At 43.8% G+C, this 135,318-nt stretch overlaps 1 protein-coding gene and 1 pseudogene across 1 annotated transcript; both read left to right on the forward strand.

The window, feature by feature from the left end:
• The first annotated feature begins 4,300 nt into the window (after nt 1-4,300).
• LOC144772159 (pepsin A-like) lies at nt 4,301-82,187 on the forward strand. The gene is made up of 9 exons (XM_078656305.1): nt 4,301-4,395; nt 6,787-6,940; nt 11,770-11,887; nt 23,594-23,712; nt 29,742-29,938; nt 65,730-65,846; nt 73,845-73,989; nt 79,077-79,175; nt 81,933-82,187. The coding sequence occupies exons 1-9, from the start codon at nt 4,343-4,345 to the stop codon at nt 82,068-82,070; spliced, it is 1,140 nt and encodes a 379-aa protein (XP_078512431.1). The 5' UTR covers nt 4,301-4,342; the 3' UTR covers nt 82,071-82,187.
• Nucleotides 82,188-115,525: 33,338 nt separating this feature from the next.
• On the forward strand, nt 115,526-116,941 carry LOC144772160 (uncharacterized; annotated as a pseudogene).
• The last annotated feature ends 18,377 nt before the right edge of the window (nt 116,942-135,318 follow it).

Below are 135,318 nucleotides of genomic sequence, written 5' to 3' on the forward strand. Positions count from 1 at the left end.
GCAGGGTAGGAATGAGTATGGGGAAATATGCCGTACAATCGGAAACCGATGCACCATTTGTGAATTTTGTTAAATATGAAGTAAACTAATATGGTGGTGTTTCCTTTAGCATTAATTTTTCCAAATTATTTTTGGACATGAATGACTGACTCGAGCAGAAGATATCTCACTGAGTAAAGTTTCTCCTCGCACCACTTTCAAACAACAAGTATGCCCTCATATGCCTCTTTCATGGGAGGTGCCGCCCAATGATATTTTATACCAAGTTTTCATATATTTTGTACAAAGCTTTGCAAACTTCGCAGAAACTTTCACAGAATCCTACAATGTACAATGCTCAAGTTCGAGCTTCTAAAGCTATAAGTGCAGTAAAATGCAAAAGACTACACACTCATTAGTATTTTAAAATAACCCACTTCTTAAAGCACACTAGGCACCAATATCCGCATTGTACATCAAATACTGAATACTTTTCACCTGTTAAATTTTGGAATATTTGACCTGCCAACATTTAATGAAAGGTGAGATATTTTACTCACCCAGTGATTACTGGGAATGTTAAATAACACTCAACTTGTAATTACTACCCCTGTGCAAAGAAACAAGCTATATCATAACCGAGTGACCTCTTGGTGTAAGGTACATCAATCAAGTAACTAACATGTGAAAAAAGAATATATGGAGGGACTGATATCTATTTGCCAGGCCTCATGTTCTCAAAAAATATGTGTCGATCTGAGGCCAGAGGGTGTTCTTAGTTATATTATTTTCCAAGACTCATCACTACAGAAGAGCCTCACACAGCAGAAGGGTCACCTACACACAAGCATTGGCAAAGAGAGATATTCAATAATCTGCACTATACATTTTGACTGATTCATTTCACTAGCCCATTTCTGCCAGCCAGGGGTCCCCCTCTTTTGGTCAGGTCTTTTAGAAATGCAGCAGTTGGGACTCAACTAGCTCAACCTCAGGATCACCTTGGCAAGCATCGTAAATTGGCACACTTTGTGAGATACGTCTATCACTGATGTGCTGCTCGGACCTGAAGTTATTGATTGTGAGTTGGAGATTTCCAAACCAAACCCCAGATCACAGGGTAACATTAGTTCATGTTCTAAATACTAATGCAGTTATAGCATCTTTGAAGCTATGTGCGAAGGTAACTGTTTCGGTCCTTTCTCAGTTATGACCTTGTAAATTTCACCGGCAACAACTACATCTGTTAACATTTGTATGTGTTCCACAAGCATTTCACTGACAGGACTTTCCATCTTTACTGGTTCCAGTTGATTGTCAAAGTCTATCTGGACTCAAAGCATTACCCTTCCTTGAGTCAGCCTTGGCGCCTCGACTGCTTTACCAGTAGAGAATCAAATGTACGAAGAAGCCTTGGCAAATTATTAAGAAAAGAGTTCACACGTATGTGAGACATGATTGGAAAACAAATACACCAACCAAGGAAATTGCACAGTGACCAACAGCTGCTTCAAAACCTTGAGAATAGTCCTCAAAGTTATGAGACAAGTGGCCTGATGCACAAAGCATTTTTTAGGTCCTCAATGACCCAATATTCTTTTTGTTATATGCAAACATGAAATTGCGAATTTACAGCATCACAATTTAGGCTTGTAATACGGTCCTTGAATGGGCTGTGTGCGGGTGCGCTATCAGTCTTCTTTTCTTTGCTATTTGTATGTTTTTTGGACTGATGTGTAGAAATACATTGTTTAATACTTATTAAAAAATCCTTGGCTTGTGGTGGTGTGCACTTTTGTTAAGGTTTGTCTGTTACTGTGAAGGTAGCTAGGTATCTTATAACAATGATTTCGATATTAAATGCAATTAGTTTACTCCTTTGTTGTTTATTAAGATTCTAACTTTTCTTTGTAGCATGTCATTCATTCTACTGGATCGTTTACACCCTCTCGGGTGATTGGTGCACTATACTAATCAGCATACCATAACTTATTTAGGTTTAATGTGGGTTACTGAGTGCCCAAATCTTAGCTGTTGGTTGCTTTGTTCTATTTCTAGGGCTCCCATGATCTTGAGTGTAAGTTAGGTTCTTCCGAGGTAGGCTGGGAAGGTATACCTCCATTCATCTAATGTGTTGTTGCTTTTGACTTCTTGAGCCATGGTGCTTTCATAGACATTCCACCATGGCATTTGGAATTTGGGTTGACATCTATGTCTGGAGCGGTGCAGGCTGCCAACACAAGATTCTGTAAATTAGTGAAATAGGGGACTTAGTTTGTGTTCAATCAGTAGACTCCGTATAAGAAAGTTGTAGTGAATAGCTACTTTCGTTTAGAGGCACATAGGCTGGTGTGATTAATTTCTTTAATACAAAGGCAAACTGACTGTTGCATATGCTACACTTGATGCATATTGCTGGAGATGTCTCTAAGTGCTTTGATTAAAGGGGTGGTAACCACCTTGAATGGCGGTGTAGGTATAGTTTTAGTATTGTTTGTACCACAGCTTGTTCAAAGTCTATTAATATTTTGTAATATTGTATGTGGGGAGTAGTTGTTTGTTTTAATTTTCATGTAGTTTAGTAGTTTGTAATATGTGCCACTTTGTTTATTAGGTAGCAAGGCGTATATGAGGGGTATATTAGTGATTTAATATCTACCATGCATGATATAGATCTAAGTGAATGGTTTAGGACATATTTTGAATGTTATGCCCAAAATCTATTTTTTGAAATTGGCTTAGGCTTAATAGGATATTTGCTAAACCAAATATAATAATGCATTTGTCATTATCTAGGTTCTCATGTGGATTAAGGGTTCATCATTATGTGTTGTCGTTAAGTGTTCAGGAATTTGGATGTCATCATGTTTTTACAGGACAGCAGGAGTGTCACTTGAGCCTTTTTTTAGTTATTATGCATTTTAAAATTGATATATCTAGTAGCTCTCCTGTGATTGGTACAGATACTCTAGGGATATATTTTGGGCATTTTCTTTTTCATTTTGATTGTGGGCTCTTGGCAACTAGTGTTTGCCTGTTTTAAATCTTGAAACACTTACCTTACTTCAATGTGGGTGACATTTAGGGGTGGTTGTGTTCTCTCGTGTCAATACCATCCTTTTTTGTAGAAGCCCTCCAATAACATGAATTGGAATAGTATTTTGTACATGTCCAATTAACATTTCCGGTGCTTGTGCTATCTTGGCTATATAGGAGCCCAATTGTTTTGGGGGTGGTAGGTGTTAAACTGTTCTGCTCCTTTTACATTGTATATTAATTAAGTTCCTATTGTTCTTGAATAATTTATTTTATGGTTGTTTTAACTGGTTAATGTTCTTTTAGTTGCATTGTTTTGCATAATTTGTTACCATTTATGGTGGATGATAATTAGTGTATATGGTGAAGGCTGATATATATTTCTGTGTTCTTGTGCTATTTTGGATGCATTTTTTTATTAATTTTATTTAATAATGTTTATGCTTTATATTACATTAATTCTTGAAAGCATCTTTGTTTTTTAATTATTTGGTCGTTTGAAATTTATTTTATTGTTTAATTTAAATAATGAAGTTAGAGGATTTATTGATTTATGTAGAATTTAATTGTACGTGTTGTGTTAATTGAATAGCGTTACTATATTATTTTGTAATATTGTCTTTAATGTTTGTGCCATTAGTGTAGACGATATTGTGTGTATCGATATTTAAGATGTTTTAAATATTTATTCATAGGTAAGAATATTTTTGTTTAGGATATTTGTGCTTTCAATATTAGTAGAAATGGATATTTGTAGCTACCATATTTTAGTCATCGATATATGTGTTGTTGGTAATTAAGTATAGGATAGCAAGAATTTTGTAAATAATATATTTTTGGAGAGTTTTTACACATCAATATTGTTTTCATCGATGTTGTCATTGATCCCACATTCCTCACCTACATCATTGTTAGTTTCTAAGTAGTTCCTTATCACATTGTGCAAGGTGCCTTAGTTCTGACAAAGTGATATAATATAAACATGTTCCATTGGAAATGTGCATTTATGTATTGATAGATTAGCCTGGCTTTGAAAGTAGGTTCACGTTCTTTCTAAACTTTATCTGACCTATGCTACTGACAAAAGTGTGCTTGCGTCACTAACATTACTTAAAGTTACAGAGATTAGAAGTGTTGACAATGGTCTCTTATCTGGGCTTTTGAGAAGATTTTTATCTCCTATCCCACTTAAACCTTCTTATCAGGCTGTGAAGGTTGTGTGAGGGGCACCCACAGCAGTATATTAGGGACCCTCTTGACTTTGCTCTTCACAGCTGAAAACCTGAGTCTTAGATTCATTCTGATACTTTGGACAGAAGTGAGAGCCATGAAGTTGCTGCTGCTCCTGGGGCTGGTGGCCCTCTCTGAGTGTGTTGTCAGGTGAGAAGTTACCAAAAAGCTTATTTCAGCAGAGGGTTCTGCAGGAGATAGATTCAGGTATTCAGTCCCAAATTTCAGGCTGAGAATTGTGCCACAGAGACTGACATAGAGGGGGCCCTCATAAGTTGTTCAACTTAGGGCACATTAAAAGAGAGTTTGGCCATGACTGTGTTGTGACATTTCTGTATTGCTGATCAGATTTCCATGAAATGTGTAGGGTGAGAACACTTATGTTGTATACATAAGATACTTTCTCTATAGCAATGCATGGCAGTTCTTTTGCAACTTCTAATCAGAGTGAGGTGCAGGTGCTACTATTTACATTTTAACTGCAGTCATATGATGATTGATCATACTTGGAAGAATATGTGGCAAAGTTAGTCTTTTGTATTGTACACACCAGGGCTCAGGTTTAATAAATCATGCAACGTGGCATAGCAAGTAAAGTTCCTGGGCTGCATTGCATGAACATACGGGAGCAGAGCTGTTCCATATCTGCTCAGATGTGGTGCTGCTCTGCCTTTGCCAGGCCCAGGGGCACTTTTAGCTGCCACGTGCAGATACAGACACCCTTGCACCATAGTGCAAAGGTGCATGTGTTGTGGTAAGCATAGATTTGAATTAGGAGGTCCCTTACAGCACAAATGCAAAGTGGAAAAAACAAAGATAAATGAAAACATTTCTATATTGGCACAAATCTCTGTCTACAATGCTTTGTCCATAGGGATGTATGTCAACACCCATAATTGGTTGCATGGCAAAGCCCATGCACCACCCATTTCATGCCACCTTTACTCAAACTAATTCAAAGAAAAGCATTGTGCAGCTTTGCATTACTTTTGATTATTATCCAAAGCAAATCACAATTTGTGTTGAATTATAAATCCAACAGTACATTTTGTGTCAGGTTTGTGTTTTACAAAATAGCTCAACCTCAAAGCAGTGCAGTGATATAAAGTGTTGTTTGTTTGCAAAACACTCGACACCCAGACCTGACAGCTGATCTACAGTGTATAGTGATACTTCTTGGGTACTTGTCAGGCAGCACTTCATGTCGTAAAAATATATTGAATGCTAAATCTTTACGAATAAAACCTTTGCATTTCTGAAATGTGCCCTAAGTAGTGAGTCTGGGAATAGTGCTTATTAGTACAGCTCTGAATCTGGGGTTACCCATACTATCAAGTGATTTAGACAGCCTTTTCCAAAATGTGTCAAGAGCTGACAAAACTAAATTGATAAAAAGAAATGTTCTACTCTGCTATATTCCCACACTTGTCCTGATAAAAGCAGTACTCACTTGTGTGGCTGGACCTATCACCTACAACTTGAAAAGGATGAAAAAGCAATGTGGAGACATCAAGGTTTTATTTACAAGCTGCTTGTACTCCCTAAAAGTGTTGCACCGGTGGCGCAAGGGACTTGTAAATTAGCCCCAAAAATGTTTGCCTTGCAAATTGACTCATTCGAGTGATGTGTGTAGCTGGGGTACTTGGGCCTGTTTTAGACCAACACCCAGGGACACCTATTTGCTCGTGACATTTCTGAAAACTGGATTCCTAGAGGAGTGCATTGTGAAGTGAACCCTCTACATTACTACCCACAAAACCCTGTAAAAGTCAAACTTTGGATACAATCCTACTTTCATCACATTTCTGAGACAAAATATTTCGAAAATGACCTCTGCACTGCTGATCAGAGCAGAGGTAGGTGTTTTTTGTTGCTCATAACCCCTGCACGGCTGCACTGCTGATCTGAGCTCAGTAAGGTGCTTTGTGTGACCATAACCCCTGTACCCCTGTACCGCTGTTCTGAGCTGTGGAAGGTGCGTTGTGTGGCCCATGACCCCTGCACCCTGCACTGCTGATCAGAACAGAGGAAGGTGCTTTGTGTGGCCATAACCCCTGTACCCCTACACTGCTGATCTGACTAGAGGAGGTTGCTTTGTGTGGCCCATGACCCCTGCACCCCTGCACTGCTAATCCAAGCTCAGGAAGGTGCTTTGTGTGGCCCATGACCCCTGCACCCCTGCACTGCTGATCAGAACAGAGGAAGGTGCTTTGAGTGTCCATAACCCCTGCACCCCTGCACTGCTGATCTGACAGAGGAGGTTGCTTTGTGTGGCCCATACACTGCATCAAACATTCTTTGGGTATTTGTAAAATACATGTTTTTTTCCATCTCGTGGTTCCAAGTGGCACCATCATGAACCTGCGCCTCACTGTTGACACCTATCTGAAGTCCCTTGAAAACCTTGATGGAAAATAACCATGTTATCAAGAGAGATCCTTACACCTATATAGGCCCATCACTTCTTAAAGGGAATCCTTGATTGCGCGTGACGATCCTGGCCTATCTGTCTTCTACTTATTGTGTTTTCCTTTCCCTCAGGATCTCTCTGACAAAAGGGAAATCCCTCCGGGATCATCTGAGGGAAGAGGGCAAGCTGAGGGATTACTTGAAGACATATGAAGAAGTGGCCAGTAAATTCTCACAGACCGAGGACGCTGTGGTCACCTATGAGTCAATGTGGAATTACTTGGATGTGAGTAAAATAGACCATTTCAACCATAAAACCCCTTCCTTATGAGGGCTGTCTGGAACCTGCCATGATTGCATTCATGCATATTTTTCTTGTAGACCCTATGAGCTGTAGTGTCTGCCCATAGACAATGAAAGGCCTAGAGGTGTCTCAGAACTTTGGGGAAGAGATGAGGGTAGAGGTGATTTACTTGTCTGTCCATTGTACCCTTGTGTTTATAGGAGGCGGTAAAGATGTGTGTGTGGTGGTGTGGGTGGGCCTGTGTGGAATGGGGGTGAGTGTGTGGTGTGGTGAGTGTGTGGTGGTGTGTGTGTGTGTGTGTGTGTGTGTGGTGGATTGTCAATGAAGGTGCAGGCTACACTTATAATACATCTGCATGAAAAGTGACATTAACTCCATGTGTGGCTGTTCAGTGATCATTTTGAACACTTTTGGATCATAACACACTGTACTTCCATGAATGTAGGGTACCTGTCTGGTGTTCTTGCAGACAGAAGAGCAAAGAGGCTAAAAAGTGTTTGGCAGACTATATAATGCAAACCAAAGTCTGCTTGGAATCTGGGTGCAGTCAAAGTCAGTAGGGACCCACAGGAATGGGGAGAGCAACAGGCAGCATGCCCACCCTAATGTAGAGATGAAAATATAAAACAGTGTAGAATGCCTTGTAGCCTGAAGCTTGGGTGGTATGAAACAACTTGATCGGATAGTAGTGGGTTGCTGCCACAATGAGCCACTGGCACAGCTCTCTGATGAAGAACAGCGTTTGAGGTCCCTGGATCTGAGAACCTGCTCCAGGGTGTTCCATAAGCTGTGTGCACAGCACTGCTCATGTGTTCCAACAGGTGTGCACACAGCACTTCTCATGTATTCCACCAGGTGTGGTGAAGATGAAGGCACACAGCACTGCTCTTTTGTTAAAACAAGTGTGCTTGCACAGCACTGCTCATTTGTTCCAGCAGGTGTGAGCACACAGTGCTGCTCATGTCTTCCAACTGGTGTGGGTACAGGTGAGGGATGCAGAGCACTGCTCATGTGTTCCACCAGGTGTGTGCGCACCGCACTTTCATGTGTTCTACCAGGTGTATGCACACAGCACTGCTCATGTGCTCCACCAGGTGTGGGCACACAGCACTGCTCATGTGTTCCGGCAGGAGTGGGAGCATGTCAGGGTTTACAGCAACCCTAATGTGTTCCACCAGGTGTGGGTGCAAAGCTCTGCTCATACGTCCACCATGTGTGGGCACATGGCACTGCTCATGTGTTCCACCAGGTGTGGGCACACAGCTCTGTTCACATGTTCAACCAGGTGTGGGTGCAATGCACTGCTCATGTGTTCCACCAGGTGTGGGCAGACAGCAATACTCATGTGTTCTATAAGGTGAGGGAACAAAGCACTGCTAATGTGTACACACCAGTTGTGGGCACAGAGCACTGCTCATGAGTTCCACCAGGAGTTGGTGCAAGACACTGCTCATGTGTTCCACCAGGAGTGGGCACACAGCATGGTCATGAGTTCCACCCAATGTGGGCACACAGCACTGCTCATGAGTTCCACCAGGAGTGCATGCATGGCACTGTTCATGTGGTCCACCAGGTGTGGCACCCAGCACTGCTCATGAGTTCCACCAGGTATGGGCACACAGCACTCCTCATGTGTTCGATCAGGTGTGGGAAAGCAGCACTGCTAATTTGTTCCACCAGGTGTGGGGAATCATCACTGCTCATGTGTTTCACCAAGTGTGGGCACCATGCACTGCTCATGAGTTCCACCAGGTTTGGGAACACAGTATTGATCTTGTGTTCCACCAGGTGTGGGCACACAGCTCTGTTCACATGTTCAACCAGGTGTGGGTGCAAAGCACTGCTCATGTGTTCCACCAGGTGTTGGCAGATAGCAATACTCATGTGTTCTATAAGGTGAGGGAACATAGCACAGGTCTCGGCGGTGGTGGGCACCTGTGTAGACCTCCTGAGACAACTGCGCAAGCTAGCTCCCATCTTAAAGGCAGACACCCTCAGAAGAGCAGTGTCAGCCTTAATTCTGGCCCGATTGGATTATGGCAATGCCATGTATTTCGGCATCCCGAAAAAACTCACCAAGAGACTTCAGATCGTCATGAATGACGCGGCCAGACTTAATTACAATAAACCAAGAAGGACACCAGCCACCCCTCTTCTTCGGGAGCTACACTGGTTGCCAGTAAATCAACGAGCCAAGTTCAAAGGCCTATGCATTACGCAGAAAGCCTTATATGGGCAAGCCCCGAAATACATCAAAAAACGCCTTGTCCCATATGCCCCCAACAGGAACTTACGCTCAGCCGACGCCGCTCTATTGATCTGTCCTAGGATCAAACGATCCACTATCGGTGGTCGGACATTTTCCCACACAATGCCTAAAGCCTGAAACCAACTGCCTGAAAATCTGCGCAAAGAAACCAGACTCCTGCCTTTTAGGAAAAAGCTAAAAACCGTGCTTTTCCAAGAGGCATGGGGTAATATCTAGTCTGTTTTCCTCCTGCCAGTATTCACTCGCCTGTCAAGCGCTTAGAGACCCCGGGGTGATAAGGCGCTCTACAAGTCTAAAATACAAATACAAATACAAATACAAATGTGTACCCACCAGTTATGGGCACAGAGCACTGCTCATGAGTTCCACTAGGTGTGGGTGCACAATACTGCTCATGTGTGCCACCAGGAGTGCCAGAGCGATGCAAGCAGTTTCATAAATAGGCCCCGTGCATTAATTTTATTTGGTGTTTTTGGAAGGAGCGACTGCTCCACCTCAATTTGTATGGACACTTTACATTTATGTCTCTCCTTCATGTGTCTCTTCTCCAATAGTGGCTGCCACTCATAAAGGGTTGTAGGGTGGGAAGGAAGCACGCTGGGGGAGGGCAGGAGGGGATGATAGGTTACTAATCATTTTTAAACTTATCTGACGCCGCAGGCCACGTTTGTCGTCGCTCCTGCAGGCCTTTTCCTGGATCCCAGCAGCCCCTGGGACGGATTCCGAGCCAATCCTTGAGGTGCAGCGCAGCACAGGGTTTGGTCTGAGCGGGCTGAAAATATGTCTTGCTCAGACCAGGGAGTATGTGGGGATTTCTCCAGCCCGGCTGATGAATGCAGCCATGCTGGAGAAACCTAAGTGCGCATGTTTGTTTTTGTTGGCCTGAGACAGCTGCCCACACCCAAATGAGCACTTTGGGAGTGTTGAAGAACTCCTTCTTCACACTCCCATGCCCCGCCCCTCCATGCACAAGCTAGCAAACAAAAAATAAAACCATGCTTGAGCATTGTTTTATCTTTCATTTGCTGGCTCTGCGCCAGACAGTTGGGCTACCCTCCTCCGCCATTGCAGAGGAGCCGCCACTGCTCTTCTCTGCAGTAACCCTCCCTAGCGATCCTTCGAAAATCTGTATTGAGTATAATTCTCTTTGTGATGGGGCTATTACTCAAAGATGTATTAAAACATAATTTAATTCTAAGTAATGACATCACCTCTACCTACAGTTCAGCACGACTGACATTAAAATTAAAAACCCCGGCCACTGTTCCCACCTTTTTTCTTTACAAGAATTTGAAAATAAGCAAAATATAATAGCCTTTGGTTGGATTGAGCACACTCTAAATGACAGACTCAGATCTGTGGATACGTCAGATCGCTCAGGGCACTTGCCTCAATGCTACATCTTGCAATATTAGGGTGGGGTTCAGAGTGAGGACACAGATGTTCCAAAGAGAACAGCGACCTGGGCCATCAGGACGTTAGTAAACCCCCTGGCATTGGTCACCCTCAGGGGGTGCAGGCAGGTACAGAGTGCCTCCGCCAGGAAGAACAGCATCTCTGAGAAGAAGCAGTTTGATGCACTAATACCTGGTTGCGCTGACCTTACACCTGCGCATTGTCCGTCGTGGAATATGAGGCACAGGGACATCCGCCGAAAATGCACTATTTGCCAGAATTATGTGAATAATGATGGGGGATGTTGTGAACCTCAGAATGTTGTGACTTTACTTAAAGATAGAAGGAAACCTCATTGAGCCTATTTACAAGTTTTAGAACACATGCATCATACTAGATACCGATCACAAAGGGTCAGATTCACTGAATCTGCCCCTTTGCGACCGGTGTTTTTGCATTTGGGATGCATAAACCCAAATGCAAATTTGCAATTTAAGTAATCGCAAAATTTGCGATTGCCTAAATTGCAAATGCGTTTAGGGAATCGGAAATTGAGATTCCCTAAATGCAATGCATCATGCAATTTTAAATCGCGATTTCGCAATTAGGGGCCGCTCATTACCATCAGTTTGAAGTTGATGGTAATTTGCGAAAACTTTGAAAAATGCACTGAAGGTCAATTTTCAAGGTTACATGTTACACACACACATGCCTTTGGGAAATGTGTGTGCGCGAAACATGTGATCACATGGCAATTTCAGGGGTGCATCAGGGTGTCCTTTTGGCACCCTTGCACCCTTGAAATTTCATGCGCAATTTGGAAGAACGTATTTGCTGCACATGCAATTCCCATTTATTCCTATTGGTATCTAGGCCCATAGGAATGAATGGGAAGCTATTCCCTAAATGTGATTCGCAATTTGCGAGTTGCAATTAAAGAATGTCTAGGAATCACAATTTTTGTTTGTGATTCATATATGCATAGGAATTGTAATTCCTTAAAAATCGAAAATTAGGAATCGCAATTCCTCACTTTGATGCATGTGGCCCTAAGTGTGTGCATTGCGGGTGTGAGAGTCGAATATAAACACTTGAAAGAGTCGCAATTCTGCAAATTGTAATTTATTTTCCCTTAATTCTCCTTCAGGTGGTCTATTATGGCACAATCACCATTGGGACTCCACCTCAGGCCTTTAGGGTGATGTTTGACACGGGCTCCTCCAATCTCTGGGTACCGTCCACAGACTGCAAGAGTCCTGCCTGCAGTAAGTATGTGTATGAACATTGAATTGACAATTGGGAGCTGCAACATCTCTCATAAAGCCTGCTGTACCGTGAATCCCTCACTTTATGTCACTCTTTATCATTGCGACTCCTTGAAAATGCAGACACAATCACACACACATGCACGCACACACACACAAACACCCACACACACACGCACCCACACACACAAACACCCACACATGCACACCCACACATGCACACACACAAACACGCACACACACACATACAAGTGCACACATACACACACACAGCGGAGCACTCACACATATAAGCACACACACCAAGGCAGACACACACACAGACACACAAGCCTACACATGCACACACCCACACACCCACACATGCACACACATGCGCGCACACACTCACACATGCATGCACACACACACAAGTTCACACACACATGAACACCCATGCATGCACACCCACACATGCACAAACATGCGCGCACACACTCACATATGCATGCACACACACACAAGTTCACACACACATGCACACCCATGCATGCACACACACAAATGAACACCCACACATGCACACACATATAAGCACACACACTCACACAGACACAGACACACATGCACATACCCACACATGCACATTCACACATATAAGCACACACACCCACGCAGACACACACACAGACACACAAGCACACACATGCACACACCCACACATGCACATACATGCGCGCACACACTTACACATGCATGCACACACACACACACACAAGTTCACACACAAATGCACACCCATTCATGCACACACACACACACATGCACACCCACACACACACACACCCCCACAAACCCACACCCACACATGTACATACACACATGCACATACATCTCCTGTAGCGGAATTAGAAACTATTTAAGTTGTGCTGCGTGCTGTCTTCTACCTGGCAGCTGGCCCAACAATGAAACACAAACACACATACATGCATGCGCACACGCATACACAAACAAACACACCCATGCATTCCATATAATGAACTGAAATACAATTTAAGATTTGTTGTGTGCTTTCTTCTACCCAGCACCTGGCTTAGCAATAGGATACTACACACACATCTGTACACAGGCACACATACACACAATCACGCACTCATGCAGACATTCTATGTAACATAATTAAAATCAATTCACACTAGCAGATCAATGGGGTGGATAAATAACATTTAGCCCCAACACGAGGATTGTTGTTCAGGAGTGTCCACTAGAAGGTACTTATGCATCAACAATGTTCACCTAAAGGCCTTGGAGCGAAGAGTGCTCTCGGAGGCCGGTGGGGATAGAGGGATGTCCTTTACCCTGAAGGGTGCATACTGGTCTCTCCTAACATGTTCCTGTTGCATTAGCAATACTAGCTAGCTGGTGTATTACAAGAATGTTCACACAAACAAAATGTGGGTACATAACTCACATTCAAAGAGTTTTCAAAGGCATTGGGGAGAGGGGTTGACCTAATGGCTAGGGCGTTCGACCTCGAATCTGGGGAACCGGGTTCGAGTCTCGGCAATGACGCTGAACATCCTGTGATTCTGGGCAAATCACTTAATCTCCCAGGGCCTATCCAAAATGAATGTGTCCTCATGTAATGCAACTGGTGCTATGCAAAGAGCTCTGATACCCGATTCGGGTCAAGTTTGCGCAGCACAACCTGTACTTAGGACTGTACATTAATAACGTAGTAGTCACTTTAGAAGAACCACCATCCTCAGCATTGCTACTAGAGAATGTATTGATTAGGTACCTGCTCTACGCAGATGGCCTTGCCCGCTCACTTAAAGCTCTAAAAAAGAGATTTCTATTGCACAGTACTGCAGCATAAAGTGCCTGAAAATAAGTAAAACTACCACCAGTCCAAGGCAATGGTCTTCAGAAAAATCATAGGTGAAATAATAACAAAAAACAGTTTTTGGGGTTTTGGCTGTTCATTTTATTGTCTTGCCTTCTTGCATTGCATCACATCTGCCTCTGTGATATCGTTTTTCATTTTTGCCATATGCACCTCGCTTTGTTTCTCTTACTCAGGGAAGACATGCTAGTCTGTCCCGCCAGCAGTATGTGCCGACTGCCTTTGCAATATGTCACGATGTCTACTGTTACTTTTAATGATAAAATCAATAAAACACATTTAAAACTAAAAAACAGTTTTTGGTAAAGGAGGACATCTAATTAATTACACCTCGGGCCAAATTTATCAAGGTTTTGCATTGAACTAGTGCCACGCAGGGGGGCTCAAGGGCAACACAAATCCTAAGTGAGATGTGTCATGCCTGAATTGCTTGATACATCTGGAGTAACACAACATACATCTCTGCGTTACGTTACTCTGCCCCAGGGAGACACTCCATGGGTGGAGCGTGGGTGTTCACACGCCTCCACCCTTGGATTTTGCTGCATTTCCAGATTCACAATCAGTGGTAGACCTGGGAATGCTCCACATTTTATACCTCCCCTCTTAAGGCATCGCAGGGAGAAATATCTTTATTTCTCCTTTTGTCTTCCTCTTTCTACCTGCGCTTCCTTCTGCAGCACATATCGAAAGAGGAACAGGATTGTGCGGATTATTTTTGTGCCGAAAGATGCCCCTGCCCTCAACGCAGGCACCGTTGTACCATGACGCCAGTGTGTCTGCATTGACGATAGGCAGCCAAGAGTGAGCCAGCACTAGGAAAGGACAGGAATGTGCATTATAATGTTAAATATGATGCATTCCTGCAAAGAGAGAGGGGGATCAGCGAGGGAGACAGAGACAAATAGAGGCATGGAAAGAGAGGGCTTGAGAAAGAAAAAGATAAAAAAGACGTAGTGAGAGTAAGAGGTCGAGAACAAAGTGTGATGGCCGCAAACAAGCACCAAAGTTCAAGAGACTTTGTTTGGATGGTAACATTATGACCACGCCTCACCTCAGTCCTTGGTGACTGTGTGCATCCAGCTTAGTGCACAGTTTCTTGACTTAGTGGCCTGATTACCATCTTGGCGGATGGGTCACTGCATCACAACCGTGATGGATGGCCAAGATGATGGGATTCATATTTTGGCGTTTGGAATATCAGTTACCGTTGTGACAGCGTAACCCATCCTTCAGGATTGTAATCAGGCCCTCAGTGGTGCAAACTGTCAACACTCCTGACTGCCTTCCTTCTCCTGCTCTACACAGTTATCAGCATTTGCACCATCCTTGCACCCTGAATCCTATTACAGTACATTAGGGATCACATATGCTTGGGCAGCCCCTTCTATAACGCAGGTCATTTAGTGCAAACTTAGCACCGGTGTGACCTACATGGAGCCGATAGGGGTCTACTCACAGATACAGGAGTCAAGATTCACCTATATAGAATGATCTCAAGGGGGAGTAAATGAGAGAATCTTTCTCCTTTACAATATATTCCATATTACAGATGCAGCTGTAGAGGCAAAGGGGCCAGTGAGAGGCCAACTGGGTACAGGTTCTACCGAGTCAGTTCTGCCATGACTGCAACACTTATAAGTGCAAAATAAGGCCCTGGCCTAACAAAGCATTGCCCTGCAGGCAAGTGCAGTCAATCAATACACCCACCTCCAAGGGGCTCTGACCCCCCTTGAAAGCCAGGCCACTTTACTCCTGCAAACGAAAAGGCAGACCAGAGACTTCAAATAGCCAGCCTACCTTAAACTAAAGCCCCATCCCATGTCTACACTGAGGACAATGCATGTTCTGTGATACAACACTTTGCCCAGATGTTCATCTGATGCACAGACTTAAGTCTTCTCTGCACCACATAGTGGGACAGAGCGCCCTACACATCCTCTGGCCCCAGACCTCTAGGCAATTTGGGCTCTAGCAATATCCTCAGTACTCCTTCCTCATCCAAACATTCTACTGAAGGAAAAACAAAAGGGCTCCAATGCACAAACCAGACTTACGTAAAACTTTCTGGTAGACTCTGGATACAGAGCACTAAATGGAGGGTTGGGGAAGATCAGCCCACTGCACCAAAGTATCAGGGGGCTGTGGCCTCCACCATCATAGACTACACTTTTGTGCATTACTCACACTTCCATCTTTGCAAAAGATACCCTATCATTCAGAGGCCTGGCAATGACCATGATCCTCCCAGGTTAGTAGTGAACATTAAATATGATCAGTGGAAGGCCCGGGCAGTGGCAAACGGTGACCGAATGATTGCTGTCAATGGCAAGAGGCTCATCTGGAACAGCATGCTTAAAAAGAAAGCCTCACATCTGGGCAGAGCCTTAGCATCATATATTAAAAGAGATTTTGCTCAATTGAAGACAGGTGGCGACCGGATGAACACCTGGCAAATCATATTAGAGTGCATATTGTTTGTTGTGATGACAAAGTTACAAAATCCAGGACCAAACACCTTTTCTCATTTAATGGTCAGCAATTAAATGAGTCAAAGAGAATGTATTAAGTTGGTGAGGCATACCCTAAAATATCTGTGTCTAAGGATCGTGACTTCAGATTTCAAATACCAAAGAGGTAATTCAAGATTAGAAACACACTGATAAAACGGGACGGTGAAGATAATGCATGCACAAAATTGTTCCATGCCATTTCATCACGAATGGAACAAGCATTTTGGTCTTTGGTGGGATATGACACAAGCTCGTGTAAGCAGGCAGATGATCTGCTGGTTTCAAGTAAGAAATGGGAAACTCACATAAAGTCCCTGTACAAATCAGTAATCACTTGCTCCTTCGAACCAATAATAGAACTTGGAACATATCTGGATATTACAAAGGGGGAGATATCAAAGCTAATAAAACGTTCTCGCTCGTCCAACGCAGTTGGATCAAATGGTTTACCTATGGATCTGGTAAAGTTAGATATTACTTTTTAGAGCACAATGCTAGAACATCCATTCTCACATGTTACTAAGGCTGGGAAAGTTGCATGTTCTGGGAAAGGGGCGATTGCTCATCTGTTCATCTGATATATAAATGATGTGCAAAACAATATTCAACCAGCTATAGATTAATACAATTCCTAGATTTTGAAGGCAAGATGTTTGATAAGCACCTTCAAATATGGCTTTGGGCAGCAGTAAAAGCATCAATTCCATCAACAAATATAGGATTCTGCGTAGGCTCTTCAGCAGTTGATAATATCACAACACTGGCTCTAATTGGAGAAAAAAAATCCTATATACCGAAAACAACGCTATTCACCTTTTTAGAGGACTATTCCACGGCTTTCGACAAAGTAAACCAGCAATGGATGTGGGACAAGCCTATAAAGTGAGAAATAGATCCTAACTTTCTGCACTTTATGATTGAATTGCATACGGAAACATTGCTACAGGTAAAGCTATCAACTGACAATACCCTGTCTTCTAAATTTTGCACTGAGAACGGCCTTAGACAAGGATGTATCCTTGCCCCTCTATTATTCTCCTTGTACATAGCTAGCTTAATCGAGTCATTAAAGTCAGATCAGGGTATTCCTCCACAAATAGGAGGTATAAAAATAACACATTTGGCGTACTCCGATTATCTGTTGATCCTGTCACAGACGCCAAAAAGACTACAGTATCAACTTAACCAGTTACAGAGCTACTGCTTGGAGAATGGATTAATTGCTAATCTGTCCAAAACTAAAATCATGACCTTTGGACAGCAAACTAAAGCCATGGGGTGGCTTCTAGAAGACACTTAAATTGAAATGGCGTACAATATGACTATCTCAAAGTGACTTTCGACAGCAAGTTATCATATGGTCGAACCATCTGGCCACTAGGGAAACAAAGATTACCAGATGGTTTCTAAGACTCAAAAACATGTTTGACAGAAAAACTATTAGGCCAACACTTAAAGCCTTAAACATGAAATTAGTTCCATATCTACTGTATGCATATCCACCACTGAATCACAAGGTCATTTCCAGTCTTGATAAACTTTTTATGCATCGTGAACGCAATTTATGACATCTACGCACAGCAACTCCCCACGGTGTTATAAGACTAGTTTTGGTGTAAAACCATTAAAATCACTCCACTATAGAAGCACCATAAATTACATCTGCGAATGTACAAAAGCAGCCCTAACTTCAATAAAACATGTAACATATCAAGAACTGGGTAAATCTATATACAAGTATATGGATTTTCACATGTTACGGGTGGGTTTAGAATCTGATGACCTGCTTGAAGTACAGACACAAGGGCAAGTGAATCGATCACTCTGGAAAATCCTCCCCAGTGATACCTTTACTACTAAACAGCCAAAACATACAAGCATGTAGACCTAGTTTCCAATATGTACTCTAATAAGAGGCAGGAATATTTAGGCTTGGTAAGGATTTTGTTCCGGATGAAGGTCCTGTAGGTGTTGTTCTGTCATAGTGTTCTTGTAAGTGGTCAGGTCTTCCGTGGTTTTGTTGTTTCTCCATTGTTTCTCGAAACGTCTGTAGGGGCGTCTGGCTTCTTGGAGGTCGGTGGTGAACCAGGTGGCCTTAGGGGGGCGTTGACTGAATCCCTTTTGCATATCAAATGTATCTGTCCTAAATTGATGTTGTTATGGAAAAAATACTTTTATGCATTTTAGAAATTGTATTTAAGAAACAACACTTTTCAATGGAAATTTTAAGATCAGATGCACTAATTAAGTATGTCCTAAAGATAAACCGCATTCTTGAAATTGTGGTCTCGGAGTTAAGATGCATTGAAATGGGCTGCCTGCATGTAACAGTTTAGAATCTTATCACTTTAGAAGCTTATTTACACTATGTGTAATGTTTTATATCAATTATTGGAATATCCGGCTGATAGTGTTTGGCTATGACCCAGACCTTGTTCTTTCAGACAAGATGATCAAATTACTATGTATTGCAATGGCTGTCCCCAGATCTTTTTAGCTTCAGAGATGGTGAACGGCTCTTATACCATCTAAAAATGAATTGGTCCGGAAAATGAAGCAGGTTAAAAGAGAAATTGGCGGACTTAAGAAGTTTAAGAGGGTCTGGGCACCTTATTTTGATTAAGATCTCAAAATCTAGTTTATCTCTCAGGAGATCTTTTCAGCAAGTTCAACTCCCATGTATTGTAATCAGAATTTTTATTTATTATATGACATTTCATATTCTCTTGTAATATAGTTATATTAACTAACACAGGATGAATTGATATTTTAGCCATTCTAGCTGATGTCTATATACGGCGCCGCGGCCAGGGCGACTGACGCTGGAATCTGGGGACCACGGTTTGATCCCCGGCTCCGGCGGCAGGTCAGCCCAGCACCATGTGACTCTGGGCAATAGCTCGCTTAATCTTCCCGACGGCCCCCCAGCGCCTAGAGACCCTTACGGGTGATTGTGCGCTTTACAAATGTGGACTTTACTTTTAAGGTTTCTAAGGTCTAATCTTTGTTTAGTTTGTGTTAAATATTTGGCAGTAGATGCTGTTCCAAGATATTATGCATTTAATTTTTCGAATTCCAACTTAAATGTTTATATTGTCTATCTTTTATTGATTTTATTATTTAATGTTCTCAGGCTAATCAGTGCTATTTAACAATTCTGTATTATTTGACATATTTAATTAATTTTATGTATGTATGTATGGATATAAAAACTTTTTGTTATATGGATTTCAATAAAATGAAATATATTGTAATATTTGAATAATTCTATAAACTCTACTTACTACTTCACTGTGGTTAGTGCAAAATCAGGAGAATGCTTCCACAGCTATGGTGATCAAGCTCTGTACAAGGTTGTAGGCACAGCCAGGAAAAAGGCATTACCCAGATTGGTTATTTTAAGCACCATTTGGTGCCTTTCTCAAAGCTGTCCGTTACCCCATGTCCCATTCTGGTGCATTCAAGATATCTTGTGGCTTCAATTCCTTCTACATCAAACACACCTTTATTTGTCAGTAGAGGCAGAGAGATGCTTCCTCGTGGGCTTAGAGCCTGTGTTCACAGCTGGAGTTCAAGAGATGGAGGATGCTTTGTATGTATTTATATAATATTTGTAATGCGCGACTATCACTCCAAGGGAGCATCATGGCGGCAAGCAGGATACTATAGAATGCTCAGAAAGACAATGCAGAGCTCAGATAAGTGAAAGGCACAGGGAGTCTGTGGCTCCAAAACTCCATGTTTTAGGGATTTCCTGAAGTTTAGTTCTGAATAAATGAATTGGGGCCCTCCAGGGAGTAGACTTCAGGCTTTGGCACCGAGAACGGCTATCGATTCCTCCCCTTTGTATTGCATCTGGAAGGTGGAGGTTTAGGAAGATTTGCTGATGAGGAGCTAAGGAGGCGTGTCGTCACATAAGCCATAAACCTAGCTGTTAGGTATTTAGGTCCTGATGATCTATAAGCTCTAAAGGTCATTACCAAGATCTTAAATAGCACTCGTTTATGAATGGGCGACCAGTGAAGTAACTTTAGAGCGACTGAGGCAGAGGAGCGCGTGGTAAGGCATGCTGCTGCATGTTCGACTGTCCAAAGTTTTTTTAGTATGGACTTGTTTATGCCTGCTTACAGGCTATTACAGTAGTCCAGTCTGGAAGTAATTAGGGCCACTGTCCCAGTCTTTCTCGCCATACAAGGGAGCAAGTCAAAGAACTTCTTCCTAGGTTCTTGAATACATCCATCGTGTTAGAGGGGAGGAGTATCCTTGGGCCACCATACGCGAGGAAGGAAAATGTTGGACTTTCCTAGTAGCATGATCTCAGTCTTTGGGTATTTCATCTCAGGTGTTTACATTGCATCCAGCGAAATACTTCTGTGAGACATAGTTAGACAATCCTTCTACATTGGTAGAGAGTTTGTCTAACACTAGAATTAATTGAGTATTATCAGCATGAGAGATGTTTTCAATATTAAAAGATGATATAGGTTCTATAAGGGGAGCCATGTATACTTAAACAGCCCTGGGCTCGGGTAGGAATCCTGCAGGATACCAGAATGCAAACGATTCTCTGTTGACTGGTAGTGCCCCAGAGTGACTCCTTGCCTCTGGTTGGTAAGGAATGACTTCAGCCAGGCTAGGGCCAGGTGGGAAATGCTGCAGGTCTTCAGAAGGCGCACCAGCATGTCATGGGAGACGGTATGAAATGCGGATAATAAATCTAATGGAATCAGCACTGTATTTTTCCCTCGTCCACGGCAAATTTGAGGGTCTCCATAGTGTGTAATAGTGCAGATTCTGTAGAATGTTTGGGCCTAAAACCCAATTGGCTCGGAGGCAGAATATTAGCGTCTTCTAAGAAAGAAGTCAGTTGATTATCAACAAATTTCTCGGTCACTTTACTGAGGCAAGGTAGGATAATGGGCCGGAGGTTAGAGAGGGTAGTAGGATGGGTCACTTGGTTTTTCTGATGGGGTTTGACTGACACGATGTTCCAGTCCGAGGGCACTTCCGCAAAGGAGAGTGAGGAATTAATTATTAATGACTGGATTGACGATCTCTATAATAGTGTGTAGTACCTCCAAGGGGCAGGGTCAAAGGGGAATCCTGACTTGCAAGCGAGAATTGCTTGGAGTTACTGTTTCAAGCTAATGTTTTAAAATGATTCAAGAATCGGTCTATCATCAGTTTACAAATCAGTTTGCACATTTTGTATTTTCTTTGAAAAAAATAGCAATTTGATTACAGAGGGTCTGTGATGGGGATAGCATGTTCAAGTATTTTAGGGTGGGTAACTGATTTTACAATTTTCAAAATATTTTTTGAGTCTGAGTCAGCAAGCGTAAGTAGTTAGTATAGTGGACTTTCTTTTCTACTTTAATTTGTTGATGGTAGGCTATGAGAGCCAGTAGAGAACACTTTTCGTGCCGGGAGCCAGAATACAGATTTGGTGTTCTGTCCGATTTTCTGGTACTTACCAGCATACTCTGCGTTGGTCAACTTCAGCGTCTTTTATACTTTTTCCCGGCAGCCGGGACGGAATTACAACCAGCGGAGAGCACATTAAATTCGTGCGGTGCTTTAAGTGGCAAAGTCGGCCCGATTGGAGCCCTGATGAAGTCGTCGGCTAAGTGCCCTGACGAAACACGTGTTGGCTGGGCGTTGAGATAAAAAGAAAACGTGAAGTAAAACATCACTCAAGACTACATGAGTAATTGATTTATTGTTTGCGTTGGTTTTGTATGTAATGAAAAGTGACACTGAGGTCATGCTAAATTAGGCGTGTGCACAGATCCCCCTGCTGTATCAGTTTACAAATCAGTTTGCACATTTTGTATTTTCTTTGAAAAAAAATAGCAATTTGATTACAGAGGGTCTGTGATGGGGGATATCATGTTCAAGTATTTTAGGGTGGGTAAATGATTTTACAATTTTCAAAATAGTTTTTGAGTCTGAGTCAGCAAGCGTAAGTAGTTAGTATAGTGGACTTTCTTTTCTACTTTAATTTGTTGATGGTAGGCTTTGAGAGCCATTCTGCATTGTATTAGCTCCTCTAATTTACAACCTCTTTGCCATCTACACTCTAGCTGCCCACAATGTAGATGTAACTCTGTCAGCATTTGCAGTGGATTTCTCTTTCAAAGGGATGGGAGGGACAAAGGTATGATTATGCGTAGACATCCAGGAGTTAAAGTGCTGGGTGTCTAATGTTGGAGTCCTTGCTAGGATGGGCCTTGGATCAAGTGCATCAGTGCTGAGGTCCGGATCAGCTTGCATTTCATTCCATTTATGCACAGTTTTGGGGATGACCAAATTGGGTCCCAAATGGGTAGTAGTGCCCTGACGTCTAATCCCAGAGGGAATATAATTGTGGTCTGGCCATGATAAGGTAACTGGAGAGTTAACATTAAGGGTATGAATGTTTGAGCAAATCCCATTGAGGGTTTGTCCAGCACAAGGTGGGGAGGGAGGTACCCACTGATCTAGGCCCAGGGTCTCTAAGGTATCTAAGAAATGTATAACTCCGGGTTCGCTATTAGTCTAAACGAAGGGTAAGATCCCCGAGTAGGGTGAAGTTCAAATATCTAAGAGTGAGAGGGCTTAGGTGACTAAGAAGTATAGATTAGGACCTGGTGGGCGACAGATCAAAGATCCAGAGAAGGAGGCTGAACATTCAACTTGTGAGCAGAAGCCAAGAAGTTTGGCACCTTTAAGACATGTAAGTTTGAATCTAGAGCATTCGAGCTTAATGTGATTTATTATAGTGACCCTTCTCCAGTGATTCAAGTCTATCTTGTCTATGTATTAGATATCCAGGGAGGAGGGCATGGAAGATGTCCAGATCGCTTCTTAAGCCATGTTTCCATGACAAAAAGGCAGTCTAGGTTGAGATCTAAGACAAAATCATAGATGTTTTGGACGTGCTTACACGAAGACTTTCAGGTGATCAATATTGATAAAAACAAATGGTGCTTCTTTGTAGATTCCATCATTTCTAATGTTTGTCGGTCTACTCTCTTGTTACCAGCACTTTTTACTAGGGGTAAGGGTTGAGCTTTTCACAATGGCGCACAAGAGCCGAAGAACAAAAACTGATCTCAGCCATCGGTTCAAAGCAGGGACTCAGTCAAGGTGTCACAAAAGACAAATAAGACCACCAATGGGAGGCATGAGCTGGAGTGAGAGCCCCAGCACCTTTCCATTGAAAGAGAGAGCAGCAAATGGTCAACTGTGATATCATTCAAATGTTCTTCGCTGATACGTGATCTTGTCTTCCATGTCGTTAAGCATTAAACACTTCTATATCCGCAGACAATCACTGGCGTTTCGATTCAGCCAGTTCTTCAACATTCAAGTCCAACAATATCCAGAGTGTCCTTCCTTATGGCATGGGGAGCGTGTCCGGAGTCCTGGCCAATGACACTGTCCAGGTAAGTGAACTGGAGAATGTGCATTACCATGGTTGGGTTACACGTGAGACAGAGAACAGAAACCAGGGTATCGCTAGGGCTGATTGTTTTTGTTAAGGAAGGTGTCCCTTCCTACACAAAAACAATCATCCTTGCAACGCAGGCACACTTGAACCATGGTGCAAAGGTGTCTGGGTTGGCGTATGGCATCCAATTGGGCGCCAGCGCAGGGGAGAGCGTTGAGAAATGTCAAATTAATGTACATGTGACGCATCCCTTTGCTTTGGAAGTAACACAGAACAGCACAGCTAAATGGCTTGCAGCACAGTGCTGTGTTACTTCCTTGTAAATATGGCCCCTAGTCCCTGCTTTACAAGGTCAGCAAACTAACTGCTATTGCCTGATAAATCGATACGATCTACTTGATGATAGCGGCTACTTTGAAAAAATGTCCACCAGGAAGATGAAAGCCAGGGTACACTGACTCTTTTCCCTGTCATATTTGGTACAGTGCTTCAGAGTCCAATGTGAAGATAAAGGGAAGTACCGATGGGCATATTATCAAGGACTTGTGTTAAAATTATCACTCTTTTATCTGCAGGAAACTGCCGATAAAACGGCGATAATGGGCTTGATAATACATCCTTGTTAATTCCCATACAAGCCTGTGTTCTGATGTTAACATGGACTTCTATGGGAATTAACAAGGGTGTATAATCAAGCCCGTTATCGCAGTTTTATCTGCAGTTTCCTGCCGATAAAACAGCGATAATCTTAACACCGGTCCTTGATAATATGCCCCCTGGTTTGGTTCTTCAAAGGGCCACCTTCAAAATGAACCTTTAGGCTGATTGGAGAGGTGATTGAAAGCCATCAGGGTAATCTTAGAGTGCACAAGCTGAGGCTTGTACCCAAAGTAGGTGCCGATATATTCTAAGAGAAGAGAACAGAGGCAAAAAAAAACATTCAGCTGTAGGTGTGGTGGCACAAGCCGGATAATGCAGATTGGATGATCTTAACACACTCCCTCTAGCAACTGTTTCTATAGGTTCCACCAGGGCATAGATCCCAGAAATCACACATTAGCACAGAGGAACATACTTGTTCGGCTTAAAATAGGCGGGCAATTTAAAACTTAGCGCATCTAGGGAGATGAGTCACGTTGTAAAGCCCTGCGTCACATTATACCTGCACCTTGTATAATGTATGCAGGGTGGGCGTTCCCATGCTAGAAAGCTTCGTAAAGGTGACGCAGTGAAATCTACAAGATTCCACTGCGTCACTTCTATGATGCCACCTCGTCAAAACCTTACGCCTGCTTGAAACGGGCATAAGGAGAGACGCAGTGTAGTGGTGTAAAGGTTTCTCAGGGTGGCACAGGGAAAGTGATGCATCTCTACAGATGCGTCACTTTCTTGTAAATCTGCCCCTCAATATTGGGGCTTATTTACAAGCCCCTTACGCCACCTGTATGTCACTTTTCTCATGTTAAAAATGAGGCAAAAGTGGCGCAAGAGGCTTGTATTCCAGCCCCATTGTGTTTAATAACAAGCATATATTATATTTCCCGATATTAAAAGTAGAAGCAGGCTTTGGTGCCTGCTTAGGGTTTTTGTGCCCCCAAGTGGCAGAGGTATAGAAATTGAGGCAGAATTTACATGAGTTTAGCAGTCTGCAGCAGATAATCACCGCCCATGATAAAGTGATGGGATCACTCCTCAACCAGGACACACTGGGACGTCATTACTAGAACCCCCACAGGGGGGTTGAGGCTCTCGCTAATCATGATACACTTTAGTTTTATAATTCTTTAATTCTATTGAGACTGAACTCCAATTTAATTGTTGCAATCCTATTTTGTACTCCATAATAACTGCTTCCATTGCATCTTCATTTGATGCTTCAATGTATGTATGTATGTATGTATGTATACTTGTTAAGCGCAACTGCCACCCAAAGGGTATCCTGGCGCTGTGACCATAACAATCCATCATGTGTAATACACTACATTGCTCTTGGAAAGAGGTGGGTTTTAAGATCCTTCTTGAAAGAAGTCAGATCTTGCCTACTCCTCAGCGACAGAGGTAAGGTGTTCAACAATTTGGCAGCCGCAAAGCTGAAGGCACGGCCGCCCATCCTCACTCTGTTAATCTTAGGGACCATCACCAAGAACGCCGAAGAAGACCTCAGGGGTCTAGCGGCTTGGTACCAGGAGAAAAGATTTTGAAGCAGCGTTGGTCCCAGTCCATGCAAAGCCCTGAAGAACAGGCATGAGGCCTTAAAAAGAATCCGCTGCGGGACAGGTAGCCAGTGGAGATCAGAGAGTGCTGCCATTGACGATGCAGAACGTGGGCGAGATAAAGCCAATTTGGCTGCCATATTTTGAATCCTCTGTAACTTTGATACCAGGATATTGGGAGCCCCCAGAAGCAGTGCGTTGCAGTAGTCTAACCCACTGAGGATGGTTCTACGCACCACTTCTGCCCTGGCTCCTAGAGGAAGTAACGGCAAGATTTTTCGTAAAGCTCGAAGCAAGCCCATACAAGTCGCCGTGGTCCTGTTGACAGAGGCATCAAGCTGCAGGCTAGGCTCAAACAAGACCCCTAAATTGCGAGCCGACTCGACCGCGGTCACCGTACCCAAGATAGAGGCTGGCCAAAAGTCGTCCGGCAGCGGGCGAGGAAGCTGATCCAAGGAGCAGTGAAGAACCTCGGTTTTCGACCCGTTGAATTGAAGCGAGTTGAGTCGTAGCCATTCTGCTGTTGCCGACATGCACCGGCGAAAGGTGTCCTTCGAGACTGTCTCTTTGCCCTCAAATGAAAAAATCAGTTGAGTGTCATCGGCATTGTTGATGACTGATATGCCGAATGACTTTATCAAACTTATTAGGGGTCGGGGTTATAGGTTGAAGAGGATCGGACTGATCGCTGACCCCTGAGGTACACCTTGATTCACCTGACGCACGGCTGAACGAAACGGTGGCAACGCCACGGCTTGCTGTCTGTTGCAGAGATAGGATGTTAACCAGCTTAAAGCCAAGCCGGTTACACCTGCTCTACGAAGGCGGCACAGTAAAACCGCGTTGTCCACCGTGTCGAACGCGGCCGACATGTCAAGCAGCACTAAGAATGCTAAAGCAAAGTTCCGCTGCACACTTATAGAGAAATTCAAGAACAGGTGATGTCTCAATGGACATGTAATTCAAAGTTCATAAACGAAGAAGTAGATCATCATAGGAAAGTTCCTTCTTTATTGTTCATGCAAAAGCCAGCCGACACGTGTTTTGTCGCAAGAAATCACAATATTTCCGTGACTCATCAGGGCTGTAGGTGGATGGTATACTACTACAGGTTGCGGTGCCGGTGATAATTCCAACCCGGCTCCGCTCCAGACCGGGTAGTGATGGAGATACGAAAAGGATGTACCAGTATGAATCTTGAATATCTCCAGGAATACGTTGTAAAAAAACAGGCTATGGGTATTAATTCTTCGAATATTAATGATGGCCACTTAGTAGTCGTGTCTAGAACATGTATACGGAATAAACTTGCCTGGAGATTAGTCCCCAAAGTGCGGGGATAATACAGCGTCCACTTCTTCCAGTGCGCGATCTGTTCCGGGTGCGGTCACCCCGCACTAAGAATGCTGCCTTATCCATGTCGACACGCGTTCATAGATCATCCAACACAGCGACCAAGGCGGTCTCAGTGCCATGGGCCGGCCTAAAGCCGAATTGGGCTACATCCAGACAAGAGTTGATTTCAAGGAAGTTGGATAAGGCTCTTGTGACCAGCTTCTATATGATTTTTATCGGGAATGGTAAAAGCGAAATGGGCCTGTAATTGGCGGGACATAGAGGGTTCAAAGAAGCCTTTTTTAGCAAAGGTGTTACTACTGCCATCTTCCAACTGTCTGGGACTGAAGCTGTAGCCAACGACTGACAGCAGATGGTGTAAAGTGGAGGAAACAGCTCTGCCTGGAATGACTTCCAGATCTTATGTGGCATTGGGTCAAGTGGTGAACCCGAGGAAACGCAATTGGCCAGTCCGCAAAATTCCTCCAAAGAGGGGATGGGAAAACAGGACAGCCGAGGTTGCCCTTCCTTGTCGTCGACCAACTCAGAATCTGATTCTTTCTGCTGGTGTCAGAGTAGAGAAGTTACTTCCTTTGCAAATTAATTATCTCCAACATAGATTTCTCGCCTCACGTGTTTGCAGATGGGTGTAATACCTGTGATGCCTTTACTTGTCCTCCCCTCTGTAATCCCTGAAACCAATCCTAACCATTGTCTATCACATGCAGATAACCTCTCCAAAGACACCTGGGTCATTCAGGAGTCACCCACCGCTTTTTCCTTCCTTTGTCCTCATGAATTCTTAGCAAACTTTCTTGAAAAAATGTAAATCCTGAAATAGACAATAGACAATGGAGACCTCACTGAGAATATGTTTACCCTTTAATGTTCTAGAAGGAGACTCCTAATCTCAAAACAACCTGACGCTTGGCATCATCTACATTTCTGCCTTCTTAGGCCTGACCCAAGTTAGCGAAGGGGATGGGATCAAGGATTCCTGTTTTCAATGACTGAATGCCTCATGGCTGGGGGTTTCATCAACCACTCAAACAAGGGGGCCCCTGAGGCAGATATGAGGCAGAGAGAGCAGGGGAACAATCAAAGAGCAATCAAAAGAGACACTCTGCTGAATCTTTATGAAGAGAGATGCATAACGCTGAACAAAGTTCTAAGCGATAAGCGGCATAAAGGTAATGCCCAATGCAAATATGCTTTAATACTTGAGAGGTGGATCAGACGCTTAAAAAAACATCCAAGCAGGATCGCGGCTTGTACACATCTGAGACACCAAGCACTTTCCCTTAATGCCTCATATCGCTTAGAACTTTGTTCCCTATTATGCATCTCTCTTCCTGAAGATTCGGCTGTGCCCATTATCCTCTGGACAGTCACATGCTGGCCTTATTTTGAATGATTCAGAAAAGGGGGTGGTGATGAACAGAGTGTCTGAATTAAGCAGACCACTCTTACCCAGTCCAAAGATCAGGGCTTGATCCATCACCGTTTTTTAGCTCACTGCACCATCCCAGCTCAGAACCTGGCTACATGCAAATTAGTCTGTTCCTGTCCCAGTGCATGATGGGAACAGGGCAAACCAAACTACCAAGCCAATTCTTATACTGGGAAGGAAACAAGCTTCCGGGGACCGGTTTCTGGCATTATTTTGAAGCCCTTCATGCATTATGTATTAATTTGCGTAATCACTCTGTCTGCCCTTCAAAGACTTCGGTAGTCGCTCTGGAAATCTAACCCAGGTGCTTCATAATTCCTTTGCTGGCACTCGAACCTGTCGCCCTGAAGAAGGTGTGACCCAAATTTGGGTCTGACACCGAAACGCGCATTGGCGCTGGAGCCCTTGTTCCTCCCTTGTTGGCATCTCCCCCTTGGAGAAAATCAGACTATGGACTGTATCAGTGCTTTACAGAGACAACCAACTGATCTTGGATTGTCCTTATCACCCTACACTATCTGATTCTTCTATTGTTGTGAATCTTTTCTTGGATTAATTGATTGTGTAAGGCACCATTTATTGCATTGTTATCTGATGGAACGTTTGAGTATGTTTGAGTCAGTGTTTGACTGTTTTTTGAAAGACTGTGTGTGTGTGGCTTAGGATGGAGAGATTGTGGAAATGTATTGTCTTTTATGTTTTTCTCACTATGTTGACCAAAAAATCTAAATAAATATGATATCCCTAACTCACAAGTATTCCTTATTATAATTAGGATGGGTACCCTGTTCAGGACTCTTTTTGTCTATATCAGTGACGTTATAGCACTTCACAAAGAATTTTCAGCAGAGTGTCTCTTTTGATTGCTCTTTGGGGGTTTATCAAGCGGTGTGTTAGAAGGGATGTCCTGTCTTACTCACTAGGTTATATTTCATGATCCTGCTTTTTCTTTTCTTTAATGAAGGTATTCACATATTAAATTACAAAGATAAGTCTGAACATTTTCTGATGTCTTTCTCCTTTGAGATTGGAACTCTTGTGGTCACCAACCAGGCCTTTACTTTGACCTCTGCTGAAGACAACGTCTTTGCCAATTTTCCTTTTGATGGCATCCTGGGACTGTCATATCCCGATATGTTTGGTGATGGAACGTCCACAGTATACGACAACATGTGGAAGCAGGGTTTGATCCCCGATGACCTTTTCTCTATCTACCTGAGCAGGTAGGTGACGTTTCCTAAGGTAATTAGAAAAGGTTGAACAGAGTAAGATGTCAATCAAAAAGAAGGATTCCACTTTAGAAGGTGAGAACAGAGTGAAGTTTTTTGTTTGAAAACCAGAATCCTGTCAAATAATATGACTAACAGGAAGTATATTACTGATTAACACTTTGCAGGCACCACATTTTCTGCAATGCGGTGGCAAGCAGAAAACAGTGCATTTCATTTTCACAAGCTGAACATGAACAAAAAATACTCTAATTAAAATCACATGACAGGTGCAAAACAAAAGGGATATATACAACTGGAAAAGACCTAAAGCATTGTTAATTTTGCTTTGAACCCGCATCTCTAGTTTAATAATCCAGAATGCTTCATGCAGTAACCATCTAGGGAACCTTCCACCTCTCCTTGGGCCTTCGGTCACATGCTCAATCAATTTAGATACAAGATGGCACTTGTCTAAATTCACCAAACTGCTACAGAGTCATCACAGTTCCTCACCATTTTGAATTTGAGTTTTGGTTTTATGAGCTTGCATTATTACATTGTGTTTTTAGGCCTGATCAACAAGTCACATTCCACAAATATATATCTTTGAATAAACTACCTACTCTCCCTCTTCTTTCCTTCACCCTACTTCAAATATTCTGAGCACCTCATTCCCCAGGCATTCCCAGCAAATGCAAGGCACAGACAAGAGCATTGCCTGAATTGGCTTCATATGGCCTTGAGTCAGAATCCCTGTTCTTATGAAACATACACGGTAAGGTTCAATCATGTGTCTTATCCTGCAGCCCTCACTGCCAAGCCGCACAATCAAACGCATACCAAAACCACCCAAACACTTAAATAGCATTTCCATAACACAAAGAACCAACCTCATACACATCTCACTAACTATGACACACCCTCAAACTACAGAACAATGCTCCCTCTACAGTACTCCAAAGAGCAAATGTCACATAACTCATCACCTCTCACAAGATAGAGACCCTCTTCAGAAGCCTGGTTCAAACTCACATCCTTCCACGTCCTTCTTCCCACAGCCTACATCATCCATCATGTGCATTGCACACTTAAGAAGGAAAGATGCTTTGCTTTCATTCATGAGTAATCCTAGTTCTTCACCCTAGGCTCGTAAGTGACGCACAAATATATGGAGCTGCTGCTATGTCATGTCCCACTCTCTGCAGCTGAAAACTCCACCTTCCATCTCACCTACAGGCCTCCCAAGCAGAACAAGGCCTTCATGGATAAATTCTCACATCAATTCACCACCTCACCCATCCAACATGCTGGTATCACCTCCCAGACAACACAAGTTCAAAGCAAACAAGAGGCACCCTCTTCAGCCTGATTGACGTACTAAATGTGGTGCAGCATTTTACACAACCAACAGACTCAAACACCATATCCTCAACTTTGTCTTCTCAATATCACCAATAATCCAATGCAAACTTCCCTCATGCCTGAGTTGGACCGACTACTTTGCCATGCCTATTTCTATTGTCAACATCCTACCAACAAACGTAGGTCAATACAAAAGATAAGACCAAACTTTCTGATCCTTCAAAGACATATCCATAGACAAGCTAATATTTGAACTCATCTTTCACTCTTCTGTGTCCGGGGCCACCACCCGTCTAAACAACTTCAACACTTTTTTGTAAAACTCTGAACATCCAGGCCCCAATTAAAAAACCCACACGTGCAAGTCAGAGCCTTCAGCTCCGTGATACTACAAACACCTTGCTGGCAATAAATGATCTATCTGCAGACAAAAAAGAAAATTGAGGAAAGGCATCATTTCTAATGACCTCATGGTACTAAAGTCCATCCGTGCACACACAGATGGCTCATCGCATCTGCCAAAGCATGGTACTATGCCACCACCGTCACTGAAGCCACCAACAGAAGCAGAACTCTTTTCAAGACAATCAAGCATTGATAAACCCCCTGCTGGATCCACCTATTCACCACTCCATAGAAAAGTGGAATGCCATCAACCGATCCTCCAGTGTAAAGTACAAAAGATCCAACAGCACATCAATGACACCAAGCCTGATTCAACTCTTACATCTGTCCCTCGCACTGGTCAACCTTCAAAGCCCATATGTTGCACTTTACACTGATATACTCAACCCCTCAGAGCAACTTCTTATGAAAATTATATGGTACCCTCATCCTTCATCAAAGCTGTCTCTGGAGATGCTGCCTCACCTTTGGTCACCATTGTCAATGCCTCCCTCACTCCAGGCATCTTTGCAGATGCTCTCAAGACTCCTAAAAGAATCCTAAACTGGACCCGATGACCCCCCCATCTACTATCCCATCACTCACCTAGTGTTCATCAGCAAGATCTTTGTTAAAACAGTAAATAATGAACTTTAGTATCACGGCTCTTGGAAACTAGCATCATTTGCCTCAGATTTTTGCCCTCCCTGATTTTCTTGGCCGTAGAACTCTGTGCACTTTGCCCCTGCTAACCTGAGGTGAAGTGTTGTGTTCCACTCCACCTAAACATGAAGAAATGGGCATCCCACGATTAGTATGTTTACCTACCTGTAAGTCCTTAGTATATAAAACCAGGGTGCAATAGGAGCCTGTAAGTTAAATGTCACCGGTGGACTGCAGCACCTATTGTGCCGTTCACTCCAGTGAAAATATAAACATGACCGCAGACCTCTCACAAATAGGCTGGCTGTCCAGGTTTTAACTGCCTGCAAATTCAACCTCCCAAAATAACCCCTTTTGAAAGGTCTACACAATCTTTATGAATATTAATAGGTTATTCCTAAGTAGGCCTTACTTCCCGTAAGGCATGGTGCATGGTATTTGAAAATAGGAATGTTAAACATGTCCTTACAGCGAAAGAGCCCTAAATGCTATTTTCACTGTGGCAGGGTTGGCTGTTCCACAGGAAAGCATTAAGATACAATATTACATGTAGTAATGTTATCTCTGCCTAGGAAAGGGCAGCAAGGTGCATGTTTGCGCTTTTACAATTCTTTATTACAATCCCAATTCATAGGTAAATTCTGATTTATAATAAATATTTTAAAACTTTAGAAAGTTAGCATTAACTGCCTAAAGTCTCTAGACACCCATTTGCTTGGTCTTCCAGCTATCACCCATGGCTGAACCGATGTTTGATGAAGGATGAACATGGTCCCAGGGCTCAGAAAAAAAGCCTCGGGTGTGTGGAGGTGTTCTGTTTCTCTGGCTGACCATCTGGGCAGGTACTTAATTACCTTCAAAGAGGCGCGCTCTGTCACAGGGAGAAATAGTTAACATGTGGGCCTGTCATCGTCCTCTGTCCCACTACCCAGTCGAGCACAAGTCCCAATGGGTGAAAAGCTGCTCTCAGAACTGGCTTAGACTGACCACAGGGTAGGGGTTGCTAATTTCCCTGCCCATACCCCTGAGGCAGGCAAAAGGGAGGAAGGTTTCTGTGATATTAGTTTTGTGAAGAGTGAGGCACACAGGACGTGTTGCTAAGCTGGGTAGGTACAAGCCTATCAAACCTTTTCGCCATTGGATAGGGAAAGGACAGGAGTTTTCCCAACCCACAGGCCGGCTGGTATGTAGAATAAATGGGGCATCTCCTGTAACCTCCACAGAACACATTCTTGGACTGAGGAAAAACAAAAGAGGACTTTACCTGCAGTCTGTGACCTGAGCAGAACCAAGAAGACTGGACCTGCTCTCAGTCTTGTACCCAAGGCCAGACTCCAAGGTTCATATTGCTGACCTTATGTTTCTGCTACAGGGACCCAACAATCTACAAGAAGCCTAATGTGCAATTTTCTAGCTGCCCAGTACCACCTGGAGCTGTCAGTGACCCTGCTGCTTGAATCATGAACCTCAATTGCTTTCCCAAGGTCCTGGACCCTTGGCTGGTGTCAAAGTATACCACTACTAACAAATCCTGAAACCTTTTGAAACCACAGCTCTCCAGATGATCTGGATAAACTTGCCAAGATGATCTGATGAAGGTGCCTTGTTGCTGGATCAAAGATTTAGGTTGCTTCTACTCCGCAACAGGAAATATAATTAAGGGGGTTGTAGCGGAGAAGGTATCCAGCCTTTTTAAGCATGAACCTTGCCAGATGGGAAGAATCTGAACTCCAAAAAAGTAACTGAGGGCCTATTTCATAGTTTGGCGGATGGCCCATTTTTACACCAGGCCATTGAGTCAATAACACTGTTGCCCAGACGTAGATGCCATCCTTCAAATTTAGAAATCACTGCCAAGCTAGAGGTAATTTCTTTAGCACTGCCAGGAACCGCTGTCAAGGCAATTCCTGTCCATGCATTTTACAGTTTGATGTGGGGCTCGGTTATCATGATGGAGCCTTGCACCAAACTGTTTTCTTTTCAAAAAGAACATTTCAAAGTGGGATTTTCAGTTTGAAAATAGAAAAATTACCCTTTAGTGGGCGTCATCTCCCCAGGCGAGGGAGGCTTCTGGTCTTTTTTACTATTCCCTCCACCTGGGTTTGCCTGCCAGTGGTCGACAATAAAAAACAGTTATATGTCTGCCCATCCTAATAGGGTGGACTGACATAAAGCCAATTCTCTTGCAGCACTTGCTCCATTGGAAAAATTTCGCTACAGTGGTATTGGATTAGTCAAGACGTGGTCAAACTACAGTCTGTCCTCATTTAAATCAGGTGGGAGGACCAAAATATAAATTAGGCTCTAAGTCCAAAGGAAGAAATCTTGGCTGGGTCCAGAGACAAAAATATCTGGACAGCAAGCGACCTTCGCTGCTAATGAAATTCAAATTATTCCCGCTCAGAGCTCTTTTGCCAAATGTCAACAGCTTCACTGAGACCGTGCCAGTGGATATCTAATGATATAATGCCCTCTTTGCTACAGCATGCTGTTGGAGCACTGACAGAATATCGACAACAGGAATATCGAGGTACACAAATATCGTGTACAGAATATCGATGTCAAGGAAGTACAAAAATATAGAAAACAAAATATCATTGTTTAAAACATCGCTGTTCAAAATATTGTTTTTTAAATGTCTTAAAAATAATATAAAATAAATTAAATAAATATAATGAATAAAAACAGTTAAAATGATTAAAAAATATAAATCATAAATGTAAGTTATAAAATGTTAGAAAAATAATAAAAATTATAACTACAATTATATATATATATATATATATATATATATATATATATATATATATATATATATATATATATATATATATATATATATATATATATATATATATATATATTACGCTCCATGGGGTTGTCCAAGTAGCGGGTAGCACCCGAGCCTGTGTGCGCCTTCCCCAAAGCGTTAGTTGGTATGGGCAGTTGCGTGTTTGAAATAGGCCAGACGCGTTTCGGAAATTTATTTTCCTCATCAGGGGCCAGCAGTAAAGTGCACGACGTCTACCATCTCCCTATATGAAAACACACATTGTGCTTGTGGGAGATGTAGTCCATATATCCTGGATGGATGCACTTTCAAATTACTGCTCGTTCCAAAGGCTCTACCATGAGCCCCAAACATCACTCCTGTCCTCATCCATCGCGCAGCTCCACATACGAGACTCCTTGGATAGTGAGTCTCGTGGCACCCGTTTCTTCGGGGTGGTGCAACCCAGCGGCAGGACCGCCGCTAATGTATTACGCCCCATGGGGTTGTCCAAGTAGCGGGTACCATCCGAGTCTGAGTGCGCCTTCCCCAAAGCGTTAGTTGGTATGGACAGTTGCGTGTTTGAAATAGGCCCGATGCGTTTCGGAAATTTATTGTCCTCATCAGGGGCCAGCAGTAAAGTGCACGACGTCTACCATCTCCCTATATGAAAACACACATTGTGCTTGTGGGAGATGTAGTCCATATATCCTGGATGGATGCACTTTCAAATTACTGCTCGTTCCAAAGGCTCTACCATGAGCCCCAAACATCACTCCTGTCCTCATCCATCGCACAGCTCCACATACGAGACTCCTTGGATAGCGAGTCTCGTGGCCCCCGTTTCTTCGGGGTGGTGCAACCCAGCGGCAGAACCGCCGCTAATGTATTACGCTCCATGGGGTTGTCCAAGTAGCGGGTAGCACCCGAGCCTGCGAGCGCCTTCCCCAAAGCGTTAGTTGGTATGGGCAGTTGCGTGTTTGAAATAGGCCCGACGCGTTTCGGAAATTTATTTTCCTCATCAGGGGCCAGCAGTAAAGTGCACGACGTCTACCATTTCCCTATATGAAAACACACATTGTGCTTGTGGGAGATGTAGTCCATATATCCTGGATGGATGCACTTTCAAATTACTGCTCGTTCCAAAGGCTCTACCATGAGCCCCAAACATCACTCCTGTCCTCATCCATCGCGCAGCTCCACATACGAGACTCCTTGGATAGCGAGTCTCGTGGCCCCCGTTTCTTCAGGGTGGTGCAACCCAGCGGCAGGACCGCCGCTAATGTATTACGCTCCATGGGGTTGTCCAAGTAGCGGGTAGCACCCGAGCCTGCGTGCGCCTTCCCCAAAGCGTTAGTTGGTATGGGCAGTTGCGTGTTTGAAATAGGCCCGACGCGTTTCGGAAATTTATTTTCCTCATCAGGGGTCAGCAGTAAAGTCACGACGTCTACCATCTCCCTATATGAAAACACACATTGTGCTTGTGGGAGATGTAGTCCATATATCCTGGATGGATGCACTTTCAAATTACTGCTCGTTCCAAAGGCTCTACCATGAGCCCCAAACATCACTCCTGTCCTCATCCATCGCGCAGCTCCACATACGAGACTCCTTGGATAGCGAGTCTCGTGGCCGCCGTTTCTTCGGGGTGGTGCAACCCAGCGGCAGGACCGCCGCTAATGTATTACGCTCCATGGGGTTGTCCAAGTAGCGGGTAGCACCCGAGCCTGCGTGTGCCTTCCCCAAAGCGTTAGTTGGTATGGGCAGTTGCGTGTTTGAAATAGGCCCGACGCGTTTCGGAAATTTATTTTCCTCTTCAGGGGCCAGCAGTAAAGTGCACGACGTCTACCATCTCAAGAATATGAAAACACACATTGTGCTTGTGGGAGATGTAGTCCATATATACTGGATGGATGCACTTTCAAATTACTGCTCGTTCCAAAGGCTCTACCATGAGCCCCAAACATCACTCCTGTCCTCATCCATCGTGCAGCCGGACTTACTGTTCCCGAGAAATGGAGATTGACGTTGTTTCTGTTCAGGACATTAATATATTCGTGTGCTGTTTCAGAATTACCTTTCCACACAAGGAAAAGGTCATCAATATATCGATGCCAACAAATGACCTTTCCTTCTTCCTCTCCTACTACACAGCTCCTGGGTACCTGCTCCTCCCACCAGCCCACGAACAGGTTCGCGTAGCTGGGGGCAAAGCAGGTACCCATCGCCGTCCCAGACTTCTGAATGTACAATTGTTCTTCGAACAGAAAAATATTGTGTGTCAGGCAAAATTCTACGAATTCGAGAATCATTGTATTGTGTCTCGAAAATCGTAGCTGGCGTTGTTCTAATGCCCATTTCACAGCCTCTAGTCCATGATGGTGTTGAATTACTGTATACAGGCTAGTGATATCCAATACCATCAGTAGGTATTCCTGTTCCCACACTAAGTTCTGTAACTTCATCAGAAAGTCTTTTGTGTCTCGCACATAGCAATCCAGATTAGATACCAAAGGGAATAAGGTATGATCCACAAAGCGAGACATATTTTCTGTGAGACTTCCAATGGAAGAAATGATGGGGCGACCAGGTGGACAGTCACGATTTTTGTGTAGTTTTGGGAGGTGGTAAAATGTAGGAGTCATAGGGAAGTTCGTGCGTAAGAACAAGTGTTCATCGCTGCTCAACATATGTTGGTCGTACCACTTAGCAATGAGTGTATCGTAGTCTTTGATGCTTTGCTGGTAGACATCATTAGTACACTTGTTGTAAAAGTTCTCATCTGAGAGCTGCCTCAATGCCTCCTGTTTATAGTATTCGCGTGTCATTAAAACCACATTCCCGCCCTTATCTGAGGGCTTCACAATTAATTTCGTGTCTGTCATTAGTGTTTTCAGGGCTAGTCTTTGTGGTTCCGTAATGTTGTAATTTGTATTTTGGTGGTTGGCTCTACGATATTTAAGTAGATCATCGTTCATAGCTTCAGAGAACACATCTACAGCATCCCAAGGGGACTGGGGGACAAAGGTCGACACTGGCCTAAATCCACTCGTGTCTCGTTCTTGTTCAATACCTTGCATTTCAGATCTTTGGGCTGTATCCATATGCGCAAGGTCCTGTGTTTGCTCCAGTTCTAGATCATTAAGTACTTCCACTGAACGCAAATCTCTACAGCTTAGTTTGTCCGTTGCTGTTATCCTGGGTCCTTGGTTCTCCTTGTTCTGTAGGTGTGGACGCAATTTGAAGTGTTTGTGCAATTTCAGCTTGCGTGTGAAGCGGAACAAGTCTATCTTAGTCTGGGTGTATTCCAACTCGTTATGGGGGCAAAAAGTTAATCCGAGGCTTAGAACTTGTTCTTCCTCTGTCGTGATTTTCCTTGTAGTTAAATTAACCACCGTTAGATTAATTTCTTCATTACCGGTATTAAGGGGTTGGGAGGTATGTATGGCGTGATTTAAACTTCTAAGGTTAGTTGCTGAAGGTGTTATTGCTTCTTGTTGGTGCGTTTCCGATTCACCCAACGAGATGGTGCTACACCGCCTCTTCCTCTGCCTCTTATTCCCCCCACCTGCCCTTCTGGTTCTCCTGCTTTTCCTGCTCCTTGGGTGTATATATATATATATATATACATTACCTACTGGCGGTCGCCAGTAGGTATATATAGTTAGGATTTTTTCTCTATGGGATTTTTGAAAATTCTATGTCTAATAACTTTGGCGTTTGTGGACGGAATTGGCTGAAATTTTCAGGAAAATGGCACATTTTGTTTCTGAGCAGCCCTTGAAAATTTGGGGGGGGTTCGTCAAGGGGGGGCCGAGAAAAAAGGGGGGTCCCAAAACGTGTTTTTAACATTGAGTTTTCCATAGGGCGGTTGGCCTCACTTTTAGCCCGAACGGCTGAATGGATTTGCACGAAACTTGGCAAAATTGTAGGGACTGGTAGCCCGATGTGCCTTTTGTAGGTCTCAATATATGTGCTCCAGTGGATTTTGAGAAATTAACGTTTAAAAAAAGATGTATATCTGTAACAGCGGACCTGGCAGCGTCCCAGGACGCGTACTTTTCGCGCAACGGAGCTTTGTGAAGCGAAGCTGATTGGTTCTCCGGCGTCTGTCAACATTCCAAAAAGTCCGTAGCGGCCGCCATCTTGTCTCTCGGTAGGATCGAGAGACAAGAGGAGGTCAAAACAAAGGGGGAAATAACTATAAGGGGGCATAGTAGATCCTCGCTGACCCCCTAGGTTTGATGTGGAGGTTTTAAAAGGGCCCCGCGGGGCAAAAAAAAATAATAATAATAATAATAATCGAACGGCTGAATGGATTTGCACGAAACTTGGCAAAATATTAGGGACTGGTAGCCCGATGTGCCTTTGCTAGGTCTCAATATATGTGCTCCAGTGGATTTTGAGAAATTAACGTTCAAAAAAAGATATATATCTGTAACAGCGCTCCGCTTCGCGTAACGGAGGTTTGCGAAGCTGATTGGTCATTCTGTCACTGGGCTATAGTTGGGCTACATCTGGCTGATATTTGGGCTACATTTGTTTTTTTGTGTGTCTGGCGGCCATCTTTGGGCTACATTGGGCTACATTGGGCTTCATTGGGCTACATTTGGGCTCCAACATATATATAGGCCAATGTAGCCCAATATATATTTTTCAAAGTTAATTTTCGTAAAAACCACTGGAGCATATATCTTGAGACATAGCAAAGGCACATCGGGCTACCAGTCCCTACAATTTTGCCAAGTTTCGTGGAAATCCATTCAGCCGTTCGAGCTAAAAGTGAGTCCAACCGCCCTATGGAAATGAAGGAAATGAATGGGTAATTTGTAATTAGCAAATAGCTAATCGCAAACTAGGAATGGTAAAGAATCGCTATTTATTCCTTAAAGTTCGCTATTTAGGAAATGCAAAAAACTTTGATGATACATATGGCGGTTCATCTCTAACAAGATAAGAAGCATAGGGATACATTTATGATGACTGGCGCATCACCAGGGATGTGTTAGTCATTCTGTGCCGCTGTTCCGTCACCTATGGTGTGCTGCATTTACAATGCGGCGCATCATGGGGCAAAAACAGCACAGATGCGTGATGTATCTGTGCCGTAAAGGTGGCGCATTGCTGGAGTTGTATCGCAAGTGTGATGAAGCTCCAGCAAGGGTCGGGGGTGCCCCTGTCGCAGGGTTTCTGTTCTCACACAGAACTGTGGACAGAGGATTGGAACCTCGGCGAATTAGGGTGTCCCAAAACTCACGTTAGTAATCAAAAACTCCTTAGCAAGCTAGGTACAGTGTCACATTGGATATAACAAACTCTCAATGTTTAGACAATCCAGAATATGAACTTATAGTACCTCAGGATACGTGGAACTCATGAACAGTCGGTCGTTATATATTTCTTAGAAACCAGAACATGGAGTTAAGAAGAACACATGTGTATTTGAAATGTTTATTTACTAATGCCGTCTTCTCAGGCGTAGTATCTTAGATAATACAAGTACACATATTATCAGTAGCAAAATTACCAGCATAGTTACTAGTACATAAAAAGCGAATGGTGATAGTATGTTAACATGCTGTAAATGAATAAGAGTTAGCAACACTTATAAGCAGCCGCGGGCCGTGGAGGGAGTTACGGTGAGGCAGGGAGGCGGGGAGGGGGAGAAGCAGGGTGGAGAATACAAGTACACATATTATCAGTAGCAAAATTACCAGCATAGTTACTAGTACATAAAAAGCGAATGGTGACAGTATGTTAACATGCTGTAAATGAATAAGAGTTAGCAACACTTATAAGCAGCCGCGGGCCGTGGAGGGAGTTACGGTGGGGCAGGGAGGCGGGGAGGGGGAGGGGCAAGGTAGAGAGGGCTCCACCCTGCTTCACCCCCTCCCCGCCTCCCTGCCTCACCGTAACTCCCTCCACGGCCCGCGGCTGCTTATATCTCACCCTCCCTAATACACATATTATATTATTTGCTAAGAAGGTCTCTTTGTGTTGGTTTAGGGCGTGCCCATACTTTAGTGTCTTAGATTTGAAGGAATCACATCAGCATACACCAGCTCTCTCTTCATGTGAACCGCATCAACTGTTGTGTATGTGTGTTCGGCAAAGCAATATAAAACCCGCCTCATGCCCAGAATTGGCAGAAGTTGCACTTATGTTATGAGTATGAAGTCGTGGAGATCAGACCTCATAACAATTCTGTATCGTGTTGTTCTTGAAACTTTAGCACTCGCTGTACAGATATAGTTTAACAAGCAAAGCAGATAGTAGAGCAATAACATATTATTCTCATGTAAACCACGATGAACTACTAGGTGGAAAGCTAAAGCAACAACTAAGTGTCGTGTGCAGAAGTTGCAAAAAAGGAAAAATGGCGTTTAAACCGGTAATGAGCCCATGCTAACTTAACACGGTGTAAAGATATCCAGGACCTAGATGACACCTCCCCATGATCCGGAAACGAACTGAATAAGATAATAGAAGTGCCATCTCATGAGAGCAGATTGCAAGTTTATATGTGGACGGTCCGCAAGGTAAAGCATTAAAAACTAGGAAAATTTAATGCTAAAGAAAAATAAAACAGCCAAGTACTTTATCGAGTCTTAAGCCAATAGGCAAGGTAAATAATAAAAACTTGACAAATAAGTCAATGAATTGTCAATGAAATGCTAGTACTCAGCATATCAAACATGAAAAAGGTCTATGACATAACTGTGTATGCAAAATAAGCTGCAACAGCCTCCAATAGGAAGTCACCGTCTTCATCCGAAAACAGTTCAGCCATCCAATTTAAAAGCGGAAAAGAACATACGTGCTCTCCCATCACCGGATCCTCTATCACCATCAGAGGACAGCTCGGTGGGTTTTCAAGAAAGCTCTGTTCCAAGAAAGACTGTGCTGCCGCCAGTAAATTCCAGGGACCAAGTAGTCCATGCATCAATGCCACAGCCATAATCCTTTCGCCAGGACAAACCAACTCGTGAGTAATGATAGGAGTCATCAGCTGATTAAAGTCGACGTCAGGAGAAACCGGTCCGCAGAGACACAAATCAATGGCCCAATCGAAATCACAGGTCAGGCAGTGAAATACAGGCTGGACACAGGTGAAGTAGGAGAATCGAAAAGATAATCCATATGCCGTGCTTAATATCGCCAACGGCATTGTGCCATAATATTCTAGCATGCGATTGCGGAACAGTATCAGCAGCTGCAGGGTGGGAGGTTGCATAGGAGGGACATCCATATTTAAAAATGTAAAAAAGCACAAGAGCGTCCGCTGGTAATGCAAGTAAAAATGCCAATCCACGAACCAGAGTGGAGAAAATAGAATGAAAGGAAGCAGGGATGACTCCAAAGATTTTCTCAAATGAAGTCACGAGACCACTGGTAACAACTTTAAAAAAGTGCGCCAGGGCCTTTGTGGAGGATGCGTTAAAGATAGTCGGAACCATCTTGCTGAAATTGAAAGGCAAATCTGAATTGAAAAGGGTTGCACCTCTGTACGGGTGTTCGCTATGTGAAGCACGAAAGTTTCACGGGCCGAACTCAAGGCCACCTCTCTCTGAGACAAAAGAGCTCTTATTCTTGCCATGCCGTTGAAATCTGTCCCAAGGTTGGTATTTGTGGCCAGATTGAAAACTCCCTATGTTCATGTGTGGGAGGAAATAGAACATTTCTGCAGCAAATAACCCGTTCACTTACTGTTACGATAAAAGGAATACTTTTAATTAACTCAGAACAATCTTCATTATTGAGCATCAAATAACTACCATTTTCCAACAACTTGAACGTGGGGATGATAGCAGGAACTGGCGTGCCTTGCAACACGCAAGCCATATTTGGTCGGTGTTTGTTGCATGAACTGTGTAACTGTATGTGCCTACACATTAGTGAATGATCTGGCGTCTCAGTACATTCCTCTCCATTCAGATAAACTTCTTGATCATCTTTGAAACATCTGTATGTGTATGGAAGCGACCAGACCTCATGAAGAAAAGCACTACCTAAAGGTTCATAACGACCTATTGGTATATATTTCATACAATTTGAAAACTTATATAAAGCAAAAGGCAGCGTTATTAAACCGTGGATAAGGCACGTTGCCAAAAAACCCGCAATCCTCTGCTTATGATGTCACTGAGCATGTCATGAATGATGTAATATGTGACATCATCAGCAGTGGATTACGGGTAATAGTATCTCTAGTTTACTCCCCTATAGCTGTCTTTCTTTTAACATAAGTGTCTGTTTCCTTCCCTTATACTTACTGTTTTTGGTTCGCTTCCGGTTCGCGTACCGGCGAGCGAACTGGGAAGCGAACTAAGAGAAATAGAGGTAGGCACAGTTCCAAATATTGTACCAATTTTTTAATAACGGGGAGGTAGTTCTGAAAAGAACTTTTTTTTTAATTGTTTTTGTTGTTTTATATTTTTTTTATTATTTTTCGGAACATTTTTTTTACTTTTTTTGAATTTTTCTGAACAGTTTTATATTTTTTTGGGTTTTTCTTGGAGGGGGCAATGAAAACGATTCATTGTAAAGGGCTCAACAGGAGCAACAAAACAAAAAAAGAAGTATTTATTATTTTGGGCGTTTCGTACAAACTTGCATATGATAGTCAATAGCTCTGTTGATCAGAGTGATGCTTCTTTCTCCGTAGCAAATGAATCCATCGCAAAATACGCAGATGTGTTTTACTTCACCAAATTTCATTTGTATATTTGGCACCATCTCCCTGCCCTCTGGTCCCGTTACTTCCGGTACAACAGATCTTCTGGCCATAATAGGGAGATTATCTAGGTCGTTCCGAAACTGTGCAGCACTGTAGTTGTTAGGATGCCACCTAGTCATATGGCGATGCATTGTGTAGTTTCCGAAACTGTATTTTTTCTCGGTTCCTCTGGACAGTCTATCTTGACATATAAGGCAAGTTACGTATCTTGCATTTACTTTTTTCTGACCTTTGGGAATTTAAAAAAATTGCCAAATGAAGTTTTCTTTCCGGTGAGACGTCCTGGGCTGCTCAGGCAAAAACTGCCTCTCTTCGTGCTCGTCGTCCTGTTCCTCTTCTTCCTCTTCTTGTTGAATTATAACTTGAGCAGGTGGTCCACTCTTCCTTGGATGTGGTGGAGGTGGTGGGGAAGCACCAGCTGAAGCTACTAAAGAAGCCATTGCTCAGTGATCACAAAGGGTCTTTCTCTCACAATGATGAAAGTCAAAGTGAGGAAAGAAGGAGGGATTTTCATCATTTGGGAAAAACAAGAGTTCTCAACCAATCAAAAGTATTCATTTTAGATTATATGACCTAGTCTTACATCATTAGGAAACCAAAAGTGAAATGAACCAATGAAAAGTGTTATTACCAAGTCACATGACTTGCTGTGTTTACGTTAAGCGCTTTGCAGGGCCTCCCGGTTTGCTTCCAGAAACCTGCGCTTTGCGACTCGCTTCGCGTACCAGTTCGCTAACGTAGCACGTCATATGACGTATCACGCGAGAACGTGAAACGTCATGCGGACGGGAGGCGTCACGATGTTGTTTTCTAACGCGGCACTTGCGGTAAAGAAACGTTTACCGGCTCGCGGTCTATTTCGCGGCATCAAGGTCAGCTAACGGGAAGCTTCCCGATTCGCGAAGCGGGAACGAAGAAACAAAAATATTTTTAAAAAAAATTATTCATAAACATATAAAATATATTTTTGGATTTAAAGAAGAATACATTTTACAGCTACAGATATTAGCTGTTAAAAAACCAATGAAATTCACAGAAAAAACCATAGGTTATAGACCATATATAGTTAGGAATTAGCATTTACAAAACCTTGAAAATTCACTGAAAAAACCATAGGTTATAGACCATATATAGTTAGGAATTAGCATTTAGAAAACCTTATTTTACTCACACAAAACCATTGAAATTCCATATATAGTTAGTTGCACTAACTATATATCGCGCACCCGCAATCCACTGCTGATGATGTCACATATTACATCATTCATGACATGGTCAGTGACATCACTGATGACATCACTGATGACATCACTGATGACATCTCAAATGACATCACTGATGACATCATGACACACCAATACCAGTTACTACATACGCACTCACTGATTCCTACGTCTACACACACATTCACTCATTCACCCATACAATAACTCATACATACAGTCACTTATTATTACAACACTATCATATGCACTCATACACCTATGCAGACAGTCACACACTGCCACTCATCCATGGAGTTACTCACACACCAAGTCAGTCCTGTAAAGAATCAATCACACTTCCATTTCTTCATCTATACAGTTAAACACAGAACACCATACTTCAGTGACATCACTGATGACATCACTAATGACATCTGAAATGACATCACTGATGACATCTCAAATGACATCACTGATGACATCATGACACACCAATACCAGTTACTACATACGCACTCACTGATTCGTACGTCTACACACACATTCACTCATTCACCCATACAATTACTCATACATACAGTCAGTTATTATTAGAACACTATCATATGCACTCATACACCTAGTCAGTCCTGTGAAGAATCAATCACACTTCGATTTCCTCATCTATAGTTAAACACAGAACACCATACTTTTCACACATATACTAACACATACTTACTCTCTTATACAATCACTGATACAAGTACACATTGATATGCACAGAGTCACACACCTCCCAGCCAGCCACACACACACTCAGTCTTCCATACATCCAGTCATTCTTCAATATGTAAAACGTATTTAAACTTTACAAAAACACACAGACACTAGATGATGTCATCAGTGATGTCATTTGAGATGTCATCAGTGATGTCATCAGTGATGTCACTGACCATGTCATGAATGATGTAATATGTGACATCATCAGCAGTGGATTGCGGGTGCGCGATATATAGTTAGTGCAACTAACTATATATGGAATTTCAATGGTTTTGTGTGAGTAAAATAAGGTTTTCTAAATGCTAATTCCTAACTATATATGGTCTATAACCTATGGTTTTTTCAGTGAATTTTCAAGGTTTTGTAAATGCTAATTCCTAACTATATATGGTCTATAACCTATGGTTTTTTCTGTGAATATATATATATATATATATATATATATATATATATATATATATACACATGTAGCATAAATATAAACACAATTAATATATATATTAAATTAAAATATTAAAATAATTATTTAATTTTAAAGCAACATTTTACAAGACATTACTAAAACGGTAGGGGAATTGTTGGATAGCGTAGAGGATACAATTACTATTCCCACCTCAGGGAATGTAAAAGTATGGAAAGTGTTGGATAGCGGAGTGGAATAATTTACTACTCCTGCTCCAGGGAGTGCAACAGTAAGGAAAGTGTTGGATTGCAGAGGGGAATGATTTACTATTCCCACTCCAGCAAGTGCAACAGTAGGGAAAGTGTTGGATAGCGGAGAGGATACAATTATTGTTCCCACTCCAGCAAGTGAAACACTAGGAACGTGTTGGATAGCAGAGGGGAATAATTTACAATTCCTACTCCAGGAAGTGCAACAGTAGGGAAAGTGTTAGACAGTGGAGGGAATACAATTACTATTACCACTCCAGGGAGTGCAGGAGTAGGGAAAGTGTTGGATAGCGGAGGGGATAAAATTACTATTCCCACTCCAAAGAGTGCAACTGTAGGGAAAGTGTTGAATAGCGGTGGGTAATAATTTACTATTAACACTCCAACAAGTGCAACAGTACGGAAAGTGTTGGATAGAGGAGGGGAATAATTTCCTATTTCTACTCCAGCAAGTGCAACAGTAGTGAAAGTGTTGGTTAGCGGAGGGGATGATAATATTAGTATTCCCACCTCAGGCAATGTAAATGTATGGAAAGTGTTGTATAGCGGAGTGGAATAATTTACTACTCCTGCTCCGGGGAGGTGCAACAGTAAGGAAAGTGTTGGATTGCAGAGGGGAATAATTTACTATTCCCACTCCAGCAAGTGCAACAGTAGGGAAAGTGTTGGATAGCGGAGAGGATAAAATTACTATTCCCACTCCTGCAAGTGCAACAATAGGAAAGTGTTGGATAGCGGAGGGGAATAATTTAATATTCCCACTCCAGTAAGTGCAACAGTAGGGAAAGTGTTAGACAGTGGAGGGAATACAATTACTATTACCACTCCAGGGAGTGCAGGATAAGGGAATGTGTTGGATAGCGGAGAGGATAAAATTATTATTCCCACTCCAGAGTGCAACAGTAGGGAATGTGTTGGATAGTGGAGACAAAAATGTTACTATTCCCACTCCAACAAGTGCAACAGTAGTGAAAGTGTTGGATAGCTGAGGGTAATACCTTACTATTCCCACTTCAACAAGTGCAACAGTAGTGAAAGTGTTGGATAGCTGAGGGTAATACCTTACTATTCCCACTCCAGCAAGTGCAACAGTAGGGAAAGTGTTAGATAGCAGAGGGGCAGATTTTTCCCTTGTTCGCGCTTTCAAAATATATGTTCGCGCATGAGGAAGCGACTCATGCACGACGAGTTTTCCTATCCGTTCGCGTGCGCCATGAGATTTTGGTAGCTGGCCGCACGATCCCGCTAGATTGTGTGATCGTGAACACAGCATTTTGATGCGCCATCGGACATCCACGTTCGCGAACAGTAAACACGCATCGCAAATGGGTGGTGTGGTAAATAAATAAATTATTACCGGATCTATTTTTGACTATAATCAATAAACAGGTAGCTCAATAAATAAGAGTCAAGATACGAGGTAGCTGAAGTTGACAGGCTTTAATCAAGCATAAAGAACAGGAACAGGACAGCCTGTACGGGAATAGGATGGCAGGGCCCGACAGCTGCCGGGGGCAGGATCTGGGAATGATGCGCATATGGGGTAACTTTTTAATAACAGTGCACAATATTTATAGTTAAACAAATACATTACATTCAATACAGTAGGCGTAGCAGTAGGCGTGGTTTCGTAGCAGTCGCGAAAGATAAGGGCAAAATGAAGTAACAAGAAGGCGTGTACAGGGCGTATACATAGACATGTGATGTAAACGTAACAGAATATGTCATAAATGGGGCGGAAACATGGAGGGGGCTACCTGAGCAGCTGGGACCTCTAACCTAGTGGTGCGCGCAAATGGGCAATGACGTGTTACCAGGGAAAACTGGGGGCTATGACTTCTGTGCTAGAAGAGGAGACTAAAGTCTGGAGTGTCAGAGCGACATGTACCCAGGCATATCTGGTATCTAGTGTTTAGAGTGCATGTTGATAAAATCCAAAAGTTATCGGGGCAAAGGCTAATAGACTTTAAGACTGGTGCATGCATAATTCTATATGTAGTGCGTGTGTGAGGAATATTCTATGAATATTAATACAGTATTTCTCTTACATGGAGACATAAAGGCTAGACCATGACGGAAACTATTGATGCGATTCAGTAGCTTAGGAATGCAGAGAAGGAGGGCTGGACTGATAACTAGAAACATAACATATTCTTGGCAGACTGGGAGGCAGAGCCAGGCCGAGCCGGGCACTGCGTGGCAAGAAGTAAGCTAAGGGTCAGGGATACAGGTGGGGGCTGTATCGCTCCTCGGAGAGGGTTCAGGAGACAGGAGCTGAATCTGAGTCCGGGCCCTTTAGAGGCCTAGAAACGGGGACAATTCAATGAATTAACGTGCACACTGTGAAACGTGGCAACGTAGCTTTACATAGGCCTAATATTCGTTGTATTCACGAGGACTGGAAACTGGCATACTAGGGATGGACACAACTGTAATTGCGTCTTTAATCGATCAGAGGGGATTACATGCATATCGATCATGCACATATGTCATAAGATGGGGAACACGTAGGCACATACAACATGGCAAAATTTACTTTTCCACATTCCCTCCTTGTGCCCTACGTTTCCATCAGGAAACATCTATATTCATGATACCATCTATCATTTCATACAGCATCATTTGTTCGTCTCGAATTGTCTTAGAACGGGACTTAGGACTAGGAATACAAGAGGTAGCACAAATGCCGCAAATCGCAGGGCCACATTGTATACAGAGGCAGCAACTGAATATGATCATTACTGCAATACCTAGGAATGACAATACTTTCCATCCCCAGGCAGATATGATACTCCAGAGCCAACCGGACCATGTCCAGGTGCCTGGATTCTGGTGTAACTGATGGGCAATTTTATGAAGTCTGGTTATAGCTGAATAAACAGACGGCGCGTTATTAGGAATGAAAATGCAGCAACTAGATCCGATGACTCTACATGCTCCTCCTCTATCGGCCAGTATGACGTCAAGAACGAGACGATTTTGGAGCACGACAAATCTCATAGCAGATTGCTCTTCAGTTAAGTTACCTAGAGCAGAAGTAGTCTCATTCACTACTGCTTCAAGGGTTCTTGTTAACCTACGTATTAACTTACTATTCTGGACAGGGCCTATAAAGAAGAAGAAACCTTTATTGAAGTCTTGATACTGTTCTAGAGTAGTTTCAGTTTGATCGACAATTGGGGACTCGATCTCCCTCCTATGTCTGACGTGCACTAGATGTGTGTTTCTGTGATAATCAGATGGGGCTAGAAAAACTGGTGGCAGTAGGAAGGCAATATAACATGTTCCATCCCAATCGGGGGGCAGACGAACATATGCGGTCTGACCACAAACAAAATAAGAATGACGTGAGGTTTTGAAAATAGATTTCCCACTGTCACTATACTCGACAGTAGTAGTACAATCACTATGTCCTACATGTGCGGAACCATTCTTTCGGACACATAATTCGCCTTTGACTGGTAGTACTGAAATAGCAGGTAAGTCTGGAGTGGTATCAGACTGAACATTCAGGACCATAAAATTCGAAGAATAATTACCTAAATCATAAACTTCATTTTCTAGATCTAACCCTGTTCTATGGGAGAGACCTTGCTTGTCTGGAAAACATGTTCTGTTCAGAAGGGACATATCATTGGAGGATGACGTTAACGTGGACCATGCTCCACACGAACCATTATGTGAAAACGGATAAGGAAAGAGTGGCAGAACTCCCTTCGGTGTCTGGAAAGGGGGGAGTCGACCACACACCCAACAATTAGTGGCATTGCTGGTCTGGTGTGAATAGTGTAACATTCTGATGAATGTATTATTACGCATAGCAAGACGATAGGATAACTCGTGAGGAGGCAGATCACTAAATGTGTGCTCTACTGTAGCATTAGAAAACTTATTTACATGTGAACTTGGAAAACATAAATGTAATGCATAACTTGTGCAGGTAACCATTAGACTTAGAAACAATAAGAAACTTAGAAAAACGATACATCGTATAGAGTTTTGACTAACTCTCTCACTATGGGGGTCTATCTCATACATGTCAGAAACCTGTCTAACCGTTTCACCCGAGAGGGACTTAGACAATTAAACTGGCTGACTTATTTTACTAGACCGGAGCTTTAACTTATACTCCTGTTGCGGAGTTTTCTCTAACAGAGGAACTTTCAGTTCAGGATTCAGATCAAAGTCTGGTTTCAGGCAGTCTTTAGAAATGGAACAGTCCTTTGAAAATGTTTTTTCTCGAACTCCATGGAACTTCTTTATATGGGAAAGATGGACCCACCCCTTGCGGCCTTCCAACTTCACGGCCGTGCGGGTGGTCAGAAGGACAAGTCGCGGCTCTTTCCAACGAGGCTCCAGTGGACTTGAACGATCAAAGTTCCTTACAAGGACAAGGTCGCCTGGAATGACCTCATGCGGTTTCACTTCGGTATTGTCTGGAAATGCAGCGGCAACCTGTGAACGACAAGAGTGTAGGGCAGACATCAAGGAAGCTAGGTAATCTGTCAGCATATTACTGGAAACATCTGTAATACTGCGGGGTCTAGGTGTACCCCACATGTTTGGGGGGCGGCCGAATACGACCTCATAAGGGGACAGACCTGATCTGGAATGTGCAACCATTCGCATAAAGAATAAAGCAACTGGCAGGGCAACTAGCCAGTCTACACCTTTCTCTTTACATGTCTTGGCAATACGGATTTTCAGGGTCTGAATATGTCTCTCTACGAGACCGGCTGCTTCAGGATGTCGCACACAATGGAACTTCCACTGGTACCCTAACAAAAGGGAAACATGTTTCATGAGCTCAGATGAGAATGGCTGGCCGTTATCAGAATACACGACCCTAGGGAGTCCATAGCGGGGAAAGAATTCACGAACCAACTGCTTAGCAGTGGTCGCGGCTGTATAATCTGGAACTGGATATGCTTCTGTCCACCTGGACAAAGCGCATACAACTACAAGGACATACTTGAAACCTCGACATCGCTCCATCTGAATGTAATCCATCTGGAGGACTTCAAAAGGGTGGTCAGGAGGTTGGAATCCACCTTGTTCCACCGGGACACTTTTACCTGGATTGAACTGGCAACATATCATACAGGTACGGACTTTCTGCTTGGCTGCAGCTCGTAAATGCTTGTTGAACCAAAGGTTCTGAATACTGTCTAACATAGCTTTTTCTCCTAGATGTGCTGGACTATGTGCGGTATTAATAATGACTTGAACCATAGAGTCGGGGAGAAACCATGTGGCTTTTCCCTTCGTCACCCATCCCTGATCTGTCTGGACCCCTCCTTGTTCGGACCATTTCTTGATTTCTTCGGGAGTAGCATGTAACTGTATGTCTATGACATCTTGTGTAGGGTCCTTAACTGTCATACAAGTAGTCTGTTCTGGAATGAATGTCTGTGTCGTGTTAACTGGAATGTCTGGTGTCTGAGCTGTAAGCTTGGCTGTTCGATCTGCTAGATCGTTACCTTGGGAAATGATATCAGTAACTTTCGTATGTGCCTTGCACTTCATGATAGCGATAGCTGTCGGTAAATGTATTGCATCTAACAGAGCTTGAATGAGGAGACCATGCTGAATCTTGGTTCCATGAGAAGTCATGAAACCTCTCTCCTGCCAGAGCACTCCAAAGTCGTGTACGACTCCGAATGCGTATCGTGAATCTGTATATATGTTTACTTTCAGGTTCTTGGCACGTATGCAGGCTTGGGTCAGAGCAACTAGCTCTGCTGCTTGAGCAGACAGGGTGTCAATACGGTGTGTTTCTATAACTTCAGTTTCAGTAGTCACTGCATACGCGGCTACTAGTTCTCCTGTACTTGTTCTCATACATGAACCATCCACATAAAGTGTCAGGTCGGGATTAGGTAATGCAATGTCTGTCAGGTCTTGTCTTGGCTTGGTCATAGTGTTAACAACTTCCACACAGTCATGTGTGGCGGGATTTGAAGTAACTGACGGTAACAATGTAGCAGGATTCAGAATGTTGCAGCGTCTGATTTCTATGTGTGGCTGGAACAGTGTCAGTTCATAACCTGTTAAACGTGCAATGGTCAAGTGCTGAGTCTGTGTTCGGTTTAAAAGAACTTCCACGGAGTGTGGAACTTGTACTGTCAGGGAGTGTCCTAATACTATGGAATCACTTTGTCTGATAGCTAGAGCTGTGGCTGCAACTGACTTGAGGCACGCAGGCAAAGCCTGGGCTACTGGATCTAGTGTGCTCGAAAAATAAGCACAGGGCTTGTACTGTCCTGCTTGATCTTGTGTGAGAACAGATAATGCAGTACCATCACGTTCTGTGACAAAAAGTGTAAAAGGCTTACTGTAGTTCGGTGTAGCTAGAACAGGTGCTTGGCATAAGGCTTTCTTTAATTCATTAAAAACAAGTGTATGTTCCTGGGTCCAAGGGAGGACAGTCGATACGGCTGCCTCCTGTGTCGTTAACTGTATCAGTGGCTTGGCTAGAAATGCATACTGAGGAATCCATTGTCTGCAGTAAGAAGTGAGGCCAATAAAAGCACGTACCTCCTTCTGTGTCTTGGGCTGTGGAAGACTCGCTATCAACTGGATACGGTCTGGTGTCAACTGCCTACCCCACTTGGACAGTAAGTGGCCTAAGTAGATCACTTGCTGGACACAGAATTGTAATTTGGAAGGGGACACCTTGTGCCTCTGCTCGGCCAGAAAATACAGGACTGTAAGTGACGCTCGCTCGCAGTCACGTTCAGAACGGGCTGTGATCAGTAGATCATCGACATACTGGAGCAGGGCAGTGTCAGTTGGCATGTGAATATTGTCTAGTTGTCTCTTAAGTGCTTGACTGTAAATACTAGGACTTTCTGTGAAACCTTGAGGAGCTTGTGTGAATTTATAGCTCCTTCCATTTAAACAAAAACCAAAAAGGTACTGGCTGTCTGGATGAATGGGGACACTGAAAAATGCATTTTTGAGATCGATGACAGTGAAAAACGTAGCTTCAGAATCAATGGCTGTTAATAGGGATGAAATATCTGGGACTACTGGATACTGGGGAATGATACATTTATTAAGCTCTCGAAGATCAATCACTAATCGATATACTGGAGGTGCATTTGGATCAGTACGTTTCATGACTGGAATGATAGGAGAATTACATACATTGGAGTCAGTTTCTACAACCACTCCTTGAGCAATAAGCTCGTCAATAATTTTGGATAAGGCTGCTACAGCCTCAGGTGGCAATCTGTACTGTCTGATTCGTGGCAAGACTATACCTTGCTTGAGGGTCACACGATGGGGTGTGATTTGCATAAAACCTACATCAGTTGGACCTTGCGCCCATAAATGCTGCGGTACATTTAGTAATCTTGGATCAAAATCGCGTAATACATAGTGACCTTTAAAGTCTCTTAAAAACAATCGGATTCCTTCTGGGGAGCAGCAAATAACTGCACCTAGTTCTTTCAGTGTTTTAATGCCTAACAAATTTTCTGGACATGATTTCGTAAGTAACAAATCAGTAGTTCGGGACAATGGACCAACTTCTAGAGAAACTGGTTTTGAAATCTCGTTCACAATAGGCTTTCCTGAAAATCCAAGGGAAACATTTCTAGAGCCTGAGAGCGGAGCCCCTGGAACCTCGTCATGACTGATAGTAGTCCTACTTGCCCCTGTATCAATCAAAAACTTTCTGTCTTTCCCTAATACTTGACTGTGTACGTAGGGACCCTCTTGATCTACAGGTATCTCGATGAGAGGCAAGCCTACCTCCCTCTCTAGGCTGTTTCATGAATACTGTTGATACTCTGGATACTCTGTCTGGGCATACTGGTACATCTGCTGTGTAACATGCTGTGTTGCAGCGATAGGCTGCGGTGCTGGAACTGTCTGTTGTGCATTCTGTGGTGACTGAGAAGTCTGTGAAACTTGTTCTTGTCTAGGCGGACGTGGTCTTTCTTTAGTCTTACCAGTTGCTATGTTGTGTTTCAGAACTGCACACTCGTTTATAAAATGACCTGGCTGTTTACAATAATTGCATGTCCCTTTAACGGGAGCTGCGGGATGACTGGCTTGATTCGGACCCCTCTTCTGACTGTCTTGTGGAACAGATTGTGCAACTAATACTTTCATTTTCGTATCTTTCATACGTCTCCTTTCGTGTTCTTGCTCTTCCCTGATTCTGTTCTGGTGATACTGGAGCATCTGAAGCATTTGTGACGGGGTATTAGCTTGCCAGGTACTTTCGACTTTCAATACTCGATTTTTAACTTGTGGACTTGAATTCTCGACTAATTTAGTAACAAAAAGATGAGGGTATGACTCGCTACTTGTCTTCAAACCACTGTTAATAATAAAACATTTTTCAAATCTAGAATAAAAATCACTAGTGTCTTCATCCTGTTTCTGTTTGCATGCTGAGATTGCATCCCAATCTTCCTTTTTCGTGGCTAATAACCTTGGCAGAACTTGTATCAATAACTCGGGCAATTCTTTACATTTGTCCCCAAGACCGGTACCTGGTACTCGTATTTTATCTTCAGCCTCTAGGGCTGTCCAATCAATCTTTTTCTCTCCCACCTCCCATTCTTTTTCCTTGAGTTTTTCATATACCCCTGCGGGCAACAGGACCTTTAGCATTTTAATGATATCTGGATATGTGTATTCTCCCATACGGAGCATGTCTTTTAATTCTCGATGGAACCCTGCTGGATCCTTGTCGTGACAGGGAATTAATTTCTTCATCTCTAAGAGTTCCATCTTGGTGATAGGGGTGTAAACAAATACTCGTTGCATTTCACCACCCGCTGTCCTAACTGGGAGTACTTCTCGTAACGGATTCTGTCTATCTATGTAAAATGGTTTACTTTCTGGAGGTGAGACATGAACAAAATGCGGATTCAGAAACGTTCTATATTTGTGGCGCTGTTCTAGAATAACACTAATTAAATCGGTACCTAGACCTCTCCATCTATACTGGAGTAACTCGTTCAGAACATCATGTAACTGACCTGGATCAGAATGCTGACCCTCATACAGTGTAATGAGGTGCTGGATCATATACATACCCACCAGTCGCTGCTCGGCTGGGGGCAGTTTCAGAAACATTTGTGCCACTATTTCGTCTGGAAAAGTGGTAGAATCAGTAGCCCATCGGACTGCTGATCGGGCTAATTCTTGTTCATGCATGGTACTAAGTTCGCTATAACCAATTTGTGATTTCAGAATGTGATCGGTAGCTTGAAATACTTGTTCAAGATTCCCTTGTTCTAGTGCTGGAAGGGGAAAAACTTTCTTGTGTTCTAGGCGTGAATGTCGGTCTGGAAATCTAGATTTACCTACATACGCTATTCTGGCGGTATTCTCGTCTTCTACTTCTTCAGTATCAGTGTTGTCTTCTTTCTCGCTTACTTGTGCTGCTATTCGTTTCTCGTGTAACCTTATTATTTCCTTACGAATTTTCTTGTACATACTCTCTATACTACTGAGTGTCTTGTGTCTTCCCTCGGCTATATGATCACTCCACTTTGTCAGGATTCTCATTTCGATCGGATCTTTAGTCGGATAATCTTGTTCCCTTATTAAACAATTAATTAGAAACTTTAATAGCATGAGCTGGGTCTCAGCTTTCCTTAGAGACATGATTTCGCCAATACTTTCTGGATCTTCTCCTGTACGGATGAAACGATATATTCTGTCTAGATCTTCTTTCATATTCGGTAGGGTGTCCAAATACTCGGTCACCCGTCTTACACGCAATGAATATATGACCATATTATCATCGCCTGGGACTGGATCATAACGGCATTCGGTGAGAGCTCGTCTGATATCTGCAACGGACTGATGTTTGGGCGTACGCTGTAACGCACGTTCATGTAACTCGACTAACGTTACACGTTTGTGTGGCGGCGGGGTACCAGGCGGACCTCCCCCCGCGGCCCCTAAACTAGATTCGTCGACTGATACTCTTCGTGCTGGCAGAGTGACCGATGTAGCGGGAACTTGTACTATGGGCTGGACCGGGGGTACCGTAACAGGTGCTGTAACAGGTGCCCCGGTGGCTGGAGGAACAGGAATTACATTATTTACAGGAGCTGGCGGAACAGGATTTGCATATTCTGGGACTGTGTCGTCCAAATAGGACGAGAGAAAAATATCAGCTGCGGTCGGTTTGTGACGTAGCTTAATCGGAACTAATGGCGGCGGAAAAGTACATGGTGCTTCCGGGGTTGCTTTCGGCAAGCCCTCGGCAAGAAGAGGATACATACCCTTAATGAGGGCATTTCTCTGTCTGTCTGACTGTTCAGCTTTAACTCGTTCACCTATTTCGATTAATTCCCTTTCTTGGGCTCTTTCCGAGGATTCTCTACTTAATTCTGACTTTCTGATTTCTTTTTCGGTTCTTTTATGAATTTCTTTGCGCCATAACTCGATGGCATCTTTCTGGGACTGTCTGGCTTTCTTTTTCCATAATGCTTCTTCTACTCGCATGATGCACTCGGCATCCCACGTACCTGATACGGGCCATCTATATTTCTCTTCTAATTCCTTGGTGTACTCCACCCATAGGTCTAGATATAATATGGCACTTATGCCATGCTTATGATACATAAAATGACCTGGACTGTCTCTAGGCGGGACAGGAACTGCTTCCTCGAGCAGACCTTTTCTAGTTTTTAACTGACGTAATTTCGTGAACAGAGGCATAACTTAGACTGGAATCTGGACACAATACAATACACGATAAACACAATAATAACTGAAAAACGAATCATTCATACCACGACATTGAAAACACATGGAATAACATTTAAGATAACAGTTCGGACAGAATACATGAATTTTCTCGAGAACAGAACTTACTGGAACAGAAACTTACTAGAATGACTAGATGCACTGCTAAAACAGTACGAAACTTACCGGTCCCATAAAGAGACACGTCAGGACCCGCATCCACCTAGGTGGACACTTTGTGTTGGATCTGTGTACCCAAACCCACGGACCAGAGACAAATTAATTGACCCTGTCTAGATACTACCCCAGCAACGGTACTCACCGGGCAGCAAGAACGGAAGGCCTCGGACTGGACTGGACTGCTACGACGACGGACGGACAAACTTCGGACTTCAGTTACAGGTGGGCCTCCGGATACCTCGGACCTTGGACTCTCGGCTTGGGCTCTGGTCGGGACTCGCCGCGTTCCTCCACCGCCTCGTCTGGACGCTGGACCGCAACCTCCGTCTCCTCCGTGGGCCTGAGGGATACTTGAAGCAGAAATATCTGCACGTGCACGGTATGGTTCCGTCACGGCTGCAGAGGATCAGGGGGCCTGCGTGGCTTCTCCGGCGCGTGGGGAAAGGGCAAGTCCCTATTCGGGCGCCATTATGTGGTAAATAAATAAATTATTACCGGATCTATTTTGGACTATAATCAATAAACAGATAGCTCAATAAATAAGAGTCAAGATACGAGGTAGCTGAAGTTGACAGGCTTTAATCAAGCATAAAGAACAGGAACAGGACAGCCTGTACGGGAATAGGATGGCAGGGCCCGACAGCTGCCGGGGGCAGGATCTGGGAATGATGCGCATATGGGGTAACTTTTTAATAACAGTGCACAATATTTATAGTTAAACAAATACATTACATTCAATACAGTAGGCGTAGCAGTAGGCGTGGTTTCGTAGCAGTCGCGAAAGATAAGGGCAAAATGAAGTAACAAGAAGGCGTGTACAGGGCGTATACATAGACATGTGATGTAAACGTAACAGAATATGTCATAAATGGGGCGGAAACATGGAGGGGGCTACCTGAGCAGCTGGGACCTCTAACCTAGTGGTGCGCGCAAATGGGCAATGACGTGTTACCAGGGAAAACTGGGGGCTATGACTTCTGTGCTAGAAGAGGAGACTAAAGTCTGGAGTGTCAGAGCGACATGTACCCAGGCATATCTGGTATCTAGTGTTTAGAGTACATGTTGATAAAATCCAAAAGTTATCGGGGCAAAGGCTAATAGACTTTAAGACTGGTGCATGCATAATTCTATATGTAGTGCGTGTGTGAGGAATATTCTATGAATATTAATACAGTATTTCTCTTACATGGAGACATAAAGGCTAGACCATGACGGAAACTATTGATGCGATTCAGTAGCTTAGGAATGCAGAGAAGGAGGGCTGGACTGATAACTAGAAACATAACATATTCTTGGCAGACTGGGAGGCAGAGCCAGGCCGAGCCGGGCACTGCGTGGCAAGAAGTAAGCTAAGGGTCAGGGATACAGGTGGGGGCTGTATCGCTCCTCGGAGAGGGTTCAGGAGACAGGAGCTGAATCTGAGTCTGGGCCCTTTTGAGGCCTAGAAACGGGGACAATTCAATGAATTAACGTGCACACTGTGAAACGTGGCAACGTAGCTTTACATAGGCCTAATATTCGTTGTATTCACGAGGACTGGAAACTGGCATACTAGGGATGGACACAACTGTAATTGCGTCTTTAATCGATCAGAGGGGATTACATGCATATCGATCATGCACATATGTCATAAGATGGGGAACACGTAGGCACATACAACATGGCAAAATTTACTTTTCCACAGTGGAAGAAGTGAAACAATATGGCTGCACCAATTGGCGACCACATGGGCAAGCTCGCCAGATATTTCCCCCCGAGCACGCAAACAGTGTCCCCGAACAGGAAAACCGCATTGCGAACGGGCAGAAAAATGCCACGTGCTCACAGAGATTTTTTACATCTTTGCGGAACTTTGCGGAACACGACTACGCAAATTCCGCCCAGGTCTAAAATATACCATAGCTTGTTTATATTGAGGAATGAACATTTATAATAAATGTCTATTTTTGGGAACTCATTTTAGGTGTATCTGTTGAAGTGCAAGGGCAAACACAGTCACTTAAAGCGAAAACATCCACCTGCTGGAGAGGGCTGGTCTTTTGATTTATATCCTTTGCTTGGGTGGTAGGGAGTATAATGTGAGTGATATGACAACAAAATAATGGTGAAAGAGTATTGATTGGGAACCCCTTTATATGTAGGCATATATTGTTTCATATGTTTTTAGAAAACATGAGGCGGGCAAAACAGTTAAAGCTGAACCATAGTTGATGGACAGAATGCAGAACAATGTCATACATTCACCCCAGTACAGAGATCTGGGCCTAAATCCATCGTTTTTTTGCACTCCACACTACCCCAGTTCAAACATGGCCCAGATCTCTGTACTGAGGTGAATGTATGACATTGTTCTGCATTCTGTCCATCAATTGTTGTTTTTGCAAAACAGTTAAAGCTGCCTTTAGGCCAGACTTAGAAATAGGGAGGCAGGTCCATCTGAGTCGAGGGTCCAAAACCCTGGCACTCACAGAGCCTGGTCAATCAATCAATCAATCAGGTCATTTATAGAGCGCACTACTCACCCGTAGGGTCTCAAGGCGCTGGTTTGGGGGGGGGGGGGGTGCCGTTACTGCTCGAACAGCCAGGTCTTGAGCTTCTTCCTGAAGGAGAGGTGGTCTTGGGTCAGGCGCAGGTCGGTTGGGAGTGAGTTCCAGGTCTTGGCGGCCAGGTAGGAGAAGGACCTTCCTCCTGTTGTCGCTCTTCGGATGCGGGGGACGGCGGCGAGGGCGTGGCTGGTTGATCTGAGGAGGCGCTTGGGGGTGTAGAAGTTGATCTGGTTGTTGATGTAGCTCGGGCCTTGGTTGTGTAGGGCTTTGTGTGCGTGGGTGAGGAGACGGAAGGTGATTCTCTTGTTGACCGGGAGCCAATGCAGATCTCTCAGGTGTCCGGAGATGTGGCTGCGTCGGGGAATGTCGAGGATGAGTCTGGCCGAGGCGTTCTGGATCCGCTGGAGTCTCTTCTGGAGCTTGGCGGTGGTTCTGGCGTAGAGGGCGTTGCCGTAGTCCAGTCGGCTGGTGACGAGGGCCTGGGTGACCGTCTTCCTCGTCTCGGTGGGGATCCACCGGAAGATCTTGCGTAGCATGCGCAGGATGTTGAAGCAAGACGAGGAGACGGCGTTTACTTGTCTGGTCATGGAGAGGGAGGAGTCCAGGATGAAGCCCAGGTTGCGTGCGTGGTCCGTCGGTTTGGGGGCGGGGGGCCACCAGAAGTCGTCCCAGGCGGAGGGCGCGGAGCCCAGGATGAGGACCTCCGTCTTGTCAGAGTTCAGTTTCAGGCGGCTGGTCGTCATCCATTCGGCTACCTCTCTCATCCCTTCGTGCAGGTTGGCTCTGGCGGTGGCGGGGTCGTTGGTCAGGGAGAGGATCAGCTGGGTGTCGTCGGCGTAGGAGATTATGTTGAGGTTGTGTTGGCGTGCGATGGCCGCGAGGGGGCTCATGTAGACGTTGAAGAGGGTGGGGCTCAGTGAGGATCCTTGAGGGACGCCGCAAATGACTTTGGTGGCCTCTGACTTGAACGGTGGTAGGCGGACTCTTTGTGTTCTTCCGGCGAGAAAGGAGACGATCCATTCCAGTGCCTTGTCCTGGATTCCGATGTTGCCGAGGCGCTGTATTAGAGTGCGGTGGCAGACAGTGTCGAAAGCCGCGGAGAGGTCCAGGAGGATGAGGGCCGCTGTCTCTCCGTTGTCCATCAGAGTTCGTATGTCATCGGTGGCAGCGATGAGGGCGGTCTCGGTGCTGTGGTTCGCTCGGAAGCCCGACTGTGAGGGGTCGAGGGATCCGTTCGTCTCGAGGAAGGCGGCCAGCTGTTTGTTGACAGTCTTCTCGATGACTTTGGCCGGGAACGGGAGGAGCGAGATGGGACGGTAGTTCTTGAGGTCGGTGGGGTCTGCTGTGGGTTTCTTGAGAAGAGCGCTGAGTTCGGCGTGCTTCCAGCTCTCAGGGAAGGTGGCGGTGTCGAAGGAGGTGTTGATGATGTCCCGCAGGTGGGGTGCGATGACAGCGTCGGCCTTGTTGAAGACGTGGTGAGGGCAGGGGTCAGTCGGAGATCCGGAATGGATGGAGTTCATTGTGCGGATGGTGTCTTCGGTGCTGATTGGAGTCCAGGTGCGGAGGGTGGTGGTGGGTGGCGTTGTTGCGGTTGTGGCTTGCGTTGGTTGGTTGCTGAAGCTGTTGTGTATGTCCGCGATCTTGTTGTGGAAGTAGGATGCGAGGGAGTTGCAGAGGTCCTGCGACGGGGTGATGTCATTGTTTCCGGCGTTGGGGTTGGAGAGCTCTTTCACGATGTTGAAGAGTTCCTTGCTGTCGTGTGCGTTGTTGTCCAGCCGGTCCTTGTATGTATTTTTCTTGGTGGCGCGGATCAGTTGGTGGTGTTTCCGGGTGGCGAGCTTGAGGGTGGTCATGTTGTCCGTCGTTGGTTCCCTTCTCCAGACTTTCTCGAGGGCTCGACAGTTCTTCTTGGAGCTCTTGAGTTCGTCGGTGAACCATGGTGTTTTTCTGCTGCAGGGTCTGCTGGGCGGGGTTCTCATAGGGGCGAGTTTGTCCGCGCCGTTGTTGATCCACTTCGTGAGGTTGTCGGCGGCCTGGCTGGGGTTCGCTGAGCTGGCGGGGGGGTGCTGGCTCAAGGAAGCGGTGAGCTGGTCGGCTGTGATCTTGTTCCAGCTTCTTCGGGCAACCTGTTGCTGGTGGTGGTGGATCGTCGTTCTTTTGAAGCTGAAGTGGACGCAGCTGTGGTCCGTCCAGTGGAGTCCTGTTGCGTGGCTGAAGGTGACGTCTTTGCTGGATGAGAAGACGGCGTCGAGTGTGTGTCCGGCGAGGTGGGTGGGGGTGGTCACCAGTTGCTTGAGTCCGAGGTTGGCGAGGTTGTCGAGCAGGCTGATGGTGTTGCGGTCGCTGTTGTTCTCCAGGTGGAAGTTGAGGTCCCCCAGGAGGATGTAGTCGGCGGAGGGGAGGGCATGCGGGCTGACGAAGTCGGCGATGTCCTCGCTGAATCGTGTGCGTGGACCCGGGGGTCGGTAGATCAGGGTGCCTCTGAGGGTGGTCTTCGGGTTGGTGTGGATCTGGAAGTGCAGGTGTTCAGCGGTGGTTAGGGTGTCGTCGGTGTTGGTCGTGATGCGGATGGTGTCTCTGTGGATGATGGCGATGCCTCCTCCCGTCTGGTTGGCGGTGCGGTCCCTCCGGATGATCTTGTAGCCCTCCGGGATGGCGATGGCGATGTCTGGGGCCGAGGAGGCGTTCATCCAGGTCTCGGTGAGGAAGGCAACGTCAGGGGCGGTGGTGTCGAGGAGGTTCCAGAGTTCTACGGCGTGTCTGTGGACGGAGCGGGTGTTGAGCAGGATGCACTTGAGGTGGTTGCTGCTGATGTTCGGCTTGGCGAGTGCAGGTGCAGGGTGAGTCCGGATGCAGGTGAATTTGCAGGCGTGGCAGCTGAAGGGTCCGTGGGTGTGCTTCGGGGCGGCTCGATGACATCCTGGGATGCGGCCGGTGTTGAGTGCGATGAGATCGGCGGCGGTGTAGGTTCGTCGGGTCGGCTTCCGTCGGTGGGGGCCAGGGGTCCTGGCGCTGGTCGCGATCCGGTCGCGGACGGGCGCAGACGGGCTTACCTTTGGCGCGCCTTCGGCGCACAATCGGCGCGCCCGCTGCGCGTCAACGCTGCGCGTTCGCACGGTCGCCATTTAAGGCGAAGTGCGCGGGTGGGCGGAGCAGCTGGGAGGCGGGAGCGGGGAGGGAACAGAATGAAAAAAGGGGCGGGGCGGCGTGGAAGGCGGGAAACACGGGGGAGAGCGGGGAACAACAGCGAGGGCAAAACAAGCACAAATGACGGCAAAAACAACACTCAGAGCGGGCAAAAAGCAGCGAGGGCCAGACAAGCACAAATGACGGCAAAAACAACACTCAGAACGGGCAAGAAGCAGCGAGGGAAAAACAGGCACAAATGGCGGCAAAAACAACACTCAGAGCGGGCAAAAAGCAGCGAGGGAAAAACAGGCACAAATGGCGGCAAAACAACACTCAGAACGGGCAAAAAGCAGCGAGGGAAAAACAAGCACAAATGATGGTCCAAACAGACCAGAGCAGCGACGGCAGGGTCAGCCGGAAGCGCGGCTTGGCAGCGAGGCAGAGGGCACAGCAGGGGGGCGCACGCAGCAGCTGGTGGCCGTGCGGCGCGGGGGTGTCCCACAAGTGGGTCACACTCACCTGTGTCGCACGGTCGCCTTTTAAGGCCAAGTGCGCGGGTGGGCGGAGCAGCTGGGAGGCGGGAGCAGGGAGGGAACAGAATGAAAAAAGGGGCGGGGGCGGCGTGGAAGGCGGGAAACACGGGGGAGAGCGGGGAACAACAGCGAGGGCAAAACAAGCACAAATGACGGCAAAAACAACACTCAGAGCGGGCAAAAAGCAGCGAGGGCCAGACAAGCACAAATGACGGCAAAAACAACACTCAGAACGGGCAAGAAGCAGCGAGGGAAAAACAGGCACAAATGGCGGCAAAAACAACACTCAGAGCGGGCAAAAAGCAGCGAGGGAAAAACAGGCACAAATGGCGGCAAAACAACACTCAGAACGGGCAAAAAGCAGCGAGGGAAAAACAAGCACAAATGATGGTCCAAACAGACCAGAGCAGCGACGGCAGGGTCAGCCGGAAGCGCGGCTTGGCAGCGAGGCAGAGGGCACAGCAGGGGGGCGCACGCAGCAGCTGGTGGCCGTGCGGCGCGGGGGTGTCCCACAAGTGGGTCACACTCACATGTGTCGCACGGTCGCCTTTTAAGGCCAAGTGCGCGGGTGGGCGGAGCAGCTGGGAGGCGGGAGCGGGGAGGGAACAGAATGAAAAAAGGGGCGGGGGCGGCGTGGAAGGCGGGAAACACGGGGGAGAGCGGGGAACAACAGCGAGGGCAAAACAAGCACAAATGACGGCAAAAACAACACTCAGAGCGGGCAAAAAGCAGCGAGGGCCAGACAAGCACAAATGACGGCAAAAACAACACTCAGAACGGGCAAGAAGCAGCGAGGGAAAAACAGGCACAAATGGCGGCAAAAACAACACTCAGAGCGGGCAAAAAGCAGCGAGGGAAAAACAGGCACAAATGGCGGCAAAACAACACTCAGAACGGGCAAAAAGCAGCGAGGGAAAAACAAGCACAAATGATGGTCCAAACAGACCAGAGCAGCGACGGCAGGGTCAGCCGGAAGCGCGGCTTGGCAGCGAGGCAGAGGGCACAGCAGGGGGGCGCACGCAGCAGCTGGTGGCCGTGCGGCGCGGGGGTGTCCCACAAGTGGGTCACACTCACCTGTGTCGCACGGTCGCCTTTTAAGGCCAAGTGCGCGGGTGGGCGGAGCAGCTGGGAGGCGGGAGCGGGGAGGGAACAGAATGAAAAAAGGGGCGGGGGCGGCGTGGAAGGCGGGAAACACGGGGGAGAGCGGGGAACAACAGCGAGGGCAAAACAAGCACAAATGACGGCAAAAACAACACTCAGAGCGGGCAAAAAGCAGCGAGGGCCAGACAAGCACAAATGACGGCAAAAACAACACTCAGAACGGGCAAGAAGCAGCGAGGGAAAAACAGGCACAAATGGCGGCAAAAACAACACTCAGAGCGGGCAAAAAGCAGCGAGGGAAAAACAGGCACAAATGGCGGCAAAACAACACTCAGAACGGGCAAAAAGCAGCGAGGGAAAAACAAGCACAAATGATGGTCCAAACAGACCAGAGCAGCGACGGCAGGGTCAGCCGGAAGCGCGGCTTGGCAGCGAGGCAGAGGGCACAGCAGGGGGGCGCACGCAGCAGCTGGTGGCCGTGCGGCGCGGGGGTGTCCAGAGCTTGATGAAGCTGCTGACATCTATTTAGAAGAGGCTTAGACCATGCCACAGGACTGTTGGCATTGTACGAGAAATAGCTGATGGAGGCCATGCCTTTTGGATGATAAGTCTCCTGGTATTCCACAATTCTGGAGCACTCTGAAGTATCCGTGAGGTGATGTGCAGCACAGTATAAAACATGGTTTAGTAACAGAGGGGGCTGGTAGCAATGGCAGACTTGTGCAGCATTGTGAGATGTCTCCTATGCGTTGCATAAGTAGCTGATATATGAATTGTGTTTATCAAAGATGCTGCTGATGTGCTTACAGGGGTGATATTTCTAAGATGAATCATGCCCCAAGTTTTGAGTGTTGGTTAGGTCTCTTTGAAGGCAAAGTGGGACCGGAGGTGCAGTTGTGATGATTTGTGGTTCTTCGCGTGGTGGTGTGGATGTGCACATGTGAGATACATGAAATCACCATATCTACATGAAAGGTAACTCTAGAAACGTCATCAGTTGATTGTCTTATTGAGAAATGTTCTCTAATTTATCTTCACAGCTATGGAGAAAGTGGAAGCATGCTGACCTTTGGTGCAATTGACCCCTCATATTACCTTGGAAATATCTACTGGGTGCCAGTCTCCAAGGAGCGATACTGGCAGATTAATATGGACAGGTACTCAAATGACAAGCATGAATGAATGAATGGATGCTTTATCCTGTTGTTAGTTATAAATACAAAATAAATCAAACGGCAAAAAAGTTAATATTTTAAATTAGGAAATACAAACAGCGGGATCTCAGGAAAATGTAAACTCAGGGCCAGATTCACAGAACTAACTTAAGACCAAATCCTAAACTTACTACTTTTGGTATTCACAGAAGGCATTTACTAGTCTTAAATTAGGATTTTGTCTTAAATTAGGATTTTGTCCTAAATTAGGATATTGTCCTGAATTAGGATTTTGTCTTCAGTTAGGATTTTGTCCTAAATTAGGATTTTGTCTTACATTAGGATCTCGTCCTAAGTTAGGATTTTGTCTTAAGTTAGGATTTTGTCTTAAGTTAAACTTAAGTTTAACTTAAGTTTGTCTTAAGTTTAATTTAAGACGAAATCCTAATTTAAGACAAAGGCCTAACTTGAGACAAATCCTAATTTAGGACAAAATCCTAATTTACGACAAAATCCTAATTTAGGACAAAATCCTAACCTGAGACAAAATCCTAACTTAAGACAAAATCGCCATAAAAACTTTGGAGGAAAATAGTAATATGCTTGGGCCAGCATATTGTCAGCCACACACGCTGCAGTAGCAGTGGATCTGTGGCAGTCTGACTGCCTTATTCAGAATAAGCAGGTGGACAGTCCTCAAAAGTACGGTGGGCCAATGGACCTTTGTAGTCATAATAAGGCCCAATATATTTTTTTAAGTAGACCAAGGGCCAGCTGTAGGTGGCCGTTTCAGGCCATTTACAGACCGGTAACTGCCGATTTTGGCCATTACCGAACGGTAAATGGGTGACAGGTATGTAGAGGGCATTTTTTTACCGATTCGGTAAAATTACCGATTCAGTAATTTTACCGATTCGGTAAAATAAAAATTCGGTAAATTTACCGAATCTGAGGCACCCAGATGTAGGTGGGACTCTTCTGAGTCCCAGAGGCCTTACCGAATCGGTATTTTACCATCAAATCCAATTTGATGGTAAAATACCGATTCCGGTGTGCATGCACATGTGTGCATGCACACCTATGCCATGTGACAGGCAGACCTGCCCTTAGGGCATGTATGCTTGCCACATGGCACCCGAGCCTGTTTTGGGGGGACCAGAGGGTGTCAAAGTGACACCCCCTGCACCCTTGTGAAAATCGGTATTTACCGATTCGGTAAATACCAAATCGGTAATGCCCATTCATTCCTATGGGCTTCAAAGCCCATAGGAATGAATGGGCATTACCGATTCGGTATTTACCGAATCAGTAAATACCAAATTTTTCCGAATCGTTATTCCAGCACACCTGGAATACCTACATATCCACCCCTCAGGTTTACCGATTCTTAATTACCGAATCGGTAAAATTAGGCAATTTTCAGTAATTAAGAATCGGTAAATCTATTCTACCTACATCTGGCCCCAAATCTTCAATTCAGCAATGGGTCATTTGTGTAGATCCTGGAAGATTTTCTCAAAGAAACATGGGGCCAGATGTAGGTAATTCATAGTTACCGACTCTTAAATACCGAATTTTACCGATTCGGTATTTAAGAGTCGGTAAATATGAAGGGGGGAGATGTAGGTATTACAGAATCTGTAAATACCGAATCGTTAAGATTCGGTATTTACCGATTCTGTAAATACCGAATCGGTATTGCCCATTGATTCCTATGGGCCTTGAAGCCCATAGGAATCAATGGGCAATACCGATTCTGTAATTACAGAATCGGTAAATACCGATTTTAGCAAGGGTGCAGGGGGTGTCACTTTGACACCCTCTAGCACCCCAAAGACGGGCATGTTTGCCATGTGGCACACAGACATGCCGCTAGGGCATGTCTGTCTGTCACATGGCTAGGTGTGCATGCACACATGTGCATGCACACCTGGAATCGGTATTTTACCACCCAATTGGATTGGGTGGTAAAATACCGATTCTTACAGCCCTGTGGCACTCTGACATGTGCCAGCTACATCTGCATTTACAGAATCGGTATTTTACCGAATCGGTAAATACAGAATCGGTAAAATACAGATTCTGTAAATGCATGCCCTACATCTGAAAACCCTAATGCCGGTCGGAAACGGCCAAAATCGGCCGTTTCCGACCGGTATTAGGGTTCCTACATCTGGCCCCATATGGTGAAATAAAAGAATAATGAAAATGAGTAGGGTAAAACAGCTATTTGTGACTGCATTTCCATCTGTAACTTCTTGTCACAATGGTCTATTTTCAAAAACAGTTTACTGTTATGTCCATCAGACACTTCTGGACTCAGCAATATATAGGCTTTGTAGGTTACCCAAAAACCTTACAATGCTTTTTCATTGTGTACCGACTATAAAAAGAATGAAAAATGAGTGTTGTAAGAAAGTCGATTATTAGTTGTGGTGTTTGAGAAACCTCAGCAAGGAATAAATTCACTATCTTGTTTTAGGTTCAGTTAGATTACTTTAATTTAAACTGTAGCTCTGTCCTGAGTAGCTGCGGCACTGAGCAGTCAGCCTTAATTGAAAGGACTTCAGAGTAAACAGTTATCAGCACTTAAATGTTAATACGTAAGAGACACAGCACAATAAACATCCCACTCCAAATTCATAAAACTAGTTATATTTTTATCTTTAAATAGACATCAACAAGACGAACCTTAATAGAAGGGAGCTGGAGTTATGATTTTTTAAAACTGTTTATAAGACACTGTCAAAGTTCATGCTGACTCTCACAATTAGAAACTTTTCTGGTTCTTTTCCTTGTCTATGGACTCGTTGGCGGAGTCGTCTGCAACTTCAGTGTGCAGTTTGAAGTGAGTGAATGAGTGAGGTCCGGTGGTATGGTACAAACCTTTGGTCTTGCCAGAACTGAAGGCTATCGACAAACCTGCAACACTCTGCAGTGGTAGCAATCTGACGTCTGTGTCCCGGGGCTATGACAATGATAGTGTGATGAATGGCAGTAGCATATGAACATCTGTTCTTTTTAAAAAAACATTATCCTTGAGCTCTAGACACAAAAGTTGCAATTCCTACAAGAGGTAGAGTAAATTATAACACCAGCCATGGGTCATGGAACGTTTAGGCACCTTGCGGGGACTAACACTCTATCACCAAGAGCGCACCAGTGGGGTCCAGGGCAATTCCAGTTGTCACAGGTCAGCTGGGCTCTGCCGAGCAGGACTTCTTAAGCGTTGTAGGTCCTGGAACTTTAAGAGGAGGCTAGTCAATGAGCCCTTGGAGTCCATTTTCTGGTCATTGGCATAAGTGAAAAAAGATTCAGCCCTTGAGGTCTCTCTACAAAGTCAACAGCAGGATAAGAAACCTTTCCCTCTGAAGTTCTGTCTTTGGTTCAGCAGATGCAGCCTTCTTTTCTGAGGTAGACAGGTACAACAGGAGCAGTCATTCTTCTGTCCTTTTTAGGTCCAGAAGTGATCAGAGGAAAGGATCCAGGGGTTTCACCTTTATACCTATCTCAAGTTTATGAATTGGGAGAACTCCCTAACCAATGGGGCCAAAATTCCTAAGGGCAGCCCTAACCATTGTTACATCACTTCCTTGTGGATTGGCATGAAACAATCGCACAGTGCGTATCTCTGCCCAAATCCAAAATATCAGAACCCGTCTTCCCTGGGTCTGAGCTATTCCTACACCCTTGCGGTGTGTCCAGTTTTGTTGTCATACTCCTCCTGGAAAAACAGTTCTAAAAGTGGTTTTCTCTCTCCGGGTATGAAAGCCAATCTATCTACCTTGTCAAAGGAAGGAGCAGGCTACAATGTGACTCACATTTGTCAATCAGGGACGGCTGCCATTTTGAAGTTGGGCCATCTCTGGCCATGCTTTCAGGTGGTAACGCCTCCTCTCACCAACATGCCCTTTGTTATCCTTGCCTCAAAGAGCAGAAAGACAGCAGGTGGTCTCAGGTGACAACTGCTATAGTTACTCAGAAATGGCTACTAAAGACTTGAGACAAGAAACGGGCGAATTTCTAAAGTCCCCTCAACATTAACTTAATTCTCATTATGTCAGGTTTAAGGTAAAACATTTATTTGATACCTTGAAAAACTATATTTGATTGCCCTAAATGGAAATCAGCACTTTGTGATTGGGGTAGTGTAACCATATGTTAGCCAATGGGATAGCCAGTCTTGCTCCAGTGAAAATGACAACAAGACGTTTAAACTGTCAGTGCATGTAAAACACACTAAACATGTCCTGCTTTTCAAAATCTAGCACCTTGTCTTATGGACTTATATGGCTTACCTTAGGGTGACTTATAACTATTAAGAGTAAGGATTGGATTTGGCAGAGCAGGTATAGTTTAAAAACTCAACAAGCTGCTTTGGTGATATTACAGACATTGAAATCCACATTGAACTGTTCAAAAGCAGCGTCAGGCCATATAGCTGTGTTGAATCAGTGTGTGGGGCTTGAACTGACTGCTATAGTACCCCTATCGTCCTTGTTGAAAATAGTTTAAAAGCTGCCAGACGAATGTGCACTGGCAGGTCTCGAGCCATGTTTTCACCATATCACTGCAGCGGTGGTACGAAAAGCCCTGCATTCCAATGGTGACATTTAACTCCCAGGCCCTGGGTATACAAGGTTCCATATAATAGGGTCTTATATGTAAGTTAAATACGGCAGGTAATAGGCGATAAGAGACACAGCTCAATGGCTGGGGTCTGGGCAGCATGGTCCAGTACTCCTCAGAGTCTGAGAACCAGCAGCATTATTCCAAAAACCTGGGGCTGATCATACTAAAAATTATTTTTTTTTAGGTATGAAAGAAACCTATGTACCTCAGAAATGTACACAAGCTACTGAGTTTAGGGACAGTGGTTTTTCGCACACCTCTGTATTTGAGGTTCTCCATATTGTCAGGTGATTTAAAGGGAAAAGTGCTGAATGTTTTCTTTATTGCACATTCACAAATGCTGAGAAATGTAATTGGTAATACCAAGTTTTCTACTTTTGCACCATACGTTTCGTGTTGAAAATGGTACCCCACTTAAGTGGCTGGGCATAGAGCCTGCATTCAAAATGCCCAAAAATGCAACCTGGAGACACAATATTTCACCCTGGAAAATCCACCCTTTAAAAAAATAATAAAAATAAAATAGTTAGCTGTAAGAATGAATAAGAGTAGTTTATTAGTCAATTAAAATCATAAATATTGCAAAAGCAATACAAAGTAAACATATTTACCTAAAAGGATTAAAAACCAATCAACCATCAGCAGCAAACTACTTAATTTCTTAATAGTCATACAATTTCATGTTTTATGTCCCATCATAATTCTAATCACAAATCAGAATACACAGAATGCACAGTTTGGAATGGCTTAGAAAGTCAAATGATCCACAACACCTACCTACAATCTAAAAATATTTATTGATCGTAAACCAACTTTTTCAATTCTTGCTGAAGGCCATGTATATAAAAATATCTATGAGTAAAATAAAATGTTGTTGAAGTGCCAAATAATACAGCAAGTTGTCAATTTACTCTAGTCTTAATAGGCTTCTTCGCTGATTTACAGGAGCGGGACAGATACATATAACGTGTTGTAGAGTTTCAGTCCCCTGATGACACAGGCGGTTGCCTTTACCTGCACCACCTTTCCTCCATTTTGGGAGGAAGTCTAGTCTAAGTATTTCACCAAGTCTTAGTGCCCGGACTGTCTGTTTTACCCTCTAAAAGTAAGGATTCTCTCAGGCTTGAATACGATTTCAGTACCAGCCATCCGTGAAGGTGTTGGGACAACTTTTCTTTGTCTGCGATCCAGCTTTGCCGTTATTCAAACTATTTACCATTCTCTTAAAGATTTGCCCAGATATGTTGGCATCCATAGATCTCTCAGCTCTAGCCTCTCAATGCTGTTCTCCAAATGTTTCTTATAGGCTCCATTCTCCCGCTGGAGATTCATTTCGGTCCAAAGTCGTTTACCCAGTGTCTTGTTGGCAGCTGTGCGCAGTTTGTGGGAGAGCTTTACAAAGGCCGCAGGTCTGGCCAGTGACCCTTTTGTCATTGAAACCTCCAGCTGAACTTGGGCAGGCGAGGCAGATCAGGGTAGCCGAATGTTTTTTTTATACGATCTTATCACTAGTTTGCCAAGGAGGCTGACCTCAGTGCCTGGCATTATCTCTGATCCATTTGCAGTTTTTCTCTTTAATATGTCGATTAAAAGCAATCACATTTGTTGTTTTGCTGTTTACTTCCAGGCCATTCTTGTCTGTGCAAACGCCAGACAATAGAGAAACCATTGAACGCCTGTTTGTGTGTTACTGAGAAGTAATAACTCATCAGCGTAGACAATATTTGATAGTTTGTTGTCCACCCAAGCTCGGGGCATGTGCTGTCAGCTCATCTAACTTTGTTGAGAGGTCTGCAATATACAAGAGGGGTTGTAACACACAGTATACATACAGCTAACTGTAGATTGTTGGCCCTAGCTCAGCCACCACCTGGGAAAACCTACTGAACCCAGACATTTCTAGAATTTAGATACAAGGGGTTGTCCGGTATGGTTCTCATGTGGTGTTCCTACCCACACGAGCTTGACAACATCAAATCTTGGCTAAAAACACACATTTTCCTCAACATTTCTGGGAGGGAATATTCTGGCATCTGAAGGGATCCACAAATTTCCTACACTTATCATTCCTCCAAGTCTCCCAATACAAATTATACCTCCTTGTGTGGCTAGGCTTAGTGCTCACGGCAGGAAACTACCCAAGATGGCCGCTTCAAACTGTCCAGTGAAAAGTAAAACCAACCCATTTTATCTTACAATTTGGGTTGGTGTAGGCTTTTGGCCCTAGCTCAGCCGGCACCTAGTGAAACCAGCCGAAGCAGTCTGGAAACAAGACACCCATGGAAATCCACCTTGGCATGACTTGCGTGGCTCGCACCAGGTTTTCCTACCCAGAAGCATTTTGGCTAAAAATAAATATTTGCCCCACATTTCTGTAACTGAAACTTCAGAATGTGCAGGGATTCATAAACTTTGCTACCATCCGGCGTCCCCTCACATCACCCAGCACATAATTTACCTCACTTCTGTGGGTGGGTCTAGCGCCCACATTGGGAAAGGGCCCAAAGCACAACTTGGAAACTTCACATTTTTCAGTGAAAACCAACCCTCTTTTGCAATCTGGGCAGCTGTGGATTCTGGGAAGTAGTTCAGACAGTCTTTTCATGTATTGGAGTTTTATCCCTAAATCATATTTTTTTTAAATTAAAGTCTCTTGTTGCCATCTTTCAAAGCTGAAATTTAGTAGGAAAACTTTTTAGGACAGTGCCTGCTTGTTATTTCCACAGGCCAGAGGCAGATATGGTTAGACGAAGGGGTACCTTGTGAAATAATGCCCACGCTTTATGACACACATGCGTGTATGATCATACAAGAGTGCTGTGTACATAGATAATCAATGTACATTAACATGTTAAGCTTCCCAGTGAAAACCTAGTGAACCAGCAGAGTTTGTCTCTGTATCCAATTAGTAGGGAATGCAGTGTAGGGGAAGGGTTAACATTCTCAAATATGAATGGTAGGATTGAGCCCTGTTCATCAGATCTCAATTTCTACAGAAGATTACATGTTTGAGGTTAGGATATACAACACATCTGGAGATAGTCTAAGGCAGAATGAATTCATTACATAGTATTACAACTTGAAAACAATTAAGGATATAACAAGTTCTGCCAGGGCAGGTGTTCCTGGATGAGTTGATGATATATACGATACTGTTTGAAGTGTGTATGTACATGAGATGTTTTATTATGTGACTTTTTTCTCCAATGAGGTGCCCAGATCAGGTGATGGTGCCTCGCTTACCAGGATGCGAAGCTCTAAAGATGTTAGATCTATTTCTCACAATTGAGGATTGTAAAGACTTAACTTAATTTTCTATTTGCCGCTTGAGAGCTTCCATTGATATTAGTCTCTTCCTTCCAACCTCAGCGTCTCCATGAATGGAAACATTATCGCCTGCGAAGGAGGATGTCAAGCTATTGTGGACTCGGGAACAACTATGATTTCTGGTCCCAAATCTGGAATTGCAAATATCCTCAATGTTATTGGAGCAACTCTGGACTCTAACCTGGAGGTAAGTGTCTATAGCTTCCCATTTCTGGTGTGTGATAGTAGAATTAACAGACATTTCAGCTGGAAGCAATTGTTTTCTGTAAGGATGCCAGACCCTAAATGCCAACAGTTTAACAATCGATTGGTCAATGAAAAATGATTATTTCGATCAGAAAACATCACTATAACATTGATTGTTCAATACACTTAAACTGACAGTTACGACCCATATTCCATCTATATATACAAAGTTTACTTCTCCTAAAGTGATCACAACTGCAAGGAACTCTTCAACATCGTGAAAGAGCTCTCCAACCCCAACGCCGGAAACAACGACATCACCCCTTCGCAAGACCTCTGCAACTCCCTCACCTCCTACTTCCACAACAAGATCGCGGACATACACAACAGCTTCAGCACTCAACCGACGCACGCCACAACCGAACCACCGCCCCCCACCACCACCCTCCGCGCCTGGACTCCGATCAGCACCGAAGACACCGTCCGCATGATGAACTCCATCCACTCCGGATCTCCAACCGACCCCTGCCCTCACCACGTCTTCAACAAGGCCGACGCTGTCATCGCACCCCACCTGCGGGACATCATCAACACCTCCTTCGACACCGCCACCTTCCCGGAGAGCTGGAAGCACGCCGAACTCAGCGCCCTACTCAAGAAACCTACAGCGGACCCCACCGAACTCAAGAATTACCGCCCCATCTCGCTCCCCCCGTTTCCAGCCAAAGTCATCGAGAAGACCGTCAACAAACAGCTGGCCGCCTTCCTCGAGACAAATGGATCCCTCGACCCCTCACAGTCTGGCTTCCGAGCCAACCACAGCACCGAGACCGCCCTCATCGCTGCCACCGATGACATCCGAGCCCTGATGGACAACGGAGAAACAGCGGCCCTCATCCTCCTAGACCTCTCCGCGGCATTCGACACTGTCTGCCACCGCACCCTAGTGCAGCGCCTCAGCAACGTCGGAATCCATGAGAAGGCACTGGAATGGATCATCTCCTTCCTCGACGGAAGAACACAGAGAGTCCGGCTACCACCGTACAAGTCAGAGGCCACCGGAGTCATCTACGGCGTCCCTCAAGGATCCTCGCTGAGCCCCACCCTCTTCAACGTCTACATGAGCCCCCTCGCGGCCATCGCACGCCAACACAGCCTCAACATCATCTCCTACGCTGACGACACCCAGCTGATTCTCTCCCTCACCAACGACCCCGCCACCGCCAGAGCCAACCTTCACGAAGGGATGAAAGACGTAGCCGAGTGGATGACAACCAGCCGCCTGAAACTGAACTCAGACAAGACGGAAGTTCTCATCCTGGGCTCCTCGCCCTCCGCCTGGGACGACTCCTGGTGGCCCCCCGCCCTGGGCACCGCACCCAAACCGACGGACCACGCACGCAACCTGGGCTTCATCCTGGACTCCTCCCTCTCCATGACCAGACAAGTCAACGCCGTCTACGCGTCCTGTTTTCACATCCTGCGCATGCTACGGAAGATCTTCCGGTGGATCCCCACTGAGACCAGGAAGACGGTCACCCAGGCCCTCGTTACCAGACGACTGGACTACGGCAACGCCCTCTACGCCGGAACCACAGCCAAGCTACAGTAGAGACTTCAGCGGATCCAGAACGCCTCAGCCAGACTCATCCTCGACATCCCCCGACGCAGCCACATCTCCGGACATCTAAGAGACCTGCACTGGCTCCCCGTCAACAAAAGAATCACCTTCCGTCTCCTCACCCACGCAAACAAAGCCCTACACGACCAAGGCCCGAGCTACCTCAACAACCGCCTCAACTTCTACGCTCCCAAACGCCACCTCCGATCGACCAACCACGCCCTCGCCGCCGTTCCCCTGCATCCGAAGAGCGACAACAGGAGGAAGGTCCTTCTCCTAAATGGCCGCCAAGACCTGGAACTCCCTCCCGTCCAACCTGCGCCTGACCCAAGACCACCTCTCCTTCAGGAAGAAGCTCAAGACCTGGCTGTTCGAGCAGTAGCAGCACACCCCCCCCCTAGCGCCTTGAGACCCTCCGGGTAGGTAGTGCGCTCTATAAATGTCTTTGATTGATTGATTGATTGATTGATTGATGTATTGTTCAACTATATTGTTGTGATATAGTCCCTTATGTCCATAATACATGGCATTTGTATCAATCAGGCTGCACAGGTATAATAGTTCTCAATCTGTTTGTTACTCTATAATGCGCAACCTTTTGTGACCCCACCGCTTAGAAGCCACAATAAAAAAAAAAGATTTCTCCTAATAATCAAGCATTGAAAAGGAGCATACAATTATACACAATTAGTATGTGAAATACAATCAATATCTCAAAATCCACAAAATCCCAAAAATATTGAACAGGGAGTCTTGAAGTGTCTTTTTTTCAATATTCTTTATTTGCTGTCTTATGCGATATGCATACTTCAGCCCAGCCAACGCGTTTCTTCCAACATGGACTTACTCAGGGCTGTGTATACATGTCAAAAAGGGCTGAAACGATCACCTTTATATTCCGATGTTAACATACGCTGGGATTACCCGTGGCGTCTAGATTATCATAGGTTTAAAGGATAATTGCCTTCAAATCCAATCTGCTGTGTTGTTTGTTCAAGTTCGAATGCTGTCTCAGACTTCTTTATGGTTTAAAACCTTCATGCTTTCAAAATTCATAGCAATATATCCTGAACTGATCTGCATTGTACAAATAGGTCAGTCTCTAAACCTTCCCTGCTGCACCCAAACACCTGCTACCAGCACTGTGCTGTTCAAAGCACTTGTTGCATTTTTTTGGCCATGCCAGCATAACACAATACAATGCCACACTCACTATGCAGTGCACTTCTGCACCTTACAAAGTGCAGGAAACTTGGAAGATAAGAGAGGTAGCTTTACAACACTGTCTTTTTGGTAACTCTGCTGTCTTTTCTTGTTTCTGGACACATTGCCAGTTATCTTGGCCTTTTTTAATCTTTCCAGTTCCTCCCTGTTATTTTCCAACATTATTTATTAATACATAGTTAAATAAATTCTAATTGTACGTAAGTTGAAAAGCACAAATTAAACTACACTGGGGGGCTAACAAGCCTCTTGCGCTGCTGGCGTGTCACTTATTCCCATGTTAAAAGTGACGCGCCGGCAGCGAGAGGGGCTTGTAATTAAGCCCTTGGATCTGTTTCATTCACTGAATAGTAAATCCTCAGCCAACTAAAAATGACATTGTTTAGCATCAACTGCGGGCTGTGGTTCAAAGTATTTCGAATTATGAGCACCTTGATGTCATGATGATTTTGGCATTCCTCCGAGACTATTGCATGGGGTTAATCTGCCACAGTAACATCTGCTTTGACATGCCTGATACCTGCAGAAGAGGGAAAGTGCATTTGACAGCAGAAGGGAATTTTTTTTTTAACAGTTTAAAGGAATTGTGGTGTCTGTGTATTATATGTTGGTATGTTGGTGCCCTTTTATTATATACTTATGTTGGAATCTAAATTTGTACTAGGGCAAATATTCCAAGTATTACTTGCAACAGAATGTTTGGGCAATGGCTTGGAACACTCCTGCAGTCAGTTGGAGTGACCATCCTGAGTCCTCAATTCATGTATTCCTGTTTCTACTGTTATCATAATAAATCTGCTGAAAGACTGAAGATTGAGGGTCCTCTGTGTTACTCTCTACATCTAGAAGATTGCCCTCTTCAGGAATGTATCCTGTTCGACCAATTAGTGTGAACAATGCACTATGAACAAGAAGGCTCTTCCCAGAGCCATCTCAGTCTCACAAGTATACATCTTCTTTTTATTCAAAATTGTTCCACAAAGTTTTTTGGGTACTGCATTACTCTCATAGTACTGTTAAAGGACCCATTTACCATATTTTCTGGGATAGTACTATAACTGGTACCGCCAGGGTGGCAAAAACCCTAAGTACAACCCTGCCCCTGCTTGAGCACCAACTCTTGCTGTGTACAGTGAGGGGGTTGACCCAGGGCCTCACCTACAACAAGACTATGTTCCCAATCCCCGAGTGACACCATGGCAGAGTTTCTTTGGCTGTGCACAGCTGGGGTGCTGACCTCAGGGCCTGCCCAACCCAGTCATGAGTGCCCAACACATTAGCAACTGGATACCCATGCACACAATAAAAATTCAAGAGGGATGTGGGTATTGACACATGTACATTCCAACACAAAGCCTAAATGAATAAAAAACAAATTGTGTCTTGTAAAGTCCGTCAGTGTTTCGTTTTTTTAATGCTTTCATAGACAAACCAGCCGACACGTGTTTCATCACATGTGGGATAGTATTCCCGCGACTCATCAGGGCTAAAATGGAGTAGGCGTATTTTGGGTAGTCGCTCCGCCGGTTATAATTCCGACCTGGGTTATAGGGCTTATCCCCTCACCCTTTTGCAGCACATCCAAACCATTCTGGCCCTAATCAATAGCGTCCACATTTGGCAGAACGCCCTTTTCTATTCCCTGAACCTAAAAACCCTTCTGTTAATACTACATGAGTGCCCAACACCCAATTGTGCATAAGGGGAATACTTATAAAAGAGACCCCAATCCAGCTTTCCTAATTTTGACACAATCTGACAGCATGTCAGCACAGAAGATGTAACCAACTTGCTGTCACTGGTACGGATCCTATTTATGTCTAACAGTTTCCCACTGGTACAGATTGATGAATTCAGAAACCACTACTTTTCACTCAAGCCAGACAGAGCTCCATGTGTTTTCACCCGTGTGAGACTACTCCCAGGCCCCCGGGGCCTGATGGGACCACCAGCTCACTATAGCAACTGAATCTGAATCTAGAATTTAAAAGCAAAGCAGCTATCTTACTAGAAACCGACCCTTGTTTGGTGATGGCCAGCGGCTGGGCCTCTGCAGGGGTCATTTGCCACACATTTCTCAATTCCATGTTTGATACCAGCAGTACTAAATATTTATTGAGCGTCTGACTTGCCATTTCTAAACAACTTCAAATTATTAACATTACCTTTCTGTTGCCAGAAGATATCTATGATATTTCCATCTTACTTATGATAACATGTTCTCTCTTCTTCTTAAACTTTAGTATAGTGTTGACTGTTACACTATTAGTGATTTACCGGACTTGTATTTCACTTTCAACGGGAAGCCATTCAACGTGCCTGCCACAGCCTACATCAACCAGGTAGGTGATAGTCAAGCTCTTTCCATCCTTTGAATCTCCTTACACCACTCTTCTCTCAGACAGGCTGGTCCACAGCTCACATACCATGGCTGCTCGAGCTGGAGTTTTCTCTAACTTCACCCCAAATCTATCCAAAGTTGTTTCCATCTTTGTCTCCTTTCATTGCTCTTTGGTTAATCCCCTCACACATTCCTGTTCTTTTCCCTGCTTGCTATTTTCTGTTTCTCCTTTTTCACATGTCCTTCGATCTGTGGGGTCACACCTTACCTCTCTGTTCTGTATAGTAAATCTGTGTTCTGTGTCGTCTTACAACTGTGCTGCATCTCCTCCATCTTTTTCCATTCTGCCCTTTCCCACTCCTTTGTTCTCTGTTAATTCTTCTGTCTCACTCTTCTGTTTTGGTTTTTCCCATGTTTTTCTGTGCTGTCCCCTCCAATCTCTGTTTGAGTCTATCCTTCCTCCTTCTATCTTAATGCTCTATTTTCCCATATCTATATTCCTTCTCCTTAAGTTTAAGTTTTTCATCTCATCCCTCTATTCTTTAAACTCTTTCTCTCTTTTCTGCTCTTCCTATATCTTTTTTTGTCTGTTTCCTTCCATATCTCTGTTCTTCCACTATTCTCAGTGGTTTATTACTGAAATTTCTCTGTATCTGCACCCTAGTCTCCTATCTCTCTGGTCTGTCTCAACAAATATTCCTGTTTTCTCTGCTATATCTCTCTGTTGACGTCATCCTGTGTTCAATATCATCCTATCTCTGTGTTCATTTAGTTACCATCTCTGCACTGTCGTCTTCCATTGCTCTCTGGTTTGCCCCATCCTACATCTTAGTTTTTCTTCTCTTTCATGTCTTCTGTACCATTGTATATCTCTGTTCTATCTCAACACTCTGTTTGTCTCCTCTCATAACTGTGCTATCTTCTGCCATTGTCCTCTGTATGTTTTTATCTTTATGGTTCGATCAAGCTTGCTCCAAGGCCCGGCAAAATCTGCATTGGTCGGCTAGGAAGGATAGGGAAAAGGATCTAAGAGAAGAGGCATGGGATAACGTAGAGTTAGCAGCAGCCTCCAAGAATTGTCAACATTTATGGAAAGTGATTAACGCTCCTCATTTTAAAAGTATGACAGATCCTTCTCTAGATTCTCTCGTTAGTGAGGATCAATGTTTGGTCCATTTTGAACACATTTTTGACTCAAATAATATCTCAGGAACAGAATGCCCAATTGAAGAATCACCTCATAGGGAGCCCTTGACTTTTTCAATCCAGGAGGTTAGTAGGGGATTGGCAAAGCGCTCTAATAGAAAGGCTCCGGGTCCTGATGTGGTCTCCATTGATACTATCTTTGGGTACCAAGACTTATGGATCCCATTACTAACTAATATTTGTAATCAAATTGTAAAATCTAACCCACTGCTATTATTGTTCCCATATTCAAGAAGGGTGACAAAGAAAAGTCCCAAAACTATAGACCAATTTCATTGCGGGATACCACGGCAAAACGAATGGGCCCCCTACTTCTAAATAGCCTGGAAGAATGGGCCAACGAAGAAAGTATTCTGATGCAGGCCCAATATGGAGTCCAGAGTGGCAGAGGCAACACAGATCAGGGCCTCTATCTAACCATGATGATTGATAAATATACTAGAGCCAGAACAGGTCAGGGTCTTTCTGGCTTTCATGGATCTCAGCTCAGCATTTGACTGGCCTATCCACTCCCAACTCTGGAAAATAATGGCTGAATTGGGGGTGGAGCCTTCAATCATTAGTTTTATCCGGCAACTCTTTCTGATGCCACTGGGAGAGTAAGATTCGGGAAACAGGGGGAATGCACTCCCCCATTTCAGATCTGAAGGTGGGTCAGACAAGGGTGTGTCCTTGCCTCATTCCTATTTTCTTTATATACAAATGGTATCAAAGCCGCACTCTGAGGAGCAACAAGAGATGTTCCCATATTTGACTCCCTAACGGTACCTATTCTCGCATATGCTGATGATGCGGTGTTAATTGCATGGACGGGGGTGGTCTACAGCGATTAACAAATGCCTTTGTATCCTTCATGACATCCTTGGGCTTAAGGGTAAAGGAAGACAAGTCTTTTGTAGTAGGGAGGCCTGTGGTAAAGAGAGCATATAAGTTTATGATAGGCCAAAGGGAAACTAGAGGTCGTAGATTCCTTCTCGTACCTAGGGGTTCCTTCGACAACAAACAGAACTGGGAAAATATGGTGAAGAATAGAGCACTGATGATGGAGAGGAGTGTGGGAGCTATAATGGGTTTCACAAAAAGGCCGTGTTCAAAACCATCCTCTCTTGCTCTCTCTCTTTTCTCTCTCTTTCTCTTCCTCTCTCGCTCTCTCTTTCTTTCTCTCTCTCTCTTTCTCTCTTTTCTCTCTCTTTCTCTTTCTCTCTCGCTTTCTCTCTCTCTCTCTTCCACAGTCTGAACCAAACGAGCATTAGAGGGACAATTTGGCATCTTTTTTGGACAATGGTCGCTATATCTTGTCAATATTGTGTTCAGAGCACCCTGCTTGAATCAATGTGAAATTGCCCACTTAAGGAGCTCTAAACAAATGCTTGACCCCACACTAACCATTCATGAAAAGAAACCGTGCATGTGGATGGAAAAGTACATTTCATTTTATATCCTGCAGGGCAGCAAAACACATGACAAGGAGTAAATCAGTTGTACATAATCAATTGATCGAATCATGAAGTCGATCTTGCTAATAGATTATGTTATTTCTGTCCTTCGATAGAACACCTGCACCGCCAAATTCATATTGTCCCCTTCCAACCTGCCGGATACCTGGATCCTGGGAGATGTCTTCATGAGGGGCTACTACACCGTCTTCGACAGAGCTAACAACAACGTTGGCTTTGCCACCGCCGCCTGAATATAGCACCTTGGCACGCCCTGAGACTATGGAGTAGGCAACATTGTAATTTTAAAAAGTGTGACTGTGTATACTCAATATGGTCTCAAGTGAATAAACAGCCATTCTGAAGCATAAGTTCCTTCTTCATTTGTTGTGTCTGTCGAAAGATGGTGGTTGAACTTAACCCAGAAATGCAGAAAGATGCAGCAATGAAACCCCAGTCTCTACAGTGCTTAAAATGCCCACAATATGACATGTTTGATCATCATCAGGCCAGGCCAGCAGCATGTCACAACTGCCTGCAGTATGACAAACATGTACAGAGGTTTACATGGATTTGCTGCAGACATCCACTATATGACTACAGATGTCGACAGTATGACTACAGATTACTAGAGACATTCACAGTATGATTACAGATGTCAGAAGTATGACTACAGATTACTACAGACATTCACAGTATGACTACAGATGTCGACACTATGACTACAAATGTCCACAGTGTGACTACACATGCCCATAGTATGACTCCAGATCAATTCACTTCTTGTGTCCGCAGTATGACTTCAGAATTCTAGAGTGGTCCATAGTGTGTATGGCTACAGATGTCCATAATATGAATAGAGATCACTACATATGTCCACAGTATGACAACAGACATCCACAGTGTGAGTACAGACATCCACAGTATGACTACAGATGTCGACAGTGTGAGTACAGATGACCACAGTATGAGTTCAGACAGCCACAGTATGACTACAGACGTCCACAGTATGACTACTGGTGCCCACAGTATTAGTACAGATGTCTACAAATGTTCATGGTAGGATTACAGATGTCCAGAGTATGAGTACAGATTACTACCGGTGTCTTGATACGGCCACAGTATTACTACAGATGTCCACAGTATGACTACAGATGTCCACATTATCACTACAGAAATCCAAACCATGACTACAGATGTCCACCACATTACTACAGTGGACTACAGATGTCTACAGTATGCGTGCAGATGTCTTTGGTATGACTACTGACATCCACAGTATGACTACAGATGTTCAGAGTAGGACCACAGATTTCTACGCGATGCCCACAGTATGACTACAGATGTCCACATTATGACTACAGATTACTTCAGGAATCACTGACAGAATATCGAGGAGCTAAATATCGACCTACAAAAATATCGGTGACAAAATATTGACTACCAGAATATCGAATTGCTATCTACACACAGATAAGTACAACAATATCGATTCCTAAATATCGTTGTAAATAATATAGTTTGCTAAAATATCAAATTTTTTATATCTCTTAAACATAATGTAAAATTAATGTAATAATACATATAATTTTCATTTTCATTTTCACTACTCATATATTAACTAAATAATATTATAAAAAACAATATTTTTAATAATTAACTGTTAAAAACATATATATATATTTTTTTTTTCCCCCAAAACCTTTATTTCACCTTTGAATTTACACAGCTGTAGGCCTACAACCCGTTCGGGCTGGCCGCCATCGCAATGATATAATCAACATGCAGTAATATTCAATTAAGATCCGGATGGTATGTCATTTACAGTACATGACCACTGCTTGAAAGAAAAGGCACTACTTATTCATTAGTCAGTCAATCAGTACAGGTTTTTTTTTTTTTTTGCAAACACAAGAACAAAACATAAAAAACTTGAGAATTCACATTATGGTCAGTCATTGTTGGTTAGTAGGCATCATGGCTAAGTAGGGAAGCGCCCCCCCCCCCCAGTGACATCTCCATCTGAAGCCTCCTCCCGACCCCGAGACATGTTATTGTGTGTGTGCAGGTCCCTTCGGACACTATTCCCATGGTATCGACTCTAAAAACATATTTTTAAATATAATATTATATATATATATATATATATATATAAACCTATACTATAAATATAAAAATACATTATAAATAATAAGTTTTTTTAGAAAATTTGACACTACATTAAATATAACAATACTTAAAAGATTGCATAGCGTAAAAGATAAAATTACTATTTCCACTCCAACAAGTGGTACATTAGTGAACGTGTTGGATAGCGTGTGGGTAAAAATTACTATTCCCATTCCAGTGAGTGCAACAGTAAAGAAACCGTTGGATAGAGGGTGGTTAAAAATTACTATTCCCACTCCAGTGAGTGCAACAGTAGGGAAAGCGTTGAATAGCGGGGGGTAAAAATTGCTATTCCCACTCCAGTGAGTGCAACAGTAAGGAAAGCGTTGGATAGTGGGAGGGTAATAATTACTATTCCCACTCCAGTTAGTGCAAGAGTAGGGAAAGTGTTGGAGAGCGGGAGGGTAACAATTACTATTCCCACTCCAGTGAGTGGAACAGCATGGAAAGTGTTGGATAGCGTAAGGGAATAATTTATTATACCCACTCCTGTAATATACATAAAATTATTCAACAATTAATAACTTTTTTTAATGAATTTACCTCCCACCATTTTCCCCTATAAACATTGTCTACACTATTGTAACATATTAATACATTAACATAAGTAACTATGAATTAACTTATTACAATTAACAATTAATAACAATCAAATCTAAATTAGTTCACACAATTAACACTATAAAATAACTTAAACAAATTATAATGTAACAAATATTAAAAATTAGATCAAAATAAAGTACTTCCTACCCCACTCCCCTATCAACCCTCAACCCACTGATAAAAAGTACACAATTAACATATTCACTAATTAATTGTTAATAATTAATATCTAATGAATTGCTTATTATTAAACAGAAAAATACACAATTCACAAAATTACCAATCAATTATTAATTGTTATCAATCAACTTATAATTAATCAGTAATACATTTATAAACTTAACAACATAAATGATAAAATATTAAATTATTAAGTAATACAATAATAAATTAATTAATGTCAAATACATTACTTCCCACCCTATTTCCCTATAAACCCACAAACCGCTACAGACTTAAATTACGCACAAAAGTATTTAACATATAATTATTTCTGAATAATGCAAAAAATATATATTATAAATAAATTACTTCCCACCCTATTCCCCTATAAACCTGCAACCCGCTACAGAATTAAATTACACAAGCATTATTAACATAAACTTCATTACTTTTACAAAATTCAAACATACCTGACAAAAATAAAACATACTTTTAACACATATACTAACACTTAAAATACAAAAAAAATCGATATTACTAACTTTGATATTATGGAAACCAATATATTTTGCCTGCATATTGATAGTCTGCACCACTATATTTTTGCAATTGGATATTCTGTCCATTCTATATTAAAAAACTCAATATTCTGTCCAGTCAATATTTTTTTTTCGACATTGGGACTAGTTACCTTGCTACAGATATCCACAGTATGACTATAGATGTCCACAGTATGACAGCATATTCATACAGCTGTACACAGTATGTCCCGACAGATGTCCACATTATGACCACAGACATCCTCTGTGCGACTATGTCCATATTATGACTACAGATTACTACACATGCCCACAGTATGACTGCACATGCCCACAGTATGACTGCACATGCCCACAGTATGACTGCACATGCCCACAGTATGACACAAGATCACTAAAGACGCACACAGTATGACTATACAAGTCCAATATAGGACTACAGATGTCCACAGTATGCCTAAAGATGACTACAGATATCAACAATGTGATTAGAGACATCCACAGCATTACTGCAAGTTTCCAGAGAATTTGTACATGTGTCATAGTATCACTACAGACATCCACAGTATGACTACGGATGTCCATAATATGACCAGAGATCACGGGAGATGTCCACAGTATGACTACAGACATCCACAGCATTACTACTAATGTCCAAAGTATGACTATATATGTCCACAGTATGAGTACAGATCACTACAGATGCCCACAGTATGGCTACAGGTGTCCACAGTATGACTACAGATTTCTACAAACGTGATTACAGATGTCCAGTGTATGACTACAGATTACTACAGATGTCCACGGTATGACTTGATATGTCCACAGCATTACTACAGATGTCCACATTATGACTACAGATGACTACAGATATGTCAACATTATTACTACAGATGTCCACAGTATAACTACAGATGTCCACTGTATGGCTACAGATGTCCACTGTATCATACAAACATTCACAGTATTAGTACAGACGTTCCCAGTATGACTAAGGATGTCCACAGTATCACTACAGATGTCCACAGTATAACTACAGATGTCCACAGTATGACTACAGACATCCACAATATGAGTACAGATGTCCACAGCATGACTACAGAAGACTACAGATATATCAACATTATTACTACAGATGTCCACAGTATAACTACAGATGTCCACTGTATGGCTACAGATGTCACCGTATCATACAAACATTCACAGTATTAGTACAGACGTTCATAGTGTGACTAAGGATGTCCACAGTATCACTACAGACATCCAAACCATGACTACAGACGTCCACAGTATGGCTACAGGTGTCCACAGTATGACTACAGATTAAAGTGATAAGGAAAAAAAGTCCATGGTCCAGGGTAAAGTGGAAGAAGTAATACCAAGGATTAAATCGGTGGCGGGTCAAACTGCCACACAGGAAGACTCATGGCCGACTTCCTTCTCCCTACCTGACGACATAAGCTTGGACATACAAACAGGAACGGTAAACATTAACCAACCCCAGTTACAAGTTCATCTAAAACATAGCCAAGGTACTCATGACACCTTCAGATCTCAAGATCATGTGAAAAATGGACCAGGGTGCAACGGAAGACTGGAATCTACACCTTTACACCCAAACGTCAACTCCCACGAATGGGACAAAGACCGAAATAAAAAAAATACAGGAAGGAGCAACAACATTCTAAACCAGGAATCTCCAATCACGATATCTTCAATGAGCAGGACAGACGAAGATTTAGATGTCCAGGAAACATCGCCCAAAGAAGAAGATAAGACCTCATGGAGTAAAACACTTCTAAACACCTTAGAGCAGGCAATCAAAGCTCTGAACTTCCAGTCGGATAAAATGGACGTTCAAATCGATTTAATAAATCTCATTGCGAGCCATATCTCTGGCATAAACATCAGGCTGGACCACATGGCAACCCTACTTCAAGGGAAGGCTGACAAGGGACTTTGTACAGAGATTATCCAGCCAAGTTGTGTTTGTGGCAAACTAGTGGATAATTTGTCAAATTTACCATTAATATTAAATGACATACTAAGGGCTGTCCAGTCATCAATGGATATAAAACATAACTCCAAAACTCCGAGTAACATTGAGTCAATAAAATCAGACGTGGGAATTGCAAGCCAACTCATAGTAAGAGATTCCACTCAAAATAGCTGTGTAGAGGAAGAAATAAGCAAGCAGTGTAAAGAAAAACCTGACAACGATCCAGGTCAAAAAGAGGAAGCACAACACGTAATGACCCAGTCTAAAAATAAGCTAACAAAAAGACAAAGGAAACGCGCAAGGAAAGGGAGGGTTCAACTTAAATTCCAACCTTCAACAGATATTCATACCTATCCCATTTTTCATCACACCGCTAATAGGAAACAGAAACCAGCACCTGAAGTAATTGCATCAAAACACATCAACACGCCCCTGGTCCAACCAAACCAGTCAAATGCTGTGAACTGGACCAGCCTGAGTATAGAATCTTCACCCCTCCAAACCTCCTCAAAACCAAACCATACACAATGGATCACACAACCGAAAAGTCAAATAAAGAAAAAAGAAAACTCCCCAAGAACTCAGGATAAAGATAAGACGAAAGAGGAGTCTGATGAAAGGGTCTTAACTAATGAAGTCAGTGTAAATCACACAGTAATGATCCACCAGACAGATGAAACGCACTCACTCCAGGTCAAATCAACAAACCAGGAATTAAGGCACCAAAATGGCCCAATCTTTGTGGATACCGAACAAAATATAACAGATAAATACAAACATAATCCCCCTATAAAAAGAGCAGATGAAAAGGAAAACAAAAGATCACCAATAAAAATAAACTTAAACGAAGATGGACGAACCTGCAGCACTTACCAAACAAATAAACAAACAAGGCGCATACATATACCACAAAACCCGATCATCGATAAAAACACGGACAGGATTAATGAACCAACCACCTATCTGAGAAGAACAGATGGTCCATTCGAAGATCTAACAATAAAAACACTAAGTCAAGGGAGAAGAATAATTACAAAAGGGGAAACAACAGTAAATTCAAACCCAGAAGAAGAGACACAAGCTAAAACGAGCTCACAATTACAAGCAGAAACAAATAATAAACTGTCATTTATACCGGAATACCAGCCATCAGGTCCTCAAGATTTTCTGAATAGAGGTAACATAATGAGGCTATTAAGAGAAATTCCAGAATTGAACGACATAGAATCTCAAGATCTCTTGTCAGTAGAATTTAGGTGCACCAAAAATATGCCAGAGGTAGAAGAGTCCTTAACCTCCTGGTCAACTATAGAAATAGTTAATAGAATACTTGAAATGAGTTTGTCATTTGAAGCCTGGGGCATTACACTGAGGCGAGACGATCGGAAAAAATATCCATTTCCACTTTTAAAAACTTTAACCTTATGTAAAAAGACAAAGGCTGAGGGGATCAGCCAAAAATCATGCTTAAAAGGTGCGTGTGCGGTATCTCCGCAAAAAAATACACCGCAAAATGGACACGTAAATGCAGCGGCTCAAAGAGGCACCCGTGAACAGGCAACAGATTGGTCCTGGGTAGCTTCGGCTTTGAGCAAAAAATGCTCCTAACAAGACGAGTCATTTAGAAAAAGATACCATGTTACACCCACGGCCAACAGCTGACAATCAAGAGGAATCCATTGCTGCAAATCCGCACATGATCAGCCTCTGTTCCTGGAACGTACATGGTTTCAACAGCTTGTGCCATGACCACGAAACTGCAAACTTCTTGGATCAACACGACTTAATACTGCTACAAGAAACCTGGAACCTGCGCCAAATCTCCATCCCGGGATACATCGAATTTCACGTCCTCGCCGAAAAACCCTCTAACTTTGGTCATCCTAGTGGAGGCTTATCAACGTATATCACCCAACAACACAGATGGCATACTGAAGAAGTAGACTCTATGGTTAACTGGATACAAGTAATAAAACTCACGGAGAATTTGGTTGCCGGTACAGGCTCTTGTAATCTACTACTGCTCAACGTTTATGTTCATCCGGAAAAGAGGGAAAAAAATGAAAAACTGATTACTCTATTCACCTTGATCAGGGCTTTGCAAATCACTCATGAGACGTATTCCATGATTATATCAGGTGATTTTAATAGCAACCTAACAAAAGATGATAAGATAACGCAAGTTCTTGAAGAACTGGGCCTTTTTATTCTAAATAAGAAAGTCAGTGGGAATAATGGTATACCTATAACCTTTCTAAGCGGTAACCGAAAGTCAACAATAGACTTCACAATATTGAGCAACAGCCTGTTACCAACGGTGAGTGCTTTTTCAGTGGAACAACGAGTGGAAAGTGACCATTTCCCTCTAATTACCAAAATGATAATGTTGGTTACCGAGACGGAAAAACAAAATACCATCGTCCAGTATACTGAAAAATTTAATTTACGTAAATTAAAATGGAGAGGAAAGGATATAAAACCAACAATGGATAAAATTACAAAAGAACTGCATAGTTTAACAACGGAAGAAAAAGGAAATCTGGTAAAAACATGGGAACACCTATGCGAAGCAGTAACAAGTAATCCCCCACGTACAAATCAAAACCCAATAAGATTCAATACTAGCAAAAAGCCTTGGTACACTACTACCCTGAGGGAAGAAAAAAGAAAAATTGCACGTGAAGTCCGCAAGCAGGCATTATTGATAAAAAGTGGAAAAAAATCAAATAAAACGGAATTGAAAGTTATGCGAAAAAAATATAAGATCATGCTAAGGAAAGCAAAAATACTGTACCAAGAGGAAATGTGGACTAACTTACTAATAGCTAGTAAACACAAGAATGCCAGTACATTTTGGGGTATTATCAATAAACTGACAAGGGGGAATACCCTAAAACAGGAGGCAGGTATTGGAGAAAATATATGGACCCAGCACATTGAAAACATGTTCAGCGACAGGACGGGAGGTGAAAAAAGGCACTGTAATCCGGAGTGCAAAGTATGCGCTAGAAACGGCGACCATGCAGAAAATTTGCTGGGAAAAGGAGTTAATGCTCCAGGAGACAAGCTGAAGCAATTGTTGGGTAGTGGAAACGAGATCAACCCCGAAAACCCACAGTTTAGTAAATCAGAAAAAATATTGAATGCCGAGACCGACTCCCTAGTAACAACAGATCAGCTTAAAGACAAGATAAAACGTCTGAGAAAAGAGGGTGCAGCGGGTCCAAACGGGCTCCCAAATGCAATTTTTAAATATTCGCCTGAATTTTGGGCAGAATATTTAACTCCACTCTTCAATGCAATCTACAACCAGAACAAGCCACCAAGATCCTGGAAAGGGAGCATAATTCACCCCATTTTTAAACAAGGTGACCACAACGAGCCGGGGAACTACAGGCTGATATCGCTAACGGATGTTGAGGCAAAACTATATGGATCATGCCTATTATCCCTCCTTCAGGACTGGATGGAAGATACGAACATAATACCAATGTTCCAAACTGGTTTCCGGCCAAGGATGGGTACATTGACAAACTTGACAACCCTGGCGCTCTTGAAGGAAAAAGCTGCAAAAAGGGGGACGAGACTGTATGCTTGCTTTATAGACCTCCGAGCAGCCTTTGATAAAGTGAACAGATCCCGGTTATGGGAAAAACTAAGATCATGGGGTATCCCGAAGAAGCTATTAGAGGCAATTATAGTCCTGCACAGCAACACCTGGGCTCGAGTAAAACTGGGAGACGGTAGCAGCGTAACGGCCAAAATAAGAACACAACAGGGCCTAAAACAAGGCTGTGTACTGGCCCCAAGTTTATTCAACCTGTACATGGCAGATATTGTCAATCACATGGAGATTGGGGAATGCCATCCACCCCACATGTCAAAAATCCCAATTCCCTTCCTGCAGTATGCAGACGATATTGTTGTTCTGAGCCAAACCCCAATAGGGTTGCAAAGATCGATCAATAACCTGACAACCTACTTGGAGCACGAATGCTTGGAACTAAATAAAGATAAAACTAAGGTTGTCCGCATTGTGGATCCTAAAAAGCAAATATTCAAATGGTATGCAAATAGCTCCCCAATAAAGGAGGAAACTTCATACAAATACTTGGGTTTGAAATTGGGGCGAGGGCCGACGAACAAAGAACATAAAACCGAGCTAAAAGCAAAAACACAGTCTCTAATCTACGCATACCGGCAATTACAAAATAAACTAAGTTGTCCAAATTATTCACACCTGCTGAAAGTGATCAAAGCTCAAACCCTACCATCCTTATCATACGCATTGGCCACCTGGTGTGGCAAAGAAGCAGGGCTGTTAAACAGCCTACAAACAAAAGTATACAAGGCAGTACTAAACCTTCCAAAATCATCAGCTCCAGCACAGGTTCGCCTAGAATTTGGCCTTCTAAATCAAAAATTTCGCAGTATGGGAACCTTTGTGAAACTCTGCCATAAAATACGCACGTCGGAAGCCAACACATTGGACAACCTGTGCTGGAAAGAAATCGATACTCAACAGAAACAGCAAGTTCCAAACAGTTGGGGAAGCTATCTGTCTCAATCGCTAATCTGCATAGGAATTGAAGAATCCTGGGACATGCATCCAGACAGATCCACTTTTGATAAAATTGTAAATAATGCGGTCAAATGGGAATCCTATCTGGAAGACAAGATAGTTACCGCAAAAAGACGACACGGGTGGACCGTGATAAACTCATATACCGGGATAAAACCGCAGTCCTACCTAGAAAGCCACTTTAACAATTCGTTAAAACAAAGATATATAAAACATCGACTAGGTCTACAGTTCTCAAAGGACCTGCTACCAGCATGGAAAAACTGCCACACCGACCCCCATTGTCGCCTATGTGGATATCGAAATGAAACACTACCGCACTTACTGTGTGTGTGCCCGGCACTTAAGGCCTTGAGGAGACGGCTTTTAAAGAACATTTTTAACAAATTGAATATTCGGACTTGTAGGCAAGCCGTAATCCAATGGCTAGATGGATCATGTCCTATGCTGGCCTGCAGGGGGGTCAAATTTATGATGAAAGCCCAATCTCTCCTACAGCAAGCTGACCTTGGAATTATACCACCAACCTGAAATAACTGACTCTTACTTGCCACTTACAAACAGTTTTATTTGCCAATTTTTTAAAATGTGTTTTATGTCCCAAGTTGATCTAGATGCATTTTGTAATGATTTTTAATAATTTTATACAATAAAAATTGACTTGACTTGACTTGACTACAGATTATTACAGATGTCCACGCTATGACTTGATACGTCCACAGCATTACTACAGATGGCCACAGTATCACAACAGACATCCACAATATGAGTACAGATATCAACATTATTACTACAGATGTCCACAATATTACTAAGGATGTCCACAGATTCACTACAGACATCCAAACCTTGCTACAGATTTCCACAGTATGACTAAAGTGGACTAAAGATGTCCACAGTATGAGTACAGATGTCTTCAGTAGGGCTACTGACATCCATAGTATGTCTATAGAGGAGAGGATCTGGCTTTACGGCTAGAGTGGTTCAACCTCAATGCTGGGAAACCACGTTTGAGTCTCGGCAGGTATGCTCAACAACTTGTGATGTGGACAAATCACTTAATCTTCCCAAGCATAACAAAAAAAAGTGTCCATCTGTAACACAACAGGTACTCATGTAAAGCACTTTGATACATTCGGGTCATGTTTGCGCTATATAAAACTCAGAGAAAAAAAGAAATGTCCAGAGTATGACCACAGATATCTACAGACGTCCATAGTATGACAGCAGAAGTCCACAGTGTGACTACAGATGTCCACAGTATGAGTAGAGACTAGTATGGGTGTCCACAGTATGACTACAAATGCCCACAGTATGACTACAGATGTCCACAGTATGACTACAGATGTCCACAGTGTGAATACAGATCTCTACAGACACCCACAGTATGACTATAGAAGTCCACAGTATAACTTTAGATGTCCACAGTATGCCAGAAATGTCACTACTGTGCCAGGTTGACCCGCATCATATCAAGGAATCCTCCAAAATGTCAAAAGTAACCACCTATGCCACAGCCTACATTTTGCAGAGTGGGCACCATTATGCTTCTTAAAGATGTTGTGACATGTAATTTGGCCCCTCTGTTTCTGACTTTCCATATCATCTCTTAAGCCACCGGACCCTCTTGCTGGCTGACCATGGGCTTGACAATGTGTGCAAACTGCCCTCCAATTCATATCTTCAGCCACCAAAGCTTTGAATCGACGCCTAGTTATTTTCGCATTGATAGGAGATGTGTGTTGAAAACCATTTGTAGAGGTGAGAAACAGACCAAACAGATATGTAATTTGCCCAAAATTCTTCGATATCTTTGGTTTTGCATGCACGGAAGTGCTTTTGATTAGAAAACTGTATCACAGATAATAGTTCAACCAGATCTGTGCTCGTTAGGTTTGGGTCCAGGAGATATACTAGTAAATGTCTGGTTCTCGATAACGTTGGACTTAAATCTGGACCACAAACCCAACAGCAGACCAGTCACAGATTGAAGCAAGACCAAGAACCCTCTGGGATTCACAACAATTGCCTATAACTCTGTACAGTTTGTGGACATAGCCTTGACTTATCTCATAAGACAGAACATGCAGCAACAACAGACCTGCCATACTGTTCTCTGTCTCTCTACATCTCAAAATCTATGGTATGTCATCATAGAAAAGTTGAGCAAAGACATACCCTTTTTTGCCAACTCAGAGAACTTAGCTAGGTAGAACTTCACTTTCATAACATAACAGAAGAGACCCTATCCTCAGCACTTCTTAGCTTTGACATGCATTCCACGTCACATCTACGAGACCAGAATAAGGCATATTTGCTCATGTATGCAGACAATATGCAAAAATATGACCTCTTGGGAAAAGTCTCAGAATCTTGTAAAAAAAATACAAAGGGTCTTGATGACATCTAGAATTACAACACAGCTCTCTAATCCGAGGCTACGGGAGGAAATAATCCTAACATTTGTCTTTACTCTTGAATGGTACCTCCTCCTATTATAAGTATACTCATTTCATTTGAAAACAGCACAAGACACAAGCATGGGAAACCAATTTTGTTTTTTTTGTGTTTGTTTCAAGGAGGACCCGGGGGCAGTTTGACATGGACTGTTCTTATTGGAACAGGGTGAGGATTTGCATTGGCTGGGTCCAGACTGCAGTGGCATGGTGAGCAAAATGGCAATGGACTGGGGTGTGGCCCGAGTAATTACCAGTGGTTGAGATTCATTCAAGCATTCCATCCATCAATTTCTGTATACTTTACTTGACTTGAGCATGTCCCCCCAAGTGGGATGAGTATGCCCAGACGCGTGTCCGGTCCACACTATGCACCGAAACCAATCTAAACTCAACTAAAGAGATTTTATAAGGGCTAAACGAGTAGTCGGTTGCTTTTGATATAGTTAAGGGTGGACATGGCCCATACGTTTGGCCTGGACTGTTCCTACTGGAGCAGGATCAAGACTTATTTACATATGGCTGGATGCAAACTGAGGAGGCATGCTGTGCCAAATAACAATAGACTGGAATGTAAATCCGAGTAGTTACTGGTGGTTGAGATTAACTCAAGTATTCCATCCATCACATTTGTATACTGTAATTCAGCTTAGCTTGTTCAGATCCGACCCACTCCCTAAGAACAGCTGCCTATGTGCCAATGAATCTAGGAAAACCCATTGATAAAGAAGTCAGAAATCACCATAGGAGGAACGCCCCAGGGCTTTACAAGACAGCAAGGTTGAAGCTATTCCACAAATCATTCCAAACATGACAACTGTTCTGGGAAGGATCTCAAGAGACATTAAAAAGTATTTGGCTCGAGCCAGGATAGTGAACCAGAACATGTCCCTGGACCTGTCCGAAACAATCACAAACTCCCAAATTTAGAGCCTTCAACTAACGAAATAGCTCCTCTTGGGAATAAGAATATTTTGCTGGCTGGATCTAGAAGAACCTTTGGGCCATAATTACAAGCCCCTATCGCCACAGGAACATCACTTTTAAAGGCATTCCTGTGGCAATACAGGCTTTGCCTTATTACAAGGCAGTGCTAAGCCACTTCATGTGGCTTAACACCGCCTTATGAATAAGGCACACTTTCATGCTACACTTAGCGTGAAAGTGACGTACAATGGGTGTTGCAGTGAGCGTTTAGTCGCAATACCCATTAATTTTGACACTGCCCCTGTTAGAAATGGGATCTCTAGTTGGCTAAGGCTTGCACCAAAGCCAGGCAGAGACCACCACTCTAATCAGGGCAAGGTAGTTACACGCCAAAGATAAACCCTGCTCCCCCCACCCCCTGGTAGCTTAGCATGAGCAGTCAGGCTTATCCCGGAGGCCATGTGTAAAGCGTTTGCGCACGCACACAGCAACAACATACCAGGCACACCACAAAAGGAACTCCACACAAGGTAATATCAAAAATACCCTTTGTATTCTCATAACCCATTAGAATAGTACTCACGTTATATACATTGTGCCACCGGCACTAGGTCATATCTACAAGGGATTATATACATCTGACAGGGCCCACTGGACCACTGTCTGAAACATCACAAAGTGGACTTAGTAAAAGTAAGACATATCATAAAAGTAGAACCAGTAATCACTGGTAACCACTGTACTCAGCATCATCCTGTAACATAAACCATATTATGCACAGTATCACATTAGAGTAAAATACATTATACGCCAACCTCATCACTAACATTTTAGACCCTAACCTCCTAAGCATCACTCGCATTAGGGTATACTCGTAATAGGAAATAACCTCACCAGCATAAACACATTAGGCACATAATCTCACCCCTAAACGCATCTAGGGGCATGTATTATAGTAGAGCATCACATTTCCTACGTCACCTAAATCACTGCCCCCCCTTTGACCAACTGGCGTTCTCAAGGGGGCTCAACTGCCATAAGTCCAGAATGTCAGGGCAGCTGCCAATGCAGCATAGTTTGCATGTGCGCAATTGCGTTGACGCGGAGGAGTGCATCTCATTCCGCTCTCTCAAACCATGTCCCCAACTGTAGCCTAAACGTTGCAACTGACGCTACTTGCTGTGCAGTTTTGATGTCAATTGTGGGCCTGGGCACTCACTATGCCCTCTGAACACATAGGTATAAACGCTGCAGCTGCCCGCGCTGGTACGGCGTGTGAGAAGTTGGCCTGGTATATGATGCTCACTAGTTCTAGTGATCACCTTGTACCATGCAAAGCAACCCTTATGATGATTGGTTGTAAGTCAACCTTATAGACCAGCTATCCTAGTAGCGTGGACAAAGCAGTCTTAGGCTAAGCTCTGTAAAGGCATGTGAAGCAAGCTGTTTTACCATATACAATCCCCTTGAATACCAAATGAAAGGACACCACACAGATATATATTGAAAATATATATATATTTATTCACTACAAATATCCCCTATACTCTTTATGAGCACAGAAGCAAATGCGTTAAAACAAAACACAGTTTAAATACACAAAAGTTGCACAATATGGATGAGCCCTAGGGGCCACTTAAACCATATACTGAAATAGTGGTATAAGAACCACCAATTGGCAAGGGAATAGGCCTAGGGCCTGGGGATTCGCTGGAGCTGTTCGGGACTAACAGTGAAGAAGTCGGGAAAAGCCCGCGGGACTCGGGTGCAGTGCTTAAAGTGCACGCATGCACCAATGCAATGTCAATATTGCATAAAAGTTATAAAGTTACTGTTTTAGGAACCTTCCGACTGACCTAGAAGGACAAAACTTTAGATCTAGGCACTAGAGGTGTGTACCAGTGTGGGAACACCAACGTTGCTGAGTTACCTCACCCACAGGAAGCGGGTGCATAGGTGTCAAGTAGTGTCGGGTTTCGTTGCGCAGGTCGATGGTGCCTGGAGATGAAGATGCTGCAGGCGGGTCGTCGAGGAGAGTTCTGGTGGATCCAAGGATGGATATGAAGATGTGAAGACCTGAAAGCAGAGGGGACAATGTTCAAAGTCACTAGCCAGTGACTACCGTGGAACCAGGATGGAACCAGGCGATGTCGGGTGCAAACAGGTGAAGAGGTGCAGCTTGTCTCCGCAGCCACGTGGACACGAAGAGGTCGAGGACGTCCAGGAGTCGATCACGAGCTGTGCCACAAAGGTTCTAGCTGATGGCGGTGTCGGCAACTTGATTGGAGCAAACAGGCCTTGGCTAATGCAAGCCACGCAGGAAGTGAAGAAAGCTTATTTCTCGGACCAGCAAGGTCAGAGGGGCTGCTCCTTTTTACAGGAGCGAGGGCCAGTCTGGAACAACCAGACCAGCGGTGTAGATTGTAGATAGCCACGTGGCAAGTGACCGGGATGACGCGTCGAGTGGCAAAGTGCAAAAGGGCCCCACGCAGATCGTGGAGATGCTAGGGGGCTGATCTTTGGTGCAGATGCTGCTCAGTGGTGGGGCTTCTCAAACCCCAAAGCACAACATCGAGGAAGCCTCGGGTGCTGCACAGTTAGCTTCTCGGGGGTCTTTCAAGATGGCCGGTCCCACGTCTCTCGATGCCTCCACGGGTCTCTTCTTTTCAGGGACTGTGGATCGGGCTGTGAGATGTCTGGGAATCCAGGTCTTGCTGGGCTCTGGGCTCGGGATCCGGCGGCAGGCAGTGGCAAAGCAGCAGTCGAGTTGCTGGTTGGTGCCTGTATTCACAGGGTGGTCACTCCTTGGCCACAAGGGAGATTCTCTTCAGTCTTCTGTGAAGCAGAATGTCGAAGTCCAGTTTTCTTCTTAGTTTCAAGTCGAGTTCAGGATGATCTGAAGTCTTGGGACACAGCTCCTACTCTTATTCCAAATCTAGGGGACGGATTACCTGCTAGGTCCCTCCTCTGGGTGGGACCAGGAAGGGGGTGGCTACACCCCCTTTCCTTTGTCCATCTCTGCGCCAAGACTGGGGCTGTGAAGCCCCAGCACCGGTTTGGACTGGCTTATGCACAGGGACACCTTGTGTGCCCCAGGCATGTCTCATTCTATTCAGCCCTGTCTGGGGTGGTGCTAGCACCTCCCAAGGCAGGAAACCCTTTGTCCAAGCCTCCCTCGCTAAAAGGACTTCCAGCAGCAGGAGGTCAGACTTGTGTCTGTGGTGGCAGCATCCATTTTGTGATGCTGAGGCTCATGTTTTACTTTAACCGGGGTTCAGGTTATGTACATGTTGTGTCCCTCTAGAAGGGTGGAATGCTACCCCCGTCGCCAGAACTGGTGAGGGGGTAGTATTCCAATTCATATGACACCTTACTCGACATGTTTTGATAAAGCCAAACCAAAGATAGCATTTAACCGCGAGGTTCATAATGCACTTAAGAGTATATGGTATGGCAGTATCATGGAACAGCTAAAGGACGTGGTTCCGAAAGCTGCAGACAGGCTCAGCTCATGCCAGAGCACCATTTCACATATTTCCAAGCACTCTGCCCCCAGGATTGATGAGGCCTTCCATAGGAGTGGCTGATAGGAACATATGTGTCCATTTTAAGTTAGATATAATCATACTATACCTAAGTAAGGGGTGATTACACTGACTTACCCCAGCTGAGTGATCAGCCAGTTGTGTCAAATATGGAGGCCAGGCCAGGGTTGGCATAATACATGCTGCACCCCCTGGTAGGCCTTGGAACCACCTATGCCCTGGGTACCTAGGGTACACTGTTACAGGGGCCAATGAGGTGAACCAGTTTCAATTGGTAATGTACCTAAGGTACATGGAGTCCATTTTAAGGAGAGAGCAATTAGCCTGGGGCCCTGAATAGCAGGATCCGAGGCCAACTAAGCCACAAACCAGCTAAACACTAGGCAAAAAGTTTGGGGGTAACCATAGTCAGATATCCACCTTCCTACACGGCACAGCTGGGAACACACAAATAGGCCCTGGCACAACTGTGCCCTCGGGGCCTCACTGGGGCTCTCAAAATGAAATTACCCCCTCGGTGCAGCTGCCCTCTGCAAGCGGGGCAGCTGAGATGAAAAAATCCCAGGGCCCGGGTACCTTGGGATGCTTTAACTAACTGTGCCCCCACGTTGCAGCTGTCTGGAGGGGCAGCTGTAAAACTAGCATGGGCACTGCAGGGCACTCAGTACGACCACCAGGAGGGGTGGGCACTGACAATGTGCCCTGACACCAGCCCCTCCCAGTTAGAACTAAGCCCACTCACTGAGCTCTCTGGAAGACTTGTCACGCTGCTCCAACGTGTGGGGACACTCACTGACAGTCTTCACGGGCACACGCAGGGCTCTGGGGACATTCTCCTCTTGCCGCTTCTGGGCATCTGTGGACAGCACACTTCGCCCGGTCCCCCCTCTTGGGACCGGGACTTGGCCATAGAGCCTGCATGGCTCTCCAATGCAATCGGCAGGGGGAAAGGCACTGGCAATGTGCTGCATTGGGTTCCACTGAGCCGGAAATTCTAGGCTTCTCGCCGGCGTCTGCGGGGCTCTCCACGTTCATGCGATCCACGCACATACTTCATGCCACACGCGGCAGGCCCCGCCTACAGTCGAGCGGCTCTTTCCTGGCTTCCAGGCCGCTGGTCGTCTTAGCAGCGTCCCGCTTCATGACTAAAATTTGAAAGTGCAGGGTGGGCTCCCGCCACAATGAAGCATTCCACTTAATACACTGGCAGGAGAGCGGGGTGGGTTCCCGCTCTTCTCGTGTACACCATCATGCTTCGGCAATGCGGGGTGGGCTCCCGGGGTAAAGGCACTTGAGAGGTGGCACCCGCTCTGCAGGCAAAATGCTGGGTGGGCACCCGCCATCATAAAAAGCAAACACCAGCGGAGTGGGCACCCGCAACCCAGACAGCAATAAGTGGGGTGGCCACTCGCCGTTTCCTTCATCACGGGAGAATCCCTCAAGCTGGGATTCCCTCTCAAAAGGGCTGCAGTGCTGCTCTACTCTATTCAGGAGCCAATAAAACTAAAAGTTCTCTCAGGGCGCAAAAAGCAGAACAAGGTCCTTAGGAATCAGGAGGCGATGCCGGGCCCAGTGTGGCAGCCCTCCTGGCCGTTCCTCCTGGGCCCCAGAAGCAGCACACCCCGCAAGTTTAGGAACAGGCACAGAACAAAATCATGGGGTCACAGCCCCTACATTTATATCACTAATTCATTTGTCTGTAGTGCAGGGCTTAGGGAACCTGATGTAACTGGTTCAGGGGGGGTTTGGGGTCGCATTCCATTCTCCTAGAGTCCCTCCGCTCCCTTGGTGTTGCAGGATCTGCGCTTGCCTGGGTGGCTTCATTTCTTAATGAGCGCACCTTTCAGGTATTTTCAACCAAAGCTGAATCGGCGATCTGCTCATCTGCTTATGGCGTTCCGCAGGGGTCTATATTGAGCCCTTTATTGTTCAATATTTACATCAGACCCCTTGCCACGATAGTAGAGGACGCCGGTCTGTCTATTTACTCCTATGCAGATGATACGCAGATCGTGTTCTCCCTGTCTGACAGTAGGTCTCAGGACACCTCTGCCCTTAAAATCGGCCTTTCTCGGGTTGCAGCCTGGATGCAGGTCAACCTGCTAAAACTCAATGGTGAAAAGACCGAGGTTATCGTACTTGGCAAACATAAAGATCTGTGGGGTTCGAGACACTGGCCAGTGACATGGGTCCACTGCCTACCCCCGTGCCAGTTGTTCGTAACCTCGGCTTTCTAATCGACGAGAAACTCTCGATGCGTCAACAGGCAACTAAGGTCGCTGCAATCTGCTTTAACACTCTACGCTGGTTGCAGAAGATCCTATGGATGCTGCCTGAGTCTACTCGTCGAACTGTTGTCCAGGCTCTTGTAATGTCCCGTATCGACTACGGCAATGTGCTCTATCTGGGAGCTGATAGAGCTACAATGAATATACTCCAGGTTGTGCAGAACTCAGCTGCCCGCCTTCTGTGCAATGTCCCACGCAGAATGTCTGCAACACAAGCCCTATGTGACCTTCATTGGTTAAAAATTGCTGACTGTGTAGCTTTTAAAACTTTGTGCCTTATGTTCAAAATCCGTCAGGGTTCTGCTCCCACATACTTGCACAATCTTGTCCGGCCATACCAGCCAAATCGTTCCCTTAGGTCATCAAATCAAGCCAATTTTGTAATTCCTAGAATTCGCTTGACAAAAATGGGAGGCCGCTCTTTTGCCCATTTGGGCCCGAAGATGTGGAATGCTCTTCCGCTGACGCTTAAAACGGAGACCAATCTTCTGGCCTTTCGCAAAAAACTAAAAACTTTTCTGTTTTAGTTGGTCAAATGTTCTCTGCTTCTCCTGTTTCAGCAATTACCTATCTTTCTTCTTTAGGCTGTCCCTGGCGCCGGGAAACCCTCTACGGGTAGCTGAGCGCAATACAAATTCAATAAAATAAATAAAAAAATTAATTTGGAGTGCTTTGATTTCGAAGCTCCTCTTCTTCTTTGTCAGATGACGGCTCAGTAATCAGACACACCACAGCGGGCGGAGCCAACATTGCACAGGCTGGGCACAGTCCTATTCAGAGTCATGGGAACACCCCTCCCACTACTCTTAGCCCAGGTGTCCCATTCAGCCTAGCTGACTCACCCTGTCCCTTCCTGAAGCCAAACACACCTCTCATCTCCTGTCACTCACAAGCCGGACATGCAATTCACATCAGGCAGGCACATACCACACAGAAATGCCAACTTCTAAAAGTGGCATCTCTCCACCAGTCATCAGAAATCTGCGCACACCATTGCGCAGCATTTATTCTCACAAGTTCAAACATATTAAAATCAACCCTGCGTTCCTCTCATACCAGGAATTACCATGGACACACTTATCCCCAAGGCATTGCTAAGGGAGGGCAAGCCAACTTCACCAAATGTGCACAGAGAGCGCACACACTTTACATTGGACCTCAGAGCTAAAGTGTCCAGTGGCCTAAAACCACCAACAACAGGTCAGGACTTAAAGCAAAAAGTTCGGGGGTGAACCTGCCAAAAAAGGGCCAAATCCAACACCCCCTATTTACAAGGGTGGCGTAAATTGTTTGTGATGAAGTAACTCTGTCCGCCCAGATCATCATCAAGCCCTTACTGTGTCAGTAATTTTAAGATGCAGACATGCTAAGGTATTCTGAGCTATCCCCATGAGTGCCATAAGAAACAGGGAATTGCAGGAGGAATCAGGACTAATGCATCCAATTCCAGAGGTAATTGCCCATTTTCACTACTTTTCCCACCCCAACAATTCAGAAGAAATTTCTAGGTAAACGAGGATTACCTCTGCATCTCGGGTGAATTACAATTTGGCCATGCAATAAAAGATTTTACAGCGTTCAAGAGGCAGAGTTTGGCTGGAGAAAAGGGGTCTTTTGGTGAGCCTGACCTAATGGCTTGAAAGATCCAGGGCATCTCAGGTGTCTAATGCCGGCTGGTTATTGTTAAAGCTAGAGTACACAAAGGCTGAAGGTGATAAACAATTGGAGAGCTTAGACGATTCCCCATGTTCCCTCAAAAAATATTAAATGTTCTTTACTTTGTTAAAAAAAGAACAGCTCTAATTTCTTCTAATGACTTTCAGATAAAGTGGACATGGGGCAGTCCTTCTGGGATCAGATAACTCGTTTACTCTTCTAAAGGGTGTCATCGGGCAATATTGGGCTGAGGTGATCTGATCTGAGTAGAATGTTGCTCCAACTCAGTTCTTGCTTCAACTCACCTCACTCACCTGCAAGCCATCTCAAACCAGCTGACTCCCAATGGCTCACATTACATAAGCCTAGCTTCAGGTCCTGCATATAGATTTCCCTTGACCCTGATTTCTTTTGAGACAGCCTGTTGATCTGAAGAGCAGAAAGAAATGACAGGGTGTCACTGGCCCATGCCTGTGCTGGTACACAGGAAGAGTCATCCAAAAGGCTGCTCAAATGTGCCGAAGAACCTAGCAGGTTGGTTCTGAGAAGGCAGGGAATACAGTGGTACTGTATTTTTAAACTTTACTAGCCAATCAAATCGTTTAGATAAATGGAAACAATGACAGCAAGGATTATTGGAGCTTTAGCACAGCCAAATGCAACACTTAAAAAAAAAATCCTAACTTCTAAAAATAGCATAAAGGAATACTTTCTTCTCGTGTCAGAGGAATGTGCCAGCCCTACACACCTCTCTCACAATGCCTTCTGTGAGTGCAGTCTTGTTTCAACTCTAAGTTCATGGGAGGTGCAGAGCTGTCCTCCTGCCCCAGCACAGTGAGAAACACATGCAAGCAAGCAGTGCTCGATTCCCAGGGTGTGGATGAGAACAAGATGTGTCAAAAGGTACATTTCTAAGCAAACACAAGCCATGTTTCTCATGTGGACATTAGATTTCACTACTGAACTACATAGCCACAAGAATATATTAAAAAGTATACTTACACACACTATATAGAATCTCTTCTTGGATAATAAATACATTCCAAACCTGCACACTATTACAAGAAAGAAATGATATGAAAAACGTTAATACCTTAAAAAAAAGTAGAGTCCTGAGTCATGGGTCAAAGTCTCTGAGTTTACATGAAATGCCTCCAACACACAGAGACACACAATCTCAACTTTGTGCAATGAGACCAAATTCTCAGGCAGCCAGAAAACCTATAATACGCTTATAATGAGTGACCTTTCAAATGAATTTACACTGCTGCATTCTGTCCAGTTAAAGGCAATGATCTTGCAGCTGGGTAATGCTTGCATTGTGCCCTTTCATACAAAATAACACATCCCAAGGCACCTTATTAAATGCAACACCTGAAACCAAGTGACACGCCACACCTGCATGATATGGCAGGTTATTGTCATCATGCCTATACAGCTGTGCAATAATAATCACACCAAGACCACACACAACAAGATACGCAGGTAGGATTGTTCTCATAACATACTTAGTAACTGTAAAGTTGAGATAATTATGTAAATTGTTGTCAGAGGTCACAAACCATAGCATTAGCCACTCTGTCTACCTACATCATTTATGTCTGAGAGGTCGGGATGGGGAAATTATTTGTCCAGATTAAGACCTAATGGAGGTTCTCTCTAGAGCTTGGGAAAGCTGATTCACCTTCCATCAGCTGTTCAATTAAGCAGAAAGTTAAGTTACAACTTTAGTGTTTTCAGGAAAAAGCCACAAGGCTGTAGGTTTTTCTATGAGGTGATGGCTAACAGTGCTGGCCTGCCATGCCGATAGTGTAGGGATTACTTCTATGTCATAGCCCCCTCAAGGATGTGCACACATGTCATGGCTGCTTCTTGTGGGTACTTCTATGTCATGACCACCCCAGGGATGTCCATATGTGGCATGACTGCTTCTTGGGGGGGAGGGGGTACTTCTATTTCCTGGCCACTTGAAGGATGTCCACTGGTGGTATGTATGCTTCTTTGGGGTACTTCTATGACATGGTCACCTCAAGGATGTCCACAGGAGGTATGGCTGCTTCTTGGGTGGGTATTACTATCTCATGGCCACCTCGAGGATGTCCTAACAAGGTATGGTTGCTTCCTGGGTGGGTACTACTATTTCATGGTCACCTCAAGGATGCCAACACAATGTATGGCTGCTTCTTGGTGGGGTAGTACTTCTGTGTCATGACCACCTCAAGGATGTCCATATGTGGTACAGCTGCTTCTGGGGGGTACTTCTATGTCATGGCTACCCCAAGGATATCACCATGTGTCATGGCTGCTTCTTTTGGGTACATCTATGCCATTACCACCTCAAGGATCTCCATAAGAGGCAAGGCTGCTTCTTGGGGGGATACTTCTATTTCATGGCCTCCTGAAGGATGTACACACATGGTATGGATTCTTCTTTGGGGTACTTCTATGTCATGGCCACTGGAGGTATGACTGCTTCTTTGGGGGGGTACTACTATTTCATGACCACCTTAAGAATGTCCACATGAGGTATGGCTGCTTATTGTGTATGGGGGGTACTGCCATATCATAGCCACCTCAAGGATATTCACATGAGGTATGACTGCTTCTTTGGGGGTAATACAATGTCATAAGCAACTCAAGGATGTCCACACGAGGTACGGCTGCTTTTTGGGGGGTACTCCTATGTCATGGCCGCCTCAAGGATGTACACGTGGTATGGCTGCTTCTGGGGGGGATAGTTCTATATCATAGCCACCTCAAGGGTGTCCCCACATGTCATAGCTGCTTCATGTGGGTACTTCTATGTCATGACCACCTCAAGGTTGTCCCAAGGTGGCATGGCTGCTTCTTGGGGTGCTATGTCTATGTCCTGGCCACCTCAAGGATGTCCACATGTGGTATGGCTGCTTTTTGAGGGGGGTACTACTATGTCATGGCCACCTTAAGGATGTTCACACAAGGTATGGCTGCTTATTGGGGGTACTAATATGTCATGGCCATCTCAAGGATGTCCACACAAGGTATGGCTGATTCTTGGGGGTATTTCTATGTCATGGCCACATCAAGGCTGTCCACACGTGGCATGGCTGCCTTTTGAGGGGGTAGGTCTATGTCACGGCCAGCTCAAGGATGTTCACACATGGTATGGGTGCTTCTTGGGGGTGGATTACTACTATGTCAGCTGATCTGACACATAATGGGAATTGTGTTCCCCATACACTGCAGGAGGACCATGGCTGCCACGTTTTGATATCCCAGTGAGGATTCTTTCTGTACTCTCCTGAACACGTGCCATTGAGTGATACTCTCTTGGAGATTGGACTAACTCCAAAAATTATCAAAAGACATGGGTATCTACTGATGCTAGATCAGGACATTTCACCATACATTACCAGATACCCATCAGTTACGTTTAAGAAAGGGCTGACACTGGCCAATATACTTAGCCCTAGTTAACCTAAGAAATCTGTACATAAGGAATGGCTATCCAGATTTAGAGGTTTTCACAAATGTGGCATGTCTTCATCATGTAGATGGGCAAAGAAAAAAGTAGTACATTTCAATTACAATGGTACAGGTGAAAACACTATTGATGTATTCATTAATTGTGACACAACTTTTGTTGTTTATGTCATTGCATGCAGCTGCGGAATGATTTATTTTGGGAGCACCAAGAGGAGGCTCAAAGACAGAATGTCAGAGCACTTCAGAGCAATCAAACAAGGGGATACTCGGTACCCAACCGCAGCTCACCTGATAAGAAATTTGCTAGATACATTTAAACATACCTTTAGCTACCATGGTATAGATCATGTTGATTCAGATCCCAGAGGGGGGTAACAGGATTCTTTCTCTTAGGAGGAAGGAAGTAACTTGGTTAATTAAACTTAAAGCTGTAGAAAAAGGTCTTAATGTTGATCATGAATATGAATTTTTCCTAGGGAACGAATAACCCTTTTTGACTGTATACATCCTATGAGATGACCATATCTTCTGCAATGTTTTCAAATCAGTATGTTGCTTATGAAACTTGCAAATTGCTTTTACATGCTGTATTGCTTATCAATGAATGTAATTTGATATGAAATTTGTTGCAAGTTATACTGTATAACATCATATGAAATTATAATTCATATTTTTTTATCTGAAATTTTCACAATATCTTACAAGATGGACTGTACTTCTGAGTAATTAAATATTAACTCTAATATCCTTACTACCATCTTCTACACTCTTGCATTTATCCCCTTAACTTGAATTTTGCAACTCTGCGGCAGAGCAGACTACTAGTATCCTCAGCCACACCCCATTCTAACAACTAAAAAGATGTAATAATGGGAGATATCCATTTATTTTACTTTAGAAACAATCTATAAAGATTAAGTATAACGAGGCATCATCTTGTGTTTGCGTTGGAATACGGAGCTCTGAAATTTCTAGAGATCCTCTCCTTTAATACTGAAAATAATTTTATCGTCTTGAGAGGGGACTTTATGTCGCCAATAACTACGTAGAAATCAGTATAATAAGATAAGTCTGGCAACCGAGTGGTGCAATGGATTACCTCTATTGCTGATTTCACACTTTATTGTTCATTTATACATCCTTTTTAGGTCGTAATAGTCGATATTACGCCTTATATTGAATAACAATCACCATCATAAGATGACGACCTTCATTTACGGCATTACATGTCACCTCGATAACTTAATTTGCAAATCGGTAGTCTATAATGACTCGAGTAGATATAAACCCATTATAGAGGGATTTATACATAATCATTGGAATTAAAAAGTCATCACAATAGTTATAGTACTGATAGCATGCGATATATACTACCAGTATAACTATATCGGGAACTTAACCAAGATGGCGCCTACTGCCTTCATTCAGATATAAATGGGATTATCATGATGGCGCTATACTAGGACGCGGAAACAGGGATACTCGATCCGAAGTGATATGCTAACCATTAGAAGGTGAGAACTTTTGAAGCTACACGCGTTATAGTGTAACCGTACACAGTGTAGTGTAACCATGTAAAATTAGGAGAGAATAACACTTAACTTTACTTTCGATTATTCAGGTGACGTAAATCGGCACCCCGGCACTACGGCTCATCACACTTGGGAATATTAAGATAGCGCTATATTAGGACGTGGATACAGGGATACACGACCCTAAGAGATAAATCGAAAACTAGAAGGTGAGAACCTTTGAAGATACACATTATGCAGTGTAACCGTATACGTCACAGTGTAAACATGCGCAATATGAAAATAACAGCGCTTTACATTAGAGTTCTCGATCTTTCAGGGGACGTATTTCGGCACATTGAAACTACGGCTTAACACTCTTGGAAATAGAAATAGGTAAGACATATGATCGTTTTTCATAAGACAGAGTTTTCACCCAATGGTACGAATAAAGACCTGTAATCACGAGTACCATGACAATAGATATGTTGGTTTATGTTGACCGCTATTGTAATATTATACTAGTAAGAAACAACTCGAGATAAGCGCTACGTACTAAATTATCTGTTACGACTAATTTTCTTGACCTATGAAAGCCATCTATGAGATGCCATTGATCGTTTAAACTTTTACAGATACATATGGAATAATAACTTGAAAGTAAACTTGCTATTGGGATGGAGCGTCATTGAGGCATATAGGTATGAAGTCCTGCAGCATGGTCGCAATCTCTATTTATACTAATTCACTATAAATGACTAGGTGAAATAGACATAGAACGAATTGATTAGGTGGAGGCTACTTATCCCATCTAACACTAGTAATACAATTCGGTGATTCCAGCTACAACTTGGTGGTGAGCAGAACACTATGAACTACACTCTTACTATGAGCACTACTGCACCTCTGAGACGTATATAATTTCTCTATACTTTACATAAATATCTGTTCCTTGATACGTCTTTAGGAATAATGATGGATGTAACTAGAATGTAATGGATGTTATACTTTGTTTGGGTTGCAGCCCTGAGGAAGTCTTTGGTCGTACTTGACCAGACGAAACACGTGTTGGCTGCATTTAGTTTGAAGACTGTACTCAAGAATGTTTCAATGAAGATGCGAATTGAAACACATCAAGAATAAAACTATAATTACTTCAATTGGAAAGAGAAGTTTGTGGACTTTATGTGGCTCGGTGAAAATAATTGCTTTGTTTGAGCTATTGAGCTCATTGATCTTGTCGTGGTAACCGACTTGTTTCACCTTGAGCACTACCCTTACTTATTCGTATTGTGATATTCCTTTACTTGCTGTGCGCTCAAACCTAAAACAGTTACCGTGCTTTTCTTGAGGTTTTAGAGGCTTATTCAACAATTTGTACCCAGGTCCCTGCAGACCTTAGACAAACGGGGAAAGCTAAGGACCCTGCTGAGCTGGGGTGGTTCGATCGTAACTGCTCATCAGCTAACCAAAAACCAAAAGCCGCACTGAACTGTAAACCTGTGAATAAGGCTACTGTGGCCTTATTAAGAAAAAGTTATAAGAAAGCTCTGGACACGAGAAGACGGGAGATCAGGGAGGCGGCCTGGGAAGAACTAACCTCCGTAGACGTGCTCAGGAACAGTGTGAAATTCTGGGCTGTCGTTAACAAACACTTTTTCCATGACTCCTACAATGACAAATTAGATTGTGCTATTCAAGAACAGGCGTGGTGCGCTCATTTTGAGTCAGTCTATGAAGGGGAACATCTTGGAGTGGGGATTATACCTACCACCATTCTAGATCCCTATACTTTAACGGTTACAGAGTTAGAGGTGGCAGACGCAATCGGGAAGATGACTAGCAATAAGGCCCCGGGTCCCGGCAGCGGTCCTGCCGACCTCTTTAAATCAGATGTCAAGACCTGGTCCAGAATCTTAACTAATGTTTTTAATAGGGTCTGTTTGGCAGGTATCCCGGAGACTTGGTCCAAATCTGTCATCGTACCCATTTTTAAGAAGGGAAATAGGGGGGATCCTAGTTGCTATCGCCCTATCTCCCTCATTGATGCTGCAGTGAAGGTGTTAGGGCGAGTGGTCCTTGGTAAAGTAACATCTTGGCTGGAGGACACAGATACCCTTTCATGCCTACAATATGGCTTCAGGAAAGGTCAAGGCACTATAGATCAGTGCCTCAACCTTCAACTGTTAATAGGGAAATACACCATTGCTAAAAGGGGTACCTTGCACTTAGCATTTATGGACCTTTCCTCGGCCTTTGACCGAGTGAATAGGTCCAAACTTTGGGAATTGCTCCTCAAGTTAGGTGTTGATAAAAACATTGTGTATTTCCTTGCTGACTTACATAGGGATCTTACGGCTACAGTCAGGTACGATCGTTTGGGTAACAGTACAGGCAAAATTGGGATCTTCAATGGAGTGAGGCAGGGCTGCATTTTGGCCCCCTTACTTTTCACCCTTTACATTAACGACCTAGGTGCTGTCTTAACTGAGGTGTGTAAAGATATACCAAAGGCTGGCAAAATCTCTATTCCGGCACTACTTTATGCCGATGATGCCGCCTTAATAGCACGCACAGCAGTGGGGTTGCAATGTCTTTTAAATGCATTTGCTTCTTTTATGAAGACGCTGGATCTTAGTGTAAATTTTCCTAAATCACATGTAATGATTGTGGGCAGTAAACCTAAAAAAATTAAGACTATGAACTGTGAAGGGAATGTTTTGTCTATGGTTACAAGATTTCCCTACCTCGGGGTAATCTTTGATGATAACTCTACCTGGTTGCCCCAGTTGGTTGCCAAACGTAATGCCTTTGCTAGGTCTATTTTGGCTGTCCTGGATTTCGCACGTTAACTGGGTGTGAAGCCTATAGAGGCGGTGTTGAAAACGTATGAAGCCAAGTGCACTTCAATAGCCATGTATGGAGCGGACCTGTGGGGGCTTAAAAATGTAAAGGCCTTGCAGGTAGCTGAGGACAAGTTTTTGAAATCTATGTTATGCGTCCCCCAGTCTACACCTGGATACATTGTTCACCAAGAGTGTGGGGTTGAATACTTGGAAGATCGCATAGCTTTAGCCCCGCTACTGAAATGGAGATCTATTTGGCTGAAACCGGAATTAGAACTGAATCACGAAATCCTGAGGGACAGTTTAGCACTGGAGTATGGCCACTCCATCCCCTGGTTGAATTACATAACATGAATCATCGATTTCTATTGACCAAGTTTAGACTGAACAAATTCCACCTTCTCCTCACAGAACGCCCAGGTTGGACTAAGGACTCGGAACTGGAGATTTGTTCTTGTGACGGTTTCTCTATCAAAGACACTGCACACTTTATCTTGTTTTGTAAGCACTTATGCCCTATTCATATATCATTCCCCTCATCAAAGACAAGGGTTTTAGACAAGTTAAACCTGCCCTTTTATATCTACAGCTGTTGTCAAGTGTATGGGTGATTTTTAACATAGCAATTTTTTTTACAATAGCATTGAGACTGAGGAGGAAAATTAACTGGTTACTTTGTACATAGCGGTATATTCAGGACCCAGGAGTTAGCGCTTTATTTTTTTTTAAACTGTCTCTTGTGCTGGTTTTACTCTTTTTATCCATATTTATAATGCACGTTTTTAAACATATATGAAATCATTGTGAATGGATTATAAATCAATGTTTCATATCTCTTAATTTTCTCTTGACTCTGATGAATTATGTAGTATACTTTTATGGTTTTTGATATGAACCGAATAAAGTATTTTTGACTGACTGACTGGCTAAAATGGCGGCATAACGAACTTTAAATTAGAAAGAAAAGTTCTTTTTAAAACGAAGATATTAATCATATGTTCACACATAAATACACATTATTTTAAAAATGGATTACAGTACATATTGTCAAACATAAAATAATTAGAACTAGATGAAGCATATAAAAAACGGACAACCACCATTTGATGTTATTTCAGCTGTGACTACCATCGAGTTCAGACGCATCTAAATGAGAAATGCTTCACCACGGTGAAAAACAAGCCAACACTGCCATCTACTGGCTAAAACAGGTAACTATATTCTAAACCAAATGCATCAACAGCATTAAGTGAGTTAAAAACGACCATATAATTTCGAAAAACCTAGATTTTGAAATATTAGTATTAGTATTAGTATTAAACCATTTTATAGCGCGCTCCGTTACTGGGGAGTATCCTGGCGCGAAAGAGGGAAAAGCAGACAGCAGAACACAGAGAAAAAAAAACACATTAGATTGTACTCTTGAAAAGGTGAGTTTTCAGGTGTTTTTTGAATGCAGCCACTGTAGGCATGGAACACAGATGGAGAGGGAGAGCGTTCCAGGCCCGGGCCACAATCACAGAAATCGACTGGCCACCAAGTCTAGCACGTTTGAAGCGTGGAAGGGACAATTTAAACAGAGTGGAAGATCTCAGGGTACGTGCAGGGACATAACTAGTAAATCTCTTTCTCAGATACAGGGGGCCTTGATCATGAGTTGCACGAAACGCAAGCACCAGAGATTTAAACAAAATACGCTGTACCACAGGAAGCCAGTGGAGCGTGCGCATCTCCGCGCGAACGCTCTTCCATCTAGGGATGTTAAATAATAGACGGACAGCCGCATTCTGAATAATTTGCAGGCGCCGCACCAGATAAGCCGGAATGCCACTAAACAGTGCATTCGCATAATCCAACCTAGCCAATATGAGCGCCCGAGCAACCGACTCCCTAGCATCCCTAGGGAGCAAGGGGAAGAATTTGCGGAGCATTCTCAGAGTGGCAAAGCAGGTGCCTGTAAGCTTTTTAATATGGTACTCGAACCTAAGGTCCTCTGTGAACCAGATGCCAAGATTTTTGGCAGGTCTCCCCATCTCTTTCGGGCCAGGAATGTTAGAAGGCCACAATGAGCTCCTAAACGAGGGGGGAAAAGAGCCATAAAAAAGCACCTCCGATTTGTCCTCGTTGCATTTCAGCTGGGCCTGCGTTAACCAGCGAAATACAGAGGACAAACACAGGTGGACTGTAGATGTATCCAAATCGGCATCCGGCCAAGTGAACAGCAGTTGGGTATCATCTGCATACCCTATGATCTTATGCAGATTACATTAGGAATCCAAGTATTTAACAAATATAAAGACAGGAATTGTAAGTGTCATCAACATTATTAACAAGTAATTGAAACGCTTTAAAATGATTATTTTAAATAATGTTAAAACGTGTTAAGTAGCCAGATTTTATAACAAAGTGGAGATTTTCAGAAAATGATTACAGTAAAGAGTAAAAGGGCACAGTAAATTATTTTACATTTGTAAAACCTTTCTCATTTAAGCATAAAGAACCAGAAGAAAGAAGAATCCAAGAACCAAAACAATGAATCAAAACTATTAAAAATTCTACATAACCTATTTTACAAAACCACTTAATGTACAATTTCTTTCCACATTAAAGAAATCAATTCCAAATTAATAAAACCATCTATTCAAAGATTGAAACAATCAAGCTGCTGCATATAAGAGTCTACAAAAATAATAACAGATCTACACAGTAAGTACCACTAAATCTTTTTCAATTAAGAGAGACTATGAGCAAAGGGCAACTGAATGAAACATAAGTATTAACGGAGTTTTAAAAACTCTATATGACACCACCATGCTTTTTTGTTCTTTTAACCACAAACGTTTTTGGCTCAAACATGCATTGCCAACGCATACCTTTATCATTGTATTGTTTTAACTAATAACCCACTGTATTTGTGGGGGGAAACCTCCCACTCGCCCCAATCTTCCCTTAATAACGTTGTATAAGCATGCATTGTAAAAGCATTCTTGAGTTGAAAAACATGTGTTGCCAATTTTTTTTTAAATGATTGCTTAAACCGTTTGATAAATAGCTTTTGCATTATAGCGACAAACAGTGAGTAGCAAAGACGCTAGGGCATACGAGTGACTAGGAAGCAACATAAAACAAGCAATTCAAACGTAGATATAGCTAAATTATACCTTTGTGAATATTTTTAGATTGCGTTTTGAAAGATAGTGAGTGGAAACCCAACCAACAAAGCAAAAGAACCAGAAAGTCAACACAGAACAGTTATCATATGAATCACTTATTGTTCAATGTCATGTCAATTAAAATCACAGGAATCTGATCCACCCCCAAACTGCTCAGCGACCTAAAGGAGTCTACAAAAATAATAACAGATCTACACAGTAAGTATCACTAAATCTTTTGCAATTAAGAGAGACCGTGAGCAAAGGGCAACTGAATGAAGCATAAGTATTAACTGAGTTAAAAAAACTCTATATGCTACCACCATGCTTTTTTGTTCTTTTAACCACAAACGTTTTTGTCTCAAACATGCATTGACAACGCATATCTTTGCCATTGTATTGTTTTAACTAAAAACCCACTGTATTTGTGGGGGGAAACCCCCCACACCACCCAATCTTCCCTTATTAACGTTGTATAAGCATGCAGTGTAAAAGCACTCTTGAGTTGAAAAACATGTGTTGGCAAAAAAAATGTAAAATGATTGCTAAACCCGTTTGATAAATAGCTTTTGCATTATAGCGACAAACAGTGAGTAGCAAAGACGCTAGTGCATAAGAGTGACTAGGAAGCAACATTAAACAAGCAATTCAAACGTAGATATAGATTATAGTATACCTTTGTGAATATTTGTAGCTTGCGTTTTGAAAAATAGTGAGTGGAAACCCAACCAACAAAGCAAAAGAACCAGAAAGTCAACACAGAACAGTTATCATATGAATCACTTATTGTTCAATGTCATGTCTATTCAAATCACAGGAATCTGATCCACCCCCAAACTGCTCAGCGACCTAAAGGAAACTACAAAAAGAACAACTAATAAACACAGTAAGTACCACTAAATCTTATACAAATAACAAAGACTGTAAGCATGGACAACTGGATGAAACATAAGTAGTATGCCAACACCTTGCCTTTTTTTCATTTTACTACACGTTTTTACCCTCATCTTGTTCAGAGTATTTCCAGCAATGAATGGAGGATACATCCTAAACGCCGGATTAGGCACTGCTAAGGAGGCGAGCGAGTGAAAATCCGCTCAACATCCAGATAGGCTTCAAAGGGGCAATCCGCCCACCATCCTCTCCTAAATGAGACCTTCCGCCGCTTTTCCGCCCAGCTCGCCTTGCGAACAGGGAGGAAAAGGTCTAAGATGGTGGCGGTATCTAATAGACACCGCCAGCCATATTAGCATGGACTTTTTTAGATGCCTTTCCGTGGCGGCGATGCTGCCACAGAAAGGCATACGATCTTCAGTTTGGGGGGGCCCTGCGGGCCCCCAGACCCAGAGTGAAGGAGAGGTAGGGGGTGCACATGGGGGGTACCTGTGGTACCCCACTGCATTTGCATAAACAAAACGGCAGGCACTGCGCGGTGCCTGACGCTTTTTTTATGCAAATGCATATGTGCATTTTTAAAAAATGTTCACAATGCTAAAAATGCAAAAACCCACCACGGGACCGTGGCGGGCGGTCCAAATATCCGATAGGTGGCAGGCGGACTAAGTCCACCCGCCATCCTAATAACCCCCTAAGTGTTTAAAACTTGGCGTGAAAATAAGGCAAATAATTTAAGGAGTTTATCTCAGAGAGTAAAATCTGAAAAAAGCAAATACATAACAGTGACTGTGTGCAAATTTAAATGTCGAATAGTTTGAAGTGACCATACCACTCAGCATTTAATATTATGAAATATTACTGAAACATGCTAAATTATATATATATTTTTTGTTTCAAACAGACAAATCAACAATGTCAAGCAACAACAAAGCTACATATATTAAATCACGAACAGGAAATGACCTTTTGCAATATGGTGGGTACCTCTATTGTAAAGATAAATCTGTTGAACCCAGATTTCATTGGAGGTGTGTGTAATACTTCTCGTCCCATTGCACAGGAAGAGCGGTTTCTCTGGAAGAAACCGTGGTTAGGACAACAGACCATAACCACTCTGCCTCTGCAATGGAAATAGAAGTACGTGAAAACGTACAACAGATAAAACTTCTAGCACACACCTCCAATGAAAACTGTGGTACAATACTTAGGGAAGTGACCCAAAACATACCTATGCATGTTGCTGGTAGCATGCCCTCCATCCCCAACCTCAGACGGATGGTACAAAGAGAAAAAGTGGCAAGTAATCCACACCACATAACACCCCGTACCTTTGAAGACATTAACATCCCTAATCATTTATTACTAACTTTCACTAATGAACCATTTCTACTGTATGATAACTTAGACGTCCTTAAACGAATTTTATTTCTTAGCACTAACCATAACATTTTAACCCTTGTGAACAGTCAAATTTGGATGATGGATGGTACTTTCAAATCAACACCCCATCCATTTTCCAAAATTTACACTGTTCATGCTAATGTAAATAACACAACAGTCCCTTTAGTGTATGCTTTGCTGCCTGACAAACAATCCTCTACGTACACTGAATTTTTGTCAGTATTAAAAAGCAAAACCATGAATAAAAGTCCTGCAAAGGTAATAATTGATTTTGAATTGGCAATGATTAATTCAATTACAAAATTATATCCTGATACGCAAATCCAAGGATGTTTCTTTCACTTTTCGCAGGCTTATTGGCGTAACATTCAGAAATCGTCCTTGGTTGAAGATTATTTAGCAAGCAGCAAACTTCAATTTGAATTAAGAAAGCTAACTGCGTTGTGTTTTGTACCACCAGATAGTGTAGTTGAGTACTACACAGCAATTACCGAATCAGAATATTTTACACAAAATGAAGATAAATTGGCACCAATTCTAAATTATTTTGAGGATACATGGATTGGCCGTCTAAGCAGGTCGGGCCGCAGGAGGAAACCCAAGTATCTTATTGAATGGTGAAACTGCTATTCAACCTGCTTGGAGGGTGGTGCAAAAACCAACAATGCCATTGAGGGATGGCATAATTCATTTAATAAAACCATTGGTAAACATCATCCAAACCTTTATCATTTTCTGGAGATTTTGAAAAAAGAACAGAGTTTCCAGGAAATGAGACTAGCACAATCACTGTCAGGTAGTCTGAATCCACGGATTTCCAAAAAAAGTAAGGAAATGTCCAAGAGACTATTGGCTAAACTTCAACAATTTACGTTGATGGTGGCTTCAGACTACCTCGACAGTATTGCTTTTATTTTACATTACTAACACACTTACTTCTAAAAGTAATTACTTGTCATTTTTTCATTTGACAACAATTTATTTGGAATTTTTGAAAATATTTTTAAACTAAAATATGGAAAGTTGGGGTTCCTGCCATTATTTTATTTTTTGGGGATTTCAAAATCATCTTTAAGTCATCATTCTTTGTTTACAAAATAAAAAAATCTCCCAGAAAATTCCTTTATTATTCATATAAAAATATAATCCAGGTACATAACTGCAATCTCCTTTTTTCCTCAAAGATTTTTTCAATGTTCATTTTTGAATGTTAATATTATTTTCCAAAAACCGGTTAAAGAATTGTAGCGTTCTAGTTTATGCACGTCACGCAGACGTGACGTGCGGCGGCCATGTTGGCGGCGATGCGCGCGCATCGCATTGCGCGCCGGGGAATTGTGATGAGAGAAGCGCCGGCCGGCGCTCCTCGGATAAGTTGATATTTACTTCCTAAATAAACGTAGTTGTACCATAACCACTGGTTGCCTGTGGTCATTGACCTACATTACAAGAATGCTTTTTGAAGAATAAGGTTTTAAAAGTGTCTAAATCTCATCAAAAAATAATGCATAAGAAAGAAAGACAACTATATAAACCTAAATCCTTTGAATTTCAGAAAAGTTCAAAAATATGCAGTCATACCAAACTATTTAATTGTGCTTTAAACGAAAAATAAACTTATAGTGCATCTGGCACAGCTATTCAACTCCATAATGTCACTGCTGCATTTCAAACATCAAATAATGTGCATATATTTGCAGCGCACGTTAATCAGCAAAAAAAAAATTGACTTAATTGATATATTTTCAAAAATGTCCCCCTTATAGAAACAAAAAGCATTCTAGTTCGTTTTCAAAAATCGGGTCAACTGAGCTTTCAGTAATTTTTCCCATTTAAATGCCAAACACTTCCCTCGGATTAATCTTTACTTTAGAGGTTCCCACCATATGTAATATTATAAAAAGAAGCTTAGTCTTTCCTGTCAGCAAGTCGTCCGTCACTTCCTCTTCACCGGAAGGCAATGCAAATCTGGAAAACAATCTTGTGCAAACGGCAGCTGATTCGTCAGAAATAGAAAACGGACAAGGACTTCCATACAAAAACCACAGTAAAGCGTGGGAAAATGAAATGTTGTTGTATTATAAATACCAATAAAAATACAACTGCAGTATTATTTCGTAAATTACATTTTTGTCTTGAAAAAGATGTTTAAAAAAAACAACATTTAAGATTAAAAGAATTTATTTTTCGAAAGTGACACTGACTTAATTCTTTAGTACATGACTAAGAAAGAGTAAATATTGTGTTTGAAAGAATAATTTCGTTTTGAATTTATTTTTAATGTTTTTGTACTACATCTATTTTTTGTAATTTCTAAACTATCGAATATGAGTATTTTTAAATTGAAACATGTATTAAATTGGGTTTTATTTTTATTTTTTCACAACAAAATTTCAATGCATTCCTACAGGTTAGTTTTTAGCTTTGAAAATACCTCCCTTAAAAAATATCTTTAATTTAAAAAACATTTTTTACAAAATGTTATTCATAATATTTCCCAAAATGTAATACCTGAGTACTTAAATTATTACCTAAGTATTAAAATACTTCCCCACCCATTACCCCTATCATCCCTACATCCCTAGAGGTATATTTGTGAGTTAAAAAATACATTTTGTCATACAGTTAATATTAATGTGTAATTTTTTAATTTTAAGAAATAAGTCATTAAAATGTAATTGAGGTATAAAATTAGTGTGCTTTCCATCTCTGACAACATCCATACATCCCGTTCCTAGAAGTAAGTTTTAATTTAAAAAAAACAACCATTAAGTAAATTAAAAATAATAAATAATTATATATTTTTAAATATATATTAACCTTTTCAGCGCGACCGCGTTTCCCCCTCCGGTGCTGGGCCGTAATAGAAACGGGCGTGGTCATGACGGAACGGTTCCGTCATGAGCACAGCTCAACCGTAGCTCATGACGGAACCGTTCCGTCATCAGCATGGAAGGGGTTAACCCCTTCGATGCTCATGACGAGCTCAGCTCGTCATGAAGTGTACCTCTGGTACACTCATGACAAGGTGAGCTCGTCATGAATAATGGGTTTTTTCATTTTCCAGCGTACAGCGGGAAAATGCACCGCATGAATGTGGTTAAGCATATATATATTTTTTTAAATTATAAACTGGGTAATAAAATTGATACCAGAGTATTACATTAATTTTCCCACCAATAGGCCTAGCATCCCTACATCCTGTCGCTAAAGTAATGATTGTAAGATATAACTTACATGCCTTAAATAAATTATACAGTCATAAAATATTTTTTATTTAATAAACACATTTTATAATTTTTAATACTGCATAGAAAAGAGAATAATATCAGGCCTTTGCAGTTCACAGGTTTGTTTGGATTGTGATGAGTGACGTAACACTCCAACTATGCCACACATAAGTTTTGATGAGGGGAGTGGTGGGTGAATTTAGATAACGTGACACTATGTGGCAAGGATCAAGAATGACATTTTTTTTGTGTCCTCCGCGTAGCTCATTGCCAAAATTTAATACCTGAGTACTTAAATTATTACCTAGGTATTAAAATACTTCCCCACCCACTACCCCTTTCATCCGTACATCCCGTCTCACAAGGTAAGTATGTTTTTTTTAAATAAAAAAATTATAAATATTTAATCTAACAAAAAAGTTTTAAATAACTTTCCCAAACAAAACCACAAATTTCATAGCACCCTTGTCGTGAAAGGAAATATTATAAAAATTGAATTAAAAAAAAGTAGGATACAAAGTAATTAATACCTGAGTATTAAAAATGATACCAAGGTATTACTAAAGATATAAAATAATTAATATATAATATATCTTTACAATAATAATTTTAAACTTGAGAAATAAAATTAAATACTAGGTATCAAAATACTTCATAAACCATTATCCCTAAAATATGTACATCCTGTTGTTAGAAGTAAACGTGTTTAAACATCAAATTAAATACACATGTTTAAGCACCCTTGTTAAAAACAAAACACTAAAATAATAATTTTTAAGCATTTCAAAAACATATATTTGATTAAATAACCTACCTTAGAATGTCAGTGAATCCCAGAAACGCTTTTCCAGGGTCGTTCATCTGAGCAGAAAAAAAACAGACTACATCCCGATAAATTTTTTTAAATGTAAACCAGGGTGCAGACGAAACGTTAAGGCTGACATTAGTATTTCCAGAATGTCCACATTCTTTTCCAAAACTACCACGGGCAACAAAGGGTGAATTTTGATTTTGCAGAGAAGAGTGACGAATCACTCGATCGAAGCACAAATGGCAGTGAGCATGATTGTAAAAAAATTTAATTTAATTGCGGGTTTATATAGCGCTAGGAATCGACTCCCGGAGGAGTATCTCCACGCTTCGACCGCTGGGGAACCCGTCCTGGCTCACCCTGAGAGATGGTCCCTGATGGGTATCTCTAAGGTGCGACCAAGCATCCCCGGCGGTCTGGGGGGGCCGTTGTGAAGATGAGGCAAGCTGATGCCCAGAGTTGCCGAGTGTGGTTTCTGACTAGAGTAGGCACCGAGGCGAGAATTATCGAGTCCGCTGACCCTGGTCCACGACCCTGCCGCGTCGGGAATCAAACCCTGGTCCCGGGCCGTTCTCTGCTTACGGGTCTGCCGCCTCTAACCAGTGAGCCACACTTCTCCACTCTTGTAAGACGGCGAGAAGTGACGTGCAAGTCCAGAATTCTAGAAGCCCAATGGCAGTGAGCATGAGGGGAAGACAGGAAGAAGTGACGTGCAACTCCGGTAAAGTCGTTGTTCCGTCCTTCGTTGTTCCGACCTTCGTTGTTCCGTCAATCGTGGATCAGCCCTCTTCGTTGTTAACTCTTAGTGGTTAAGGTAAGTTGTTATACAAACACTGTGGTTAAGGATGTTTCCCATTTTCTACTATTATGTCATGGCCACCTAAAGGATGTATATATGTGGTATGGCTGTTTTTTGGGGGGTACTTCTAAGTCATGGCCACCTGAAGGATGTCCACACAAGGTATGGCTGATTCTTGAGGGTACGTCTATGCCATGGCCACCTCAAGGATGTCCACACGTGGCAGGGCTGCTTCTTGGCGGGTATACTTCTATTTCATGGCCATCTTAAGGATGTCCACACGTGGTATGGCTGCTTCTTGGTGGGGTACTACTATATCATGGCCACCTCAAGGATGTTCACACAAGGTATGGCTGCTTTTTGGGGGGTTACTACTATTTCATGGCCACCTTAAGGATGTCCACACAGGTTGTAGCTGCTTCCTGAGTGGGGATACTACTGTGTCATGGCCACCTTGAGGATGTCTACACATGCTATGACTGCTCTTTGGGAGCGGTACTACTATGTCATGGCCACCTCAAGGATGTCCACACGAGGTATGGCTGCTTCTTGGGGGGTACTTCCAAGTCATGGGCACCTCAAGGATATCCACGCGTGGTATGGCTGCTTTTTGGGGGTACTTCTATGTCATGGCCACCTCAAAGATGTCCCCACATATTATACCTGCTTCCTGAGTGGGGGTATGTCTATGTCATGGCCACCTCAAGAATGTCCACACTTGGTATGGCTGCTTCTTGGGGGCGTACTCCTATGTCATCGCCACTTCAAGGGTGTGCACATGCGGTATAGCTGCTTATTTTGGGTACTTCTTTGTCATGGCCACTTCACGGATGTCCACATGTGATATGGCTGCTTTTTGGGGGAGATATTCTATGTCATGGCCACCACAAGGATGTTAACACATGGTATATGTGCTTCTTGGGTGGGGGTGCGTGTATGTTATGGCCACCTCAAGGATGTCCACACATGTTATGGCTGCTTCTTGCAGGTGCTTCTATGTCATGGCCACCAAAAGGATGTCCACATAGGGTATGGCTGCTTTTTGGGGGTTACTTCTATGTCATGGCCCCTCAAGGAAGACCACATGTGGTATGGCTGCTTCTTGGGTGCTACTTCTATTTCATGGCCAACTCAAGGATGTCCACATGAGGCAGGGGTGCTTCTTGAGGCTACTTCTATGTCATGGACACCTCGAGGATATCCACAAGTGGTATGGTTGCTACTTGGGGGTTACTACTATGTCATGGCCACCTCAAGGATGTTCACATGAGGTATGGCTAGTTCTTGTGGGGGGTAATACTATGTCATGGCCACTTCAAGGGTGTCCACACAGGTCATAGCTGCCTCCTGAGTGGGGGTACTACTATGTCATGGCCACCTTGAGGATGTCTACAAATATTCTATGGCTGCTCTTTGGGTGGGGTACTACCATGTCATGGCCTCCTCAAGGATGTCCACACAAGGTATGGCAGCTTCTTGGGGAGGGTACTTCTGTGTCATAGCTATCTCTAGAATCTCCACATAAGGTATGGCTGCTTCTTGGGAGGGGGGGGGGGGGGGTACTTCCATGTCATGGCCACCTCAAGGATATCCACATGTGGTATGGCTGCTTTTTGGAGGTACTTCCGTGTCATGGCTTCCTCAAGGATGTTCACGTGTGGTATGGCTGCTTCTTAGGAGGACTTCAATGTCATGGCCACCTCAAAGATGTCCCCACATGTTATAGGTACTTCCTGATTGGGGTACCTCTATGGCATGGCCAACTCAAGGATGTCCACACTTGGGGGCCCATTATGATCGCGGACGGACTTGCGCCGAGCCCGTCCTTCGGCGTCCTCCGCCCTGAGCGCCAGGCCCTTCTGTATGCCTTCCATGCTGGCCACCTTCTTCTTTAAAATCGCCACGTCATCCTCCACCCCAGAGATCCGGTGTAGGAGAGTAGGGTCTGCTATCCTATGGTCACCCCAAATTTTTGCTTTTTGCTTCACTGGTTTTCGACTACTGAGGCTGTGGGCCTGCTGATCAGACCCCCAGCCTGCTGTTCTCTCACTAAATTACTGACACATGTGCTATAGGCACATACCACAATTGGAAATGGACTCCTTGTCAGCCCCTGTATAATGCACTATAGGTGCCCAGGGCATAGGGGCCACCAAGGCCTACCAGGGGCTGCAGCATATCTTTTGCCACCCCTGGCTGGTTCTTAAATTGACACAACTGGCTGTTCACTCAGCTGGGGTAAGGTGGTGTAATCACCCCTTGCTTAGATATAGTATACCTATATCTAAACCTATATCTGGACACATGTAAACCTGTGAGCCACTCCTATGGAAGGCCTCATCGATCCTGGAGGCAGAGTGCGTGGTTTTATGTGAGATGGAGCTCTAGCATGAGCTGAGCCTGTCTGCAGCTGTCGGGAACAACTCCCTAAGCTGTTTCAGGATAATGCCATACCATATACTCTTAAATGCCTTATAATCCTCGCGGTTAAATAGCAACTTTGGTTTGGCTTTATCAAAACATGTCGTGTAAGGTGTCATACGATTTGGAATACTATCCCCTCGCCAGTTCTGGCGACGGGGATAGCATTCCACCCCTCTAGAGGGGTAGGACATGTTGCTTTACTTAAATGCGGTTAATTTCTCCAAAGACCTTAGATCCACAAAATGGATGCCTCTGCCACAGACAAATGTCTGGACCCCTGCAGCTGACCGAAACTCAGCCAAATGGGGCCCGGACAAAGGGTTTCCTGTCACAGGAGGGTGTCACCGCCCTCCAGACAGGAGATAGTGGATTGTAGCAGGGAGGTTTGAAAGAAACCAGACACTGCTTGGGGCGCACAAGGCTGCCCCTTGCATAATCCGGCCAAACCGGTTCTGGGGCACTCCAGCCCTCGTGCCAGGGCGGCCTGGATCAAAGGAAGGGGGTGTATCCACCCACTTCCTGGGTCCCACCCATAGGGGGGGACCTAGCAGGTAATCACGCCCCCCAGATTCGAATAAGAGTGGGAGCAGTGCCAATGCACATCAGATTTCCTGGAAGAAACATTAGAAACGAAACTCTGGACCCTTGGACCTACATCTCAACGTGGAAGCCCGAAGAATCTCCCTTGTGGTCAAGGAGTGACCACCCTGCAGCAGCAGGCACCATCCAGCCCTCGACGTCTACTTGGTTGCAGTTCCCGCCGGAACTCGAGCGACTGAGATCGACGAGATCAAGCTTGCCTGCCTTCCAACAGCCCGATCCACAGTCCCTGCAGAGCTGAGACCCGTGGAGGCGACCGGAAGCGCGGGGCACGCCATCTTGAATTGACCACGAGACGCTGACCGTGCAGCCCATGAGTGACCCTCGAAGCTGTGCTCCGGGGTTTGAGAAGCCCCCACCCTGAGCTACTCTTGAGCCGAAGTTCAGCCCTCCACACTCGACGAGTGCTGCGTGGGGCCCTTCTGCTCCATTTGGCTCAACGCGTTGGCCCGGTCACTTGCCAGCCGGCTAGTGGTCCCTGTGCCGACGAAACTACAAAGAAGACTCGTTAATCTGGTTGCTCCAGATCCACACCAGCTCCCCTGAAAAGGAGCCCCCACTCTGACCTTCCTGGTTCGAGTGAGAAGCAATCTCCCGGTTCCGCGTGGATTGCTCTTGCCAAGTGTTGTTTGCTCCAAACTTGAAGCCGACAGCGCCGACGGTGAGAGCCTGCGTGGGACAGATCGTGACCTGCTCCTGGACGTCGCAGATGCCCCAGAGCCCACGTGACAGCGGAGAGAAGCTCCTCAACGACCACCTGATTGCGCCCGACATTGCCTGGTTCCGTCCTGGTTCCACCCTGGTCACTGCTGAGTGACCCAGACTCTGTCCCCTCTGCTTTCAGGTACCCTTCGACTTGAGTCCACCCTTGGACTCCACCGGAGACTTCATCTTCAACCCGCCTGCAGCCCTTTCAGCTTCAAGCACCAAGAGCCTGCGTGTCAAAACCCGACGCCACTTCGACCCTGTGCACCCACTTCCTGTGGGTGAGGTAACTTTGCTCCGCCGGTGTTCCCACACTGGTGCACATCTCTAGGGTCTGTGTCTTAAGTTTTGTTCATCTAGGTTCAGCGGAAGTGTCCTTAAACTCTAACTTTACACTTTTTACGCACCATTGGTTAACATTGGTGCATGCGTGCGCTTTCCGCACTGCTCCCGAATCCCGAGGGCCATTCCCGACTTCAGCATTGCTTGTCCTGACTGCTCCCAGCGATTCCCTAGGCCCTAGGCCTAACCACTGCTCGAGTGGCATCTCTTATACCACTTGTTTAGTATATGGTTTGAGTGGCCCCCTGCCCTCATCCATAATTGTGCAACTTGTATGTTTAAACAGTGCTTTTGATTTAACGCTTGTGCCCCTTTATTCATAAAGAATACTGGGGATTGTTTTTAGTAATAAATACATATATTTTTATAATATATACTTGTGTGGTGTCCTTTCATTTGATATTACAGGATTGTATGTGGTAAAACAGCTCGCTTAACACGACCTCTTAAGTTAAGCCTTTAGGCTGCTTAGTCCATGCTACCCCTAGGATAGCTTGTCTAATAAGGTTGACTTACAACCAGACACCATAAGGGATTGTTTGGTCTGATAATAGGTGGTTCCAGAATTGGAAACATCACCTATCAGGCAAACTTCTCACATCCGGGCTTCTGCCTCAGTAATGCGGGTCACCGCATTCCGTAAGTCCTGGTGCAGCAAGGTAACACCAGCCCCAACGGCCCCTATTTTTGCATCAACATGTCTATAGATTGATTGATAGCCGCCAGGATAGCTGCATTGTCCGGCCCCGGAGCCTGGCCACCGCTCAAGGCTCCAGATTATCCACTCGGGCCAGTGAATTTATCTATGGTCCCCTGTTTCGAGGCTCCACCACCGCTCCCTCCTCTGGTCATGGTCTGCGTATGAGAGAGCCGGCCACATCAACCCAAGATGGCCGTTCCAGGGGCCTGATTCAGGTCGCCCGTCGCTGCCCCTCGCCGCCTGAAGAGGCTTACTTGCCAAAGTGCGGGTCCGCTGTCCGCGGTCCGTCGCGACCGTCAGGATATCTGGGGCATTACATCTGCCCCGGGCGCTGCACTCGATCGTCACCGTGCACCCTGTATCTGCTCTCAGCGTGGTGGGCACCCCTGGGCTCCGGTGGTTCCTCCGGTCATCCACCTTCACCTCCAGTCAGTGTGGCAGCAGAGTCCTGGTCATCGGCAGCACCGCATCGATCTAGAGCCACAACCACGATATCCAAAGGATCCGTCCGCGCCGCCGGACCAATGCTAGTGCGGCCGCCGTCCGTCGTCCTCTCTCCCCGGCGTCGCCAAACTTGAGGTCCCCGGCTCCGCTCTGCACAGCAGGCCACTCTGGCTCTGGGCAGAATACCGCGTCTCCCGGCACTCCAATACGGCTCAAAGTCGCCCCACAGCAGCCGAATGTCTTCCGCTGCACCTCCTCACACCGGGATACTGTCAGGTGCCGGGGAGGAAGGATATGTCGGCGGATGTTGCAGCGGCGGGACGGAGCTCCGTTAAGCTGCGTCCGCCATGATGGCTTCCCTAGCCACGCCCTCGCCACAGGCATTTTTGATAAGAGATGGGGAAGTTACGAGTCAGAGATGGGAGGAATGGAGGGATTATTTGATAAATTATTTAGAAACGTTTGAGAGTAAGGAATTAACTCCAGAAAATACTTTTGCATTGTCTTGGACCGGGTGGGTTGAGAGTTTACAACAGAATGGAGAAAAGGAATGTAGGTGGAAGTGATAGTAATGTCTTTACACAAGCTATAAATGATCTCAATGCTTATTTTGCACCTACTGTGTGTAAGGCAGTACAAAGGTTTAATTTTTATCATAGGAAGCAGGGGCCTCATTTATGAAAAGTGACGCATCGCTGCGTGAAAACAGCGATGCGTCACTTTTCACTGCGCCCTCCTTGCGACATGATTGATGCGTCATATTTATAATATCTGTAGGCGCAAAAGTGACGCATTGCTGGAGTGTGTCACAAAAGTGACGCAACTCCAGCAATGCTTCCTTTCACATGGGGAAAGCTTCATGTGAAAGGGCTTGCGTCAGTCTTACGCCAGCTGTGAGGTAGGCGCAAGATTTTGACGCAACAGCGTCCTAAAAGTGACGCAGTGAAATCTCATAGATTTCACTGCGTCACTATTACGAGGCTTTTGCGGGTGAACGCCCCCTCTGCATACATTATACCTGGCGCAGGTATAATGTAGCGCAGGGGTTTAAAAAGTGAAGCATCTGCTTAGATGCGTCACTTTGTAAATAGTGCGCATCAGGAGGCATGTTTTACGCCGCCGATGCGTCACAAAAAGTGATGCATCGGAAGCGCAAAACTGACGCAAGGCCTCATAAATGAGGCTCCAGGAGTCTAATGAGAAAATAGAGGACTATATTGCTTCGCTCAGAAGACTTGCCTTATCTTGTAATTTTGGTACTATCGAGGAAGAATTAATACGCGATCAACTTGTGATGCATTGCAACAATAGTAGGTTGCAGGATAAGTTATGGGTAAATGGTGATGCCAGTCTAAGAGAAATTTCAGCGATAATTAGCAAAGCTGAATTAACCTCTAGGTGCGCTAAAACTGTGGTTAATAAAGCGAAACGTGAGAATAGTGATGAAATAATTAAGATAGTTAGGGCGCCTGTTCAACCCAAGAGAAATTCTAACCAAAGTAAGTATACCTTTAAGGGAAAAGGCGTAACAGGAGAAACTAGTAATGCTACTGCCTTTGAGAATAAAGGGGATTGTTTCCGTTGTGGTAGTTCAACACATCTTGCCAATGACAGAAGATGCCCTGCCTTAGGTCAAACAAGTGCAAGATTTTGGTGATGTTGCGGTTTCTTATGTGAATGGCATGTGCGATGGCAACTATGATAGTAGGGAATTACATATTGGTGATAACGTTGTACAAGATTTGATTGTTGTATAAGATATGATTTGTATTGTCACCTTCCGGGTCTTTTGCATTAAAAAAAAAAAACATCTCGGGGTGGATTGCGTAATGCAGAAACATGCTGACAGGGACATAATTGTAGGATGCAAATTATTAAGAAGTGTGTCAATTTAGGGAAATGGGCAACCAGATTAGTATGGTATGGAGAGTTTATTAAAAAAAATGAGTATAACAGGGAGAAGTCCTTTTATCTTGTTTTTTTATTTTTTTTTTGTTTTTGTCTTAGGTTGTTATTGTAAAGGGGGGAAGAAGAGTGTTGTGTCTCGAGCCCAGAACCTGTTCTTTACACTTCTTGGCTCGAGCACTGTTGTGTTGTTATTGTATAGGGGGGAGAAGTGTTGTGTCTCAAGCCTGGAACATGTCCTTACACTTCTAGGCTCGAGCAGTGGACAGCTGTGTTCTTGCGCTGGCATATTGAGTGCATCCTCGCTCTGCCTATGTGTCATCATTCAAAGTGCATCCTCGCTCTGCTTATGTGATTATTCAAACTGTGGCTGGGGTTCCTGATGTATGTTGGTGGTTGGTGGGCAGATCAGGTGGTGAGAGCTGGTTGGCGGCTGCGTCCGCGTCTCCTCTGTAAATTTGGGTTATGTTTTCAATAAAGGATAATCTATAATCCTGACCACGGTTATTCTTCACAACATTATGTGGTAAGTGTTACATCTTGGCCTGGCCTGAGTAAATATAATTAAGTTTGTCCTTCGTCCTATGATGTAAGTTGGGCATGTGTTTAAAGTGTTTTAGTTAGATATTTGTGTATCCACATGTGACGGTTGTGAACGTGTCATCCTTTGTGTAGTTGTAAATGGACATATATCCATTTTGCAGTGTGCACAGTAGAGCTACTTCATCTAGATGTGTGCCACACGGTGTAAGTGCTGTGTTTGCTTTCATAACTTGCACCTCACTCTTGGCCATCAGATGCCTGGCACTTGGTTATGCTATTATACTTCAGTTCCCAGGTCCGGTGCACATGGAGTTAGTCCGACATGTGCAAAATGTAGTGTGCACCACTGCCCCAGCCTTTTGAGTGTTCCTCCAATAGGCTTAGGTGTCCTGCAGAGAATATTTCCATTGTTCCCTTAGAATGTTTCTCCAACTACTTCTATGTGATCCCATGAGTGGCATTGCCTTTTGATATAGGGTATGTGTGAGGGCCGACTACAGATTTGTACCTGAGAAGGTGTGTTTAACTTTGAGGACACATCCACACTGATGTTACTTTGATGTCACAAAGGGAGCAAGAATGTTTGCATTGTGATTGTGTCTTATTGACTGAGGCATCTTGGTCGGAGATGTAGTCAGTTCAATGTGACTTTATCAAGCCTTGATGAATGGTAAGCTGCTCGACTAGAAAAGGTAAGTATTGGCATGGTGGAGAAGTGAGTAAATGTTTTGTGTGACAGCGATTGATAGATGTGATGTTGTGGAGGAGGTGGTGTTGTGGTACACTGTAGTAAATAGCTGGAGACCACAGGTGTACCACAGGAGGTTTATTTCAGGAGAAAAGCATGGAGCAACCTCAACGCAAGCTGGCCAGGCATAAACTGTCACCAACTAGAACACTAGGAGGAGGCAGAGCCATCTACATTCTGGAATGAATGACACAGGTAAGAACCATGGTAGAGCATGGAAATAGAGGAAAGATAAATATACAACATACACATATAAAAGCAGAGATCACTATCACTTTAAATAAAATGATGAGATCTGTCCGTTTGTGACCTGTGTGCTCGTGCGGGTCTCGGAGGGCGTTCTACAGCTTTGTTTAGGATGACCTATTGGAGATAATCCCAGCTGGGCGCACTGTCTACGTGTGAAATCATTGCCTGGTCCACAGCGAGGCAGTGTTTCGCAGAGATATCAATTGCAACAGGTAAGTGTGTGACATACCCATGATTTCGACCACAGCTTTGTCTGGTTTGGATGTGATCGAGAAGGCAGAGCAGCGGCAGGATGGGTAGGATGGGCTCTATGTCGGCATATGATGTGAGGAGGTGAGAAAATGTTAAGTTTGTCCTTCTATCCCTCCTTGTCCACCGTGTCAGATGCTGTGGTTTGACTCGCACTCTTCCGCCGGCTGTGAAGCAACTCGGAATTGGGCGGGTGGTCTCCCTGGCGGTCCATGCCTCACACAGTCTAATTGGACCATTAAGCAGCCGCTACGCTGTGAGGCTGATGGCAGTGTTAGTGGAGTGGCAGTGTGGCGGCAGGGATCCTCACACAACCAAGAGACCCAACTCGTAATAGGCCTGCACGGCAGTCCACAGACCCCCAACGTCATAGTCAGGCCCTGTGTCTAATTGTACTACATTTCTAAAAATGTATATCATACTTAAATCTACAAAACTAATACTACTGGACCTAGGGCCAGATGTAGGTGGCCATTTACCGGCCGGTAACGGCCGATTTCGTCCGTTACCGACCGGTAAATGGGTTTTTGGTATGTAGGGGGCCAATTTTACCGATTCGGTAAATTTACCGATTCAGTAAATTTACCGAATCGGTAAAATACCGATTCGGTATTTTTACCGATTCGGTAACTTCTAGATGTAGGTGGGACTCTTCTGAGTCCCAAAGGCCTTTCAGATTCGGTATTTTAACACCCAATCCAATTGAGTGGTAAAATACAGAATCCAGGTGTGCTTGCACATGTGTGCATGCACACCTATGCCATGTGACAGACAGACATGCCCTTAGGGCACACATGCCTGTATTCGGGGTGCTAGAGGGTGTCAAAGTGACACCCCCTGCGCCCTTGCTGGAATCGGTATTTACCGAATCTGTAAATACCGATTCGGTAATGCCCATTGATTCCTATGGGCTTCAATGCCCATAGGAATCAATGGGCAATACCGAATCGGTATTTACAGAATCGGTAAATCAATTTACCGAATCTGTAATACCTACATCCCCGCCCCCTCGATTTTACCACTTCTTAAATACCGAATCGGTAAAATTCGGTATTTAAGAAGTGGTAAAATAAAATTACCTACATCTAGGCCCACGACTCTTATTTTCAATATCCTATTTTACTTATCTCTAATATGTTGACATAGTATAACCCTTTACTCATACTTGAGCGTTCTACAAAATTTTAGCAATCTTTGATAAAAGCTGGTATTTTTTAACTAAAAGATATCTATCATAATAATGCTTTTTTACCTTTTGATGTATAGCAACAAAACACTTTTTGCCTCCTTGGGTATTTCTAACTATTGTGTAACTCGATCCTTGATTTATTTCCAAACACTGGGGAATATTCTCAAGAATATGTGATAACAACCGCAAAATTCACTTAACGCAACTCTTCACATCGTATTCAATTGTGTGTCACACCTTATCTAGATTTCTGTCTTGCAGGCTGTGACTTACAGAATGTCCTGAGAGACCCGCCATGACTCTTCAGAACTGTTGTTTTGGTTTTATTCTGTAATAAACATATTATTTGGATATTATGAGATGAATGTATGAGTTCCTTTTTTCTGACCACACATGTATGTAAGGTGTTGTGAATGTGTGGAGTCAGGCGAATTGTTTGGTTCATGATTTCATAGAGTTGATGTGAAATATCTTTGTCCAAAGGGGGGGGGGAGTTGGGGTGCACAGGGTAGGGCCTGGGGGGGGGGAGGAGGGAGATTGGTCCTGGTGGTGCTGGGGGTGGGTGATGTTGCCCTTTTGGGGCTCCAGGCAGCATGTTCAGTTGCTCCATGGCATGTGTTGTTCTTCTTGTGTGGCTCTGGGCTGTGCTCCCTTGTCTGGTGCTGGTTGTCGTCCAACTTTACACCAGGTAAGACCAGGTGTTAAATTCCTTCTGCTAACGTGCCTTATCGTCTCTTTGTGATCTTATTGCTGATCTGGGTGGCCGTTGAGAATGTTGTGGAGCGGTGTTGTCGCTGCTTTTTGCATGGGTACGCCTACTCTGCATCTCATTAGCATTAGTTGCCGGGTTCATCTTTGGCGATGTTTTTTGCGACTGCTATCGGAGGTAAACTGGTGCTATGGACTGTTAGCACCAGCTCATGAATGGGGTGATAAATTTATCGCGACTTTGGCTGCGATAAAGTGCCAGTAACTTAGCGATATATCCTTGAGAATATGCCCCACTGTTTTTTCAAAAGTCACATCTTTAGAAATGTATATTCGAACGATAGCTGCTTGCCCACATGCTGTCAAAGTTTTATTAAAAAAAAATATTCTACAGGAGATAATAATAACTCTCACTCTACTTTTTAGAGTGAAGAACTAGGAATATCTCTCGCTTAAGATTTATGGATGAAAACATGGTTGATGTGTTTGGCTGGTTGCCTGTTTCTTAATGCCAACCCAATTCTTTCCTTTTATTTGATTGTTTATGGACCCCTTTAAATGTATACAATGCAAAACCGTCAAAGTCTCCTAACTGTTGGCATTGTAGTTTGAATCCAGGCTTTTTAAGACTGCTGTTTGATTGTATTGTTGCCTTCAAGTATTGGAATGAAGTTTGGGATGTTATCACAAAAATCTTTAAAATTGCAGGTAATATTTCATATGATATGTTGATTTGTAAGTCTATTTCACTGTCCACAAATGTGTCTGATTTAAATACCAATCTTCTAGACTTTCCTATATCTGCTGCTTTAAAATTAATTACTACTCATTGGAAAAATGCTTCCTCACTATCAATTAATGCATGGTGGTCATGGATAATTATTAGTAGAAGAGCAGTAAATGTGAATCTGTTGGGTACAGTGCATAACACACCTACTTATAACTTATTTTGGAAACAGACTGATAAATATGTTGATGTATATTTATAAATAACTCCTATATTATATTATTGATTATTATTTAAGGTTTTTGAGGTTGAAGCAAGGCGCTCTATTAGGATTTTTCTGAAAAAAACATTTTTGTTGATTCCTTTTCCTTTAAATTGCATTTTACAATTGTCATTGTCTTTCTAATTTCAATATTATTTTATATTTTTACATGTACCTTTTTAGGTGATTTTTTTTGCATAGTCTGTTGTTTTATCATAACATTCAATTACAATTTCGAACACTAAACCCACACATACAGCTGGCAAAGGAAGGCCTGAGACATGTTTTACAGGCTGCTTAAGTGAGTGGCAAAATCAATAATGCAGGCCCACTAGGAGCTTTTCTTTTACAGATCCTGGGTACAGGGGGAGACTTTTCTAAGGACTTTCAAGTAAATTAAATGTGGCAATATGGTGTAAGCCAATTCCACCATGTTTAGGGGAGAGTACAAACACTTTTGCAGAGGTTAACCACTTCGGTGCTGATGACGGAACTGCTCCATCATCAGCCGCGGTGGCGCTGTGCTGATGACGGAGCGGTTCCGCCATGGCACGCCCGACGCGCCTGTGCGGCACTGATTTCGTGCCTGTTTGGCATGTTCTATTGAGCGGGCGGGGCCATGACGGAACCGCTCCGTCATGAGCACAGCTCAACCGAGGCTGGTGACGGAGCGGTTCCATCACCAGCATGGGCGCGCCGCGTGGCCACCCAGCCCCTTTAGCGCTGCGGCGGAATAGCCGCCCGCAGCGAAGGTGTTAACAGTGGTAAAGTGTGCAGAGTCCCAAATGCCCACACAAAAGGGTTAAAAAAAAACAGCAGGGTGACAGCGAAAGGTTTGCGGCTGACACAGCAGAAAGGGCCTAGCTCAAAACACACAGCCATGCAGACAGCCATAATTACAACTGAAGTGTCACTGGAGTTCTGTGGTCCACTAGATTCCAATCATTCTGTTTTCCATCTCAAACATGAAAAGGAGACATATACTCCAGGTAAGCAGCTTTAGGTTGCTGATAAGCACCATTTATAGGGCAACCGGGAGAAGGCGCTTTGCACTTTTATTAGATATTTACTGAGCCAAGATCCCTGCCTCTCTGCTGTATGGAACAGAATTGATGGATGCATCGAAATGGGGATTTTTAAATAGGATGGGAGGCCAAGTTCTCCGGAGCCATGCTTCAGTTAATTCAGCATCTACCGTGGCGGCTCTAGGGTTGGAATTCAGGCTGAGAAGGGCCTTTGTCCAGGGTCTCGCAGGGGTGGTACACTGGGCCGTGTGCCTTGCGAAGAGCATTCATGGCTCTTAAAGGTCCTGTATTAGGAATGACCTTTCGGATGGCCTAAAAGAGACCTCATTAACCTATAGAACCATGGAGGTAGCGGCAGATGTGCCTGAGTTCAGGGCCGGCGCTAGCACTGGTGGCGCCCGGTGCAACAATCATTTTTGGTGCCCGCACCCAATGACCGCCTCCTCACATTCCCTCACTACCACCCGACAAAAGTGCCCCTTATCTCTATAATCATAAGCTATTGCTAAACACAGCACCCTTCCCTCAGGTCGGTGCCCCCTCAACAGGTTAGCGCCCTGTGCGGCCGCACCAGTCACACTGCCCTAACTCCGGCCCTACCTGAGTTAGACCCATCCTTGGGGCCTCATTTATGAGAAATGACCCATCGGTGCGTGAAATGCAGCGATGCGTCACTTCTCAGTGCGCCCTCCTTGCGACATGATTGATGCATCATATTTTTGATATGACGCATCATGTTGCAAGGAGTTACAGATACGTCAGTATTTCTGACGTATCTGTAAGCGCAAAAGTGACGCATTGCTGGAGTGTGTCACAAAAGTGACGCAACTCCAGCAATGTGGCCTTTCACATGGGGCAAGCCTTAAGTGAAAGGGCCTGCGTCAGTCTTACGCCTGCTGTGAGGCAGGTGTAAGAAATTGACGCATTTGTGTCCTAAAAGTGACGCAGTGAAATCTTATAGATTTCACTGCGTCACTTCTATGACTCTTTCTTGCATCAGAACGCCCCCCCTGCATACATTATACCTGCCGCAGGTATAATGTGGCGCAGGGGTTTACAAAGTGACGCATCTACCTAGATGCGCCACTTTGTAAATATGGTGCAACAAGGCACATTTTTTACGCTGCTGGTGTGTCACAAAAAGTGACGCACCGGCGGCGTAAAAGTTACGCATGGCCTCATAAATGAGGCCCTTGATGTTTACTTTAACAATGCAACAATTCAAAGCTGGCTTAAAGCAAGCCACACACTCCCTGAGTTTCCACCTGGACAGGGAGGCCTGTATCAAACAAAGGGGCTTCCATCCTGCTACAGCCTCCAGCCTGATAAATAAAGCGCTGCCTTATATCCCACACGGTCCGAGATGTTTCTGGATCCTCTTGAGGCAGGGGTTGCTTCTGGTGAGTCCTCCTTTGACCAAATGGTCTGGTCCTTCGATGGTTTGTCACTTGTGCCACAATGGTCCCCTAGATCTAAACCATGTCCTTTGTGGTTGCGCAGCTCTTTTATTACACCGGCGGTAGTGTGTGCAGCTCATATGTTTGCAGCTGTCCATCCTTTGCATCCTCAACAGTCTTACAGTCCCTTTTTGCACCTCCCACTGAAATGTTTTGTTACAGAATTTTAAACTTTTTCAAGTGTTTT

Source organism: Lissotriton helveticus, chromosome 8, assembly GCF_964261635.1.
Source record: "Lissotriton helveticus chromosome 8, aLisHel1.1, whole genome shotgun sequence".
Classification (NCBI taxonomy): Eukaryota; Metazoa; Chordata; class Amphibia; order Caudata; family Salamandridae; genus Lissotriton; species Lissotriton helveticus.

Bases quoted from the DNA above. Each gene is read 5' to 3' on its own strand.
- LOC144772159 (XM_078656305.1), top strand. From the start codon at position 4,343: ATGAAGTTGCTGCTGCTCCTGGGGCTGGTGGCCCTCTCTGAGTGTGTT. The intron at 23,713-29,741 runs GTAAGTGAACTG...TTCTCCTTTGAG, and splicing joins TGGCCAATGACACTGTCCAG to ATTGGAACTCTTGTGGTCAC. The intron at 65,847-73,844 runs GTACTCAAATGA...TTCCAACCTCAG, and splicing joins TGGCAGATTAATATGGACAG to CGTCTCCATGAATGGAAACA.